The 108,306-nt window shown below is 50.5% G+C and overlaps 4 protein-coding genes, 1 long non-coding RNA gene and 4 other non-coding genes across 10 annotated transcripts; 2 read left to right on the forward strand and 7 right to left on the reverse strand.

The window, feature by feature from the left end:
* Positions 1-12,779: 12,779 nt before the first annotated feature.
* On the reverse strand, positions 12,780-30,695 carry PDIA4 (protein disulfide isomerase family A member 4). Its single transcript, XM_036247437.1, has 10 exons — positions 30,568-30,695; positions 25,577-25,754; positions 24,430-24,635; positions 21,666-21,804; positions 20,382-20,587; positions 20,108-20,266; positions 17,203-17,354; positions 15,021-15,177; positions 14,520-14,753; positions 12,780-13,790 (listed from the first exon to the last, which is right to left on the reverse strand). Exons 1-10 carry the CDS (start codon positions 30,653-30,655, stop codon positions 13,375-13,377), a joined length of 1,935 nt encoding a protein of 644 aa, XP_036103330.1. The 5' UTR covers positions 30,656-30,695; the 3' UTR covers positions 12,780-13,374.
* Positions 30,696-35,991: 5,296 nt separating this feature from the next.
* Positions 35,992-53,439, reverse strand: ZNF786 (zinc finger protein 786). The gene is made up of 4 exons (XM_036247525.1): positions 53,353-53,439; positions 46,036-46,162; positions 42,261-42,413; positions 35,992-40,065 (listed from the first exon to the last, which is right to left on the reverse strand). Exons 1-4 carry the CDS (start codon positions 53,368-53,370, stop codon positions 37,964-37,966), a joined length of 2,400 nt encoding a protein of 799 aa, XP_036103418.1. The 5' UTR covers positions 53,371-53,439; the 3' UTR covers positions 35,992-37,963.
* A 2,365-nt stretch (positions 53,440-55,804) lies between these two features.
* Positions 55,805-57,054, reverse strand: LOC118619730 (zinc finger protein 425-like; the record flags this gene model as incomplete). The annotated part of the gene is given in 3 exon segments (XM_036246359.1): positions 55,805-56,675; positions 56,678-56,706; positions 56,708-57,054. Coding segments are annotated over 3 exon segments (1,011 nt in total), but the record flags the coding sequence as incomplete, so codon positions are not given.
* Positions 57,055-57,519: 465 nt separating this feature from the next.
* On the reverse strand, positions 57,520-67,506 carry LOC118620524. 2 transcript variants are annotated; one of them, XR_004957446.1, is made up of 5 exons: positions 67,157-67,506; positions 64,095-64,220; positions 62,032-62,184; positions 57,856-57,942; positions 57,520-57,676 (listed from the first exon to the last, which is right to left on the reverse strand). It is a non-coding gene; the product is annotated as an uncharacterized LOC118620524 (long non-coding RNA). The 2 variants fall into 2 exon arrangements; XR_004957447.1 differs by having other exon boundaries at positions 67,273-67,291.
* A 5,008-nt stretch (positions 67,507-72,514) lies between these two features.
* Positions 72,515-72,586, forward strand: TRNAC-GCA. Its single transcript has one exon. It is a non-coding gene; the product is annotated as a tRNA-Cys (tRNA).
* A 1,648-nt stretch (positions 72,587-74,234) lies between these two features.
* Positions 74,235-74,306, forward strand: TRNAC-GCA. The gene has a single exon. It is a non-coding gene; the product is annotated as a tRNA-Cys (tRNA).
* Positions 74,307-76,790: 2,484 nt separating this feature from the next.
* Positions 76,791-76,862, reverse strand: TRNAC-GCA. Its single transcript has one exon. It is a non-coding gene; the product is annotated as a tRNA-Cys (tRNA).
* A 1,287-nt stretch (positions 76,863-78,149) lies between these two features.
* Positions 78,150-78,221, reverse strand: TRNAC-GCA. Its single transcript has one exon. It is a non-coding gene; the product is annotated as a tRNA-Cys (tRNA).
* A 7,815-nt stretch (positions 78,222-86,036) lies between these two features.
* Positions 86,037-100,089, reverse strand: ZNF783 (zinc finger family member 783). Its single transcript, XM_036246360.1, has 7 exons — positions 100,037-100,089; positions 96,427-96,828; positions 96,217-96,343; positions 95,924-96,052; positions 90,384-90,500; positions 89,281-89,391; positions 86,037-86,854 (listed from the first exon to the last, which is right to left on the reverse strand). Exons 1-7 carry the CDS (start codon positions 100,058-100,060, stop codon positions 86,037-86,039), a joined length of 1,728 nt encoding a protein of 575 aa, XP_036102253.1. The 5' UTR covers positions 100,061-100,089.
* Between the last annotated feature and the right edge of the window lie 8,217 nt (positions 100,090-108,306).

Here is a 108,306-nt window from a genome sequence, read left to right on the forward strand (position 1 = left end):
CAGGAGGCTGCCAATCAGTTCCTTTCTCATAGATGTTTCCATCTCTCTCTCCCTCTCCCTTCTTCTCTCTCTAAAACCAATAAAGAAAAAGTATATTAAAAAAAAAAGAAGAAGGAGACTGGCCATTAGAACAAAGCAAAGAAAATAAATAACAAGGGCGATGGGAGCAGTCTGAATCCCAGAAATACCATTTTAGATAGTCTCTAGTCCAAATTTCATCATGATTTCCACTCACAGACCCAGTTACAGGAAATAATTAGAGCAAATACCTCAGTAATTAAGGCCAACTGCTATTGCTCCCCAAACCCCCTTGCCTCTTTTATCTGAGCAGTGTTTGCTCAGTTGCCTAGATGGTGACCTCTGCTCCCCCGTGCATGTGTGAGCATGTGTGAGTGTGTGTAGGAGAGGCCCGCACAGCGAGAGCAGTGTGCACACCTCCGGGACCTTCAGATTGTTCTTTAGTGCTCCCTCGAGGACCAATAACTGTGTTGATCTGGATATCAAATGTCTTGCTTCCAGTGGCCAGCATGAAAATTGACCCCTTGGAGAGATGCTCGCTTCAAGGGCCCACCTCTCTGATCCCTCTTTGAGCCCCTAGCCACTCCCTTTAGCACAAACACCCTACCCTATCCGGGCAGAGTTCCTGGGTTGACTTTATCTTGTTACCTACGGCTTTATAGTCTCATCATCCCCAACTAGAGAGTAAGCATTTCTCCAGTTAACGTGAGTTAAGCATTTCCCGAGTTCTTTCGCCCATGCATGCCTAGCACCCAAACCATTTCATAGATAATTTTTTTACGTTTATTTTCAGATAGAGCAGGAGGGAGAGAGGGAGGAAGAGAGGGAGAAAGAGAGAGAGAAACATTAATGAGAGAGACACATCGACTGGCCACCATCCACACGATCCCAACCGGGGCTGGAGACAAACTGCAACCGAAGTACATGCCCTTAGCGAGAACCGAACCCAATCTCTCTGGTCCACGGGCTGACACTCTAACTGCTGAGCCAAACCAGCCAGGGCGATAATAAGTGTGTTTTTTTTTTATCCTCACCGGAGGACATTTTTCCATTTTTTTGTACAGATAGAGTGGGAGGGGGAGAGTGGGAGGGGGAGAGAGAGAGAGAGAGAAACATCGACGTGAAAGTGGCTGCCACCCCCGCACAACCAACCAGGGCCGGGGACAAACTGCAACCGACGTACATGCCCTTAGCGGGAACTGAACCCGGGTCTCTCCAGACCGCAGGCCGATGCTCTAACCGCTGAGCCAAACTGGCCAGGACGATAATAAGTGTTTTTAATATAAATGAACAATTCGGTGAATAAACATTTCAAAAAACTCACTAACTATAATATACAAAATTTTCCAGGCCTTGGACTGTGCAGGGGTGGGGAACGTTTGGCCCGCGGGCCATGTAAGTGCTGCGAAATCAATACCAGCTAACCTCATACCTTCACCAAATTAGCCTGACCAAATATAGCAGGCTAATTTTTAAGTTGCTAATTTTGTATGGCCGGAGAATGATGTTATAAATATCCAAATGGCCCTTGGCAGAAAAAAGGTTTCCCACCCCTGACCGCTATTCCTGATGAATGGGCTGCAAGGTGGTGGTAAATCATGGGATTCAGGGGATGGAGGCAAGGACAGAATACAGTGACAGTACTGAAGACAGCTTTGCTCCCCTGGCTCAGGGCTGGGGTGATCAGATGTATGTTAATAAGGCCCCTCTTGCCCAGCTGGTGTGGCTCCCTGGTTGAGTGTGGATCTACCAAGAGGTTGGTGGTTCGATTTGCGGTCAAGGCACATGCCCAGGTTGTGGACCTGGTCTCCAGTGGGGGCATGCAGGAGGCGGCCAATTCATGTTCTCTCATCATTGATGTTTCTCTCTCTCCCTCTCCCCTTCTTCTATCTCTAAAAATCAATAATATTTAAATAATGCCCCTCTTCCTGTGGCTCTGTTAGTTGGATGCTGGTTGGATTCCCACTCCCAGGGATGTGCTGGAGACAACAGATGTTCCTCTCTCTCTCCCCTGCCCTTCCCTATTAACCCTAGACAGTTCAGAAAAGAAGCAGAACTTGAGTTACTTCATTTCTGTCATTGTATGTCACCACTTGGAATTTTTGTTTAAATCAATGTAAATGAATTTAGAGTTTAATTTATTTTCTTTATTGATTTTAGAGAGAGAAGAAGGGAGAAGTAGGGAGAGATAGAAACATCGATTGGCCACCTCCTACATGCCCCCACTGGGGATCTGGCCCACAACCTGGGCATGTGCCCTGGCCAGTGACCTCTTGATCAACCACTGAGCCACACTGGCTGGGCAAATATAGAGTTTAATTTTAAAATAAGTTGATATAAATTGTTTTTTTTTAAATAAAATTTTAAATTTGTTTATTGATTTGAGAGAGAGAAGAAGGAAGACAGAGAGAGAAATATCGTTTTGTTGTTCCACTTATTGATGCATTTCATTGGTTGAGCCTTGTATGCTGTACAGGGGATCGAACCTGCAACCTTGGGTGTCAGGACAAGGCTCTAACCAACTGAGCTACCTGGCAAGGGCTAAACTGGTTTTTAAAATTAAATTTAAACTTGTTTAATTAAAAATTTAAAATGGGAGCAGAAGGAACTTAAAGGTGTAATATTTTTATTTGGAAAGTGCAAATTTTCATTCATACATGAAATATTTGAGTTTTTAAAAAATCTTTTCAAATGGAAATTTCTTCCTTTTTAACTTCTTCGTTGCTTGTTTAAAACTAAAGGTCGGACGCAGGAAGCAGCGATTATTACTGATTATTATATGACTATTACTGAAAATAATTTTGTCATACGGAGGAATGTTCAAAATGACCCGCTCCGGGGGTCAGATAGTTGGTACCTGCTGCTGACCCTGAACATGAAAAGGCCCGAAAGCTGCGCTGCGTGTCCATCGGTCACCCTGCGCTCTTCGGGTCCGGAGCGACCCTCCCGGCCTCGGCTGAGCCTCAGGAAAACAAAGCACGTGCGCTTCGAAAGGCGCCTCTGGTGCTGGGGCGGCTGCTGGGAAAAACCGGGCAAGTTCGTGCAGGCTTCTGCCTGCGGTTGCAGTGCGCCTTTTCTCCGTGCGATCATTAAAAACCTCCTGCTGACCATGCAGTTCTTGTTGCATCCTCGGTGGACAAAATTCACCTGCCCTCCCTTCTGTTTAGACGGGAGATGGCCGTCTCCCGGGGCTGACCCAGGCCCAGCTCGGCGGGCGTCCTTCCCAAGGCCACGCCCCGCGCTTCTGAGATTTACGGTAGCTCTGTGGCTACAGTCCACCCGGAGAAACCCCAGTCTCGTTTTGCATACAAATCCCCCACAATGCTCCAAGAGGAGTGTCTGGTATTCCTTCAATTCCATTGGGAGGGAAAGAATACTTTTTTAGAAAGTTCCCATGTTGAATGTTTTTATTTTTAAAGTATATGGTTTATTTATGACGCGTAGAGTCATACTTTGAAAAATACCGTGCCTATAAATAATCACCACAAGTGTAAAGAGGATAAGATCTTAGAGCTTTATATACGCAGCGGTGAGCTACCTACCTTTGGCTGGTCCGAGTGCAGTGGTGCCTACAATTAATTGATCACAGCCAGTTACAGATTTCTTTGTTCCTTCTCCACTCCCACTGCTTCACTTGACTGGCCTTTTGCTGCGTGGGTGAATGAGGAGAACTGTCTTTTCAAGACAAGTGGAGACAAGTGGACAGCACCACCTTCAGCGTTGGGGAGATCCCCTTGTCCCTGGAGTGTTCCTTGAGAAGAGGTTTGGGCACCTTCCTGTTAGCAGTGTGAGGCATGAAATAGGAGAAGGAGGTTCATGGTATTGGCTTACACCTTGGGTCCACTAAGCTTTGTTTTTCCAGTAAAACGTACAGATTTGGGGTTAAAAAAATATCCCTGTTCTTTTCTTAAATGCACGCTTTTGAAAATCAAGATTATTTTGGCTTCAAATTATGGTGTATGCAGTGATTGCAGGATATACGATGCAATGTTTGGGCTATTCGCACGTTAAAAAATGACTTCTCTGAAATTCAAATCTGACTAAGCATCTTGTACTTTATCTGGCAACTCTTAGTCACACAAATCTTAGAAAAGAGCTGACCCCGCCACCCATGCATACATACATTTTATTATCTATTCTCTCTCTCTCTCTCTCTCTCTCTCTCTGTTTCTACTGCCTGGGACACCACAGCAATTGGTTTCCTTTTGTTGTCACTGTTTTGCTGTGGGTGTTACATTGTGAGGTAGCAGAGATAACTCTCAAAGAAGAAAGGTTATTCTGGCCCTGCAAGGAATGACCTCTGCCTGGCTTTGAGCTGCCCATCTGATCTCTCAGAAGCTCAGTTTCTTCACTGTAAAATGATCATGTCTGCCATACTACCTAACTGGGCTATAAACAATATTAAGTGAAATAAATAATATAAAAATACGTTGCACCTTGTGAAATACAACACAAGCATAAGGGTTTTCTATGGCAAACACAGAACAATGGCTGTGCAGACGGACTGTTACTCTCTCACAACGTCGCTTACTGCCACTCACTCCTCAGATGGTCCTGTTGCTGGTGTAATCGGCGACACCAATTGGCTCGAACAGTCCACTGTGACTAAGGTGGTTTGCCTTCTCCGTGGGTGCCCATTAACTAGGAAGCAGTGAGGTGTACAAGAAAGGGGGCGAGATCTGCAGATTGAGAACACGGGGAGCCCTTGGTCGCCCCAAGCCCTAGAGTGGTGCTCGGAACACTGCCTTACCCCCTGTGGGGTTGCTGCCAGACTAAACACGATGAGACTCGTGGAAGTGCTGGGGAAATCCAATGATCTCAGGGTGCCTTGGGTTGCCTGCCCCTGTAGGGACAAACTACATCGTTTCCTTTATCAGATACATATTTGTGCCTCCGTCCCACAGTGCAATGCCCAGGTACTAATGCTGGTAGGGGACTGCACTTCCACCTAACCAACGAGGAAAGAGAATCGTGTTCTGACCCCAGTTTCAGATGAGCTGGAAGGCTTTCTCGGGGTTACACAAAAAGCTAAGCGCAGAACCAGGATGAGAAAGTGGCCCGGAGGCCCCACCTGGGCGCCCCAAGATACCCTCTGCTTCTCCGCCTTCTTCTCCGGTATCAGACTCTTGGACTTGATTTTTCTTCCTGCAAAAAAAAGTTTTCTCTTTGAGAATGTCCACTTCTCCATCTTCAAAACCTCAACAGAATTGTCAACTTTGAAAGGTCTCCTAATTTTGTTAAGTGTTGTATGATCACATAGTCTTTCGTCCTGGCTGGGTGACTCAGGGGGTTGGAGCATCGTGGGAACACGGGAGAGTTGAGGGTGAGATTCCCAGTCCGGGCACATACACAACAACAGCCACACACACGAACAGTGCTGTATTTCACAGGGGCTGGGGGGGGACAACTCTGCAAAAGACTAGTCAAGTGCAGCAGTGAGGAGGGAGGAAGAGTTGAGGGAATATCAATCTGTAACTGACTGCGAACAAGTTTTTGTGATAACTCACTACCTTCGGACCAGCTGGCAACTTTGCTGCTGCTTAAACTATTTAAAGTCCTAGAATTTATTCATTTCAACATTACAGTGGAATTTCAGTTATACTTTGTAAATGATTATACTCATAGTATCAATTACAAGTATCCTCTAAGACGCTCTATAGGCATCCACGTGCCCATAGATAGTGTTAAATGTCCTTCAACAAGAATCAGAAGTACTGCTGGGCACCCTGGGAAGAGGCATGTAAATGAGCGCTGGTCACTAGGGCTTCTCTCCTCCCGCTGTGTCTGGAGTGGCCAAACAGCGCTGACCTCCTTCTCTGTTTACACGTGTGACCCTGGGAGCAGCTCCCTGAGTCCGGAGAAAACTCCGAGCTGGGGCCCAAGTGTTCTGCTTCCCCACATCTGTAAACCCCGCAGAGCCCCCCACTGCTCCCACCTCTGCAGATCTGTCCCCTACGGAAGGGCACAGGTGCCTCCCGTGGCCCAAGGTCACCATCTTCCTCATTAAAACTGAACTGACGTGTGGCTCAGTGGGTTGGGTGATGTCCCGGGCACCAGGAAGGTCGCCAGTTCAATTCCCAGTTCAATTGATCAAGGGCTTGATCAGTCCTAGCAGAGGGCCGCAGGAAGCAGCCGGGGGATGCTTTGTTCTCACACGGATGTTTCTCTGCCTCTCCTTTCCTCTCTTCTCTAAAAATCAATAACACGTAAAAATAAATAAATAAACCCAAGTGATGAAACCACAGCACCATAAGGACCTCAAGGAGCGGAGGCATCTGAAACGCCGGAACATCCCAGATGTTTCTGAGGACTTCAGAATTTACAGGGACGAAAGACAGAAGCAAAGATCTTTGTCTAAGAGAAGGCGAGTAGAGCAAAGTTTTGTAAAAGCGTCGGAGAAGCAAAGCTCAGAAAGACCTGAAGTTCACTCCCAATGCAAAGAATAGCAAAGGGGGGTGGAGGTGTCTGGAGCAACAGGGCAAGACTATTCTGGGGCAGGCGGCGGAGGGGCCGACTTCGCAGCACCAGAAACAGCAGCCCCACGGTGCGAGGGGAGGGAGCATCCACAGTCTTTTGTCTAGCTTTCTGCTGGAGGATAGGAGGCTGGAGGTGGTTCAGGATTTGCCCTGCTAGTCCCCTAAGTGGTGGCACACTGAGTCTTCACCAGCCAGTCTCCCATGGCAGGCCCAGCGCAGTCCCCAGTGCCCACCACCCACACTGCTTGCTGTCACAGGAGGGTGGAGGTGTGGCCACCTCCCACCTTGCCCTGCCAGCTCAGAACCCTCCCCGGGGGTTGGGGAGCTCCCCCATCTCTTATGAATCGCCCTGCAAGAGGCCAAGGGGGCTTGGTGGCGTCCGCCAATGTCTATGCTCCCTTGACCCTTGAGCTTGTGGACTTGTCAACCCTATAAAACGTGCAGTGAGGCCAGGGTGGGCCCTTCCTTCCCAGGGGCCACGTGTGCACCGCACCTAGAGTGTGTGTGTGTGTGTGTGTGTGTGTGTGTGTGTGTGTGTCACCTGCAGGGGGCAGGTCCCTGTGGCAGATGCGAAGTTGCTTCTTAACGTTATCTTAAACAGACAATAGAGGTACTCTTTGACTATGTCTGTCTTAAAGTTATAATCGATTTATTTAAAGCAAAGAGATGGAGTTTTCCCTGATTTATAATTAAAAATTCCTCCAAAACACTTCCAAAGGGCTTTATGAGAGCAGGACTTTCCTCTCACTGTCCCAGGCCAAGTGACATTCTTTCAACCTTTTCTTCCCTCCCTTCATTCAAAATTCACCCGTGGAGGGCCCCATTTTTATCACACCTGCCCCTCCTTTCCAAATGGAGACCCTACAAGATTATTTGTCCTGACATGCAGATCAGGAGCCTGTGGTCACCTCCACACACTCCCCCAGGTGCCTTTGGAACTGAGCTGGTTTCTCAGAGCCCTAAACCTGGACGTCCCTGGGGTGGCGGTGGGGAGGGGCAGGATCCAAGCGCTGGGGCACCGACTCCCTCCCTGGGTCTTAAGGAACAGGGACAGACCCCTGTATCTCAGCTGCTCTCAGCCTCCTCATGGTGCTGCCCTGGACTATAGGGAAATGGGGGAATCAAACAAGCCAACAGGAAACCCTGTGGGCAGGACACTTAAATTAGGGTGCAAAGAAACCTTGTCTCTTTCTTACGACTCACCAACACCCGCCTGGGGAGTGGCCAGAAGTCAGTTGTCTACCTTCTGGAGGCCCTCCTGCCTCTAGGTTGTGAAAATAAAACTAAACAACAAAATCCCCAAATGAAATAAACGACACCCCAGGGTTTCCACAGCCTCGTGGGAGGGGGTTCTGTCTGACGTCAGCACCCAGCTGAGGGGAGCTCTGGGGGTCTGAGTGGCCCACTGCAACCGGGGCTTCTTTAGTCGTGAGGATTATGGAGTCGGATCTGCGATACTGGTGGTCTCAGTCAGCTGAGACTTGCAAAACAAAACACTGCCGACGGGGTCAACAACAGACGTTCATTTCTCACAGCTCTGGAGGCTGGACGTTGAAGACCAAGGTGCTGGCTGGTTCGGTTCTCGGTGAGGGCTCACATCCTGGCTGGCAGCCAGCCACCTTCTTGATGTTGCCCTCACACGCTTTCTTCGGTGAGAGCATGTGAGCAGAGAGGAAGTTCCGACGCCTCTCTTCTTATGAGGGCACAAACCTCACTGTGGAGGCCACACCCTCACGACCACATCTAAACATCACACTGGGGACTGGGGCTTCAACCTGTGGATTTGGTGGTGGGGGGCACAAACATTCAGTCCCTAACACTGGTCCTCTCTGCCCCTCAGGTGCACAGAACTGTTACAGTACAGTCTCGGAGCACTGGGGCCTGGCTCGTCATGGTGTCATACAGGCAGAGTCCCTTCTCCCTGAGGGTCTGTGTCTGTGGCTTGGCCGCTTTCCTGTCCGCCCCTCAGGACACGGAGTGCCTGCCCACATGCCCTTCCCCTCGGCCCTACGCCAGGCGCTGCCACCTGCCAAGCTGTCGACTTCGGTGTGTGTGGGGATAGGACTCTCCAGGACTTCAGGGTGACCTTCCTCTACATGTCATATGTCTGTTTCATCTCAGGCAACACTTCCTAAGATCTTGCTCCTTAGATCTTGCTCGAATTTGAACGGCCTTACCACTTCCTTTTCACCGCCTCAGCTTCTGAGTTTTCTCTCCCTCAGAGACTTTTGTCCTTCTTTTCATAAGGAGGACCCTCCTTGGTTCCCATATTCACCCTCCCTAAAAACAGAGCCGCGGAGGGCCGGAAGGACCACAGGTGCCAGCCTGGATGAACGGGGTCCCCTCGAGAGGTTCGTGGGACACTGCCCTTATTTCGAGCCTGGCCCTGGCCGTGCCTAAGTCAGGAACGATTTCTCAAAGCCTTTCTGAAAAGCCAGGCCCCCCTTCTCTGACCTCCTACGTGACACGTGTGGATTGCAGACGGCCCCTTTCTGAAGGCGGCATGGCTCCCTCTCCACGCCTTTGGTTCTTGAACCCAGAGGAGGGGAGCTGGGGAGGGGCCATGGGGGAGGCAGAGACACTCCAGTCTGTGATCAGAGTGACCGTGCAGGGCCACAGGAGGGGGCCGGGAGCCTGGCAGCCACGAGGCCAGGGCATCAGGAGCCTGGGCTGGTGGCAGTGAAGGGACAGCAGAGTCTACGCCCTGTGCTAATCAGCATGAGGAAGAGCCTTGAAATCGCACTAGTGCCCCCCGGTGGCTTCTAGCCCTCTGCACTTCGAGTAGCTGGACGTGCCCCGGGCCAGCTCTGTGACTTTGGTCAAGCCTGTGTCTTCCCTGGGCCTCAGTTTCTTAAAAAGAAGGGAATTACAAGTGTCCAGGCTTTGGTAGGAACAGCAGGTCCAGGGGGACTGGGCCCAGCTAGCCCCATGCGCAGGGAACTGTTGCTGCTTCTATGACCCCAATTAGCCTTGGGGTGACCAAAAGGCTGTGATAACAAAATGTGGTGTAACAGGTCTCCATGGGGTGTGCTCCTGGGGCGGGGGTGGGGGGTCAGAGAAATCACAGGAAGAGTTCTGACAGGCCAGCCCCGCGGGGCACTGTGTTGAAGGGCCCCATGAAAAAGAGGGGCCACCCCGTGCTCAGATGTGGCTCCAGCGTGGCCCATGCGGGGCACCAGCCACCCATGCATGCGACCTGCTCAGCCCAGCTTCCAACACCAGACCGACATCTCCGACTTTCCTCGGGGAGCTGTCGCGAGGCCCTGGCCACACCTGGGGCACTGGTTCCTTTGTGGTAACACCATCAACACGTTTCACTGAGGTCTGCCATTTCCTGAACCTGCCCTCAGATGTCTTTTCTGTGGCCCACATAGTGGGTAGAACACTTTGAACCGGATCGGGCATTTAACAGTTGGGGGATTTCAGCCCTGGCCGGGCAACTTAGTTGGTCATAGTGTCGTCCCAATACGCCAAGGTTGTGGGTTCGATCCCCAGTCAGGGCACATACAAGAGTTGACCAATGAATGCATAAATAAGTGGAACAACAAATGAGTGTTTCTCTCGCTCGCTCTCTCTAAACTCAATAAAAACTCTTTTTTAATTGGGGGATTTCACACAATGTCTGGTTTTTCTTGAAAATCAGAACAGCAACAGCAGGACCGATTCCCATGGACAAGAAGGACCCCCTCTGGAACGCAGAATCTCAAGTATGCCCCGGTCGCCACTACTCCCTCTCGCCAGCGTCCAGCCCCGTGTGATTAACCTGCCTGCAGGTTCCTTGAACACGGGAGTTTTTGACCTTGGGAGGTCTCTCGAGTCTCAGCCGCCCAATTACCTATGATTCCTGAGGACACTTTTGGAGCAGTGGGGAGAGGGGGTTCGAATCCCATCTCGTCCATGTTGAGGCATCAGCTGAGCATGAAAGTGGAGCGGAGCCCACCTTCTTGTCACGAGAAAATCCAACAGGAGGCTCCTTTCCCACCTGATTCCTTTCTCCAAGCCACTGCCGCCGCCTTCTAGAAGGTCCCCTTCTCGGTCTTTGTGACTAGTGACCCTTTGACCTCTCTGACACAAGATCTCTGCAATCTAAGGTGGGAACACAATGCATCAGAGAACTGTGCCCCATGCGGGGTGAGCTGTGGTCACGGGAGGCCCTCAAGCCGGGTGGACCCACGATCTCGCTCTCCACTGGATCCTCCACCCGGTGTTTTGTTACTCGGGGCTCGGACCTCAGGGGCTCCCGCCGGCTTTCGCTACCCGGCCTCCACTTGGCAGTCGCGTGGGTAACAAGGCGGACTTGGAGGAGGAGGGCCCTTGGCCTTAGCAGTTCCCTCGGAATGCATTTCAAACACCTGTGATAACAGGGCTCGGAATTACAGCAGCCACACCCTCGCAGGGTTTATCTCTCTGCCCCTCCTGACGGCATCAGAGGATGGGTTGACACCCCTGTCACCTGCTGTTGAGCTTGTGCACTGTGCAGGGCTGCTGGCCCACCTCTCCCGGCCCAGGGCTGCACAGAACTGTCACAGTACAGTCTCAGAGCACTGGGGCCTGGCTCGTCATGGTGTCATACAGGCAGGGGAGCCGAGGGGGTTGGGAAAGGCTTCGGTGCTTCCTCAGGGCCTGGGGAAGGAGCCAAAGGCAGGGTGTTCTCAGAAAATACCTTTGAGCTCACAAGGCTTGGCACAGGGGGCGGGTCACCACGAAGCCCCTTGGATCTTGTGGTTTAGGGTCAAAGAATCCAGGTCAAGTCCCCTCTTCCCCCGGAGTCCTGGCACACTGCAGCCTTCTAGGCTCTGAGAGCTGCTTCCAAAGAACCCATGGAAGCACTTTTCAAGTTCGGTATTTCCCAAGCCGAATCACGCAGAATTCGATTTTAACGGAGCCCTCGTTAACCTCCTTCAGAAGCGTTCTGCCAACACATCTTGGGAAAGGCTGGTGCTATGGAAAACACCGGTTTGGAATTCCAATTCTGCTTCCTGATCGGGGCTTTGGGCAAACTGTCGAACCTCTCGGACTTCCATCTCCTGGAGGAGGTCATCATACCTGTCCAGCCGACACTCCAGGGCTGAAATGTGATCAGATTTGGGAGCTTCTGAAAACACACTGGGCTCCACCCCTGCCGCAAGACATTCAGGCAGAACCGGGGTGCAGGAATTGGAATTTACAGACACCCCCCATTGGAGGCCTACCTCGTCTGCACAGCGCCCGAGAAGCGGGCCTCCCTCCTAACCTTTCCCGAGTTCATGCCAGCTCATCCACGTCTCAGCTCAAGCGTCAGGTCAGACAGAGGGCTTTCCCGACACCTCAGATCCACAGGGCCACGCTGCTCCTCCCTCGGGCCCTTCTCTTCCCCGTGGGCCCACGCACACCGCATGGGACGGCCCCGGGGAGTTCCTGCTCTCTGCCTGAACCCCTCTCAGGTGAAGGAGCAGCCTTCAGCCCCACACCCACGTTTGCTCCCGAGCGCTCCTGGCAGAGTCCCGGGGTGAGGGCGCCCCTGCTGGAGAGGACGGGGATGTGGAGAGGTGCAGTGTGCTGCCACACTGAACATTCCCAGCACGGCTTCCCACCACCCCCGGCCGGCTTCCCACCCCCCCGGGCCGTCTGGGCCAGACTCGGCCTGGAAAGGGCCACCTAGGCTGTGCCTTCCAGACCTGCTGGCTGCTCCTGCCTGACCCTGCAACACGCACGCCGGTCACTGCTGACCGTGCCACCAGCTCTAGCTCCTCGTCCACTTCACCACCTTGGTTTCAGTCAAAATCAGGAGCAGGTGCCGGGGCAGGGGAGGGGATGACACCTGGTGCTCGGCCCCTGGACGGAGCTCACACCCCACACCTGAAGAAGGGCCGGGCCAGCGTCCGGGCTGCCCCTCCCCCTCAGCCACACAAGTGCTCGGCAGGTGTCCCCTCCACTTGTCCCATCCCCATGGAAGGTGCCACTGCTCACCTCCACACAACCCAGAGCGGAGACCACCAAAGCCCCTCCCCTGGGTCAGATGACCCCCTACTGCCCCCCATGTCTAGGCGTCAGGCAGGTGAGCCCTCCCCAGCGTGCCCAGGTCGGGCCTCTCCACCCTCCACTCCACCCTCCACTCCACCGAGGCTCCGGGCGGGGCAGGTGTCCTCTGACAGTCAGGCAGGTTTCCAACACTCCTTTTATTCCAGCACTACCCAACCTTGCTATCCCCCCGAAGTGTCTCGGGTCCTCTGTCCTCGGCCATGTCCCCTTGGAAGAGGCGGGCGCTCCCCCCCCCCCCCCAGTCCCGTCCCGGAGGCTGGGCCGGGGAAAGGCTCCTTGTCCGAGGTCCTGGAGAAGGCTGGGCGACGCCCGGTCCCAGGTGCTGCTTGTCTGGATGGGACAGCGGCCCAGAGGTGGCTGCAGGGGCGCCCTCGGCAGGACGTGCGGGGAAGGTTCTCTCCGCCGCCCGAGCAGGAAGAAGCAGAAACTAACGCACTCCGGTTACAAAGTCCTCAGACGACGACAAAGCGAAGAGCAGAAATCAACATGATTTGGCAAAGGTTTTTAAAATTTTAAATTAAAAAAAAAAAAACATTCACACAGAGGAGATTCAACTTATCTGCTTTGAAGAAATACATTAAAGAAAGTGGAAGGTTTAAAAAAAAATCAAACCCCAAATAAGGATAAAAATAGATGTACCCTCTGGAAGAATCTGGCCTAGTCTACTGAACCATTCATACCTATTCAGTATTCAGAGCATGAAGTGAAATACCAGAGCATAAAAAATTTAAAAAACAGTAACAAAAACAACCAAAAACTGGAGACCCGGCCCTGGCGCTGACCATGGGCCGGCGGCTCGCTCGGGCTCCCGCCTCTGGAAGCCAGTGTGTGGTCCCTCCTGCCTCCCTCACTCAGAGCTTCAAAGGTCCTCCCTGGTCCTGCTCGGCTTTGTTGCGTGTTGTTCTATAAACTTGCTCAAATGTTCCAGGTCTCTGTTTCCGTCCTCAAATTTAATCGGGTTCTTTTTGTCCCCACTGGGTGCGAAGTAGATGGTGGGGAAGCCCTCGACTTTGTAGCGGTCACTGGTGATGTCGTTGGCAGTGGCGTCCATCTTGGCGATGACCAGGTTCTTGTGGCTCTTGTACTTCTTGCCCAGGGCGGTGTACACGGGCTCCAGCTGCTTGCAGTGCCCGCACCAGGGCGCGTACAGCTCAATGAGGACGTCCTTCTTGGGGTCCATCACGATGGAGTCGAAGGTCTTCCCCACCACGACCTTGACTGGCCCCTTGTTGTTCTTGGGCACCGGCTGGGATTTGATGACGGGCTTCAGTTTTCCTGCCGAGGAAAGCAAGCGGGGTGGACGTGAGAGATGCACAGGCCTGTCACTGAGAAATGCCAGGCGCAGGGGGTCCAGGAAGAGCCGGCGCCGGGGCTGCAGAGCCACGAGGGGAAGAGCACCAAGCAGAGCGGACGGGCAGACAGGGAGCCAGGAGGTCTGCCCGCGACAGGCTGGCCCTGAGGATTGGGCCCTGTGCTCAACTGGACCGATAAAGACATGCGTGCGGCCCTGGCCGGTTGGCTCAGCGGTCAGAGCCTTGGCCTCCGGACCAATAAGCTGGGTTCGATTCCGGTCAAGGGCACGAACCTCAGTTGCAGTTAGTCCCGGCCCTGGTCAGGGTTGTGCGGCAGGCAACCAATCGATGTTCCAACCACCCCCTACTCTATCTGAAGATAAACAGAAAAATGTCCTCGGGTGAGGATTGGAAGACATGCATGTAACGCCTCAAAGCAAGTTTCCACATACACACAACTGTCCACAAACACCAGAAGCCTGTTTTAAATATTTTTAAAAATAAGGCTTCTTGACATTTCCAGGACACACCTGTCCCAAAAAAAAAAGAGAGAGAGGAAGCAAAACAATGGAGACCCCCCACCTGCACCCTCCCAGAGGCCCAGGGAAGGGTCCCAGGATCAGGCTGAGAACAAGTGATGGGAGCGGAGAGGCGCCGCGGCCTGAACACCAGGCGCCCCCAGCCCACCCGGACCCAGCGACACGCAGCCCACCTTTCTTGAAAGCCATGACGAACTCTCGGAGGGTGTCGGAGTCGAACTCGTCGGGCTCCATGGCGAACTTCCGCCCGCCCTCGTCCAGGACGGCGGCGTTGACGTCCTCCCCGCTCTCGCTGAGCCCCAGGTCCTTCACCTCCGTGGCAAAGTCGTCCTCGTCAGCCACGGCAAAGGTGTACTCGGGGAAGTCCTTGGCCACCTCCAGCACTTTGCTCCGCCAAAACTGAGTGGCTGCAACGGAATGAAGGACGGTGAGCCTCGGAGGTGAGGTTGAGATTGTCCCTCAGATCGCTGGCGAGGCTCAGACTTCAATCGGAGAGAAAAGCATTTCTGAAAAAGGCACCTTTGTGAGTAGGGGACCTTGGCTGAAACTCAACCAGCCCAAGGGGCCTGTGCCCTGCAGCATAAGCCCCTGCCTGCCCGGAGCACAGAAGGAAGATGACCCGGAGCCATGCAGAAAACATGCCCAACCACCGATCCAGGGCCGGGGCCCCTCACCCGCCCTGTAGTCGAAGCTGAAGTCCACGCTGTAGTAGACGACCACCAGAGGGCGGCGCGTGTACCGCTTGGCGTCATTGGAGGGCTTCCGGTGACCCACCAGGGGCAAGGTGTGCTTCAGCACGAAGTCTTTGATGGCGGAGCCCTCCACGGAGCCCTGCAAGAAAGTGGGGGCAGGTGAGGGGCAGCCTGACGGGAGTGGGGCTTACCTAACACTCCCACCTTTGCTGCCACTGTGAATAAGTCAAGATGGGACAGGGCATGAGGGAGGGGCCCCTGAAGGTGACATGCTCTGCGCCCCCCACACACACCAGGAATCCCTGCTGTCTCTGGGCCCCTCCCCCCCAGTGAACCGTAAGTGAGCTTGCTGGGCCGCTGCAGGCTCGCAGGGCCCCATCTCCTGGGCCTGGGCTCACTGCGACGTCAACTAGGAGCCGCTGGAGGAAGGCCTGGGTGCCGGTGCCGGAGGGGGGGGGGGCGGCTAACACAGCCAACTGAGCAGGGGGGTCCGCCTCCCTCACCTGATCTCACAACAGCGCTGCGGGGACATTTCACAGCACAGGGAGGGAGGGAGGCCGAGTGCACACAGCTGGGGAGGGGCCGCGACTGGCTTTGCGGTCCACCCGGGGAAAGCACACGCGTGAATGGCCACGACACCAGAGCATGGCCCGTCAGACCCCAGACTCACAACCACCCCGAGGGTGGGCGCTGCCACCTCACGTCATAGATGAAGACACTGAGGCACAGGAGGCGAAGCCGCTTGCCCAAGGCGCACAGCTGAAGGTGACGGACAACCACACTCTTCCCCCAGAGCCCGAGTCCCATCTGGACGGGACAGTCAGGGAGGTGGCCCTGAGCAGCAGTGAGGACGGGCAGAAGTTGCCAGATGGGAGGAGCAGCAGGAAGAAACGGGAAAGACACCAAGGGTCTGGTCCTCGGGCACCAGGAGGGTGGGAGGAAAGTGGAAAAATCGGTGAGGAGGGCGGCAGGGGTGGGGGCCCTTGAGGCATCACCACCCAGAAGGCGACCCGGAGAGCAGGACAGTGCAGCAGGCGCGCCTGCCAGGGCCGAGCACACTGCACCTGAGCTCCTTGCAGGGCCTGCCCCGGGTCCTCCCGGCAGCTGCTGGCGCCGACCACGCCTCGCTTCACCTGATCTGTCCTGCCCTGTCTGCTTTGTCCTGGCTTCTAAAGCCATTATTTAAAAGCACTGCATTTTATTGTGTGAATTTTAATAAAGCAGATTTTTATGACTTTTGGGGAAAAGGTGATACATAAATACCAACCCACTTAAATTTAAAACGCAGGCAAAAGACGGAAGCCCAGCGGCAGTGACACGCATGACACCCTGGGCTGCGTGGATCTTCACCTTTCTGAGGTCAAGGGCCTCTTCAAGACCCCGGACTCAGAAGGATTCAGGGTTGTCGTGTCCCCGTGCACAGAAAGACCAGGGGAATGGCTACTCCCCGTGGTGCACGCCAGAGGCCTCGGTCCTGCACCGGCCTGTAAGTCCCGTGGGAGCCCTTGGTCAAGTGGCGAGGGTCATGGCCTGGGACAGGAACCTGGCCCAGGAAGGAGGACACCTTCGCTCTCCCTCCGTTGCTTCTAACTAGCTGTGGGGTCCTGGACGAGGCAGCTCACTTCTCTGCATCCCAGCCTCTATGAAAAAAGCTTTGGATTCCAGACTGAAGGTCTCTTCCAAACCTGGAGATCTGCTCACGGAAGCACGCGAACACGGAGCTGGGAACTCGCCCTCCCTCCCAGGGGTGACTTTCACAGCCTTTAAGGCGGGGGTGGGTGGTGGTGGAAAGAAAGCCGAGTCCACGGGCCGCACTGCGCCGCGCCAGGCAGTGGACGGAGGCTGCCGCTGCCCGCGGCCCTCAGCGCCGGGCTCCCTGCGGGCGAGCGAGGCTTCCCCGTGGCAGGTGGCACATGCAGACTCGCAGCGGGGCACCGGGGCTGTGGCCGGGTGAGGGCGGCAGGAGAGGTGGAGCTGCCAGGCGCCAGGGCCTGCTCCTGCCAGGGGAGCGCTCCCTGCTCGCTGTGCTCTGGGGTCCAGGCCTTCGGTGCAAATCCCCAGGCCTCGGAACCCCCAGGTGGTGCCACCAGGGCCCTCATCCGATGGACGCCCGGGGGCTGGCACCTCGGAGGGCCGGGCCAACACGCCCGAGCCCCTCACCCACCTGGATGTCCATCGTGTGGCTCCTGGGATCATATTTGGACTGGAATTTCTCAGGCTGCATCATGACCAACTTCCCTGGGGAGACTTTCAAGAACTTTGCTATTTCAGTGCTAAAGGTGTGGTGGAATTTGTAATCTTCTCTCAGGTTGTTGGCTGAAAAGGGAACAGAATGACAAACACACAGTTCATTAAATCGCTTTAATGATCACGACCCGCGTCAACTGAAGCGAATGCCCAGAAAACAGCGTGATGCCCACCATGAGTTCTGTGTGAACACTACCCCGAACTTAAATGTTGGACTTTAAAACTTGTCCAACATGGGGGCTCAGGTGGTTGGAACGCTGTTCCGTTACACCGAGGTTGCAGGTTCAACCCCATCGGGGCACATACAAGAATCAACTAATGAATGCATAGATAGTGGAGCAACAAATCCATGTTTCTCTCGTTCTCCCTTCCCTTCTCCCTAAAATCAATAAAAAAACAAAAACAAGCAAACAAAAACACTTGGGTCCTGGCCAGTTTGGCTCAGTGGCCGGAACAGTTGGAAGGGTCATAGGTTTGATTTCCGGTCAAGGGCACGTACCTGGGTTGCAGGTTTGATCCCAGGTCCCACTCTGGGTTGTGCAGGAGGCAACCAATCAATGTTTCTCTCTCTTTCCCTCCCCTTCCACTCTATTAAAGATCAATGGAAAAATATCCTCAGGCGAGGATTAATAAAAAACAACTTAGTACAGGCCTAATACCTTAAAAGCTGTATGTCGGATTTGTCAAAAATTTTAGAAAACTCAATGTTCACAGAAAAACTTTGGGCTTGCCCTGGCCTGTTTGGCTCAGCAGTTACAGTGTCGGCTTCCAGTCCAGAGAGGCCCGGGTTCGGTTCCCACTGAGGGCACTACGGCCGGTTGCAGTTTGTCCCTGGCCCTGGTCGGGTTGTGCAGGTGGCAGCCACTCAATGTGTCCCTTTCACGTTGATGTTTCTCTCTTTCTTCCTCTCTCTCCCTCCCACTCTGAACAAAAAATAGAAAAATGTCCTCAGGTGAGGATAAAAAAATAAATAAGTAAAAAAACTTTGAGCTCATCTGTGAGTTGTCCAGCTGACTGCCGTCCCCACTGCAGGGGGCACAGCGCTCCCAGACAGTTAGCATCTCACAATGCTGTGTGCAAATGGCGAGTGTGTACACGCAGCGCCTTCCCAGGGGTTAACCTCCCCTCCCGGGGGGGCTGTTGGTGGGCTGGGGCCCTAAATGTGGTTCTTCTACTGTATATATTGTATTTAAATTGTGTCAAACTCACAAGATAAAACCCCACTGTCTGAGATACTCAGGAACAGGGGCTGGCAAACTTTCCAGAAAGGACCAGACAATAAATGTCTGCTTTGCGGTCCCTGCCACAACCACTCTCGTCCGTGCATCAGCTGGGCAATGTGTGAACGAGTGAGACTTCGTGGCCCGTCAGCCCCTGCCCTGGAGCTGGGTGAGGACACTGCCCTGGCCAGGCGCCCAGACAGCACCCACGTGACTGGGGAGACGGGCAGCAGCCTGGGGGAGGCCGGCTCCCCGAACCAGACAGACTTAGATTCGGGCCGTAACTTTGCAACGGGCTACTGTGTGACGTCAGGCCTGCTGGCTGTGCCTGAACCTCAGTCCACCCTCTGCAGCAATCAGGTGAGGCACCCCCCAGAGGCCACCTGCAGGCCAGCCTCCCACCCTGTTCGAAGCCTCCGAGTGCCCCAGGAATAGCAGGTGGTCGTGGGTGAAGAGACAGAATTGCCTCAAGAGCTTTGCTAGCCACCCCCACGTTCACAGACCCCTCCTCCCATTCCCTGTGGACGGCCCTGCATCCCTGGGGCTGCGTCGCTCCTTCCACGAGGCCCACAGTGAACAGAGAACAGTGAACAGGCCGGCACACCAGGCCCAGCGACTCACCGCTGCCGCCGTCTAACCACACGAGCATGCGAGGCACGACCTGAAGTGTGGTGCCCGCACTGGCAGAGCAGGCAGCACCCAGCCCCCCCCCTTTACCGACCAGGCCTGGATCATCACAGACCACACTCCCTCACACTCCCGGGATGTGCACACACACAAATGTGACTTGCATCTGGGGTTCCCTCTGCAAGTTTCTTCCTGATTGGTGAGGAGTGAATGACAGGGTTACCCAGTCAATAAAGACCGAGGGAGCACGAAGGGAGTGTACCCCTGCTCTACTGCAGGCCTCACTACGCTACCCTGCATCTGACATGTGCGCGATTGGACCTGCGCAGCACACAAATCAGCACTGAGGGGCAAGCAGTGCATTTGAAGGGGCCACCCAGGTGCCAAGTACACCTGTCCCCAGGAGCCAGACCTGGACGGACAACTGCCCCCACCCCCCCAGACCACTACTACTGACAGCTGGTCATAATAATTTCACTTCTCAGACTAGCAAGATTAGCAGTTATGGGTACTTATTAGTATTACTTGGCTAGACGCTTCATCTACATTATCTCAGTTAACATAACAAGCTTCCAAGTAGGAAAGTCACCATGGTGGACAGGGGAAGCCCGGGCTGACTGATCAAGTCACTGCCTGCGGTGGTCACAGTGCTAACTGGCAGAGCCAGGACGCAGGCCTGGGTCTCACTCAGAAACCCCCGCTTTTTGGTGAAGTCTTCCCTTGCAGAGGAGCTGGCTTTGGGAAGGGGATCCTCGAAGGCAAAGGAGATAGACAATGAACTTGGATGAACTTGACCATGCTCCTCCCCAACTCTCCACGTGCAATTAAGACAACAGGGAACTAACCTCCCTCGCTGACCTGTGGGAAGGCAAAGCCCGTTCCCACTGCTGCCATGACAACTCATCAAGCCGTCCCTACACGACGCCACAGCTTCTATGCGAAAGCCGCAGGCTCCCAGTGCAGGCCACTACTCACCAGCATCCTGGTACAGCTGGTAGGACGGGTCACTCTCCCCCTTGAAGACCCCAACGATGATGACATCATCTCCATCCTTCAGGAGCTCCTGGACCTGCTTCAGGGCCAAAACCTCCTTGGAGGGCGGCCCGGACTGCTCGATCATGTAGTCGACGATCCCTGGGAGCAGAGCGCCTGCCTGAGGAGGGGCTGCGGCTCCGGGCCCTCTGCCCACCGCCCACATCCGCCGGGGAGCTTCCCGCCTCCCTGAGCTCGGAGGAGGAAGTGACCCTACCGTACTTCTCCCTCGGACCGTTGTACTCAAAAGGCTTTCCCTTGCGGAAGATCTTCAGGGTGGGATAGCCAGACACGTCGAACCTCTTGGCCAGGTCTGTTTCCGCAGTGGCGTCGACCTTCGCCAGCGGGATTGGGGGCGAGCGCTTGCTCAGCTCCTTGGCGGCCTTCTCGTACTCGGGGGCCAGCTTCTTGCAGTGCCCACACCTGCCGAGCCAGCCAGTCCCGTCAGGGGCGGCTCCAGCGCGGACATCGCCCCCAGCTACGCAAGGTGCGCTCCCGAGCAACTCGGCGAGTCCGGCCAACCCCCGAACGCCCCCCAGGTGAGGGTGCTGAGCCAGGACCCTCACACACCGAAGACTCACACAGACGTGTACACACGCACACACACAAGGGCGTAGATCAGACTGCAACTATGACACGAAGATGTGGGCAAGTCCAACACAGATAAGGTCCTAAGAAGGGAGATTTTCCCGGTTGCAGAGTTGGGTCAGGTAGGGACACAAGTCAGGGATGGCTTCTTAGAGGATGTGACAGTTGAGCTGGGACGTGAGGGATGAGTAGGAAGCAGACAGGAGCCTGAGAAAGGTGGGGGGGGGCACAAGGCAGGAAAGCTGTGGGAACCCCGAGGCTCCGGCATGAGACGGGACATGTGCTCAGTGTGCAGCGAGGCTGAGGGTCACCTTCGGAGAGTCACTCTGGGACAGACAGCTTTGAGCAGACATGAAGACAGACAAAACCAGGGTTCAAACCCCTCAGGAGAGACAGGGAGCTGGGACGACAGCGTCTGGGACAGGTGGAGCGAGGCCACCAGCTGCCACACCCGTTCACTGCTGGGGCAGCTCTGCTCTTTACTCCCCATCCAGCTGGTGACCTTCCACACACAGCGTTTGCATGCCTCCCACCAGAGCTGAAAGATGTCACCCCACTGCCTAGAGAGCCACAGACAACTAAGCACTCTCACAGGTTTCCTCAGGGACACTCCCTGGCCGGAGCAGATGGGCAGTGACAAACGCAAGCATAGGTGGGGTGCTCAGCCACGTTCTCCAGCATCGAGGGACCCTTGTGAGTGAGTCATGGGGGCTTCCTCTCCCCCGTGCCCTAGGCCTGAGCTCACCTCATCATAACCCAGGAAAAGACCGTAAGAGAACAGCCCCCCCAGAACACTCGCAGCTCCACCCGCCCTGCTCTCTGGCCGCCTGCCACCCAGCCAGTGCCGGCCAGGTACCCAATACAGGCTGGGCCTATCGAGTGTCTGCACAATGCGAGACCAACACCATCTTACCATGGGGCGTAAAACTCCACCAGAATGATGTCTGCCTCGTTCACCACTTCATCGAAGTTGTCTTTGGTCAGCACAAGCGTGACTTCTGGTGGAGGCGTCCAGTCGGGCTGGGAGATCTCTTTGACCTTGGCAATGATTTCTGAAAGAAACCCAGCAGGACTGAGCACAGGCTGACTTCTGCATAGCGCGAGGCCAGCCTGACCAATGCGACCCGAGTCTCACCAGACCACAGTCTGACCACAAGTGAACCTGACACGTCATCCCGCAGTGCTCTGACCACACATGCTGAGCGAGTTTGGGGCACCCCCGTAACTCGTACACATGTAGCACCAGCACACCCCGCATCGAGGGAAGTGCAGAGCTGCAGCCCCCACGCTGCTCGGGCTGCATGGTGTCGCCTGTGGAAAAAGGCCCATCAGAGGCCCTGGTTCCAGGAGACAGATTCAATGCCGGGAGGGGACACAGGGTCTATTCTCACAAAGCATTTCCAAGTGGTTCTTAGGAGCAGTGGTAGCAAACTTTTAATACTTTCTTTTCTTTTTTTGGCTGTGGAATCCACCAGGGACCAGATCCGAGAGCCAGTCCCGCACGGCGCCGGTTCTCAGACTGAAACGCGCACCCATGGTGCGAACTGCCTGCCGTCCACACCCGAGTCAGATGCGGGGGACGCCCGTCTGCTGAGGCGCACTCGGCCGGCGGCCCCAGGAGCCCACTTGGCAACACCGCTCTCAAGACTCCCAGGTGAACCACATCCCTCCAACACAGGGAGCAGAGACTTCCAAACACGCGAGCCTATCTGCTTCCCGACACCCACGCACACCACTGCCAGCCTGCTTCAGATCAGGCCCTTTCCGAGCCGATGTGCCTCACACACATTTGCTAAGCGGAAACACAAAGGTGCAGGTGGTATTTATTTTCTTATTTTTCCTTTATTGATTTTAAAGAGAGAGGAAGTGAGAGGGAGAGAGAGACAGAAACATCGGTGAGAGAGAACATCGACTGGCCGCCTCCTGCACGCCCCTCCACTGGGGATCAGGCCCACAACCTGGGCATGTGCCCTGACCTGGAATTGAACCGGCGACCTCTTGGTGCATGGGTCCATGCTCAACCACTGAGCCACACCGGCCGGACAGTACAGGTGGTATTTAAGATATGCTAACAACTGGCCCTGACCGGTTTGGCTCAGAGGTTAGAGTGTTGGCCCACAGACCAGAGTGTCACGGGTTTGATTCCGGTCAAGGGCACGTACCTCGGTTGTGGTTCATCCCTGGCCCTGGTCGTACGGGGGTGACCAGTTGATGTTTCTCTCTCTCTCTCCGCTCCCCACCCTCCACTCTATCTAAAGATACCCTCAGGTGAGGATTAAAAAGAAATATACGCTAACAATTGAGTAGAAGTTCCACACAGAGAATGTTTGTTTTGACACGCACAGAGCAGTTCCGAAGGACATGGGGGAACTTGCCCCACTAGCCGCCTTCCTGGAGGGGAGCTAACCAGGGTCAGGGTGAAAGAGAACCCCACATAAACATGTTATCTAGTCAACAACAATGCAGCATGAAATTCAGTATGTCTTGTCTTTGTGCACCCCACAATGGCGGGTTCCAGTGCTCAGAGGCCCCCAGATCAAGTGACCTTATGTGGACTCCAGGCCGGACAAGGCACGTGTCCAGGACACAGGCTACTGCGTGGCTATGCGGACCCAGAGCGTACCAGTGCTGTCGCCCCGGTGCCATACTGGGAATGGACAATGGAGCACAACCTTTTCTTTTTTTTAAGTGATTAAAAGACACATGCTCTTCCTCAAGGATTCCACAATTTTATTTGTTCGTTCACGCAGTAAAATTTACTTAGTGCCTAATTTGAGCAGGCAGGGCTCCAGAGGCCTGGTCCGAGACCCGCCTGGCTTCCCGCACCATGGTTCTCAGGGCGGGGTCTGGGCCTGAAGCCTCAGCAACGCCTGGATGCTCACAAGAAACGCAAGTTACTGAGCCCGACCCAAAACGTAATGGATCAGGGAACTCGAGCTGGGGCGCACAGACCTGTCTTAATAAACCCGCCCTCCCCATTTCTGGCGATTCTGATGCAAGCTGAACACTGAGAACCACTGCTCTAGAACAGTGATCTTCAAACCCCTCCATCTCATGGCACACACAGACTGATCACTAACATTCTGTGGCACACCGGTTGAAAATCACAGCTCCGAGAACCCCTATCTCTTGTATCATTTCTTTTTTAAAAATGTTTCAATTACAGTTGATCTTATGTTATTTCGTTTGTTCTCTTTTTTAATCCTCACCCAAGGACAGTTTTCCATTATGTTCAGATAGAGTGAGAGGGAGAAACAGAGAGAGGGAAAGAAATATCGATGCGAGAGAGACACATCGATTGGTTGCTTCCCACATGACCCGACCAGAGCCAGGATCGAGGTACATGCTCTTGACCGGAATCGAACCCGAGACTCTGGTCCGCGGCCCATGCTCTAACCGCTGAACCAAACTGGCAAGGGCTTATGTTATTTCTTGACACGTAATCTCCAGCTCCTGTTTCATGGTCTGAAATGGGAAGGTACCCCTCCCACCCAAGGACAAGTTTATTTCGCTCTCGGTTACCTCCAACACACCAGCAAGGAGCACTCCCAGAAGCTGGTGCAGCCAGGAGTCACTTCCCAGCCCCTCAACTTGTCTCCCTTTCTATTATCCAAATTCCCATGCCCGGGGGAGTGAGTCCTGGCCCGGCTTCCTCCAACAGATCAGGTACTGCTCACCGTCCTGGGTCCTGGAGCCCTCGTAGTCAACAGCCTGCCCCTTCTTGAGGATCTTGATGGTGGGGTAGCCGCTCACATCAAACCTGCTGGCCAGCCCTGACTCTGAGGTCGCGTCGATCTTAGCGACAGGAATGGGAGGGTCATTCTCCTTCAAGGTACTAGCGATTTTTTCATATTCTGGAGCAAACTGCTTGCAATGTCCACACCTAAGAATCAGGTTTGGGGAAAGAGAAGCAGGTTAACTGCACCCGTGGAGGCTTAGCTCCCGCAATGCACACAAAAACAGGACGTCAGGATGGGAAATGTCTGCAATTAAGAAAAGACATGATGCCCGGCTGGTGTGGCTCAGTGGTTGAGCGTCAACCCATGCACCAAGAGGTCGTCGGTTCAATTCCCAGTCAGGGAACATGCCCAGGTTGTGGGCCAAATCCCCAGTTGGGGGCATGCAGGAGGCGGCCCATTGATACTCTCTCATCGATGTTTCTATCTCTCTCCCTCTCCCTTCCTCTCTCTCTAAAACCAATAAGGAAAAAAACCCTAAAAAATACCTCGTAGTATGTGCTTGAACATCAAGCACTGGACACATATGTTTATCTTGACTATTATGCTTCCAAAGTGAAGCAGGGAGGGTGGGGGAAAGAGGGAAGAAGGGATTACAAGATAACAGGAGAGAGACAGGAGAAACACAAGAGAGGTGACAGACAGGAAAGGGGGCGGGGCGCCTATTCTGCCTTCCAGGGGCTGCGTGTGTCAGGCCTACACGTGGGGCAGCAGCCTGACCCCTGGCAGGAGGGAGGTGAGTGGCCTTGAGATGGGTTGGATGTCTGTCATCAACACAGGATTCCGTATCATCACAGCTTGTTAAATGCCACCCCCTTCCCCAGCTGTAACTATCAGAAGACACGTTCACATTTTAAACCACTGGGGACTGCACTCTGTCAGGGCTGGCTCGTGGGATGCTCCAGGCGAATGGGCCGAGTGCGCCACTCCTGACCATCCTGAACCAAGGGCGGAGTTCCGGCACCCAGGCACTCCGCCCGCCGGGTCAAGCACGGGAGCAGGGAACCTCCCCTCTGCCCCGCAGGGGTCAGGCAGGGGAGCGGGACCCTCCCCTCCGCCCTGGAGGAACCAGAATGGGGGTCCTTACCACGGGGCGTAGAACTCCAGCAGCACCGTGTCCTTGTCAGCCACAAAGTTATCAAAATTTGCGTCACTTAGAATTAAGACACCATTTTCTTCCTTAACTTCCAAGTCATCTTCCTCCTCCTCCTCTTCATCTTCTTCCTCCTCATCTTCCTCCTCCATGGCCTCTTCTTTATTAGAATCTGAGTGGAAAACAGCCAGACTGGTTAGGAAACTGGTGACTTCCCTCCTTAAAAATGTTCCTAGGACCCCAATCCTTTAAAATGTGTCAGAGTCCTGAGTAGTCCCTGGGGGCCACCACCAGACAGGGTGGTGACATCAGGAATTTCCACCCCAGAAATTCTGCTCTAACTTTGCATACTGGCTGGCCGCTTAAGATTTCATTTGAAGGGAAGTCATGGTTAAAAGATGTCTAAAACCACAGACTTAAAGTCTAAATGCCACAGGACTGCCCCCCTCCCCAGAGGTGGCACCCCCTGCTCTTCACGCCTCCTGCCTGAACAGAGACCCCATCCTCAGCTCCCTTCTCCTGCTCTGCACTGAGATCTGACCCGCTGTCCCTCGGCACCCCGTCTCTCCAGGTTCCCACTGTCTGTGCTGCAGGGTAAGGTTAACTTTCACTGGCACGATTCCAGACCGGAAGCAGACCTCTCTTCCCAGAACACAGAATCCAAGTACATCTCATTATCAAGGTCTAGTCAATTTTTTGCCAAACTACAGATACAAGGCATCGTGGGACTGCAGTTCTTACTAATCAGGTTCCCCAGCTTCAGTCACAGCAGCAAGTGCAGTTGAAGCAAGCATGAGGACTCCATTAACTCTGAAGCCAGAACAGTTCAAAGGGCCAATTATTGTGTCTGGAGATGCTTCCCAGCAGAAAAACCAAGACTGACAGTTACCAAGTTTGGGGCTGATGGTGAGGTCAGGGCATGAAAATCTGCCCTTGGGATCTTGGAACCCCTGGGACTTGCTAACCCCACTTCTAACTAACCCCCGCCCCCTACTCTAGGGCTGGCCCTGCAGCCACTCAGGTGAACCAGGGAACTTGTCTGGGTGGGACAGGCAGCTTTGTTCATTATTGTCAAAATTTACCAATCCTCAAACTAATTACAAAAAGCAAACCAACTGAGTGGTGAACACACAGTACAATATATAGATAATGTATTAAAGAACTGTACACCTGAACCTATATGATTTTATTAACCAATGCCACCATAATAAATTCAAACAAAATTCAATTACAAAAAAAGAAAACGATAAAACCCACTCCCACTCCACCAGCCACTTTCCTCGTGGGACTGCATGTCCTTTTAAAGACCCCTATGCTTTTCCCTGAATTCCCCATGCCTTGTCAAGGGAGGGAGAAACAGCTCTAAAATCCCAAAAGAAAACTCACCAACTGGAGAAGTGCAAACCAAGCAGACTCCCATGTTTCTTGGGACAAGTCCCCTCCTCTGCCCTCAGGCTTCCTCCCAGCCCACCCCCTGCACTCTGGGCCACAGCACTGCAACATCCCCACCCCTGGCCACCTGATCACCTCCATCCTCCACGGCAGAAACTCTGTGGGGTGGACAGGCCTGCAGAGGACAGTGACAGCACTGTCATCCTGTATGTAAAGGGGGCCAGGACACGGGAAGACAACCTCACTTGCAAGTCCTACCCCAAAATGACCTGCATGAGGGCTGCAAACCTGGGGGCTTGATGTGGAGTCCTCTGCCCAAGCTGGGGTGCCTAGGAGGCACCACACACCCGGGCCCAGATCTGGGAGCTCACTTGGGCTGGACAGCCTGCTGCGCACAGTCAGGTAGGGCTTTGGGCCCTGGGTATCCACTCTCACTGCCTGGCTGCTCTGCCCGGTCAGATCTACTTGCAGAATCAAATTTACTAGCGGGCGACGGAAAGACAGGAGGAAGGTCGGAGAGAAAGCACTGGGAACTTAGTCTGCTCTTCAAGCTAGGAAACGGCCGAGGGAGGAAGAGGGACTTGGCATCTGCTCAACGCACAAGATAAAGTGCATTTTACAAAAAGGAAAAGCAAAGACGCTTCCTTACCTGTGCTGGGCTTGAAGTGGTCTGTGAACACTACTAGTGGGGCTTTCATGATTAAATGGGTACCCACGAGTTACCGTGGACCAGAGCTAAGAGTGAACTCATTTCTTGATTTTTAAAAATATATACTTTCCTTTCCTCCCCAACTTGCAGACAACCAAAGGACTAGTTCCTCTGCAACTTGAGAAGGTGCTGGCTCCATAGTCCTACCTATTAGAAACCCACACTTGCCTGCAAAGAAAACACTACGTTCTACTGGGGAGACTACTCTTCATTGGGCTTCACTTTTCTTTTTATCCTCACCCGAGGACATTTTTTCCATTTTTTTGTTCAGATAGAGTGGGAGGGAGAGCGAGGAAGAGAGAGAGAGAGAGAAACATCGATGTGAAAGAAACACATCAAGTGGTTGCCACCCGCACGACCCAACCAGGGCCGGGGACAAACTGCAACCGAGGTACGTGCCCTTAGCGGGAACCGAATCGGGGTCTCTCTTGACCCCAGGTCAAAGTTCTAACCGTTGAGCCAAACTGGCCAGGGCTGGGCTTCACTTTTAAAGCTGATGTTCTTGGATAGAAATACATCCAAAGCCTTCCGGCGCCTTCTGGAAGGGTGCCATCATCCTCAGCGTGAGGCCAATGCAGCCTCTCACATCCCCTTCACAGTGCAGAGCCCACAGGGCAGGGCCACTCCTAAAACGGGGCCCTTCCTCTAACCAGGTCACTGCGGTCCTGTCCACTCCCTGCCCAGCCTGGATGCTGACAACTCCTTGCAGGATGTCCTCATCTACGTTCTCAGCTGGTCACTTCCAATCCCCACTAGAGATGTCCCTGTAACAGTTGGATAAACTCTACCATTAGGTCAATACTGAATAGTTTTATATTAAACACTGGAAAAGAGATATTTGTTATTTGTTATTAGATGTAACATTGTAGCTGATATGGTTGACAGGACTATGCTGAACTAAAACATTCTCTCATCCCTTGAGGGAAACACATTACATGTACTTCAGAGATGAAGAAACTGAGGCACAGAGAGTCTCAGTCACCTGCCCAAGGATCACAAAGCTACTAGTGGGGGGTCCTGACCACTCCAGTGCTGTAGTATCTTGTCAAATCAGATTTTCTTCTCAATACACCCAAAGTTTTACAATTACTTCTCAGGAATGAAAAGAGGGGCAGCCGAAGAGTTCTTGAGCACCAGACCTAAGTGAATTTCCACTTATTTTAAAATTTAAACCAATCCCAAATAAAAGCAGGCAGGAAAATATTTTTCTTCACTGTTAGCTGGAAAGATGTGAAGGGTAAAAGTGACTTCTAATCTGAGACATGAAAGCCCTGCAAACTGAGGCTTAAGTCTATTTAGTAACCACAGTCTTACGGGGCATTTAGAACCCAGACACCACTGTGCTGTTTTAATCTAAAATGTAAGAAAGGCAAGCTAAACTAAAAACCCTGCAAACTTGGAATATCTGGGGCGGAGCAAAGTATAGCCCCAAAGTAATTCCACAGGACAAGTGATCTGTGACAGGCATCAAAGTGAAGGGCCAGGCATGCCCACAAGGATGGGAAGAGTCAAGATAAGGGCTAGAAGCCCCACCCCATTCCAGAGGATGCCCTGAGACCTGCCTTGGCCATGACTCCAGAGTTCCAGAGGCAACTGATTCCCAGCGCCTCCACTGCATTAGTGACCTGTGGCTCAAACGATAAAATGTACTGGTTATCAGTAGCCCTTGGTGTCCAAACGATTTTGCTTTTTAGCTACATTCCAAAAAGTAGCTAAAAACTACCAGTTTATTCTATGAATCCATGAAGAATGCGTTTAAAATGCAGAGCCCAGCTCTCCCCCGCCCCCCAACTTCTGCTTCAGTATATTTTTGGACTCTGTATTTAAATAAGCAGGTGATTTGGATAAAGGTCCCAAGTCACACTTGTAAGGCCATGCTGCTAGCGAGTTCCTTTCGGCAGGTGTTTTTCACTAGGTACTGGCTTTTACTTCCTTTTCTATCTGGGTAAAAATTCTTGATTCAGTGACCCCAGAGAAGTTGCTTAATCTGTTTGAAAGAGTATAAAGTTCACACTTCACCTACAAATACTAGAAAAGGGGGGTTATTTACATTGGAACAAACTCAGTAGGGGGAGGAAAAAAAAAACTAGTCGTGGGGAGAAAGACAATCGAGGAAGCAAGCTGAGACCAGGAACAGGATGCCCTGTTCTCTAGGAGTAGATTTCTTTTCTTGCCTTGTACTTTCTAATTTTCAAAGTTCTCTGAGCCATTTGTTCTACGCTGGCCGATTTCAAAGGAAAATGCAGGACCGGTGACTAGTAGCTGAGGTTCCTGCCAGTGGACCCTTCAGGGGCGGGGGCCATGCGCCTCATCCTGGACTCCAGGGACCCAGCGCAGTGACCGGCACACAGTAGGCTCAGGGACTGGTATCTCCCATTTTTAAACGATGCAAACAAGCCATCCCTTTCTCCCTCAAACCAGAACCCTTGGGTTACTTATTTCCAAATCTACAGCCGTTTTAAAAAGTAAAATGCTTGCTGCCCGCGGCCGCTCCGGGCTCCCACTCGGGCCTTCACGCCCCGGCCTTCTCTGAATCCTGTTTGGAAAACAGAGAACACGCCCAGGAAATGTTAAGCAATTCTCAAACTCTCCTTCCCGGGAGCCTGGACAGGAGGAAAAGCTGAGCAGAATCGGGACGAAGGACCGGCTGCAAAGAAGACACCTTGCACCCTCTCGGATCCAAGCCTCGGTGGCAGGGGCTTGCTAAGAGGCTCCGCGGCCCCGGCCCCTTCACCGCGCTGCTCTCCCGGGATCTGCGATGCTGGCCACCCGCAACCGCCCAAAGCTCCAGCCTGCTGGCGCCGGCGGCGGTTCTGGGGGGCTCCGCGCGGCACCCTCCAGCCTGCAGGCCCGGCCCGCCCCGCCCCGTCGCCCCGCCGTTCACCTTCGTCCGGCCCCCTGGCGCTCGCCACGGCCAGCAGCTGCGCCAGCGCCAGGAGCAGGACCAGCAGGCAAGCTTTCCGGGGTCTCATCACGGCAGCGGGAGCGCGGCCTCCTCTCGCCGGCGTCCACGGAGCGATCCCGGACCTGGCGCTCAGGCACGGCGGGCGAAACGCCAGGGACGAAAAGAAACCCCCCCAGGAAGTCCTCGCCCGAGATTGGCTGGGGACGAGGGAAGCCGAGCGCTGGCCAATCCCGGCCCGACCGCGGGCGCGGGCCTCGAGCGCCCAGCTGCGCGTCCGAGCACCAGCACCGCCCTCCGCGTCGCACTCCTCCCCAGCCTCCTCCGCGCGCCCCGCGGGCCGAGCATTTAAAGCTCCGAGCGCTAACGTGAGGTGCCCCCTTTTGATTGGCTGCGCCACGGCCACCAATCAGCAGCTGCCACTCGGTTTGCCCCGAGCGCACAGGTTGAGAGAGGGAGCCGGGGAGAACAAAGGCGGAGGGCCGGAGCTGGATGGGGCGGGGTCTTACTACGCAGCGTGGTGCGATTGGCCTGCGGGTGTGGGCGGGGCCTGGGAATGCGGGGCGGGGCGGAGCTCTGGGAAGGCCACTGAGCTAGGCAAGAAGTCCACGTGTCCCTAGAAGAGTGGTAATGGCTGTGTGGTTCATCTGCTGGGGTCCTAGGAAGCTCGATTTCTCTTCGGCGGTGGGGTCTAAACCAGTCTGTAGATGGGAAGAAGAGAACGAGACTCTTGAGTCAGACACATGCTCGTGGGCTTCTTGCTTTTTTTTTTTCTCCTTGAGCAAATAAAATCTTGCATTTCTTTCCTGGACTTGGCGAGGGGGTGAGCATACAATAAAGGAAATTCGCAACTAGGATTTGGGGAAGCTTCTGTCCGTGGTTTCATCTATGAATTGGCCATTAGATGTGTTTATAAACTTTGCCTCGTGTTTATTTCTTTCATGATTTTCTGCAAAAATGAAATACCACATAGGCAATCCTAGTAGTTTACAAACGTCTAAATATAACCTTGAGGTTTTCCCTCTTGACACCTTAGTAGAAGAAACTAAGATAATGATTTAAAAAAATTTTTTTTTTCTTATTGATTTAGAGAGAGAGGAAGGGAGAGGGGGGGAGAGAGAGAGAGAGAGAGAGAGAGAGAAACATCTCCTGGCTGCCTCCTGCATGCCCCCCACTGGGGAGTGGGCCCACAACCTGGGCCGGTGCCCTGATTGGGAATCGAACTGGCCACCTCTTGGTGCATGAGTTGATGCTCAACCACCGAGACACACCAGCCAGGCAAGATTATGATTTTTAAATGTCAAGCCTGTGGTGTGTTTTAGATTTCATTAATGCCTGAGGACTGGTATGCCTGCAGAGTTATGAAAGACAAACAGGGAAAATATAAATAAAAAATAAGACTTAAGAGTGCAGGAGCGTTTTTCTGCGTATACAGATTATTAAGTGAAGAAGAAAGGAAAATGGCCTCTCACAGACTTAAGCAATTAAAAAACTTAAATTTAATATATTCTTATTGAGCTACTGTGAATCTGATGGTTTCCCCTCATTTTTGTAGGGCAGAAAGACCTTAACACCAGAGTGTACACTGATTTATTAGAATGCTATGAATGTAGAATATAGAACAGTTCAACGCCTTTTTAAAAAAATCCTCACCCAAGGACATGCTTATTGATTTTAGAGAGAGGGAGGGGAAGAGAAGGAGAAAGAAACATCAATTGGTTGCCTCCTATACAATCTGGGGATCCACTCCACAACCTGGGTATGTGCCCTGACTGGGAATCAAACCCTCAACCCTTCCATGAATGGGGGCAAGGCTTCAAACAGCTGAGCCAGGGCACAGACACTTATTAATGTCAAAGAGGGGAAAAAGCAACTTCATAGTGGGGAAGTCTGGCAGACATTAATTAAGAGATCAATGTAAACATCATCAGTGATGTGACAAACAGAAATCATGCACAACCCAGTAAGGTGCAATAAGAACACATCATCACTTCTTGGCTATCCTCCTGAAGATAAGTAATCTGAACCAAATAATGAAGACATGTCTGACACATGCAAATTGAGGAACATTCTACAAAATAACTACCTGTTTTCTTGAAAAGTATCAAGGTCCTGATAGCCCAAGGCTACCTCTTTTTTTCTAGAAACTGACTGAGGGCTGAAGCCAGCATGCTGCAACACTTAGACTTTTTTAACTACTTGCCAAGTCCCCACTGCCTCATATTAGTGCTTCATGGTCTGGGTCCCAATATATAACAGGTGACAGTTACTACCTAACAGACTGTCAACTTCGCAGACCAGGACATTCATTACTTCCCTCCACCCTACTTTCTCTATGCAGCCAATTCCATATTTTAGGATCCATTTACATGCAAACCCAAATTCTATTAACAATTTCTATGTCTTTCAGGACTCTTGAGTTTGTAAGAGAAAACTCAACTCCAACACATCTTAAACAATGAGCCCTGGCCAGTGTGGCTCAGTTGGTTGGGCATCATCCAGTGCAACAAAAGGTTACCTGTTTGATTCCTGGTGAAGGCACATGCTGGGGTTTCAGGCTCGATACCCAGTAGGGGATGCACAGGAGGCAGCCCATCGATGTTTCCTTCTCACATCAATGTTTCTTTCTCTCCCTTTCCCTTCCTCTCTCTCTAAAAACAAACAATAAGGATATTTCACTGGTTCATGTAACTGTAGAGTCCAAGGATAGTGTAAGTTCAGACAATTTTCCCTGGCTCTCAGTTGTTTCCATGTGTAGTTCAGTAGGTCTTAGGGCTACATACTTCCTCATTCATATCCAGCAGGAATGAAGGTGTTTTTTCCCTATGTAAGTCGAATAGAATAAGGAAGTTATGACATGATTTTCATGATTTTCTTCTCCCTGCATGAAAACTGTAAGAGAATGGTGGAAGAAGATACTTTTCTGGACAGTTACACTCTTTCTCCACGATGTGAAAGACTCACAGAATCAATGTTGCATCTTCAACTGTAAAAGAGTCATAAGAATAAATATGCATGACTTTAAGTCTTTGGATGGGTCCCACCAGTGTGGCTCAGTGGTTGAGCATCAACCCATGCACCAAGAGGTTTCTGGTTCGATTCCCAAGCAGGACACATGCCCAGGTTGTGGGGCCATTCCCCGAGGGGGGGGGGGGGGAGGCATGTAAGAGGCAGCAAATCGATGTTCTCTCTCATGGATGTTTCTCTCTTTCCCTCTCACTTCCTCTCTCTCTCGAATTAATAAGGGGGGGGGGGAGAATACTATGTACACATTAAAAAAAAAAATCTTTGGATGGGTAGGGCAGGAGATCCTGCTGATAAAGGGCCAGCCAAGCAGCAAACAGAAAGAACAGGTGACTCGTGAAGATTTGTGTAGTTTATTTATTTTTTACTCCTCACCCAAGGATATTTTTCCATTTATCTTCAGATAGAGTGGGAGGGAGAGGGGGAGAGAGAGAGAAACATTGATATAGGAGAGACAAATCGACTGGCTGCCTCCTGCACCACCCTGACCAGGGCCTGGGATGAACTGCAATGGAGGTACGTACCCTTGACGGGAATTGAACCCACCACTCATTGGTCTGCAGGCTGACGCTCTAACCACTGACCAAACTTGCTAGGGCAATTTGTGTAGTCTTGATTTCAGGAATTACGCTCAAATTAAAAAAAAAAAAATATCATGCCTAGAAAAGATATGTCATAGATATTCTTTATCACTTGTGTAGAGTTCTTTTTAATTTTTTAAAATATTTTTTCTTTATTGATTTTAGAGAGAGAGGAAGGGAAAGGTGGAGATAGAAACATCAACGAGAGAGAACATGATTGGCGCCTCCTGCATGTCCCCTACTGGGGATTGGGCCCACAACCTGCACGTGTGCCCTGACCAGGAATCACGAACCAATGACCTCTTGGTACATGGGTTGACACCACTGAGCCACACCAGCTGGGCTCAACTTTTTTTAAAAATTAATGTAATTATTTTAAAGACACACACACAGACATTGCTTTGTTGTCCCATTTACTTATGCATTCATTAGTGCCCTGATCAGGAATCGAACCCACAACCTTGGTGTATCAGGATGATGCGCTAACCAACTGAGCTAACCAGCCAGGGTTATCGTAAAGTTCCTTCTGATGCTCATCAGATTCTTCTACTCCTGCCCAGCTGGTGTGGCTTAGTGGCTGAGCGTCGACCCTGCACCAAGAGGTCGCCGGTTCGATTCCCGGTCAGGGCACATGTCCAGGTTGTGGACCCGATCCCCAGTGGGGAGCATGCAGGAGGCAACCAATCGATGTTCTCTCTCATCAATGTTTCTATGTCTCTCTCCCTCTCCCTTCTTCTCTCTCAAAATCAATAAAGAAAAAACAATTTTAAAAAGATTCTTCTACTCCTGTGCTCAGGAACAGATGGCCAGCCACATCATCAAGGATACTCCACCTGGACCCATGAACATATTTCCATTTGTCTCAGGATGGCTTCACACCTGTCCTCACCAGTAACGGTTAAAAGTCTTCTACCTTTGTTCATATCAGGTAAGGAGTTCAGAAATGGATCTTGAGAAGGCAGACTTTTCAATATGTAAAACATGCAAGGTTTTGGTGACATAATACCAGGAAGAGCTTGTGATCATTTTGCTGGTCCTCTTTCCAAAAATTAACATAGATAGCAAACAAAGCAGATTCATAGCCAGGAAGAGGTGGGACACTAAATAAATAGGCCTCTGTTTTACAGGCATAGTGGGGAGAAAACATAAAGTCAGTCGTTGGAACCTCAGCAAATACTCATTTCTAACTGGAGAAACAGGACCTGGAACCAATAGTTTGATTCATTAAATGAACATTTGAGCACAAACCACAGGACATAGTCATATAAGCAGTGTGTAAGTCTTGCAGGATATAGTTGTGTAAACATGTGATAGTATTGTGTGATAAAGTCTGCAAAGAACTGTCTTTGGTGTTTTTTGTACAATATCTTAAAAACACTTATGTGTTTATAAGAAATACAGTTTCATCTGCAGAATTCCCTACAATTAGCAGTTTTTCACTCCACTAAAATGAAATTTAAATTGAAAAGTGACTATTTGCCCCAAGAACACGTTAGAAATGTCAGAAAGAAATGATCATCAATTAACTTGTTTAAAACCTTTTGCACTCAAAATCAAAATATCGCTTTCCCTAGGAGTAAGAAATATGCCCCATAGCTTCCTGATAACTCGAAAATGTGGGGTAGAAGCTTGATTAGGCAGCTACAACCCAAGATAAACAACACTGCAAATAATAGTTAATATTTATTAAAGGAAAAAAGTCCCAATAAATATTTGTTGAAGGGAAGGAGGGAGAGCAGACTGGAACTCCAGAGACCTAAGCTATATTCTCAATCACTAGCTACATGACCTGGAGCAAACACTTGAACCTGTCTGTAACTTACTTTCCTCCTCCATAAAATGAAGGAGTTAGATTACAATCTCCAACGATTCTACCCTGAATACCATTTACTTATGTATTTATTTAGCATTAGTGAAAAAGGCAATAAGAAATGGTCATGTTTCTTGGGGAACATTGTTTCAATTTAGGATAAGTATCAGGAAACTGAGTTCCTGTCACCCCTGGGGATCTTTCAAAGATTTAAAACTAAACTAAGAGTTGCAATCATCCTTACCATTTTCTAAAGAATCGTTTTTAAAGTAACCATCTCTATCAGTGCAATTTAGTATTATACTATCATATGTCTCCCTATGGGACTCCTTTCTTTTTCTCAGCCATAATGTTCTGTTCTTCTTTCTTCCATTCTGTACCTCACCAACAGTATTCCCATCACACAAGCTGAGTTTCAGAGGAACAGGAACACTCAGAAAACCCTGGGCTGACTATAAAATCAGGGACTATGTGTAGGACCCGCGTTAATCCATTGATTCAGCAAGTGCTCGCAGAGCGCCCTCTGGGGGCCACGCAGGGGAAGGATACAGATAAAAAGCAGTCTGCTTCAAGGAACAGTCCAGGATCCTGCATGGATTTCCCTGCAGGCCCTCCCTGACCTCAGTGCTGGAGAACAGGTTTGATGGCTGGGCCAGGGCTGCAGGTCTCACGGTCAGTCGGAGCAGCCTAGAGGGCGTCTCCTCCAGGCCTGAATGGCCTGAGTGGAGCGGGCTTTGTCCTCCAGCAACTTCGGACTGCCCCTCTGCCCGACCTAGATGTCACCACTCCCATCTGAGGGCACCCGCAGAGTCCCATCACTTGAGGAAGCAGGATGCTCTAAAACTTACTGAAGTTTAGTCCGACTTAAATGCATGTTTTCTTTCTTCTCTAAAACCCAAGACTCCATTTCCTGGGATTCTCACGCTTCTGAACAGAGTAAGGGCTACTTTGTTGGAGCCAAGACTATTTTTTAGTAATGTTTTCCAAAATGAGTCCTGCAGAAGATCCACAGATCACAGTTATTAGGAAAACAGAAAAGGATTCCAAGGTCAAGTACATTCAAAATATAATTCAGATTATGTCTTCCTCTTGGAGAGTCACCCAGAGCCCCAGCCTGGCCACTAACTACATATGAGGCTGCAGATGAGACATTATTGTGGCTTTGTTTCCTCAAATATAACACTGGGGGTGGGGGGATCGTTCTGCCCCCTATCATTCTAAATTTCAAAAAAAAAATGTTCTGGTGTACTTTCTCCCTTTGATCTGCATGCCTTCTTTCTCCCACTCTCTTCTCCCTACATTTACATGATATACGTATATATGATTAAGATATAGATATGATTTTCACTAATTGAAGGAAATAAAAGGACAAAAGTTCTACAGAAAAATGGGCAAAAGGCTAGTATGTGTACAATCCATTTTCTCCCACTTCCTTTCTGAAACTGGCTCTCCTTGAGGGGACTATGCTAATCACTATGGAACTGCTGTGAGACTTCAGCACTCACGTGAACATGATTCAGAGAACTCATTTTATTACGATCAGTTTCCAAATAAATAAATCTAAACCATATCTAATGTCATTATCAGGCCTGCAACAAAATTCACTAGATTTAAACCCCCAGGTTAGGATCATACTAAGAAAAAAGGGGAGTTGACACTTAACAGCCAGTACCAGAGGGATTTCTTGTTTCAAGCAGGGATTTCAAAGCTAGCTTAGCCTTTGGAGGACAATGACCACTTAAGATGGTAGGAAAAACAAATGTCTATTTTTATCAATGAATAGGAAATATAACTGGTGACGATTCAAGAAAGAAAATCTTTAGGGGTTTCTCATGTTCCGAACATAATACATTCCTGCCCAGAAAAGGCCCATTCTTAAAACCTGTGCAGAGTGGGTCTGGCTCTGGTGGCTGCGGATCCCAGGGCACCGTGAACCCACTGCCTGCTCTGGATGGCCGCCGTCTCAGCTCCAGTCGGCCTCGATCATTGCAAACAGCTGGCTGAGCCGTTTCTGAATGTCAGGCCCACTCGGAGCACGGCAGGATTTTGTGTGCACTCGGATGTGTTCGGCAAGTTTAGACTTATAAATGAAGCCCTTCCCACAGTCGCCACAGGCAAAAGGCCTCTCTGGCCTATGTATGCGCTGGTGCCTAAGCATGTGTCCCTTTTCCCGGAAGGTTTTGTCACACTCAGGGCAGTGGAAAGGTCTCTCCCCCGTGTGAAGGCCTTGGTGGCTAAGCAGCTGAGCCTTCAAGCGGAAACTCTTGTCACATTTGGGACACTGAAAAGGCTTCTCCCCTGTGTGTGTCCTAATGTGTTCGATGAGTTTCGACTGCTTCGCAAAGCCTTTGCCACACTCGCAGGAGAACGGCATCTGCCCTCTGTGCAGCAGCTGGTGGGCCTTCATGTCAGCCTTCACGCGATAGCTCTTGTCGCACTCGGGGCACTGGAAGGGCCTCTCTCCTGTGTGCAGGCGCTGGTGACTCAGCAGCTGCCCCTTGAGGCGGAAACTCCTGTCGCAGTCAGGGCACTGGAAGGGCCTCTCCCCACTGTGCACACGCAGGTGCTCGGTGAGCTTGGACTGCCTGGTGAAGCCCTTGCCGCACTCCGCACAGGAGAACGGCCTCTCCGCACTGTGGGTGCGCTGGTGGGCCTTCAGGATGCCCTTCAGGCGGAAGCTCTTGTCACACTCGGGGCACTGGAAGGGCCTCTCCCCACTGTGCACGCGCAGGTGCTCACGGAGCTTGCACTGGTGGGTGAAGCCGCGGCCACACTCGCCACAGGAGAACGGCCTCTCCCCGCTGTGGCGGAGCCGGTGGGCTCTCAGCATGCTCTTCAGGCGGAAGCTCAGCTCACACTCGGGGCACTGGAAGGGCTTCTGGTCGGTGTGCAGACGCTGGTGCCTCAGCAGCTGTCCCCTCTGGCGGAAGTTCCTGCCACACTCACCACACCAGAAAGGCTTCTCCCCGCTGTGCACGCGGGTGTGTTCGGCGAGTTTGCACTGCTTGCTGAACCCCTTGCCGCACTTCCTGCAGGAGAAGGGTCTCTCTCCACTGTGCACACGCTGGTGGACCTTCAGCAGGCCGCTCAGGCGGAAGCTCTTGTCGCACTCCAGGCACAGGAAGGGCTTCTCTCCCGTGTGCACCCTGATGTGGCCAGTGAGCTTGGCCCTGGTAGAGAAGCATTTGTCGCATGCCGTGCAAGAGAATGGCCTCTCCCTGGCAGGGCAGCGCTGGAGGGCGACCTCCAGACCCCCAGTCAGGTGGCAGTGCCCCTCACGAGCTGGACGTGGGCCTGGCCTCTCTCCTGAGTGCACACTGCTGAGCTGGGCCTCCTCACAGGCCTCGGTGCCTTCTCTGCAGCAGACTGGCCTCGTCCTGCTGTGCCGGCCCTGGGGAGCCTGCATGCAAGGCTTTGGGAGGAAGTTTGTGTCATGTCGGGAGCACTGGGAAGGCATCTCCCCCTGGTGCAGAAGGTGGTGGCTGAGCAGGGCCCGCCTATGATGGAAGCGCATGTTACATTCAGGGCACTGCAATGGGCTCTTCCCTGCATGTGCAGCCAGATGTCTAAGCAAACCCTGCTTTAGGCGGAAGCTCCTCCCACATTCATGACATCCGAAGGGCCTCTGCCCCGGAGTGATGATCCGCTGATGCCTCAGGTCAGCTTGTTTGCTGAATTTTTTCCAGGCTCCACGGGGCTGGTCCTTCGAGTGGCTCCCCTGGTGCTTCTCTACGTGACTCTTCTTCCAAAAGCTTTCCCCGCAGACAGGGCAAAGGTGTGGGGCACCCTCCCGGGAGGGTACCTCCTGGAGGCCTGGGGGACCCAGAGTTCTGAGGTTCTGTACTCTTTCTCTGTGGGCGGCTTCCCTGGGACAGTGGACTGCTGGGAGAAGAGCCTGTGGATCATGCCTGTCTGGCTTCATGAGGGTGACGCCTTGGTCTGGCCCGAAGGAAACATCTTCACTTTTTCCTAATACGGGTTCAGAGGAACACTGGCTCTCCAGAGGATCTACTGGAAAATGGCATTCGGGTTCTCCTGAACTCACAGCTTGCTGGCTTCCTGAAACTGAAACCGAAACCTCAGTCAGAATCCCAGTCTACAGCAAGACTAAAGGCTCACGTCACCAGTAAAGAGATCTGTAATGGTGGCCTGTGACGGCCTGGGGACCCAGTTCCCACTGAGATGCACAAGGGCACACTTCATGACCAGGAGTCGGGTGAGACACTGCTGAAACAAACCAGACAGACTTTCTTAGACTCACACTGAAAAGAGGAAAATACACATCACAAGTGCAGGGCCTAGCCTCTGGAACCACGTGTCCACTGCAACTCCTGTCAAGCTCCTGCAGCGACAGGGAACAGTGAGACTGCTGTGGGAATGAAGTGAGTCAGTGTGTGCCGCGTGCTCAGCATGGGCCTGGTGGACTGCACGTGCTGTCTGCGCTCATCACGATGACCCTTCAGGACCATCAGACTTGCCCATTCTGGTGTACAGACATTCCTGGAGTCAAGAAGGGAGGACGGCCCTGACCAGTTTGGCTCAGTGATTAGAGCATCGGCCTGCAGTTCAGAGAGACCCGGGTTCGGTTCGGTTCCCGCTAAGGGCACGTGCCTCAGTTGCAGTTTGTCCCCGGCCCTGGTTGGTTGTGCAGGTGGCAGCCACTCAATGTGTCCCTTTCACGTCGATGTTTCTCTCTCTCTCTTCCTCTCTCTCCCTCCCACTCTATCTCAACAAAAAACTGGAAAAATGTCCTCGGGTGAGGATAAAAAAAAAAGAAGGGAGGACGGCAGTATCACTGACAGTCCTGATACCTGGCTCCGTGCAATCCACAAGCCATCCCTAAGCCAGGTAGCAAGGCCTTACTTCTGTTCCTCCCTGTTCACACTACTCCTTCCAACCTTTTGAAAGGGTCTGTGGCGGCCCGGGCCAATTTGGCTCAGCGGTTAGAGCATCGGCCAGCAGTCCAGAGAGACCCAGGTTCAGTTCCCACTAAGGGCATGTACCTCGGTTGCAGTTTGTCCCCGGCCCTGGTTGGTTGTGAAGGTGGCAGCCACTCGATGTGTTCCTTTCACGTCGATGTGTGTGTCTCTCTCTCTCTCTCTTCCTCTCTCTCCCTCCCACTCTATCTGAACAAAAAATGGAAAAATGTCCTTGGGTGAGGATAAAAAATAAAATAAAATAAATAAAAATAAAATGGTCTGTTGTGCCCAACCGGTGTGGCTCACTGGCTTAGCATCCACCCATCCACCAGGAGGTTGCCAGTTTGATTCCCAGTCAGGGCACATGCCCAGGTTGTGGGTTCGATCCCCAGTGGGGGAGTGGGGGCATGCAGGAAGGCGGCCAATTGATGTTCTCTCTCATCGATGTTTCTTTCTCTCTCTCCCTCTCCCTTCCTCTCTCTCTGAAATCAATAAAGAAGCCCTGGCTGGTTTGGCTCAGCGGTTGGAGCATCAGCCTGTGGACCAGAGAGTCCTGGGTTCAGGGGCACGTACCTTGGTTGCAGTTTGTCCCCGACCCTGGTTGGGGTCTCACACTGGTGTTTCTCTCTCTCTCTCTTCCTCCCCCTCTCCCTCCCACTCTATCTGAAGATAAATGCAAAAATGTCCTCAGGTGAGGATAAAAAAAATAAATAAAACAAAATCAATAAAGAAAAAAATATTTTATAAATAAATAAATAAAAGAGTCTCTTGAAATAACAGATGGCAAAAAGTGAAGAAGTTTGTGGAGAAAAACTGTCTCTCTCCAGAAAGCAGCAGCTAAAAGCTAAACAAATGACTGACAAGATTTCTTGGAACAATGGCCCCACTGGAATTTCTCATTCTGTCCCTGGCGCTGACTCCGAAGAATCCAAGTCTCAGCCTCTCCATCAGGAGAGGAAACCGGCGAAGGGAGCTAAGCTTTAGCCATTCAAACAGAGGGGAGGAATGACTTCCCCCACCCACACTTACTGAGCTCTTACTGTATCTCAGGCAGCTTTCTAACACTTTAATCCTACAGCGCAGGTACTTTTATTAGCTCATTTTACAGGACAGGAAGTGAAATCCTGAGAGGTTGAATAACTTGCCCAAGATCATCCAGAAAAGGCAAGATCTGGATTCAGGCTCCAGAACGCATACTCCTCACCACTACGCTTAACTGCCTTTCTCCAGAACATAGATGTCAAACCTCAGCCTGTCAAACAAGATGACAAGATCAGAGAATCAGAACTAAGAAACCCGAATGTGACATCTTAAGTACAGGGCTGATTTCTTCGTACTTACCCCAAAACTGCTGCCCCTCATTAAGAGGATCAAAATGCAAATCAGCAGGGTTGCAAATGAAGTTTCCCGACTTCTGTGGTTCTCCTAAATTCCTGAAGAGCTCTCTCCCCTGTTCAAGCCGAGATATCAGTTCCGGTTTGGGAAGTCCACCATCTGTACAGAGAAGTCCAATGAGAGTCTGGTTTCCTTGAGTGTGGAATTTAAAGCACACTGAGTTATTTTGAAATCTCTAATAATTTACTCAGGACAATGTATGAGAAGAGAAGTCAAAAACAGATTACAGGTTTACTCAAAGAAAAGCAAAACTTCTGCCCTGGCCGGTTTGGCTCAGCGGTTAGAGCGTTGGCCTGCGGTCCAGAGAGACCCAGGTTCGGTTCCTGCTAAGGGCATGTACCTCGGTTGCAGTTTGTCCCCGGCCCTGGTTGGTCGTGCGGGTGGCAACCACTCGATGTGTCCCCTTCACGTCGATGTTTCTCTCTCTCTCTCCCTCCCGCTCTATCTGAACAAAAAATGGAAAAATGTCCTCAGGTGAGGATAAAAAAAAAAAAAAAAGAAAAGCAAAACTTCCCACACACAATATGAGATAAGCTACCTGGGCCTGCTAGATAAATTGTGCTATTTTAATCTTGTCTTTGCCCCCATATATCTAGCAATGCTGTATTTTTTTTTTCTTTATTGATTTTAGAGAAGGAGGAAGGGAGGAGAGAGAGATAGAAACATCCATGAGAAAGAACATGGATTGGCCGCCTCCTACATGGCCCCCCACTGGGGATTTGGCCCACAACCTGGGCATGTGCCCTGACCAGGAATTGAACCAGCGACCTCTTGGTACATGGGTCGATGCTCAGCCACTGAGCCACACCAGCCAGGCAGCAATGCTGTATTTTGTCATGAATTTCATAAAACTCACTGAAGTGTGCTCTGAGAATGGCAGGACAACTGCTTAGACAACTGGAGACCGTGGGAAAAGGGGGATATAAAAAAATAAGAATTGGGCCCTGGCTGGTTTGGCTCAGCGGCTAGAGCATTGGCCCGGGGACCAGAGAGCCCAGGTTTGGTTCCTACTAAGGGCACGTACCTCGGTTGCAGTGTGTCCCCAGCCACGGTTGGGGTTGTGCGGTTGGCAACCAGTTAATGTGTTTCTCTCGCATTGATGTTTCTCTCTCTCTCTTCACCCCTCTCTCCCTCCCACTCTATCTGAAGATAAATACAAAAAATGTCCTTTGGTGAGGATAAAAAAAAAAAGAACTGGAATGGCTATCCTCAGAAATTTCAAAGTAGGTGACTCTAGCAAAAATACTCTGAGAAGTACTTCTAGTGACACTGCTAATAACAACCTAAAACACAGATGAGTTCTTAGAACAGAGAGTTAAAATAGTCACAAGAATCTCAAATATGTCCCATTCCCCCATAAGAATGTTTACTCTCTGTATTTTCAAGTAAAACATTCTTTCAATAATATATATATTTATGCCCGGATGGTGTGGCTCAGTGGATTGAGCATTGTCCCATGGACTGAGAGGTCCTGGTTGGATGCCTGGTCAGGGCCTACCTGCCCATGTTGCAGGCTCAATCCCCAGTAGGGGGCATGCAGGAAGCAGCTGACTGACGTTTTTCTCTCACATCAATGTTTCTACCTCTCTCTCTAAAAAAATCAACAACAAAAAAACACATATTGTAATATATATTTAATACAACCAAGAGCGTGCTTCACAGATTGCTAAAGGAGATTAGTGAACGGTTCAGATCAGAGAAACAGGGAGATCTGGGCGGAGTCTTAGGGATGAAATGTCAGAGTGGCACCGGACAGGTGGAAACTGACCACACTGTTTCAGATTCTCCTCAGCCCTCTGAAATCTGACTTTGATACCCAAAGAATTCTAAGGCTGCTCTCATGAGAAAATAAATCACTATCTTTTATTTAAATCCATGCATCTATTATCAATCTTTATCTGGGTTGAAACTCTCAGCAGCTTTTTTTTTTTTTGCTATGTGCCCCTAGCGGGAACCGAACCCAGGTTCTCTGGTCCACAGGCTGACATTCCAGCCGCTGAGCCAAACCGGCCAGGGCTCTCAGCAGCTTTTAAAATAAAAGTATTTATCCAAAAATAAACAAAGCAATATTCATTTACATAACACCAAAAAGAGTAAAATACTTAGGAATAAATTTAATAAAAGAAATGCAAGACTTGCCCTGGCCGGTTTGGCTCAGCAGTTGGAGCGTCGGCCTGCGGTACAGAGAGACCCGGGTTCGGTTCCCGTTGAGGGTACGTACCTCGGTTGCAGTTTGTCCCCGGCCCTGGTTGGTCGTGCGGGTGGCAGCCACTTGATGTGTCCCTTCATGTCAATGTTTCTCTCTCTCTCTCTCTTCCTCTCTCTCCCTCCCGCTCTATCTGAACAAAAAATGGAAAAATGTCCTCGGGTGAGGATTAAAAAAAAAAAAAAAAAGAAATGCAAGACTTGTACAATAAAACTATAAAATATTATTGAAAATAATTCAAAAGTCCTAAATAAATGGAAAGATATCCCATGTTCATAAATTAGAAGACTTAATGTTAAGACAACAATTCTTGCCCTGGCCAGTTTGGCTCAGCGGTTGGAACGTCCGCCTTCGGTCCGGAGAGACCCGGGTTCGGTTCCCGCTAAGGGCACGTACCTCGGTTGCAGTTTGTCCCCGGCCCTGGTTGGTCATGCGGGCGGCAGCCACTCGATGTGTCCCTTTCACATCGATGTTTCCCTCTCTCTCTCTTCCTCTCTCTCCCTCTCACTCTATCTACTCAAAAAATGGAAAAATGTCCTCGGGTGAGGATAAAAATAAAAAAAAAGACAACAATTCTCCCCAAATCCCATCTTTGGGTGAGGATTAACAACAACAAAAAAGGTTGCCTTTGGGTAACTAACTGAGTGAGGGGGTGAGAATGAAACAAGAGACTTACCATTTGGGGCTTCTCTGAAAGACCTGATTTTTTATAAACATATTTGATAATAAAAAGAATTATAGCCCTGGCTGGTTTGGCTCAGCGGTTAGAGCATCGACCTGCGGTCCTGAGAGACCCGAGTTCGGTTCCCACTAAGGGCACGTACCTCGGTTGCAGTTTGTCCCCGGCCCTGGTTGGTCGTGCGGGTGGCAGCCTCTCGATGTGTCCCTTTCATATCGATGTTTCTCTCTCTCTCTCTTCCTCTCTCTCCCTCCCACTCTACCTGAACAAAAAATGGGAAAATGTCCTCGGGTAAGGATAAAAAAAAAAAAATAATTAAAAAAAAAAAGAATTATAAAGACCCAGTAAGCAGCAATTCTAAAGGGAACGCCCGTTACCACAGCCACACAGACAGCTGCTGTTCAACATGTCAGAGGGCAGCCTTGCCGATGCCACTGCAGGGGAGTGACATTAGCTTTTCGGAGGCATATGGACACCCCTGGAAAAGGTGACAGACACACACACCCTCAGTTCAAATATCCAGGTACTTAGGATGTGAGCTAGGCCTGTGCCTATGTGGAAAATCCTATGTAATGACTAAGTGCCCTGAAATATATTCAGTCACCCCTGACCATCTCACATTCCATGCTGCCTCAAATATTCTCATGTAACAATGTGCACCCCTGAGTAAAGATTAGAAGTGCTGACAGGAGTATTAACAGAAAAATATGGGGTAAAAGTGCCTTTCTGAGTGAATTTCTGAGAAACCTGGCTACCTGGGAAACACGATCATCAATGACTGAGCCTTTCACAGTACCCAGTTCCAGGACTTACCCAGAGAGGTGAACACTTCTTACCTAGAGAAACCAGAACATCGTAATTGGTTCTCATCACGTGCTTGTAAAGCTCCTTCTGCCAGGCCTCCAGATCCTGCCATTCTTGCTCCGAGAAGTAAATGGCAACATCCTCAAAAGTCAGAGGTACCTGAAAGTATACACAACACACACATACAGTCATGATTGCTTCAAAAGGGCTCCAGTTCCTTCTCATCCATTTAAAAGACTTTTGGAGCGGACAGTTTTTGTCTGTTTGGCAGCTTCTTCCTTGGGAACGGCTCCTCCCTTGCTCCAATTATGTGGTTCTGTTGTTAACCACAACCCCTTCCACATTCCGAAAAGAATCCAGCACTTTTACTCTTGCTAATGAGATGCAACATTTCTTTACACCTTTGCCAGCACAGGGTGTCCTTAAGACATTATTTTTTGCCAATGTGTTGGGTAAAAAATCGTATTTCGTTGTCTTAATATGCATTAATCTGTGAGGCTTAGCATCCTATCCATACCTTTTTAGGAGGGGGGAGTCTCCACATATCCTGTTCATATTCTTTGTTCAATTCTGGTGGGCTCTTAGAATTTGAATAAACTCTCTTACATTAGAGTTAATAACTCTTTGAGTGACTAGCAAATGTTTTCTCCCAGTGTATCGACTGTATTTTGACTTTATCTTCTGCTACATATTTTGACCCTTTCATTTAGTTAAAAATCTGAGTCTTTTCCATATTGTTTCCAGCTTCTTCTTTTATTTTATGTGTTTCCCACATCATAAGTTTATACAGATATTCTCATTTTTTAACATTTAGATCTGCAGTTTAATCCTATAGATGTGACTGGCATCTTTACTTACATACATATGGAGAGCCAATCATACAACACTATTAAACACACCAATCTTTCTCCTGAGATTGAAATACCAACCTTCAGCCTTCGCACATACAGTTGACCCTTGAAACAACTCCAGAGCAGTGGGAAAGCTGCATGTAACTTTTGATTTCCCCAAAACTTCAGTCATCCCTTAGTATCCATGGGGGATGGTTCCAGGACCCCTTTAGATAACAAACATTCATGGATACTCAAGTCCCTTGTGTGGCACGGAATAAGGCATAAGTCGGCCTCCTGTATCTGCAGATTCCCAATTGACGATAAACAATACTGTTTGCAGTTAACTGAATCCACATATGTGAAGCCCGGGAATAAGGAAAGTCAACTGTACATTTATTCAAAAGAATCCGGGAAACAGACTCGTGCAGCTCAAATCCATGTTGTTCAAGGGTCACCTGTGGTAGCTTTTCATATATGTGAATCTACAGATTCTGATACACTGTCCATAGTTTCTGATTCCAATCCTTGTGCATTTTTGTAATTCTGGGAGGGCAAGTCATTCTCGCTCCCCCTTTCTTTTCCAAGCTACTGTTGTGAACTCCTGGAATATGTATTCTTCCTTATTAACTCCAAAATGACTTTGTCCAGTAAAAAAAAAAAATCGTATTTGGATTCAGTTTGAATTGCATTAAATTATGTATATTTTAGGAAAGATTGATCACATCTGAGAACATGTTCTACCACTCTATTTGGTCTTGCTTGATATTATTTCATAAACTAAAAACTTTTCTTCATAAATGTTCTGAATCTTTTTTAACTTTATTACTGGTGTTGTGGTTTTTCCACATCTGCCACCTCAAATCATCACTAGGATTAAAAAAGAGTATTGATTTCATTCTGGCCGGTTTGGCTCAGCAGTTAAGAGTACTGGCCTGCGGACCGGAGAGTCCCTGGTTCGGTTCCCACTAAGGGCACGTACTTCAGTTGCTGTTTGTCCCTGGCCCCAGCTGGGTTCGTGTGAGTGGCAACCACTCGATGTGTCTCTCTCACATCGATGTTTCTGTCTCTCTCTTCCTCCCTCTCTCCCTCCCGCTCTATCTGAAGATAAATGCAAAAATGTATTAAAAAAAAGTATTGATTTCTGTAAACTTACTTTGTATACAATTAATGTAGCATATTTATCAATCCTAATAGTTTTTGGTGGGGTACAATCATAACTCAAATAAAGATAATTTTTCCATCTTTTATATTATCATACTTAATTAGTACCTTATTTGGAGTTTCAAGATTTTGTATCCTGATTTGGAAAACTTAATCTATTCTAGGAATATAAAAGATATTCTCCTGAATTCTATGTATATTTTCATAGCTTTATTAGAATGAAGAATTTTTCCCACATGAAACTCATTTCTGTATATAGTAACAAGAAGGGACATAATTCTTTTTCCAAATGATATCCAACTGACACAAAACTTATTGAATAGTCTGTCCTTGTATCGATTTGGGATTTTTTCATAAACTAGTTTTCTATGTATACTTCGGTATATTTTTGTTCCACTGGTCAATTTGCCCATTCTTGCTCCAATACTACATTGTTTCTTATAGTTTTAGCAAACATTTTGCTATTTTTTACAGAAAATTGTCTTGATTTCTATTGTCTATTTTCTCTTCTACATAAATAGAAAACATAGTTTGCCAAACTTACTCTATTGGGATTTTGATAGGAATACACCAAGTACATGGATTAATTTTGGGAGAACTGGATCTCTAAAATATGGGATCTTCCCACCTAGAAACATGATGTCTTTCATTTATCCAGATATTTTTATGTGCTTTAATAACATTTACAGTTTTCTTCGTGTAGATATTATATAATTCTTGATAGGTTTATTCCTAGGAATTTTAGAGATTTAGTTGCTACTATGAGAACTGACCAAGTAGGAATATATGAAATGCACATGCATACCCTTCAAATACCTATCTGACCCTGAGTGACAAGCCCTACCTTTCTACACCTGGTGTTACAACTTTCCATCTGATTTCAGATGATATTCCTTCCACTACTTCCCTGTAATTCACAAGCCCCACTCTTTCTTACACCCACTTCCACAAATTTCAGGTAGTTTTAAAGCTTAATTATTTCTTAATAATTTAACATGCATAAAACTGTTATTAGGTTCCTCTCTTTTCCTTTTAAAGACATAAAGATATTTCTATTGATTTTGAGAGAGAGAGAAAGGACAAGGAAGAGAGACAGAAACATCTATGTGAGAGCAAAACAGATCAGCTGCCTCCTGCAGGTCCCCTACCAGGGATCGAGCCCACAACCCCGGCATGTGTCCTGAACTGGGGATCAAACTGGCAACATTTCAATGGTGCATACTATGATGCCCAACCAAATGAGCCACACTGGCCAGAGCTTTTTAAATTGATTTGAGAGAGAAGAAAGGGGAGGGATAGGGAGAAATGGAGGGTGGGGTGGAGAGAGAGGGAAACCAAACTGATTTGTTGTTCCACTTATTTATGCATTCACTGGTTGATTCTTGCATGTGCCCTGACCGGAGATCAAACCAGCAACCTTGGCATGTAGAAAGGACACTCCAACCAGCCGAGCTACCTAGCCAGGGTTCCTATCTTTTTAACGTCGCTGACAAACTTTTTTTTTTTTAATCCTCACCGGAGGACATTTTTCCATTTTTGTTCAGACAGAATGGGAGGGAGATAAAGAGACAGAGACAGAGAGAAACATCTATGTGAAAGGGACACATCGAGTGGCTGCTTCCCGCACAACCCCAACCAGGGCCGGGGACGAACTGCAAACAAGGTACATGCCCTTGACCAGAATCGAACCCAAGACTCATTGGTCTGGGGGCTGACGCTCTAACCGCTGACCCAAACCGGCCAGCGCTAACATTTTTTAAAATCATTAAGTTATTGATTTTAGAGAAAGGGAGAAGCACTGATTCGTTGCTCCACCCACTCATGCATCTACTGGTTGACTGTCCCATGTGCCCTGTCTGGAGACCAAACCTGCAAACACGAAGTATTAGGTCGATCCTCCAGTCAACTGAGCCACCACCGACCAGGGCCACCACTGACAAACTTCTTTTTGTTTTGTTTGTTTTTTATCCTCACCCGAGGATATTTTTCCATTTTTTGTACAGATAGAGTGGGAGGGAGAGAGAGGAAGGGAGAGAGAGAGAGAAACATCGACGTGAAGGGACACATCGAGTGGCTGCCACCCGCACAACCAACCAGGGCCGGGGACAAACTGCAACCGAGACAAACTTCTTTTTGAATGTTTTATGCCTAACACCATTTTTTGTAAGAGCTGTGGTTTTTATTGCACGCTTTTGCTTGGCACTGTTAATTTTAGAAACACATATATTATAGCAGAACTGAATTTGTTTTTATTTCTGTGTTAAATACACTTATTCTCCTCTTCTCTGGAGTAAATTAATTTATTTTATTTATTTTTTAATTTTTTTTTTCCTTTACTGATTTGAGAGAGAGGAAGGGAGAGGGAGAGAGAGATGGAAATGTCAATGAGAGAGAACACCGATTGGCGGCCTCCTGCATGCCCCCCACTGGGAATCAGGCCCACAACCTGGGCATGTGTCCTGGCTGGGAATCAAACCGGTGATCTCTTGGTGCATGGGTCAATGCTCAACCACTGAGCCACACCTGCTGGACATAAATTCCTTAATTTTAAATAAACTGTTTTCAAAAATGCTCAGAAAGCCTTGTTTATGACTTTAATTTTCAGTTTACAAGATCCAGAAAATCACAAAACATTATAACAAGCATCTTTGTATATACCATTGAGTTAACAAATTAAACATTTTTCTTTAAATTTCCTTTCAATAAAACAGATATGACAGATGAAGCTTAAGTCTTCTTAGTTCCCTCTTCAATCTTGTTCTTATACTCAGTCCTGTTCTCCTCCCTTCCGAGACACAAACAGCATGATGAATGTGGTAACTTTTCAGTCATGTTTTTCATTTTTAATACTCATAAATATGTATAAATAAAATATACTACTGCTTTGTCTTTTTTTTTAATATGTGTTTTTATTGATTTCAGAGAGAAGAAGGGAGAGGGGGAGAAATATTGATCAGCTGCCTCCCGCACGCCCCCTACGGGGGATCTAGCCCCAAACCCAGGCATATGCTCTGACAGGGAATCCAACCAGACCTCTCAGTCCATGGGACTATTCTCAATCCACTGAGACACGCTGGCCTGGCTATTACTTTGTCTTTTATACAAAAATGCTTCATTATACTGCAACTTTTATTTTTCACTCTACATTTTGAGATCTGTCCATATTGAGAGATAACTGATTTATTGTAATTTTCTATAGAGTTCCATTGTCTGAATGCCACAATTTTAATCCATTTTTTAACCATAGCCCACTCACTGTTTTCAGTTCTGGAAATTGCCTGTTCATATCTTTTGCCTCTATTTTTAGTGTGTCATCTGTCCTTTCAATTTTAGAATTTCTTTATATAATTTGTACATTGATTGTTGACTATATTAGGTTGAAAATGCTTTCTCCTAGTGTTTCTAATCTTTTAATTTTATTTATTAGGTTATTTTGTTTTCGGTTTTAAGAAATAATTTTCTATGCTAGAGTTACAAAAATATTCTACATTGTCTTCCAAAAGGCTAAAGTTTCACTTTTAAGTTCAGATTTTTAATTAACATGAAATGTGATTTTTTTAATGGTATACAGTAGTGATTACTTTAATGTTTTTTTTTCTCCAAACAGAAAAGTCAATTGTCTCAAACTGCTTCTGAAGGTCTCTGTGTTAGTTTCCTAGGGCTGCTGTAACAAAGGACCACAATCTGGATGGCTTAAAACAATGAAAATGGATGCTCTCTCAATTCTGGTGGCAAGTCTGAAATCAGGGTGTGAGCAGGGCCATGCTCTCTCTGACTGCTCTAAGGGACACTCTATTGCTTGCCTTTTTTTAGTTTCTGGTGGTGGTTGTCCATTCTTGGCATAGGGCATCGCTTGAATCTCTGTCTCGGCTACCACCTTGCCTTCTCCCTCCGTGTAACTGAGTCTCTGTGTCTCTTCTTACAAAGTCATAATGGATTAAGAAGAACCTACCCTACTGCAGGATGGTCTCATCTTTTTTTTAAAATCATCCTCACCCGAGGACATTCTTCCATTCTTTGTTCAGGTAGAGTGGGAGGGAGAGAGAGAGAGAGAAACATCGACATGAAAGGGACACATCGAGTGGTCCCACCTGCACAACCAACCAGGGCCGGGAACAAACTGCCACCGAGGTACGCTCCCTTAGCGGGAACCGAATCCGGGTCTCTCCGGACCGCAGGCCGATGCTCTAACCGCTGAGCCAAACCGGCCAGGGCAGAATGGTCTCATCTTAACCAATCATATCTGCAACAACCCGACTTCTAAGTAAGGTCACAATCTGAGGTTCCAGGAAGGACTTGAATTTGGGGGAGATATTATTCAGTTCAATCTGGTAGTCTGCTTCTGGGTGCTCTTTTGGTTTCCATTGCTCTGTGTCTGTCTCTGCACAAAAAAAGCACTGTATTAATTCTACAAATTTGTAGTAAGTCTTATTATCTTCTGGGGCAATTTCCCCTTCTTTGCTTTTTTTTTTTTTGTTTTGTGTTTTTTTTGGAGAATCACAGTTTTTACCTTTATTTTTCCAAATAAAATTTAGAATTGTTCATGTAAATTCATAAAAATCTTATTGACATTTTGATGAAACTGCAGGAAACTAATACATTAACTTGGAAGAAGAGTTTCATCTTTACCATTTAGTCTTCCCGTCATCTATAGGCATGGTATATCTCCTATTTATCATTCCCTCTATAAATGTAATTTTTCTATATTTAATCAACGAATTACATCTTTTGTGGAGATTGTTAATGGTATTTTAAAATTAACAATCTCATGAATTTGTCTAGGAATCAGCAAAATATAAAAATAAAAAAGCTCAATATGCAAGTTTAAATAGAAAAACATATTAAAAATAATGGCCACTCCCTTTAAACCTCAGTTTCCACGAAACAGTAAGAAATAATAGGTACTCTAGATTTTTACAGCCCCCTCTAGTCCTTCCAACGCATCGTCGCCCTCCTTCCTTCTCACTCTCAACACAAACTTGAACAGGTCCGCGGCCGACTTCTGACATGTAAGCCCCTGAAACAGCATTTCGTGCGCGCAGACTCCTCGGTCCTTTCAAACACCTGTCCTGCCGTCGGCAACTGAGGCTGCGGGAACTGCAAGAGGCGTCGCCGGCCCGGCCCGCCTCCGTCCGGCCCCTAGCCCGGCCCCGGCCCGGCCGCTCCGGGCTCCGCCTGGCCCACGCTCGGCTTCGTTCGGGTGTCGGGCCCCGAGCGGCGGCCACCGGCTCCGTCCAGGGCCCGACCCCACACCCAGAGCCTCGCGCGACCCTAGACTGCGCCCCACTTGTCCGCCAAACTGGAAACAGAATACCCGCGCCAATTCTGGGTGTCCGCGTGAGGGACCCCTCTTACCGGAGCCGGTTCGGCCATAGCCCTTCAGGGCTCCGCCCGGCCCAGGCGGTCGCGCAGAACAGCCCCCGCCGCCGCCGCTTGTCTCCTGCCTCCCGCTCCGCCCCAGCGCGCAGGCCCAGCCACGGCGCGGTGCACGCTGGGGCTCGCGACCGGCCTACGCCCGCCCCCCAGCGCCCTCTGCGGGCCGGAGGAGCGAAAGTCACCTGCAGATACGGCCGAGGTTGAGCCTACCTGCAGCGGGGCCCGGGCCGGCTGCCACGGTAGCCGCCGGCTCTCGGGGACGGATCTTTGCACTCTCTCGGGGAGGCTCAAGCGTGGCAGAGACCGACGCGAAATGAAAGGGCAGGAGAGGGGGTGGAAATGCAGTCAGCTGGGAATGGATGGAGATGAGACAGACTGGGGCACTTCACTGAGACAGAGACAGGGGAATTCAGGGGGTTCCTTCCTCCACAATGCCAACCTGTCACCTGTGAGGTGACCCCAGGAATCATATTGCTGGGGAGGTGAGACAATCAAGGGGCATTAATAGGAAGGTCCCCCGTGTGGACAACTGGGAGTCCATCCTGTGAGCAGACCAACCCGCAGCTGTCCCTGTGAGGGAGGCTCAGTGATTATCCTCAGAAAGTCACGCAGACACGACATCGCCAACCCCATGGATTTAAATTAGGAACGTGAGTCTAGTCTATAAAATCCAAGTAATACCCTTATAACCTATATATGAAGTTGATCTCAAATTTACTCTGCCTCTCACTCTGCTCGGATTTATGTAATTGCTACTCCTACCTTAAAGGTTTTCTTTTAAAAATTACATATATATAATTTAATAAAAAAATTTTAATACTAGTAAAAGCTGACGGTAATTCTGGTACTCTAATGTAAATGCTCTATTTCCCATGAAACTTTCCGTCACTGTTACAAGAAGTCTCTCCACTCACCAGATCATGTTCTGAAATTAGTTTGCACAAGATCACCTGGGAAAATTGTCGCTGCTTCCAGGGGGGATCCCAATGGTCTGTATTTTTAACGTGTGTCCCAGGTAAAGGCAGAGTTGTCCTGAGGTACAGACATGAAGCCGGCCAGCGCTAACATCCAGCCCGAACACCCAGGCAGAGGCTAGAGGAAAGGGTTTTTTCCTTTGCACAAAGGCACCATCGACTCACCAAGAGGCTTGCACCTACAGGAACATACCAACCAGAGGTGGCACCTCTCCTTTGTTTCCACAGATTCGTGGAGCGCCCTTAATCCCAGCTGACGGATTCAGGTAATCTGGGACCACATGTTGTGCTACAAAGACAGAACATTATTGTAGGCCCTGAAGATCCCTATGGAAGGAAATGTGTTTCTGTCAGAAGAATGTTAAAGATCGACAGTCCAAGAGATGGATGAAGGCTTGCTAGATCAGGCTGGAAAATTGCCTTGTGATAAATTAGGCCACAGAACAAAAAAATGGAGTGATGTCACAGACTGGCAATATTTTTTACTTTAGTACTTAACTCAGAGATTCTAATGTTAAGGTAAGTATATTTCTTGGTGAATTGATACACACAGTTGGAAATACAGAGACGTTAGATATATAACACTGCTTGTTACAATGGATTTTTAAATAATTTAAATTAATGCAGAAGAAAATAACATTTACAAGGCTAAATGTAAATTACATTTATTTTGAGCAATGTAGAGAAATTCCCCCAAGACACAGATGTCTTCTCACCATTTGAGAAAATGAAAATCCACGATGTGAGAAAACAGAAAACCTCAATTAAATAAGGCAGCCGGGTAATGGAAAGCACAGTGAGGTGATGTGGGGGAAACATTTCCATCTGGAACATTTCTTCACTGAGGCTGTGGGTTCAAAATTTAATGAAGGGGTTACCATATTCTTGGATGATACATCAGTGAATGAAAGAGCATAACAGAATAAAAATGTTCCTTCCATGACTGGCAGACCTTGTCTGTGAGAAGTATAGAGGGAAAATGCCCATGGTTTTTCTTTTTATCCTCACCCTAGGACATTTTTCCATTTTTTATTCAGATAGAGTGGGAGGGAGAGAGAGAGAAACATCGATGTGAAAGGGACACATCGAGTGGCTGCCACCTGCATGACCAACCAGGGCCAGGGACAAACTGCAACCAAGGTACGTGCCCTTAGCAGGAACTGAACCCAGGTCTCTCTGGACCACAGGCTGACGCTCTAACTGCTGAGCCCAACCAGCCAGGGCAATGACCATGTTTTTTAGTTTGTTTTTGTTAATCCTCACCCTAGGATATTTTTCCACTGATATTTAGAGAGAGTGGGAGGAAAGGAAGCAGGGAGGGAGAGAGAAACATTGACGTGAGAATGTGAGAGAGACACATCGTCTGGTTGCCTCCCACACATGCCCTGACTGGAGCCAGACAGTGAACCAGCAACCCAGGTACATGCCTTCGACCGGGAATTGAACCCGAAACCCTTTGGTGTGTGGGCTGACACTCTAACCATGGAGTCACACCTGCCAGGGCGATGCCTGCCTATCTTATGTCTGGATAATTTGGGACCTTTGTCAGGGATGTGTCACAGCCTGCCCACTAGGCCTCTGGCCCGTGTGTGAAGCCAGTGTTCTGTGAAGTCTTTATCCTGCCTCAGCCAGAGCCAACAGAGCCGCTGGCTCCACCTAACAGCTGTCCCTGTCACTGTCTGTGTGGCCTGACCTAGAGACTGACGGGCATTTCCCTGGCGTGCACTGCAGCAGTGTGGGTGTTGAGCGCCCCCAGGTACGTAAAGCCCCTTCCACACTCATCACAAGAAAAAGGCCTCTCCCCTCTGTGATGGTGCAGATGGGTCTTCAAACTTCTCTTCTGGAGGAAGCCTTTGCCACATTCGGGACACCTGAAGGGCTTCTGTCCACCGTGCGTGTGCAAATGGACCTTCAAACTTCCCCGAATGCAGTAGCTCTTGTCACACTGGGGACACTGGAAGGGCTTCTCACCACTGTGAACTCGAATGTGCTCTGTCAGCCTGTACTGCTGAGTGAAACTTTTGCCACACTTGACGCAAGAGAATGGTTTCAGGACACTGTGCTGGAGCAGGCGGCTTTTCAAATTTCCTTTGAGTCAGAGGCTCTTCCAGCACTCAGGACACGGGAAGGGCTTCTCCCCACTGTGGACTCTCGCGTGCTCCGTGAGCTGAGACCGCTGAGCGTAGGCCTTGCTGCACTCGCCACACGCGAAGGGCTTGTCGCCCCTGTGCACCCGCTGGTGGAACTTCATGGAGGCCTTCCAGAAGCAGCTCTGGTCACACTCAGGACACCGGAAAGGCTCGCGGCCGCGGTGCAGCCTGCTGTGCGAGTGAGGTGCGAGCGTTGGCGGAAGCTCCGGGGCACTCGCCACAGCGAAGGGCTTGTCCTTGCTGTGGGTGCTCCGTGAGCCTGGCCGGCCGAGCCAGGGTCTTCCCGCCCTGGCACAGGAGAACTGCTGCTTGCTGTGGACGCGGCCCTGGCACAGGAGAACTGCTGCTTGCTGTGGACGCGGCCCTGGCACAGGAGAACTGCTGCTTGCTGTGGACGGGCCGTGGCGGCCCGCCTGCAGGGCCGGGTGAACCGCCTGCCGCACAGCACACAGAACGGCTTCCCCTCGCTGTGCGGGCGCCGGTGGGCCCTCATGGCGTTCTCCCAGAAGGTCCTCCCGCACTCGGGGCACGGGGAGGGCTTCTGCCGCGGTGCTGAAACACGTGGGCTTTCAGGCTGCTCTGTAGGCAGAAACACTTCTTACGCTCAGGACACTGGAAAGGCTTCTCCCCCATATGAACTCTGACGTGTGCAGCGAGTTTGGCCTTGAGGGTGAATTTCCTGCCACATTTGTCACACGAAAACGGCGTCTCCCCACTGTGTGCCCGCTGCTGGGCCCGCACGGCTGTCCTCCGGGAAAAGCTTCGGCCGCACTCCGGACACGGGAAGGGCTTTTCCCCCGCGTGCACCCTGACGTGCTCAGTGAGCGTGGACTGCTAGATGGAACCCTTGCCACGCTCCTGGCAGTAGAATGATCCCGCCCCTTTGTGCAAACACTGACACTTCTTCACAGTGGCTTTATACCGGAAGGCCCTGTCACTCTGGGGGCACTGGAAGGGCCGCTGCCCTGCGTGAACGGCCTGGAGCCGCAGGCCGCACTTCCCGCAGCAGCTCCCCTCGCACTCACCGCGCTGGGAACGCTGCTTCCTGCACAGGACCGCCGGGTGCCCCTCAGGTCAGAGCTCCTGGATTTGCTCTTGTACTTTGGATGTTGACAGGGCTGGCTCTTGGAGTGGTTCCTTCTGTGTTTTGCCAAGTCTCTCTCTTCGTGGAAGACCTTCCTGCAGACAGAGCAAAAATAAGAACTCAGCCCTGGTAGAATTTCCAGGTGACCTGAGGGACCCCTGCTTTATGCCATGGATCATTCTCATCACAGACGCTGTGATGTTGAGGCTTTTATGCATCATTTCTATTTCTTGGAGAAGTTGTAAGGCAGATCTTTGATCTGACAAAATCTTACTTTCCTCCCCTGGTAAGGTGGCACATGAGCTCTGGAGACTATTTAAATAGCATTCCTCTTCTTTGGCGCTGAGAGTTCCTCGGTCACCTGGAGAGAAAAAAGACCCGCCCTCATCAGTGGTGTGTATGACTCTGGTGGGGTTCAAGGACCATTTTCTTTTTTTTTTTCCCTTTATTGATTTTACAGAGAGAGGAAGTGAGAGGGGGAGAGAGAGAGAAACATCGATGAGAGAGATGATCGATTGGCTGCCTCCTGCATGCCCCCCACTGTGGATCGGACCCACAACCTGGACATGTGCCCTGATGGGGAATCGAACCGGCGACCTCTTGGTGAATGGGTCAGTGCTCAACCACTGAGCCACACTGGCCAGACTCAAGGACCATTTTCATGAGGCCAACAGTGTGGGAAAGGGAATCCCCTGATACCTTTCTTGATCTGCCAGCCACAGACCAACTACACTTCAGTTTAACTTTGATGTGCAAATCCTTTCATGATAGGTTAAGAAATGGCTTAGCATGAAAAAATGGCAGGCAAGTTTATCTTGTGAATCTGTGGACGACCCTCAGAGGGTGAGCAGAATTTGGAAGAAAGTAAAATGAGTTTCGTTAAGAATCTAATTTTTCCTTTGTAATTATTTCCTTAAATCTGTGAAATAGCAGAATAGAAAGGCTTCAGGTCATATTCTTATTCTTTTCATTTAGAAACACGATACAGCTCTGCCGGTGTGGCTCAGTGGTTGAGCATCGAGCCATGCATCAAGAGATTGCCAGTTCGATTCCCAGTCAGGGCACACGCCCAGGTTGTGGGCCAAACCCCCAATGGGGGGCATGCAAGAGGCAGCCAACTGATGTTCTCTCTCATCGATGTTTCTCTCTCTCTCCCTCCCCTTTCCCCTCTCTCTCAAACCAATAAAGAAGAAAAAAATTTAAAAAAGAAAGAAAAGAAACACAATACATTTATTACGAATAAAATTCTGTTTACTATTATTGGTGGACACATAATCAGCAAAAGAATTCAAGGGAAGGAAAATAAGTTTCAAATATTTGCGTGAGGAGCCTCCATACTGTTTTCTTTTCTTTCTTTCTTTTTCTTTTAATGTTTTACAGATTTTAGAGGAGAGGAAGGGAGAGGGAGAGCGAAACATCAATGTTAGAGCGACACATCGACTGGCTGCCTCCTACACATCCTCTACTGGGGATTGAGCCTGCAACCCAGATGCATGCCCTGACTGGTGATTGAACCACGATCATTCTGTGCAGGGGACAATGCTCAACCAACGGAGCCACACCAGCCAGGGCCTCCATACTGCTTTCCAAAGAGGCCGCAACAACTTCCGTTGCCCCCAGTGGTGTACAGGTGTTCCCTTTTCTCCACATCGGCTCCCACACGGGATGGAGAACAGGGCCACCACATGTCAGGTCATATTCTTACCCCCTTCTACCACTGATTTCAGGAAAAGTTTTTTGGAAGAAATGTGAATAAAAACTATTTTTTTAATTAAAAAAATTGTTTAAGCATATTTTTTTCATTTACTGATTTTAAAGACAGAAGAAGTGAGAGATAGATAGAAACATGGATGAGAGAGAACATTGATTGGCCACCTCCTGCATGACCCCCACTGGGGATTGGGCCCACAACCTGGGCATGTGTCCTGAACAGAAATTGAACCGGTGACCTCTTAGCGCATGGGTCGACGCTCAACTACTGAGCCAGACTAAATTTTTTTTCTTTATTGATTTTAGAGAGAGAGGGAGGGTGAGACAGAAACATCAATGACAGAGAACATCAAATGGCTGCCTCCTGCATGCCCCCACTGGAGATTGGGCCCACAATCTGGGCATGTCCCCTGATCGGGTATCAAACCAGCGACCTCTTGGTGCGTGGGTCAATGTTCAACCACTGAGCCACACCAGCCGGGCAGAACTATATTTCTTAATGATGTCAAAATGGCAATTGACTGAATTCACAAAGAACACTATGGGATAATTCCCTTTTCCATGAAACTAAACTATAAGAAAGATATTGAGCCCTGGCTGGTTTGGCTCAGCGGTTAGAGCGTCGGCCTGTGGTCCAGAGAGACCCGGGTTCGGTTCCCGCTAAGGGCACGTACCTCGGTTACAGTTTGTCCCCAGCCCGGCTTGGGGTTGTGCGGAAGGCAACCACTCAATGTGTCCCTTTCATGTCGATGTTTCTCTCTCTCTCACTTCCTCTCTCCCACCCACTCTATCTGAACAAAAATGGAAAAATGTCCTGGGGTGAGAAAAAAAAAAAAATGATATAACATAGACACTAATGTTCCCCAAACAAAAGCCATGATGACCAGAAACAGAGGGAGCACCTGACTGTTACCCACAAGATCTGGAGAGGACAGTTCTGGACACTCACCTCCACGGCTGTTTCAGAACTGCTTTTCCTCCCCTGTCCTGCTGAACTGGGTCACGGGCTCTCCTTTTTAAATCTCTTAACCCGGAGAAAACTTCACCTATCAGGAGGGATGGGCCTGCCCACCGAGAACTGTGATTATGCTCTGTGGTCACCTTCACAACATAGCTTATGACTTCAACTGGATGACATCATCTTGTAAGTCGGCACTCCACTGCTTTGGCCTGGATCACAACCAAGGTATACTTACCCCGAATCCTGTTTCTCATCACTTACTATCTACCCCAGGCAGAGGAGCAGTTGTGACTGTTGGGTGAGTACCACCTGGTACAAAGGCAATGTTTCTTTTTAGGGAGAGCCACCAAAGTTGTTCCTTCTTTGGTACTCAAAAACCTTCCTAGACTCCTCCCTTTCTACAGGATGAAGTCAAACTCTCCCTTGGCATTCCTGGCCTCAGAAAATCTGACACCACTTAGGTCCCCCTCACCCCTCATCTCCAACTCTGTCCCAAGAAAAACATGCAGCTATAGGCAGTGTCTTCCATTTCCTAAATATAGCAGGCTGTTCCCACCTCTGAGCCTCGGCTCACGGGTCAGCCCGTGAGTCTCCTCTGCCTAACCAAACCCTTGTTCCTTGAGAAGTCCTGGGACACTGCTCTCTCCTCTAAATCCTGACGGCACTTACCATCATGGCCACTTATTATGTTATTAAATTGTGTGCAGTCTCACTTTAGAGATGACTAACTTACCTGTCAATAGTCCCTAAGACAATAAACTCCTAGAGAGGAAGGACTGTATACAGTATATATAAGCCCCTGCCCGGCTTAAGTCATAGCTCATAGTGCTACCAACATGGTAGGCCGTCAATACAGTGAGATGAATGAATGAACAGATGGTGGCGACAGAAGGAAGCCCTTGGGAATTCCTCATCCTCTGGCTGGAGCCTGCACACATTCCCTGGGTTCAAACCCTCTCTTCACGGAAGGCCGTCACTCCCAGGGACTTAGGAGAGCTCCATTCAGTAAAGCACCGACGTAATCCCTAAGTCCTAAACATCTGTACAGTGAAAAAATATACTGTACACAATGGGAAGGTGATTCACCTCATTTCTATCACAAACGGACACGATGGGGCGCCGGGGACAGTGAGTTTTCCTCAGGACACGGGAAGTGGAGCCTTTACTTGCTCTCTCAGGCAACTCTCCTCTTCTTCCGGGGTTGTAATTTTTACAAAATGAAATAAACCCAACTTCCCCCTTTATGAAAGTAATATTCTTTTTTGTTTATCCTCACCCAAGGACTCTTTTTTCATTTTTTGTTCAGATAGAGCAGGAGGGAGAGAGAGAGAGAGAAACATCGATGTGAAAGGGACACATCCAGTGGCTGCCACCTGCACGACCAACCAGGGCCGGGGACAAACTACATGCCCTTAGCGGGAACCGAACCCGGGTCTCTCTGGACCGCAGGCTGACACTCTAACCGCTGAGCCAAACTGGCCAGGGCGAAAGTAATATTCTTATACAGGGTGGCAAAAGTAGGTTTACAGTCAGGAGTACTTAAAACACAGTTTACTTTTGTAGTATTATTTATTAATTATTGCATTATTTTCCATACAAAAAACTATAAAACTACTTTTGCCCCACCCTGTGTATGCTACCTACTTGAGCAAAAAACCACAACATTCTCCATAAAAACAATGTTCCTTCTTCACTGTATCTTGCTGACTATCCAGAAAGATTCAGGACACGAGGCCAGGAAAATGAAACGAGTCGGGACCCTAAATCCACCATACGCACTCAAACATGGTGAGTGTCCAAGTCCAAGTCCAAGTGCTCGTCGGCAGAAGGGCTGAGTCGTTCTTGTCTTCTGCGAGCACCCCCGGTCTCCGATGGACAGCATTCTCCCTTGTTCCGTCCAGGCGATCGAAGCCGGCTTGGAAGAAACACACCCTGCAAAGAGAGCCACACAGACTGCCTGGGTTTCCCGAGCACTGGACGGAAAACAATTTTCACAGCTGCTTTTGTCCCCTAGCAACATGAGAGCAAAGTTAGGTTAAAAAAACGGAAACCCTTACTGTTATTTCTGCAATCACGCTTGTCTAATTCAATAAATATTTACTCTGCTGAGTTCCAGGTATTAGGGCTGTAACAGTGAACATGTTCCTGTCTTCATGGAACTGATATTAGGTCATTTAGAAATATCACAATTAATTTTGAGTCCTCACAGCTGCCCTGTGAAATGGGTTTAAGTGGGTGTTGTGTGTAACCTGCTGGGTCTCTAAAATATTGCAAAAATGTCTAATTTGTGCAATTTCATTCAGCAAAGTATATCAATGACAGAACTAAAAAAAAAAAGGAAACCTTTGATGTAAAGTAGAGCATAGGGACTATAGTCAATAACAGTGTAATAACTATGCATGGTGTCAGGTGGGTTCTAGACTTATCAAGGTGATCATTTTATAAGTTATATAAATGTCTAGTCACTATGCTGCACATCTGATAATACTGCATATACACTGTGACTGGAAAATACATTTATTTTTTTAAAGTTGATTAAAAGAGACAAATAACTAAAAAAAAGAAATCCTCAAAATTACATGAATGACAATATAGTATAGCCTAACCAAGACTGTTTAAATGCTCTCTGCAATATTTTACAAAATTAAAGGAAACGGAGAAACTAGGGAATGATAAGGTTTTGAAAAGGCTGACGGATCCAGGGGAAAAGTATCCTAAAGTGATTTTTAGGAGAACATGAGTAGAATAAAACGCAAAATCGAAGGGGTCAAGGAGGGAACCTGGACCACTAAACTTTTGTGATTTAACTCTTCACATCCAAGGACACTAACGCCCGAGGTGCCAACACTCTTGATCAGTGAAGGAACTGGGAGATGGTTAAGTGACCGACTGTGAGTGTAATGTGTCTAAAGACATATGCCTGAAGGGAAGGCTTCCTAGAAAGCAGTGCAGCAAGCCCTGGCCAGCATGGCTCAGCGGTTAGAGCATCGGCCTGCGGTCCAGAGAGACCTGGGTTCGGTTCCCGCTAAGGGCACATACCTCGGTTGTGGTTTGTCCCCAGCCCTGGTTGGGTCGTGCAGGTGGCAGCCACTCGATGTGTCCCTTTCACGTCAATGTTTCTCTCTCTCTCTCGCTCCCGCTCTATCTGAACAAAAGATGAAAAAATGTCCTCGGGTGAGAAAAAAAAAGAAAGCAGCACAGCGAAGTCAGGAGACGCAGCAGCTGTCCTACCGTGGCTCGGCCCTGGGACCAGTGTTCCTCAGAGTGAACTGTGGACCCGGCACAGCATCAGAAGCACCTGAAGTGCTTGCTGCAAATGTGCATGCCGGGGCCTGGGCCCGCTAAATCCTCATCTTGGGGCTAGGAGCTGAACTCCTGTAAAGACAGTCATTTATAAATAACACCGACCGGTTTTCCACATTTGGGAAAATCAGACTGGATTCTCCAAGTCCAAGGACATTAATTGTGATAACTCGAAACAACACCAATCAGCACAGGGCTCTAGTTTCTCCCAACCTACTAGCATCGGTCTCCTGGCTTGACCTCTAAATGTCGGGGTGTCCTGGGGCTCTGTCTTATCTACATATTCCCTCTAGATGATCCCAAGTAGTCCCAAGGGTTGGAGCGGGAGATAGAGAATTCAGAGAATTATTAAGACTGGGGGCAGAGACATCACTAGATAAAAGTTAAATACTCCCAGGCCATTACAGGAAGTTAAGGAGACATTCTGAATGTAACAAAGCATAGTATCATATTCACCCACCCAAGAGCTGATAAAGGGAGGAAAGCCTATTACTATTAGGTTGGTTCCCAAAAAGTGATTCCTTAGGAGCTCATCTTACCCAGGGAATCAAGGGTCTCATAATTGGTCTTCATCACCTGTTGATACATTTCTTTCTGCCACTTCTCCAGGAGCTCCCACTCTTGCTTTGAAAAATATAAGGCCAGTCATCAAATGTCATGGTTACCTGGAAGCACAAACAGTACATTAATATTTTCACTTTAAAGCTATTTTGTCTTGCAGTACCTTTGTCTTTAACAGACAGGAAGGAACTCTATTGAAGCAGTTGTCTCTTCCCCCGGAGCCCCTGCCCCACCCCTGAAACGGCGTCCCATATTCAGAAATGTGCTGACTCATCTCTTTCAATGCCTTCATTTTCACTGAACAAGCCTTTGCTATGGAAGAGTTGGGAGTTTCTTTTTCCCTGCCTCCCCAACCCCGCAAAGAAAACCCATACATTTTAGGGATGTTTGTGCATACAGGCTCTTTCATCCATATGGAACTTGTTTTGAAGTGTTTCCATTGTGGGTGTGTCTTCCTGTAAATATTTGTTCATATTTTTGTGAATTTAATACTACGTACCAGCCTGGCTGGTGTGGCTCAGTGGCTGAGCGTCAACCCACGCACCAAGAGGTCACTGGTTTGATTCCCGGTCAGGGCACATGCCAGGCTGTGGGCCTGATCCCCAGTGGGGGGCATGCAGGAGGCGTCCAATCAGTGTTCTCTCTCATCGATGTTTCCATCTCTCTTTACCTTTCCCTTCCCCTCTCTCTAAAATCAATAAAGAAAAAAAAAATACTATGTACCATTGTATTATAGTAACTTTTATAAAGCCAAAAAAATAGTTGTCTCTGGATGGTGCCATAAATTACAAAAAAAAAGGGGTCAGAGATGTCTCTTGGAACCAAGTGAATGAATAAATGAATAGCAGCAGGTCTTTGAGCACATTAACCATCTGATGGGAGGACCCTTCATTTAGCAGCAGCAAATTATTGTCATGTTGACGGGACAGATGTTGCTAGATATATCAATTAGAATTTATTTTGAGCCTAGCTGGTGTGGCTCAGTGGTTGAGCATGGACCCACACACCAAGAGGTCGCCGGTTCGACTTCCGGTCAGGGCATATGCCCAGGTTATGAGCCAAATGCACAGTGGGGGGCATGCAGGAGGTGGCCAATTGATGTTCTCTCTCATTGATGTTTCTATCTTTCTCTCCTTTACCCTCTCTGTAAAATTGATAAAGAAAAAAAATTTTTTAAATTTATTTTGTAATAATTATAGATACACAGGTAGTAACAAAGATAGTACAGAAGGGTTCCCTGTACCCTTCACCCAGTTTACCCCAATGGTCACATGGCACATTATTATAGTACAATATAAAAACCATGAAATTGAAATTGACATTGGTATAGTGAGTGTATAATTCTAGAAGATTTCGCCACATACTCTGATTTCCCACCTCTGTACCTGAACTTTTCACCCTGTTAACAGGAATTTCCCAGAGCTGTTAGAGTGTCGGCCTGCACGCCCTGGCTGGTTTGGCTCAGCAGTTAGAGCGTCCACCTACGGTCCAGAGAGACCCGGGTTCGGTTCCCGCTAGGGGCATGTACCTCGGTTGCAGTTTGTCCCCGGCCCTGGTTGGTCGTGCAGGTGGCAGCCACTCGATGTGTCCCTTTCACATCGATGTTTCCCTCTCTCTCTCTCTTCCTTTCTCTCCCTCCCACTCTGTACAAAAAATGGAAAAATGTCCTCGAATGAGGATAAAAAAAAGAGTGTCGGCCTGCAGACCAGAGAGACCCAGATTGGGTTCCCGCTAAAAAAAAGGGGTCAGAGATGTCTCTTGGAACCAAGTGAATGAATAAATGAATAGCAGCAGGTCTTTGAGCACATTAACCATCTGATGGGAGGACCCTTCATTTAGCAGCAGCAAATTATTGTCATGTTGACGGGACAGATGTTGCTAGATATATCAATTAGAATTTATTTTGAGCCTAGCTGGTGTGGCTCAGTGGTTGAGCATGGACCCACACACCAAGAGGTCGCCGGTTCGACTTCCGGTCAGGGCATATGCCCAGGTTATGAGCCAAATGCACAGTGGGGGGCATGCAGGAGGTGGCCAATTGATGTTCTCTCTCATTGATGTTTCTATCTTTCTCTCCTTTACCCTCTCTGTAAAATTGATAAAGAAAAAAAATTTTAAATTTATTTTGTAATAATTATAGATACACAGGTAGTAACAAAGATAGTACAGAAGGGTTCCCTGTACCCTTCACCCAGTTTACCCCAATGGTCACATGGCACATTATTATAGTACAATATAAAAACCATGAAATTGAAATTGACATTGGTATAGTGAGTGTATAATTCTAGAAGATTTCGCCACATACTCTGATTTCCCACCTCTGTACCTGAACTTTTCACCCTGTTAACAGGAATTTCCCGCTAAGGGCACATACCTCGCTTGCAGTTTGTCCCCAGCCCTGGTTGGGGTCCTGTGGGTGGCAGCCACTCGATGTGTCTCTCTCCCTCCCAGTCTATCTGAAGATAAATGCAAACAAACAAACAAAAAACTATTATAAGCCCACAAAGCTGAAGAATCAGCTAGTATAACAAAAAGGTTTAAACCTGGTGTTTTTATAAGATGGGACTTTCAAAGAAATTCCTCTACTGTTTTCCTGCACCTCATCCATGTGCTTGCCTCCTACAAGGCTCATCTGTGAACATACAGTTAGCACCGAACTGCTCCAGTGAAAAGTAAAATCAACTAGAAAGTGCTGACTTCTCCTTACCTATTACAAATAATCCAATAGGCAAGAAGTTGGCATAATCTGAGCTTCTTCTGTGGACTCAAATTTACAGCCAAAAAATTGCCACAAACCACCAAATTGCACCCAACAGAGGGATATTCCAGGTTTCCAATCCTTTAGAGAAGGAAGTCTAACTGAAGTGACAGCTTGAAGAAATCTGAACAGAATATGTACCTGCCAAGGGATGGGGGTGAAGGTGGGGGGTTGCCGTGGAGGAAAATGCAATACACTAGTGAGACTATTAGATATGAAACCTCAGGGGGGGACAAAGTAAACTTGCACACTCGGGCAGGTGATATACTTAATTGAACATACAGAGAGTTTCCCGCATTAAGCTCAGGATATGCCTTTAAACGCCAAAGCCAGAGTTCACACTTTCCACGGACACACTCGAGTCGTCGCGGTGAAGGTGACTTGGGATAACCCCCAACCTGGCGGTGCCCCGTCTGCCTTCCGTCTCCCTGGTTCTCATTCGCTGATGATGTACTTCACTGAGGTCACCTTTCCAGCACCGACACCACGACGTTCGAGGAGGGAGAAAGAGCGGGAACAGAGGCGGTTTTAAGCGGACCGGCCAAGACCCCGCATTTTTCCTGCACAGAAACCTCGCTTCTCCGGCCGGGGCTCCCGCCGCCTCCCTCCCTGCACGTGGGCCGCAAGAGGGACCGGAGACCACGCAGGGCCTGCCACCTCCACGGCCGCTCTTACCGGACGCACCATAGCCCGTTGCGGCTCCGCCCAGCACCGACCCGGACCGGTAACACAGCACGCCCTCAATCCGGGTTCCGCCCGCTCCGCCCACCCGCGCAGGCCCGCCCCCGCCCCAGCGCGGTGCACGCTGGGACGAGCGGCCGGCCAACGCCCCGTCCCACAGCGCCCCCTGCGGCCGGGAGGAGCGAACGCCGCCTGCAGGAGCCGCCCAAGTTGCGACTACCAGCAGGGGGGCCCCAGCTAGGAAGCCAGGGTAGCCGCCGCCTGTCGGGGACCCATCTTCGCACTGTTTTGTGGCCTCAAGGGTGGCAGACAGAGACCGAGGCGAATTGAAAGAGCTGGAGCTCTGGCCGGTGTACCAAAGGGTTGCTTTCCCGGTCAGGACACGTGCCTGGATTAAGGCCTCGGTCCCTGGTAGGGAGCATGCAGGAGGCAGCCGATGATGCTTCGCTCTCACTGGGATGTTTCTCTTTCTCCCTCTCCAAAAATCAATACAAATATTATTTTAAAAAGAAAGAGCTGGAGAGGGACGGAGACGAGGGTGGAAATGTTGTCAGCTGGAAAAGGATGGAGAGTGGATGGGGACAGAACAATTCACTGAGAAAGAGACAAAGAGAGAGTGCGGGGGTTTGGTTCCTCCCCAAAGCCCACCCAGTCATCTATGAGATGACCCCAGAAATTAAGCCAGGTTGGTGAGACAATCAAGAGGCATTAACAAGCAGGTCCCATGTGGACAATTGGAGGCCCACCCTGCTGGGGACTCAGAGTGTGCAGAACACCCTTAAGAACTGCACCTGCTGGGAGGTCGGATATTCCTCCAAGTCCTGTCCCTCATCAATCTGGGCACTTCTGGTCAACCGGGACACAGGCCAAGCTGACATTAATTATCTGTTTTTGCGAATATCTCCTGTCAGGTTGAGGGAGTTCCTTCCCATTCCTAGTTTGATGAGAGTGGGTGTTTGATTTTCTCAAATGCTTTTTCTGTATCTCTATATATTATAATGTGGTTTCAACAAATGAATTTTGGGGGGACAAAAACATTCAGTTTAATATAACCCAGGGAAGGATTTCCTAAATACAACCCCAAAATAAAAACTTATATGAGATAAATTTGATGATATCAAAATTTAAATTTTCATCTGACAAAAAATTCCTTAAACAAGAGACTCTGGATTGTGAAACACATACAATAGAGAATAGATTTGAACCAGAATATAAGAAATGAAAAAAATTATGGAGCTCTATGGCACAACAGTATGAATATACATAATACTGCTGAATGGCCCATGTAAAATGATAAATTTTATGTTTTGTGTTTTTTACCACAATTAAAATAACAGAAAAGGTTATTTTATGACCAATAAAGATGTGAAAAGATGATCAACTTTGCTAAGAATCAGAAAAATTAAAATTAATTATTTTATTTATTATTTTTTATCCTCACCCAATGGTATTTTTGCATTTATCTTAATAGAGCAGAGGGAGAGAGGGAGAAGAGAGAGCGAGAAACATCGATGTGAGAGACACATCAGTTGGCTGCCACCGCACAACAAGAGGGCTAGGGTCAAACTGCAACCGAGGTACATGCCCTTGACGGAAACAGAACCCAGGACTCTCTGGTCCATAGGCCAATGCTCTAATCGCTGAACCAAACTGGCCAGGACATGAAAATTAATTTAAACAATAGAGAGGCACAACTTTCACTCCCCTCTCAAAACTTAGGATAGAGATTTAACTGGATCAAGGCTTGATGAGAAGAAATGGTATTTTCATTTGCTCACAATGGGAGTATAATTGGAGCATATATATTCTCACTATGAAGAAAAACTTGCCAATAAAAATAGTAAAGCAAATGTAAAAATTACATGGAACTATAATAGTAAAGTTAAAAGTGTGCATACAATTCAGGAATTTCAGAGTCTATCCCCTTGAGAAGCTCTAGCATGAGTGCACCAGGAGATATGTACAAAGATGTCATTGCAGCATCATCTGCAAAAAAACAGGAAACATTCCTTGTATGTCCATTAATAGTGGAATAGATAAATAAAACTTTTGCACTTCTATAATGTAATCAAATAAAGCACTTCAAGGTAGTTTCAACTGAGCTCAGGGTAAATCGGCACAGACACGAGGCAGGAGGAAACCTCACAGTCCGTCTGACCTCAGGACTGTCCCACCACCAGGTCGAAGAGGGTCAGGTTGTTGGAGGTCGGAGAGCGTGGCTGAGAAACACTTCTCTGGACAGATGCGCTGTGAGGACCACTCTTCTGGAGGGGAAGAGTTGGGGTGCTCTCTCCGCCCCTTGAGTCTCAGGAAGGGGCTTCACGGAGTCCCCTAGAGGGTTTGGTCACATGTGCTGGAGCTGGGTTTGCAGTGAGCTGTGTCCAGCTCTGCAGGCGGAGTGGGGGAGGCCACTCTGGGGTCAGCGGGTACTGCCAGAGTGTGTGGGAATAAAAGGCACACGAGGGTTCCCCGGGCTACACAGGAGAGAGCCACTTGGGAGCAACGACAAACTCTGCACAGGAGGATGGATGGGGCATGGACCCAACACACAGAGTCTGTGACACAGAGCCCCGAAAGCCAGGAGAAAACGCACGCCCCGGCCTGAACGCCCTGGCGTGTTCCCCGTGGAGGCCTCGCAGGAATCCCGAGGAAACACCCAGGGGCAATTTCAGACACTTGCCCCTCCAGAGAAAGCACATCTACCTTTCTACAGCCTCATCTAGGGAGAGCTTTCCTCCCCTCCCCCTCTCCTCCCCTTTCTTCCCCCACCCTGAGTGCTGGGAATGAACTGCTAGGTAGTGGGGGAGAGATGAAGGACCACCTCCCCCCTCTCCCACTGCTAGGGGAGGACAGAAGGTGAAATCAATTTCACAGTATTGACTGCTAGGGGGGATGGGACATGTTGATTACTGAAATCAGACAGCAACCACGGGGCTTCCTGTTACCTAAGCTTGATCATTAAAGTCACTTGGACAAGAGCAGTATGTCACGGAGAAAGTTTAAAGGGACAGCAATGAGAGGAAAAGATGAGGTTGCTTTGCTTTGCTTTTCACCTCTTGAGGCCCACAAGTGCAGTGTACCAGATGCAAGAGCAACACAGGTAGCTCTCAGAGATGACGTCACGTGCAGGAGCATTTAAGATGCAGAACAACATCTTCAGCCACTGGGGTTTTAAAAACACCCAGAACAATACTGGATATTGTTTATGGATAGTCAGATAGGAACATAGAAGAATTCAAGAGAGGGACTTGTATCTAGAATACATAAAGAGCTCTCCAAATTCAACAAAAAGTCCAATTAGAAAGTGGTCAGACATGAACAGACATGTCACTGAAGAGGCTACACAGATGGCAAATAATCACTTGTCCCTGGCTGTTTCTGCTCAGTGGTTAGAGCGTCAGCCTGCGGACCAATGAATCTCAGGTTTGATTCTGGTCAAGGACACATACTTCGGTTGCGGTTCGTCCCGGCCCTGGTCAGGTTGTGCGGGAGGCAACCAGTCCATGTGTCTCTCTAACATTGATGTTTCTCTCTCTCTCTCCTTCTGTCTCTCCCTCCCTCCTTCCTACATTATCTGAAGATAAATGGGTAAATATCTTCAGGTGAGGATTAAAAAAATAAATTAAATTAAATTAAATGAGCCCTCAAAGAAGTGTCAGCATCATCGCCATCACAGAAGTGCCGACTGAGACCTAAGGGAGGTGTAACCACACATCTGTCCGCAGGACCGAAATACAGAGGGTGACAACATCAAGTGCTGGTGAGGATGCAGAAAAGGGCTCGCTCACGCAGGGTGCTGAGAATGTAAGATGGTGCAGCCACTCTGGAAAACAGGGCAGGGGGGCAAGCTCGTGCCAAACTACATACACGCTTACTCATGCGAAGGTTGATTTTATGTGTTACCTTGACGGGGCCACGTGGAGCTCAGGTATTTGGTGAAACAGCACTCTGGGTGTGTCTGAGAGGGTGTTTTTAAACGAGATTAACACGGGGAGGCCTGTTGCCACGTCAGAGGAAACATCAAGCAGCCCTGTGAAGAGGCCCATGTGACAAGGATCTGAACCTCCAGCCACAGCCGGTGAGGAACCGAGTCCTCCTTCCAAGGTCATGTGAGTGTTCAGCGCTTAGACTGTTCCTCCAGCCCCAGTCAAACCTTCAGATGAGCAGCCTCAGCTCATCCGCAACCTCAGGAGAAACCTGAACCAGAACCGCCCAGCCGAGCCACCCCCAGATTCCTGAACCTCTGAAACTGCGAGATACAATAAAGATTTATCATTCGAAGCTGCGAGATTCTGGGTATTTGTTACGCAGCAGCATCTAACTAATACAGGGTCCTTCTGCCAGGGATCCTGACACACTCCCCCAGAATCAACCAAGCCTCTGGACCTCTTGGGGAAAGCACAAGAAAGAAGCCATTTGGTGATGAGAGGGACATTCAAAGGAACAAAGGTTTAGAAAATGCATGTCATCATGGATGGGAGGGAAAGGCTAAAGGAAAGACAGGAAGGAAAGTGAGCTGTGACGGCAGGATACACAAGACACAAAGCGGACATACAAACTGAGGTTCAGATGCCGTAAACAGATGTGGAATCCGGAGGGGCGGTGGGGGAGGCAGTCTCGGTTCCGCACTGTGGGTAACTGGAAAGTAATCGCCACCGAAAAGCAGGTGAAGAACAGGCTAGTCCTTGCTCATGAAGCATCAACCTGCCTCTGGGCTTCATCTTCTGCTGGATAGACCCAGCCAGGCACAGACTTTGCTGCCTCACATGGAACCTTCAGTGACCTTCCAAGCGGGTGCCAACCAGGGAAGGTGCCTTTTTGGAGAAAGAGAATGGTGATGGCATAAGAGTTGCAAGGACAGTTGAGCAGGACTGGCAGCTCCCTGCTGAGTCAGAATCCACAGCCCACGTAGACGGGAGTGTAAAGAACTTGATTAACTATACACCATTATTAACAAGAGGGGGTATAGCTCAGGGGTAGAGCATTTGACTGCAGATCAAGAGGTCCCCGGTTCAAATCCGGGTGCCCCCTTCGGGAGTCTCTTTTCCTCCTTGAGCTAAATTGACAAAACCAGTTCTCTGCCAGCCATACTCTAGTGCCTACAGGAGGAGGCTGCTAGACCCTAAAAGGGCACCTCTATGGCCATCCATCCCTCTGACAGGATCCAGCCAGGCCCTGGGCAGGGCCTGAAGACCAAGAACAAGACCAAATCCATCCCCAGCGCCCTCCTGCCAGGTCTGTGTCCTGGGACCAATTTCAGTATCATCCAGGGGCCAGTCCAGAGACACAACCGAGCCCATCACTTGAACAGAATTTAGTGTAAATCATTGTTAACCAGTATGTCAATCTCCTGTGGCTTCTGTAACAAAGTACCACGGTGTGGATGACCTAAACAATAGGATCTATTGTCTCCAAGCTCTGACGCCAGAGTCTGACATCAAGGTGTCAGACGGGCCGTGCCCCCTCCCAGAGCTCTACAGCCGGGTCCTCCTTGCCTCTTTCCAGCTTCCAGTGTCTGTTGGCCACCGCGGCCTCCCTCAGTCTGCAGATGCATCAGTCCAGTCTCTGCCTCCGTCTTCACGGGGTCATCTTCTGCCTGGGTGTCTCTTCTCTTCTTACGACACCGGTCACATGGCACTAAGGGCCCAGGCTACTCCACGGTGATGACACTTAACTAATTCCCTCTTTGACGACCCTCTCAAATAAGGACACATTCCTGAGCGCTGGGGGCTAGGAATCCAACATACCTTCTGGGGACATAATTCAACCCACACAACCAGGAATTGGAAGTGAAAGGGAAGACTATGTACAAAGAGGTAGTTTCTGTGGAAGCAGCCACCATTCCAGGGCTGGGGACAAGCAGAAGAGGACACTTGTTAAATCCTACCAGCCTGGGGAGTGTCTCTGGGGATCGGGGACTCAGCTCTCCCAGGTGTGCTGCTGTCCCTGAAGAGTCAAGACGAAGCCGGGCCTGTGAGCACCCAACTGCATGTGGCCATCACTGTTGCTACCGGTGGACGGTGCTGCCAGGTGACCCTGATGGGAACCCAAAGCAGGCAGGAATGAACAGTGCTTCTTCCTGCTCCCACCTTCCACCTCCTGGAATGGGCAGGACCAACCAGGAGCCACCTGGCAGAGGAGACACCCGGGTCCAGAGGCCCAGGCCCAGCGTCACAGGGCAGAGCACAGAAAGGTGGACTTAGAGCCTAGAGACTCTCAGTTCTTCATCGCCCCAGCAGTTAAAGGGCTGACTCTACGGAGATTCGGGGCACAGGAGAGGGTCAGCCTGTGTCCTCACATGTGGCGTGTGTAGGAGTCCTGTTCTGTACCCAGTCACGTGTGTTCTTTCTTTGAGGTGCTCCATGCTTGCTCAGGCCATGGGCCATTTTGAGTCTGTTTTCAGATGCTCAGCACAAAACCCACTATGTAGATGTGAGTGTAGATCCTTCCAGCTGTCAGGGGTGCTCCCCAGATTCCTGCCCACCTCTAGGCACTGAAGGCGGAGAGGTTTCGGAGCTGTGGGAGGAGGGAACCTGTTGCGTCTTCTCATGTGGGGAGATGAGTTAGCAGTAGAGCTGGTCTGGCAACTCAGCCAAGCCGTGCGGAAGGGACATCTGGGCAGAAGCTCTGGGTGTGGCCGCACAGGGACAGGGTGTTCGTGGGGCCTCTCTGGTACGGTGGGGGTATAGCTCAGGGGTAGAGCATTTGACTGCAGATCAAGAGGTCCCCGGTTCAAATCCGGGTGCCCCCTAGCATTTTAGTCTCTAGAACTCATCAAGGAGTTCCAGTTTCCTCTCTTTCTGAATCTGATCTCTGAGTCTGCCTGCAAAGGGTAAAGAAGCTGAGGAGGCCCTTTCTGCCCAGAGCAGGGCAGCTTGCTCAGGTGATGTGTCTGTCCGGTTCTCTGATCTTCCCATTCTCCCTCACCTGGTCCCTGCTCTCCAGTGGCAACTTCATCTCTTGGGTGAGGTTGAGGACTTTGACCTTTGAAGGTGGCAAGAAATCTGAGATCGCCTACAAAGGAACAGTAGTAGTTGGACTGCTGGTGGACTTCTCAATGGTTGCAAAGGCTGTCAGAAAATTCGGCGATGTCATATTCCATATCTTGAGAGGAAGCAACAGTCAACTCTGAATTCTATCCCCAGCCAAAATGTTCTTGAAGAACAGACCAAAGCTGAGAATTTACCACCAACAGACTCTCGCTAAAGAAAAACTTAAATATACACTTTAGAGAAAAGAAAAATGATCCCAGGTCAGAGGTCTGAGATACAAGACGGCAAGTTGAACAAGGAAATTTTAAGATATGTACGTAAAAGTGAAAATCATTGACCATAACCTTAGCTGGCATGGCTCAGTTGATTGTAGCATCATCCTGAGCATCAAAAGGTTGCGGGGTCGATTGCCAGTCAGGGCACATGCCTAGGCTGTGGCCAGTGGGGGTTATGTAGGAGGCTGCCGATTGATGTTTCTCTCTCTCTCTTCCTTCCTCTCTCTAAAATCAACAAAAACATATTTAAGAAAAAGAAAAATGGACATTTCTTTTCAGTTTTCTAATTTAACAGTTTTCTCTTTGGCTGAATCTATTAATTGAGTAGAACACAGACATATTGTTTTTAATTTTTGCTATTGACTTTTAGATAAACAAATTTTCCTACCTGGCTTTCAGCTCCATGAACACAGCAAATACTGCTCTTGTACAGTGTGTTTCTGATAGTTCTAACATAAAAAGTTCTCATGTTTAGTTTTGTGATCTGTTGTTTCTATTGCATTTGAATGATGGTTTTTGCTTCCCTGTGTACATAGTTATAGTTGGCTATGTGTTGAACATTGGATTCAAAATTTTATTTGTACAATTTTAGGCTGGGTGGAGATGATAATATCGTCCTTCATTTGTTTTTGTTTTTTTCAGGTGTCTGTGGGACTCTAGCAGTCAAGATACTTCAATATCATTTCAAGGCTTGAGTTTTTTTGGCCATTCCGATGGCACAGAGATCAGCCACAAATTCTCGAGTTTTCTTTCAGTTCACCCTTACCCCACAGGGTGCTAGCCCAACGTCAGAGATAGTTTCACCAGTGTCCCTACTCTCAGTGGCCCAGAATTCTGACTTCTACCCTCAGAATGCCTGAGAGGTGTCCAAAGCTCCACCGAACCTCTCAACGGTCTCTTCTGGACTGAAAACCACCCTCGGGGACAACGTGGTCTGTGGTGTGGGGCTTCAACTTCCCGTTTCCCAGCCTTCCCAAGCCTCCACCTACTGTGTCCTGTCTAATAGTTAGCTCGTTGATGCTTTTCAAGAGATGTTTTAATAGTTTTCCAGCCTTTTTATTTGTCCTCACAGGAAATATTGTTTTAAATTTCCTTGTTCATTAAGGAACACGGAGAGTTCTCTGCAGGATTCTTTTTTTTTTTTTTTTAAATCCTCACCCGAGGACATTTTTCCACTTCTTGCACAGATAGAGTGGGAGGGAGAGAGAGGAAGAGAGAGAGAGGGAAACATCGATGTGAAAGGGACACAATGAGTGGCTGCCACCCACACGACCAACCAGGGCCGGGGACAAACTGCAACCGAGGTACATGCCCTTAGCAGGAACTGAACCTGGGTCTCTCCAGACCGCAGGTGGATGCTCCAACCGCTGAGCCAAACCGGCCAGGGCTCTGCAGGATTCTTTTTACCACTTAGGAGTCTTCAACATATTTTCTTAAATTAAAAAATATTTGGTCGTTTAAAGTAGGGTCCACTTCTAAGCATTTTCACCAAGGAGAGGGCAGGGGGGTCAGGTGGGGAAGTCCGTGGAAGGGGCCGCTCCCCTGAGAAGTTCTGCGAGTGGACAGAGCCTTCACCTTTGACCTGGTTCTCAAATCCTTGCCGTCCCCTCGGGGAAGGGGAAGATGTATATCCACACTTCACACGTGGTAGCAGCAAGAACAGAGAGACAGCCTTCTTTCCGGGGAGTACAGTGAGGCTAAGGACATGAGACTTCCCGAGAAAGAAAGTGAAGCCCCCACACAAGCCCTGAAGGGCAGCAGTCCCGGTCCAGGGCGGTCTGGGCTAACTCCAGCAGCCTCTTGTTTTATGCGACCGCAGTAGCTGCTGTCTGAATGATGGTCAGGGGAGCAGTCTTGGAGCGGGTACTGAGGCAAACCCTAAATTTTTGTCACATTTAATAGTCAAATGTGGGAGGAAGAGGCAGACATTTCAGCACCAGCTTCAGTAACAAAAGGGTTCAGAGAAGTAGGGGGCACCTGGATTTGAACCAGGGACCTCTTGATCTGCAGTCAAATGCTCTACCCCTGAGCTATACCCCCACTTACATAGAACCTTTCTTTCTTTCTTTTTTTTTTTTTATTCTCACCCGAGGACATTTTTCCATTTTTTTTGTACAGATAGAGTGGGAGGGAGAGAGAGGAAGAGACAGAGAGAGAGAAACATCGACGTGAAGGGACACATCGAGTGGCTGCCACCCTCACGACCGACCAGGGCCGGGGACAAACTGCAACCGAGGTACGCGCCCTTAGCGGGAACCGAACTCGGGTCTCTCCGGACCTCAGGCCGACGCTCTAACCGCTGAGCCAAACCGGCCAGGGCTAGACCCCCACTCACATACAACCTTTCATTAGCACCTATTCAGCCACGGCACTGCGCCCAGGACAGCTACGTGTCTACACGGTGTTGCTTTCCTGCATGTCCCAGGAGGTAGTGTCTCCTCACGATAGTCCACTCATCTTCCCTTCTCCAACCCTCCTCTTCCTCAGGCTGTGGTCATGGCACCAGCCTTTACACCTGGAAAGGCCCTTTGAGTCTGTACTCGCGTTCCTACCTCAGCCGGCACACGCATCAGAACCACCATGGCCGGTTCTGGGTGGTTAGTACACTCACGCTCAGAGCAGGGAGACCCTCGTTCCTATCCCAAGGCCCCAGGAAGGGTGCTCATTCATTCCGTCAGCCAGTCAGTCACTCAACACACACAGAGCATGTGAGGCACCAGGTCCTGTCATCCATGTTGAGAACACAGACTAAAACATTGTCCTTGCTCCTCAAACGGTCTTAGTGCCACAGGAGACAAAACCACGAGCCCAAGCATTTCCACAGGAGTGGCAGAAGCCCAAGAAGACAGCCGTGGGAGCAGGGAGGAAGGAGCTACCCTGCCTGGAGAGTCAGAAGGGCCTTCCTGGAGGAGGTGGACACGGACGAGTTTGCTGGAAGAAGCTGGAGAGGATTTCGGGCCGAGAGAGGAATCAAAACAAATGTAAAAGTGGAGCTCAGTGGGGCTTCGGACTGATGTCACACATGTGTGCTTATCAAACTAGGAAACAGTTTGGAAGTCTGGATTCCTGCCAACGCAGGAGTTGGACTCAGCCATTGTCGCTGGGGAAAGGCCTGTGGCGGCATAAGCCATGACCTCATTCCATCCTCACAACCACCCTCCTGCTGTCCAGTTCTAGCACAGATTTGGCCAGAAGGGAACCCAGGCCCAGGGAGCACCTGAGCACAAGTCAGTCAACATGAGGAGTGAGGTACCATGGGGGGCCAGGGGCCAACATGCACTCAGAGAGATCATCTTCTTCCTTATTCCCTACTTCAAACTAAAAGTAAGGGGGCACCCGGATTTGAACCGGGGACCTCTTGATCTGCAGTCAAATGCTCTACCCCTGAGCTATACCCCCTTGCCTGCTTATGAATCTTAATTACACCTCTTGAGCTATGCACCTGACTGCTATTTCTGGACTCTTCCAGCCCAGCTCCCAGGAGCAGGCAGCCTGCCCTATGACACCCCGGCTCTCACTGTCATTACTCATCGTTTGTCCACCTATAAACACCTGCGACTACCTTCAATGTGCCAGACTCATCCTTCCTTCTTCCATTTTCTCTTCCTCCCTCTCCAGTTCCACTTCCTTCTGCCACCCGGTTCTGTCTGCCCTACAGTGGGCAGTCCTTGGCTTTCCCAGCCTAAAAGAGCCCTGGTCCCCTCCTGCCCTCCTGTGCTAGGGCTCTGAAGGGCAGAGAAGTCTCTGCACAGAGAGAGGAGCAAGAACCTGGCGAGGGCACCACACCCTGAGACAGACGGCCCCTTTCTCCCTTCCACCATCCACTTCATCCACTCAACTTCATCCACCTGGTGGTAGAAAAAGGCGCACCAGCCCCAGATCCCCTCCCAAAAAGAAAACTGATGGGGGAGGGGTGGAACCATGGAAACTAGCTTCTGAGCCCCCAGGGCGTGGAGGAGGTGGTTCAAGGCTTCAAGCAGGGCAGGCAGCTGTGCGAGTAGGGAGGAGGGGGAGGCAGCCAGGAAGGAGGCTGTCCTCTCATTGCGAGGCTCACAGCCGGAGAGAGGCCCCCACCCTCCACGTTGATGGAAAGGCCAGGAAAGGCTTTGAGTGTCCTCTGAAGCCTTCCCAGCGTCGCTCACCCAGTCTCTTCTCCACACAGAAGCAGCCCCCGGGAAGTCTATGCTGCCCACGGTGCTTTGGGGAAGTAGCTCTTTTGTCCAGAAACACTGAGGAGGGTCCTCGACCCCATAGCTGGTTACGTAGCACCGGAAGTGATTTCCTACTTCCTGTGCTCTCCTAAACCTTGGTTCTGCAGCGTGAACCGGCATCAGGTCCCCAGGGGAACGTGTTAAAACTGCGACTCCAGGCCCACCCGGACTGAAGGAGACCTGGCTACACCTTTCCCAGAATTCTAGCAGGGGGAGCCCCTGGGAAGCACCCACACTGTCTGGTGCACAGCTTGCAGGGAGGGGGCAGAGGCAGCCCCCAGAGCAAGGCCTCGCCTGGCTGAGGGAGAAGCAGAGGTCTCCCCACGTGGGTCTAAACACCTTACAGAGAGGGTGGAATGTGAGGAAGTCACTGCTAACAGCTATTATTTGAAATCTGCTAAGACCCTAAGGGCCGACCCACATTCCCTGAGGACTTCGTTCCTCAAACCCCAGGTGCTCACTTGAGCCCCACGCAGGACCAAAGCCCAGCTCCGTGGCAGAGCTGAGCCAGGGTGGGGGGGTCTCTGGCTCAGGGGCACCCTGGCCAGGCCGTGGCTGCTCTGCCCCTCCCTGGGAGCCGCTGCAGCCCCAGGGACAGCCCAGACCTGCTGTCCCTGAGGGGCCCAGCTCGGTGCCACAGGCTCCTTGCACTGGGAAGGAGGCGCTGCCCCAGGCTCCTGGTACCACACTCACAGAGACGGAAACTACCAGCGCCACACCATCAGGCCCTCCCGCTCACTGCTTCTTTGTTCTGTGAACCTGGGCCTGCAGGAGTCTTTAAACATTTTTTAATTTTTTCTTTCTTTTTTTGTGTGGTACATGCCCCTAGTGGGAACCGAACCCGGGACTCTCTGGTCCGCAGGCCGACGCTCAACCACTGAGCCAAGCTGGCCAGGGCTCTTTATTGATTTTTAGAGAGACAGGAAGGGAGACGGAGAGAGAGACAGAGAAATATTAATGAGTGAGAACATCCATTGGCCGCCTCCTGCATGCCCCCTACTGGGGTTCGGGCCGACCACCTGGGCATGTGCCCTGACCAGGAATCCAACCAGCGACCTCTTGGTGCCTGGGTCGATGCTCAACCACTGAGCCACACCAGCTGGGCCCTGCAGGAGTCTTTAAACCACTACTTTGCTATCAGGCTTACGTGCCAGCCACTCAGTCCCTGGTCAATATCCACCTTCTTCCCAGCTCTGAGTTCACTGGGACCTAATTTATCCACCCGAAGAACCAGCTTCAAAGGCGAGCCTTTCTCCCCAAAGAAAACGTCCACGTCTAGAAAGCCAGGAACAGGTGTCTTGGCCTGATCTTTTGTGTTCTGAGAGAACAGGGCTCCAGGGGTCCCATCCCCCACATCAGCCAGCGTGGGCTCACTTTGCCGTTGTATCTTTCTGGCTGTCATTCAGATGAAGGCTTCCTCCCCCTAAAAAAAGCTTTGCAAAGTGCATGTCTGATTCAGTGCTATTCTCTGAAAGACAAAGAAGATGGAGCTCCTACTTGGTTCCTCATTCATTTAGCATTCACTCATTGTGTATTTTCCCCATGTGTGCCAGGCATTGTGTTAGGGGCCGGGGACATTCCAGAAAGACTCAGTCCCTTCCTGCACGGGGACAGAAGCCTGAAAGACAGAAGGAAGCAGGGACAGAGTGAGGAGGACTTGAGAGCAGTGTGGAGGGACATGGGGACAGATGTGAGTCAGGAAGGGTATGACGGGGAGGTCACGGCCCAGCCCAGGTCTGCTGTCCGGACCCCGCAGGCTCTACAAAAGCTTTCTCAGTCTCAGTCCCGCGTATCTGGTCTGCCCTCTGCCCTTCCCTGGAGCTCCCGCAGGGGCCTCAGGCCACCGTGACTCCTTCAAAGGGACTGCAGTGCAGGAAGAGGCACAGGCTTCCCTGGGCCCCAGCCGCCTGGGCCGGCTGTCCCAGGTCAAGGAGCTCACTCCCCTTTCCTCTGCCTGTTTCTCCAGAGGTCCCTTGCCCTGGCAGCCAGGAGTATGGGCTCCAAGGGCTCGGCTGGCCCTGCGCTGGGCAGGCTGTGGCTGTGCCGCCTCCCTCTGCGCTGGGAGCCGGAGCTCTGGCGTGGTGGTGGCACAGACTGGGAAGCAGAAAAGAGGGGCTGATCTGCCTTGAAGAGTGCGGGTACCTGCTAGGGTTTAGAGCAGGGTGCCCTCTGCCCACCACGTGAGATGTGTGGGGCAGAGCCGAGCTTCCCACGCCCCCTGGGCCAGCAGTGCAGGTGGTGAGGCGGGGCGGGGAGGGGGGGGATCCCATCCTGCTGCTCTCATAGGGGAAGAAGTGGAACCCAGGGAAGACGGGAGAAACCCATAGTCCAGCCACCTCATGTGACAGATGGGGAAACTGAGGCCCAGAAGTAGGGGTTACAGCCACTTCGGTCCCGTGTGGAAGTCCGCTGTTGCTGTAGCTCACTGTCCACTCTGCAGCGTGGCCTGGCGTCCTCCCTCACCCCACTGTCCCGCAGCCTCCCAGGGAGGGGAGGATGGACAAAGAGCCCACCGCACCTGCTCATGGCAGAGGGAGTCCGGGTGTGAAAGCTGGGGTAGCAGGGAGTGGGGGAGCTGCAGCTCCCAGGTCTACCGTGTCTTACACAAGCACGCCTGTGCACACACACCTGCTCTTTCCCCCCAGCCTGAGGATTCCATGGCGGGACCTCACTTTCGGGGCCTGGGGCACCCTTAAAAGTATGCCCAGATTCAGCAGGAGTTTCTAGAGAACTCACAGGGTGCAGGGTACAGCTCAGGGAGCCCTAGGGGTGCAAATGTAAATTAGGGAGGCCCCAGCTCACCTGAAACAAACTGGCTGGCAAGTGAGAGAAGGTATGTGCGTAAGAGCTGCCTCTGCAGGGCAGGGCTGTGCCCCGCGAAGGGCGGGATGGTGAGGAGCAGAGGCCGATTCGTAGTTCACCTCTATGAGACCTTGGGCAAGTCATTGACCTCCCTGCCTTTCATTTTATAACATCTAAAAATGGGAATTAAGGGTCCTTCCACCTGCCTGAAGACAGAGGGCTGATCAAATGATCCCACAGTGCTTCCAGCCCTCAGATCCATGAGGCTCGTTTGATTTCATAAAAGAATAAAGCCAAGGACTCAGGGCCAGCCTCTTGCCCAGGGATACAGGTGTCTCATGGTTCCCCTTCATGACAGGCTGGCTAGTTCTTCCTGCCAGTCTTCCAGGCCCTGAGAACTTGTGGCCGCAGTCACAGGAACCTGGAGGTACAGGGAGCCCGCAGCAACGTGAATTACAGCTCAAATCAGCGCGTCTTGCCCTGGCCGGTTTGGCTCAGCGGTTAGAGTGTCGGCCTGTGGTCTGGAGAGACCTGGGTTCGGTTCCCGCTAAGGGCACGTACCTTGGTTGCAGTTTGTCCCCGGCCCTGGTTGGGTCGTGTGGGTGGCGACCACTCGATGTGTCCCTTTCACATCGATGTTTCTCTCTCTCTCTCCCTCCCACTCTATCTGAACAAAATATCGAAAAATGTCCTCGGGTGAGGATAAAAAAAAAACAAAAAAACAGCTCGTCTCTACTTCCCATCCTCAAATCAGAGCACATTGCTGGTCCAACTCCGGGCAAATGCAAAAGCATCGCCATCATATTTGCTTCAGAGAAAAGGCAGGGATCAGCAGCTAAAAAGATCTAAGGTCAGGGCTCCTGGGTTGTTGTCCTGACCAGGTATTGAACCAGTGACTTCTTGGTGCCACTAAGCCACACCAGCTGGGCTCTTCTGACATTTTTTAAGCCCTTTAAAGTCAACTGGTTACTGGCATTAGGGGCTAAGAGGTCAGGCTTTGCAGCCACGGGCCCTCCCTCCACTGAGTCTAAGGCCCCTGTTGAATCCAAGCAGGACCCTCCACCTCCACACGGTTCCTGTGCCTTGGGGGCCTCCCCGGTGCTGCCCGGGGGCAGCCGCAGGACCCAGAAGTTCCTGTTCCTCAGCAGGTTCTCCATGTTCTCCAGCCGCCTCTGCAGCAGCCCGTACTCCTGCAGCAGGGTCCCCAGCACGACCCATTTGCTCTCTAGATGGTTCCCGAACTCCACGGTCATTTTCTTTTATTTTTTAATTGAATTTATTGGTTAATAAAATCATACAGGTTTCAGGTGGACAATTCTACACAAGGTCATTTTCTTGCAGTCGGCCAGCTTCTCCTCTGCTGTCCGCCCATCCCTCCGGGCTCTTTAGTCAGCGCCTGGGAATTCCATCTGTCCGTCTGCACTGGCAGCCAGCATGGCCAGAAGGCGGTCTCTGCAGACTGGATTTGAGCCTTCCCACCTGCCATTCTTATGCCTAGAAATGTGGTGAGTCAGCCCCCAGGAGGGGTCCAGAGCCTTTTCCAGTTACAGGTAGGTCAGGGTGCTCTGGAATCGGGGGAAACTTCTTCCAGGCGCCCAGAGGCCTCATGGGTCAGACCCCCAAACAGACCCTACCTGTCAGACTGTCAAAGTCAGCAGACGCTGAACTGCACAGGCCCCTAAGGGGAGCATCTTGAACCAGGACCCAGGAGCAGCGGAAGATGAACTAACGGAGCATTACCATCAGAAATGAACAGCGTGCCAAGGATCCGACGCCAGCTCCACCACACAGTGATTCGAGCTTAGTCAACCACGTCACTCAGGAACACTGCCCAGGAGACAGGAAGTGAGAAACCTGGGTCTGGAAAACCCCCCAGGGCACTGATGCTCACCCAGGCTATGTCAGTCCTGGGGTGCTCTGTGGGCGCCTGGTAGGGGCGAGTGGTGGCCGAGCCCTGGGCTGGTGGGAGCAGCCCTCCCAGACTGCCCTGTGCGCAGTGTCTACAGGAGAGCAGGAACCAGGTCCCTCACTGAGTCAGCGCATCGGCCGAGCTACAGCTGGGGCAAGGAACCACCGGCCTCCGTGCTTAAGGGCCTTTACCGCCGGACCCCACCTGTTTGTTTTACAAATGAGCAAGCCTGAGTCAACGGCCATACCAGGCCCCAGCCTCCCAGTCCCTGAGGTCCCCTCTGCTAGGACACTGTGCGGGCTCCCCTGGCTCACGTCGGAGAAAAGAACTTTCTTTGAGCACCTATGGGGTGTCAGAACTCACAAGGCTTTGCCTGGGACCCAGCACATTGACTGCTTTGAGAGGGGAAAAGGGGGTGCTAGTCTCTTCTAGCTTGTGTCCGGCTTCTAAGAGTGCCTGCAGGACACTGGGCACTTGGGGTTGGCAATGGGCCTAGGAACTCAGCCCGAGGCACCCCCAGGAAACACCCGAGCCCAGCTCTTGCAGCTGAGGGTTCAGATCAGAGCAGCTACACTTGCAACATATCCTGTTTGAGCACTTGCTGCCAGCCCGGCCCTGGCCTGCGGGGGCCCGGGAGAGGTCGGGGGTGCCAGAGCAGACAAGCAGAAGCCACAGCAGGGGAGGGTGGCACCTTGCTCCCAAGCCCAAGGGAACTTGGCTGACCTGTCACTGACTTATATACTCACCCGTGCCCCAGAGACTGTCCCCAACTCTGTGGACTTTTGGGAGAGGTGTGAGGGTCACAGGGGCAACAGGAGCGGCACAGCCAGGGACCCAGGCACCCAGATGCAGGCCTGAACGCTGTCGACTTCACACAGCGCCAGACAAGTGAGAACAGAGCAGCGGAGGACCCACCGCTCCAGCTTCCAGACCACTGGCCCGAGGGCCGGTCTGCAGGCGGCTCCGGGGGCTGGGACTCCGGAGGCACGGGAGCTCGTGCCGTCAGGACTTCTCCATGGGGCCTGACGCTACGGCCTGAACCTCCGGGCTGACTCTCACTGCTCTGGGAAGAACCAGTTTCACTGAAATACCAAGTGCTCCTGGGGAACCTTCCTCTGCCCGCACGGGACCTTCCACCTCACAATCCAGGTCCTTCCTGACGGATTCTGAGGGAATGGGCTGCAGATCAACACAGAGCAGCAGTCCTGAACTTGAAAGGATGAAACCAGGCTTCCTATCTGTCCCGTTGTCTTAATCCATGATGACCCTGACAACCCTAAGGTGACACAGGAAGCGCTGGGCTCATTACCCCCTTTGACAAATGAGGAGCTTGAGGCTCGAGGTGGTTAAAAGATTCACCCAGATCTCCTGGTCTAACTGCCGGAGGCCCAAGTTCTCGGAGACAGCTCCCTCCTTGAACATGACAAATGGAGGCTGACCAGCCTCACCCGAACCAGCACCTTTCGCTCAGGAGGAGCTCCCTGGGCTTGCGTCCCGAGCACCCCGGGGTGCCGTTTGGGCGTGGAGCACGCCTGCCCTTGAACACTGGGACCCTTCCCTGCTGACAGTCAAAGTCAACCAACACCCACTGCAGGAAGGACGGGGCACTGGGAATGCTCTGGGCTAAGGCACACACACCTGGGAAGACACTTGGTTTCCAGGGCAGCCGCCAAGGCATCCCCCTCAGCATCCAGGCTGGACTGGACGGCTGCTCCACTGTCCCCACACACCAGCCGGTGGCAGAACAGTCCTGCCCCTCAGGAGCTCTTGGTCCCCTTTGCAACCACATACAACACTTACAAAAGCAAAACAAAAGCTCTATAAGGAGAAAAAAAAGTTTAACAACAACAAAGTAGAAAAGTCAAATTTCCAGACCCCATCCTTCTGGCTGGCTGTCCACTCTGCCGCTTCTCATGCTGCAGCCGGACTCAGACCTGTGTACCAACACCCCAGGACCTCAAGGCTCCCGTCACCCCTGCCGGAAGGACGGGTCTCCTGTCCATGGACACTGCCGAAGGCCCCCACCCAAACGTGGCCTCCCTGAGCCTTAAGGGCTCCTTCAGAAGTCAGGAATGTAGAAAAGGCAGTGAAGACTGACAGACTTAGGAAACAGGACATGGAGGCAACTGTCACACACACTGTCACCAAAGGCTGCTGCTTCCCGGAGTGAAATGAGGAGGCTGTCCTAGCCATCCCAGAACCAGGAGCCAGCGTCAGGCACCAGGGCAGGCCGGGCAGGTGGAGAGAAGGTCCTGCGGTGCCGGGCTCCTGCCTGGTGCCGGGCTCCTGCCGTCAGCCCTCCTCCAAGTGGCTGCGCCGGGGCCGGGGCGGGCTGCCCGGGCCGGCCTGGCCCCGGGCGTGCGTCTGCATGTGGATGACCAGGTGGTGGTTCCGGTTGAAGGCCCGGCCGCACTGCGGGCACTGGTAGGGCCGCTCGCCCGTGTGGATGCGCTGGTGCCGGAAGAGGTCCGAGGGCCGGCGGAAGGCCTTGCCGCAGTAGGGGCAGGCGGGCCAGCCCTGGCTGTCGCCGGTGTGCTGGCGCTGGTGCAGCAGCAGGCTCTTCCGCCGCTGGAAGAAGCGCAGGCACTCGCTGCAGTGGTACACCTTGCTGGCCGCGGGCCTCCGGCCCACGAAGGACCGGCCTGCCAGGGAGCGGCGGCCCTCGGGCTCGGGGAGCCAGCGGATGACCGGCCCCGGCACCACCACCTCCCCGGGCTCCAGCGTGGAGTGGGCCTCCCCCCAGGCGGTGGGCGAGCCGCCCCGGGCCTGCCGGTGCTCCTCCTCCACGTGGGTCCGCTGGTGAATGGTCAGGTTAATCTTCAGGCGGAAGCTCTGCCCGCAGTCGGGGCACGGGAAGGTCCGCTCTCGCCGGCGAGGGAGGACGCGGGGCGCCTCCCCCGCCGCCCCTGCTGGCCGGGGCCGAGGGTCCCCTGCCCGCGCCCTGGGCACTCCCTGGGCATGAAGCTGGGGGGGACCCCCAGTCCTGCTCTTGGGCCCCTTGGGGAGTGCGCTCTGGGTCTGGCTGGGGGACTTCCCCAGGAAGAGCTGCTCCGGCATCATCTCGTCCTCAGACTGTGCTTCTGTCTTGACGACCACACCAGCAGCACCACCTGCCCAAAGGGATCTCTGTGAATTTCCTGTGGCCACCACCCGCCCCTGCCCTAGCCTCCCTCCAGGCACAGTGCCAGCCTAGCAGGCACACTGCTCACTCCTGCTGTCCCTGCGGGGCTCACTGGGGGGCTCACTCCTGCTGTCCTGCGGGGCTCACTGGGGGGCTCACTGCGGGGCTCACTGCGGGGCTCACTCCTGCTGTCCTGCGGGGCTCACTGGGGGGCTCACTGCTGCTGTCCCTGCGGGGCTCACTGCGGGGCTCACTCCTGCTGTCCCTGCGGGGCTCACTGGGGGGCTCACTCCTGCTGTCCCTGCGGGGCTCACTGGGGGGCTCATTCCTGCTGTCCCTGCGGGGCTCACTGGGGGGCTCACTCCTGCTGTCCTGCGGGGCTCACTGGGGGGCTCACTGCGGGGCGCAGGGGACCTCTCACTGCTCCACCCACAGGCCCTGTCTCCTAACGTCATCCATGCTGTTGGTCCTGAGGCCTATGCCTGTCGGCCAAGATAAGGACCTCAGGAGAGATGAGCTGCAAACCCTGGGAGCCAGGAGGTCAGGGGTCAGACCAGTGGGAGAGATACAGGCGGGAACATGAAGGGGAGACAAGGACAGGCGGAGGCCCTAGACCCTGAGATACACTGGCCATGCAGGACCCCCAGGAGTTCTGATGACTTAGTCCCGATCTCTGAATGACAATGAGCCCTGGAGCCCTGACTGCCTCCAGACTAAGAGGCCTCGGGCCTGGAGGTGCTGGATGCCTGAGCCACACTCAGAGCTACTCATCCGTGTAACAAATCCACACTGAGCGCCTGCCACAAGCCAGCACTGTGATCTCTGTGACACGCAGGAGGCAGGAGGCCCTGGGCTTCCCAGCCGGGCCTCAGTGTGGGTCACACTTGGCTCTGAGACAGGACTGAGGCAATGGAGCTTCCGGACACAGCAGTGAAGGGGGGGGGGTGCTGAGACAGCAGGTCCCAGGCAGCCCAAACGCTGAGCAGGAAGGTCCTGCTGCTGAGCCCTGCCTGGAACACTGTGCACCCTTCCAAAGCCTCGCACCGCTGTTCACCTCTGGCCTCCTCCAGTCAGCCCCCGCCACTCTCTCCTCTGACCTCCTCCAGCACCTGGTGGCCTCAGCCCTGGACCACAAGGTCTGCTCAGAGGGTGACCGTGAACACTGCCCTCTGCGTATTGAAAGGACAATCTTCAGCCTTTACGAGCAACTTCCAAGGTCTAGGACCAGAGTGATTTCTGTTCTTGCTGAAGCTTGAACTTAAACCACAAGCCGGGAGGGCAGTGCACAGGGCAGCCCTTCACTGGAGGACCTCTGGGGACAGCACCCGATGGCAACACCCTGGGTCCCCTGCTCCCCGCAGCTCACTGGTAACCCTCACAAATATCTCAGGACAGAACTTTAGTTCTGTTAGAAATGACCCACTGGTTTTTTGTTTTTGTTTTTTTAATCCTCACCGGAGGACATTTTTTTTTTTTTTCATTTATCTTCAGATAGAGCGGAAGAGAGAGAGGGAGGAAGACAAAGAGAGAAACATTGATGTGAAAGACCCACATCGAGTGGCTGCCACCCACACGACCCCAACCGGGGCCAGGGACAAACTGCAACTGAAGTACATGCCCTTAGTGGGAACTGAACCCCGGTTTCTCTGGTCCGCGGGCCAACGCTCAACTGTTGAGGCAAACTGGCCAGGGCCCCACTGGTATTGATTTAGTCCTACAGCTACAGAAGCACTAAGAGTCTATAAGAATCATTTAAACTTTGGGGTAAAACAGTGTTGCATTTAATGGGCTTCCACGGTGTCCCTGAATTTAGGGCTTAGTGATGGCCGAGGCCCTCAGACCCTTTCATGTGAGCCCGTCTGCATCCTGGTTCCACCACACCACAACCCTGGGTGGACCCAGATCTCACCTTTGCCTCCCACTGAAGCAGGTCCCAGGATGGAGCCAGGGGAGAGCTGGACCCCTAACTATGGGGACAGAAAATCTGCCCCGAAACCGGAATGGGTAATAAACATTTGTTTTCTTGCTCATCACAGTGTCAGCCAGGTTTACAGAAAATCCACAAACTCTGAGTGGGAACTAAATTTAAAGGGCAGGACACCACACACCGACCGGCTGCACGCCGCTGGATGAGCCAGGCTGCTCCTTGGTGGCCGCGAGGCTTCTCTGTCACCAGACCACCACCCTGGGGGCGTGCAGCTTATTTCCATTAGCAGCTCTGCACCCCGGCTGGACCCCAGTGAGGGAAGACCGGACCACAGAGGATCTGGGTCCCCAGAGCCCCAGGGAGATAAAACCTGGGAGAGGAGGAAACCCCTAGCAGGCCCCATCATGCGCACCCCAGCCTCCTCCCAGAGGGACCCTGCACGCCTCTGACGCTCTGCAGCGGCCACCGGGCTTTCTCTCTTCACTCACCTGGCTCCATGCCAGACAGGATGTCCCTGGGAGGGGAGGCTGGGGAGTCTCCATCTGAAGATTCCTCCTCCTGTTTAACTGAGGACAAAATGCTGGTACTGGCTGGAGGCCCTGTGGGAGAGAATCCCGTGAGGCCTTTCCCCACCCCAGTCTCCTGCAGGGTGACAGCCGTTTCCCGGCAGGCCCTGGACACGCTCCAGCACCTGCCAGGAAGGAGTCCCCATGCTGTTCAGAGGTCTGCAGCCTCCACTGCAGCTGTGGGAGGAGAGCTGTGAAGGCCATGCCCCCGTGCCAACAACTGGTCCCTTGGCACCTGAGTGTCACCCTGATTGGCTTCAGAAGGACAGCGGGTTTGGAGAGGCCCCTGGGGCAGTGTCAGGTCTGCGACAGACAGGGACAATGCCAGGGTCCTCTCTCTCTCCTTACACAGTGGCTGGGAAGGAGGGACACAGGGAAGGGAGGGGTGTCAGCTCTGACCTCAAGGAGGCCACATTCATGGGAGATGCACAGAAACAACTAGAGAGAACCCGGTCTGAAAGGCAGGCCAGCGGGGAGGAGGAGACACCGAGGAAGCCAAGGCAGCAAAGCGCAGTCTGAAGCCAAAAAACAAGGCAGGGGGCTCGCTGCAGGCGCTAGGCTGACGCCCTGGGAAGTATGCTCCACTCCTGCGGAAGGGCGGACAGGCGTTTCCTCCAACGGAAGCAGAGGGCGAGCACTGGAAAGGGGGCCTGAAGCCGCAGAGCTCCTCCCAGGCTTCGGACAGACCGCGCCTACTGCGGAGCACACAGGCTGGCCCGTGCTAGGCGTGTGCCACACACCTCCCCTTAATGTACCCGCCGTAGAGCCCAGTGCCCGCCCTCCTGTGCCCCTCCCCTCACTCCAGAAAGACCAGCATGCCTGGCCCCCAACACACCTCTGCTGAGACCATTTCTCCTGCTGAAATGCCCTACATTCCCAGCAAAACCAAATCTTCCCATACGGCCCGTTTCAGTGGCCCCGTTTCCAGCAAGCCTGTCCGGCCCAGCCCAGCTGACCCCCAGTACCACTGGCCTGGTACTGTTGCTGGGATGCCGGCCACACGCCGCGCGGCAGCCCTCACTCACCTGTGCCTCTTCCAGGTGGGGTTGCTCCTGCTCCTGCTCCTGAGTCTCCCTGGTGCTCGGGGGCCTGCCTTTCTCTCGGACCCGCCTGCTCAGACCTGACTGGGCTGGGAATATGCTCTGGATATGGAACGAGAGTGGGGACACAAGAGTCAGTGACACTGAGGACAACACAGAGTCCCCCCAAGTAGCCTCTGGAAATGGCTAAATGCGGTCATTGGGACCTGGAACATCAGGTCAAACACTTGATTTCAATGGCTTTGGGGCCATTAGTAAGTAAAATAAGAGTTATTTAAATACAGCACTGTGTCCGGCCAGTGTGGCTCAGTGATTGAGCGTCGACCCTGCACCAAGAGGTCGCCAGTTCGATTCCTGGGCAGGACACATACCCAGGTTGTGGGGCCGATCCCCAGTGGGGGGCATGCAAGAGGCGGCCAATGTTCTCTCTCATGGATGTTTCTCTCTCTCTCTCCTTCTCACTTCCTCTCTAAAATCAATAAGGGAAAATAAATAAATAAATAAATAATACAGCACTGTGATACTTCAACACTCGATCTGATAACCAAGGTGACTACTAAGTGACTTACAGGTGGGAAATATATACAGTGTGGATACACTGGTCAAAGGGATGATTTCCATCCTGGGCAGTGCAAGATTCCATCATGCTACTCAGAATGGCATATAATTTAAAACTTATGAATTGTTTACTTCTGAAATACTCCATTTCATATTTTCAGATAGCAGTTGACTGTGGGTAACAAAAACCATGGAAAACAAAATAGTGGATTAAGAGGGAGGATTACTGTAAATATATACGTAAGTGGAAACATCCCATGTTCATGGATTAGAAGACTTAATATTGTTAAGATGTAAATACTACCCACAGTAATATATAGATTTAATGCAATCTTTATCAAAATCCCAATGGCACTTTTTTGCAGAAATAGAAAAATCCATCCAAAAATTCAAATGGAATCTCAAGGGACCCCAAATATTCCAAACAATCTTGAAATAGAACAAAATTGGACAACTTCCTGACTTCAAGACTTACTACAAAGCTACTGTAATCAAAACAGTGTAAAATAAATAAATAGAATAGAGAACCAAGAAATAAATCCTCACATATCTGGTCAAATGATGTTTCAAAAGGGAGCCAAGACCACTCAATGGGGAAAGGACAGTCTTTCAACAAATGGGGCTGGGAAAACTGCATGTCCACATGCAAAAGAATAAAGTCGGACCCTTATCTAACACCACGTGTACAAATTAACTCAAAATGCCTGGCCAATGTGGCTCAGCGGTTGAGCATTGACCCAGGCACCAAGAGGTTGCCAGTTTGATTCCCGGTCAGGGCACGTGCCTGGGTTGTGGGCCTGATCCCCAGTGGGGGGCATGTGGGAGGCAACCAATCAATGTTCTCTCTCATTGGTGTTGCTATCTCTCTCTCCCTCTCCCTTTCTCTCTCTCTAAAATCAATAAAGAAAAAAAAACCACTTTAAGCCCTGGCCAATTTGGCTCAGCAGTTAGAGCGTCAGCCTGCAGACTGGAGAGTGCCGGGTGTGGTTCCCACTAAGGGCACGTACCTCAGTTGCAGTCTGCCCCCGCCCCAGTTGGGGTGGTGTGGGTGGCAACCAGTCGATGTGTCTCTCTCACATGATATTTCTCTCTCTCTTCCCCCCTCTCTCCCTCCCGCTCTATCTGAGGATAGATACAAAAATGTTCTCGGGTGAGGATTAAAAGAAAAAAAAAAAACTTAAAAAAAATTAACTCAAAATGGATCAAAGCATAAATGTGAAACTTAAAATATAAAACTCCTAGAAGAAAACATAGGACAAAAGCTTCATGATGCTGGATTTGGCAATGATTTCTTGGATACTACACTAAAGGCACAGGCCACAAAGGAAACGAGACACCAACCAGACACCTTCATCACAAAGCCATCATTACAAGTTTGGGAGTCATAGCAGATCTATCGAATACACAGACAAAATGGGGAGACAAAGAAAAATGCCCCAAACGAACAAACAAAAGAAACCCCCAGAAAAACAATAAAATGAAATGGAAGCAACCAAAATATCATATGCAGAGTTTAAAACAACTGTTATGAGATAATGAAGGACCTTCAGGGAGGAATTGGTGATCTCAGTGAGAACTTAAAGAGATAATAAGTATAAAAAGGACATGAATCCATTAAAAAAAGAAAAAGAAAAAGAAATAGACAAACTAGACTTCATGAAATTTTTTAAATTTCATGTATCAAAAGACACTATCAACATAGTTAGGCAACCCATAAAATAGGAGAAAATATTCATGAATCACCTATCTGATAAAGAATTAATATACAGAATATATAGAGAATTCAACTCAACAACAAAGAAACAACCAGACTCAAAAATAGATAAAGAGCCCAGCCAATGTGGCTCAGTGGTTGTGTGTTGACCCAAGCACCAAGAGGTTGCTGGTTCGATTCCCGGTCAGGGCACATGTCCAGGTTGTGGGCCAAATCCCCAAAGGGGGGCGTGCAGGAGGCAGCCAATCAATGTTCTCTCTTATCACTGTTTCTATCTCTCTCTCCCTTCCTCTCTCTCTAAAAATCAATAAAGAAAAAATAAAATAAAAAGAGACAGGGAACTTGTCTCCCTCCCCTTAAAAAAAAAAAAAGGACAGCCCTGGCCAGTTTGGCTCAGCGGTTAGAGTGTCGGCCTGTGGTCCGGAGAGACCTGGGTTCGGTTCCCGCTAAGGGCATGGTACTTCGGTTGCAGTTTGTCCCCGGCCCTGGATGGTCGTGCGGGTGGCAGCCACTCGATGTGTCCCTTCACGTCGATGTTTCTCTCTCTCTCTCCCTTCCTCTCTCTCCCTCCCACTTTATCTGTACAAAAAATGGAAAAATATCCTCGGGTGAGGATTAAAAAAAAAGGACAAAGAACTTGAATAGACATTTCTCCAAAGCAAGTATTCTAGTAAGTCAATAGAAATGGTCAATAAAGACATAAAAAGATTCTCAACATCACTTAACCATTAGGAAATGCAATGAGATACTACTTCATCCTCATTTGATGGCTACTATTGAAAAAGCAATAGAAAGTAACAAGTGTTGACAGGACTGTAGAGAAAACGTGTGCACTGTAGGTGGGAATATAAAACAGTGCCGCCACTGTGGAAAACTGTATGGTGGCTCCTCAAAAAACTAAAAATAAAACTACCATATCATCCAGCAATTCCACTTCTGTTCTCCCTACTTTTATTTACTTTTTTTTTGGGTAAGTGCCCCTAGGGGGAACCGAACCCGGGACTCTCTGGTCCGCAGGCTGACGCTCCAACCGCTGAGCCAAACCGACTGGGGCTACTTTCATTTACTTTTTAAAAATATATTTAAAATAAAAGACCTGAAGGCAGAGTATCAAAGAGATATCTGCACATCCACAAACACAGCAACATTTTTCACAAGAGCTAAAACATGGAAGGAACCCAAGTGCACATCGACAGGTGGAGGGGTAAACCAAATGTGGTCTGTTCATGCAATAGAATATTATTCCGTCCTAAAAGAGAAGGAAATTCCAACACAGGATACAATGTGGACGAACCCAAAGGACATTATGCTAAATAAAATAAACGAGGCAGCCCTGGCCAGTTAGAACACTGGTGCACAGATCACGGTTGTGGGTTCGATTTTGGTCAAAGGCATGTGCCTGGGCTGCAGTTCGTCCCCAGCCCTGGTCAAGGTCGTGCAGGAGGCAACCAGTCGATGTGTCTCTCTTGCATTGATGTCTCTCTCTCTCTCTCTCCTCCCCCTACCCCACTCTATCTGAAGACAAAAAAAAACTTTTTATTAAAAACAAAGCCAGGCATAAACAGATAAAGACAAATACTGTACGATTCCACTTATAAGAGGTACTTAGAGTAATCAAACTCACAGAATTGTGAGTGCCAGGGGCTGGGAAAGGGCAGAATGAGGAGTTATTATTTCATGGTCTAGAACAATGGTTTTCAACCGATATGCTGCAAGATTTTTTTTTCTTTATTGATTTTAGAGAGAGAGAAAGGGAGAGGAAGAGAGAGACAGAAACATCGATGAGAGAGAACATTGATTGGCTGCCTCCTGCATGCCCCCCACTGGGGATCGGGCCCACAACCTGGGCATGTGCCCTGCCTGGGAGTCGAACCAGTGACCTCTTTCTCGGTGCATGGGTTAAAGCTCAACCACTGAGCCACACCGGCTGGGCAGGGATTTTTAACACATGCAATACTTGACTACTTAGTCAGGGGCACTGACCTCTCTTCCCTTAGACTGTCAAATAAAAAAATGACAACAGCCAACACAATAGCAGTGTGGTGTGAATGACTCAAAATTATACCTTTTTTTTGTCAGATTACCAACAAATACATTTTTTGGTGTGCTGCAGAATTTTAGTAATTAGTGTGCCATGAGATGAAAAAAGGTAGAAAATCGCTGGTATAGAGTTTCAGTTTTACAAGATGAAAAGAGTTCCAGTGGCAAACATTATGAGTGTATTTAATGTCTCTAAACTGTACACTTAACAATGGTTAAGATGGTAAATGTTATGCTGTGTAACTGACCACAATAAGAAAAAAAAGAAATAAAGTATCAATATACAGCACAACAGGGGTGAACCTTGAAAACATCTGCTAAGTGAAGGAAGCCAGAGACAGAAGTATTTTGGTTGTGTTGAGGGGAAAAAAGGAGATGGACAAAGCAAACGTGGCCAACTCTTGATCACTGTTGAATCTGGGGGAATGAGCATCTTGAGCAGTGGTTCCCAACCTGTGGGTTGCGACCCCTTTGGGGGTCAAACTACCTTTTCACAGGGATCGCCTAAGACATAACAGTAGCAAAATGACAGTTATGAAGTAACAAGGAAAATAATTTTATGGTTGGGGGTCACCACAACATGAGGACCTGTATTAAAGGGTTGTGGCATTAGAAAGGTTGAGAACCACTGATTTAGAGGCTCACTATACTATTCTCCCTACTTTCATTTACTTTTAAAAAATGTATTTTTTTTTAAAAAAGCTCCTCATAAGATCCTGACATGCAGTCCACTGTGGATCCGCTGTCCTATACACACCAGCGGTGGGGACGCGGTTGCCCGCAGGCCCTGTGAGAGGGTCCATCTCCACAAAGGGAAACCGGTACATTCTAGGCCTCACAGCTGCAGGTATGCAGCTGGGGAGCAGAGGTGGAGGGGAACCAGGAGGCGGGGGCAATAATGCTGCTGCTACTAGTCGTACTGTGAGTGACAAGCCCCACTTACTATAAACGCCCAGCTTTACAAAGCCTGCCATCACATTTAGTCCTCACAACTGCTAGGTAAGGTGAGTACCGCTGTCCCCTTGCACAGAGGCAGAAACCGTACGGCTCTTAAGGCAAAATCCCTGCACCCATCCCTGATGGCCGATCTGGGACAGGGCCTGCCCCACTTGGGGTTATGAGCCTGCGCTCCCTTCCTGGCCTCCCCGCGTGTCTGGGAAGCCAGGAGAGCAGACATGGTTTAGTTTGCCCTAGCCACCTTGCTCCCACTCACCAGTGCCAGGCCTCTGTGGGAGAGCTGCCTCTCTCTCGGGCCTCTCCTCCTGGCCCCACAGGCGTTCAGGACAAGGCTCCTCTCCCTTCTCCATCCGGGTGAGGATGTCCGGTTTGGAGATGGCATAATCTGTGCACAGAACGGAGAGAGAGAGGTGGGTCAGGACTGGATACCTGCCACCTGGTTAACCAAAGAGATGCAGAGTCACCAGAGGAACAGAAGCCAAAGCAAAGGCACAGCCTGCAGGAGGACAGTCTGTGGACAGAGGCCCAGATACTATGACTCGGCCTTACCCAGGGAGACCAGCATCTCGTAGTTGCCCCTCATCACGTGCTTGTACAGCTCCTTCTGCCAAGTATCCAGCTTGCCCCACTCCAGCTCAGAAAAATACACGGCCACGTCATCAAAGGTCACGGGCACCTGGAACCACAGGTGTCACGCATACTCACTCACTCTTAGATGCACAGCTCCTCGGGCAGTCCTACCCCACAGGCCCGGGTTACCTTGGGGGCCTCCCCCTTGCTGCCCGGGGGCAGCCGTAGGATCCAGAAGTTCCTGTTCCTCAGCAGGTTCTCCATGTTCTCCAGCCGCCTCTGCAGCAGCCCGTACTCCTGCAGCAGGGTGCCCAGCACGGCCCACTTGCCCTCCAGCTGGTTCCCGAACTCGGAGGTCGTCTTCTCGAAGTCGGCCAGCTTCTTCTCGGCTGTCCCCGTCCGTCCCTCCAGAGTCAGCAAGCGGGCCAGACAGGAATCCACTTTCTTCTCCAAGGCCTGGATGGCGGCCACCACTGTCCACAGTGTGATCTCCGTGGAGTAGAGGTATGAGCTCTTCTCAGCAGCCGGCTGGGGCGGCGGGGAAGGTGCTGGAGGCCTTTCGTCCCCCATTTGCTTCTCTCTCTCTGGAGCCTGTCCACAGGTAGAGAAAGGAAAAACGTTATCAGAACCATACAATCAAAACGTCCACCTCAAAAAGAAACCTCAGGCCCTGGCCGGTTTGGCTCAGCGGTTCGAGTGTCGGCCTGCGGACCGGAGAGTCCCGGGTTCGGTTCCGGCTAAGGGCACGTCCCTCGGATGCAGTTTGTCCCCAGCCCTGGTTGGGGTCGTGTGGGTGGCAACCAGTCAATATGTCTCTCTCACATCGATGTTTCTCTCTTTCTTTTCTCCCCTCTTTCCCTCCTGCTCTATTTGAAGATAAATGCAAAAAAAAAAAGGTCCTCAGGTAGGATAAAAAAAAATAAAATAATTAAAAAGATACCTCAGGCCCTGGCTGGTTTGGCTCAGCAGTTAGAGCATCAGTCCGCAAACCAGAGAGTTCTGGGTTCAGTTCCCGATAAGGGCACGTACCTCGGTTGCAGTTTGTCTCCGGCCCTGGTTGGTCGTGCGGGTGGCAACCACTCAATGTTTCTCTCTTCCTCTCTCTCCCTCCCATTCTATCTGAACAAAAAATGGAAAAATGTCCTCGGGTGAGGATTAAAAAAAAACAGAAAAAAGAAACCTCAGGTCCTGGCCAGTGTGGCTCGCTGGTTAGAGTGTCGGCCTTCACACTGAAGGTCGTGTGTTCAATTCCTGATCAAGGGCACGTACCTGGGTTGCAGGTTCAATCCCCAGCTCCAGTTTGGATGAGTGCAGGAGGCAACCAATCAATGTGTCTCTTTCACATCGATCTTTTCTCTCTCTCCCTTTCCCCCTCCCTCCCCCTTCCACTCTATGGAAAAATATCCTTGGATGAGGATTAACAACAACAACAAAAAAGAAACCTCAGAATGGCACCTGCCCTGGTAAAACCCCACCTAGGATCCTGAGGGCCAGGTCAGGCAGCTGTGCTGGAGATAGGGATGTGGGGACATCAATTACAACTCTAGCCTCACAACAGGAGACACTGGCTGGACAAAGGTATTAGCAAGTGGGAATTAGAAGGAAAAACATGGACTGAAAAAGAAGTATCTGTGGTCTCAGAAAGGTGCCTCCCTACCTGGGTCTTTGTCCCCTCCTCTGAAAAGGAAGGGAGGGGCTTTGAATGAGACACAGAGAATGTTGGTCCCTTCCATATCTAGAAAATGGAGCTAATAATAGTAGTTACATGACATAACTGGGAGAATTAATGATACAATTTGGTAAAATCAAAGCCTGTGCTACTCAATAAATGTGAGCCCTCTGTGGATACAGCCCAGAGGATCGCAATGAGAATGCTGAGGTGTGACAGTTCTAACTCAGGGATACAGTATGAATAGTGCAGACGGCCTTCTGTGTCACCTCTTTCATTCCACAGTCTTTCAGCACCTTGGAAGAGAGCTTCTGAAATGCCTCAGCTTACCTGGGTGCCTGATGGCAAGCCTTCCTGAGCATGCGTGATGGCCTCAGTCCCAGTTCATCTTGCTAAAAGCCTTCTTGGAATGACGAATTGACATCTTGTCCCTCCATTTCACTCATCCGTCCTAGTCAGTTCACCATCAAGTCCTACCGTTTGACTTCTGAAACTATCTCAAACGCATCCTCGTTTCTCCTCCTCCACTGCCATCACCTAGTCCAAGCCCCTCACCTGTCACCTGAGCTACTGCAATTACGGCCAACTGCTTCCCCCCCCCAATACACTCTCCTCAGCTCCCCAGTGTACCTCGAATGAAACCTAAATTTCTTAGCTGACTGCAGCCTACCTCCCTGACCTTGTCTCCTCCTGGACACTGACTATCCTCCAGCCGCCCTGGCCTCCTTGAACTCCTAGGACACACCCAGCTCTCCTCCACCTCTGCATGGGCCTGTCTACACCCCTGGCTCTCTCTCATACAGGGACCTTCACAGACCTAAACATCTAAAAGGGGCCCTGTTAGTCCCTTTTTTCATAAGCACCAATAACTTATAACAGCTCTGTGAGTCTGCCTGGGTTATGGTTTCCTCACAAGGACACAAGCTCCATGAGTGTAGCTGCTAATCACTGCTGCATCCCCAGCTTCTAAGAGTGTCTCACTCACAGCAGATGCTCCATCGATACCTACTGAATGAATGAATGACTGAACAACTCAACAACACATTCGTTCAGTTACAAGTACTGAACGCCTGTCATGGTTAAGGTACAAGGGGGATGCAGAAAAATTACAGGGTTCTTGCTTCCTTCTCCAGGAGAAAAAAAATCTGTCTAGACATACAAGAGTGATACCCACAGGCTAAAAATTAAAGTTGAGGGCAAATCAGTCCTGTTTGGGAGCGTCTCTTGGAATTGCAGGGGATGTAAGTATGCAGAGGGAAAGAAAAGGGTGGATACCAGCGGTCAGAAGAGTGCCGAGGGGAGCGTCCTGGGCTAGGTGGGAGCTGAAGATGTCACCTGTACAGTTACCGAAAGGCCACCCCGGGGCTCCCCTCAGCGAACAGGACCATGAGCCTGCAGGACTGCCAACCCATGTCTCTCCCTGGCACTCAGGGAGACCTAAAGGAAGGGGAAGGAGAGGCAGTTCTTCCTTAAGAAGCATCCAAAAAAAAAAAAAAAAAAATCAAGACTCAAAAACGTCACTGACATGCACTGATAATAGTAGACACCATGTATAGAGCTCTTTACAAGTGCCTTTGTACTGCGTCCAAATGGCCAAAGGGTCACTTTCTCTGATTTGTTCATACCGAACATGATCAGCCAACATTCTAAACTGGGCTCAAGTCATCTTTTAAAAATGATGGTTTAAAAAAAAAACCAGAAACACCTCCAGTGCCTCTTGTCAACAGCATTCAGTACCTCTGTCTCAGGTAAAGGCAGAACACTGGGCACCTGCACGAGGGTGTAACCCCAAGGCCCTGGTCGGGCCTCGACTGCGGGAGTGACCCTGGGCCGGTCCCTTCCCTGCGCCAGGGCTGGGGGCGCTGCCCGCCCCGCCTGCAGCGGGCCGCGGGCCTCTCCGCTGAGACAATGGGTGGGGACCCCGCTCCGCTCCATGAAGGCCTGTCGCCGTGTTTCTGCAGAGCGGGCGGCCCCCCGACGTCGGGCCGCCCGCCGCGCCCGCCGCCCGGCCTGGCGTTTGGGCCGCCCGGCCGCTCGGCCCGAACGCGGCGCGGACGCCGACGAGCGCGGCCCCCGGGCGAGCGGTCCACGCGGCGGCGGCCCGGCCCGTCTGGGCGTCCGCGCGCTTACCCGCTCGGGCGCCGCCTCGGCCATGGCTGCCCGTCCCGCTCTCGGCTGCTCCTCTCGGCGGCCGCGCGGGCCTGGCGCGGGGCTGGGGCGGCGGGGGCGGAGCGCACAGCCCCGCTTCGGAGCCGCTGCCGGCGGCCGCGAGCTGCGTCCGAGCCACGTGCCCCGCCGGCCCTTTAAACAAGAGCTGCGCTCGCGGCCGGGCCCGAGGGCGCACACAGCGCCCCCTGCAGCCCGAAGGACCGCACGCCCGCGGCCTGCGTCCCGGCGGCCCTGCGGCCCCGCGGCCCTGCGGCCCCGCGAACCTGCGTCCCGGCGGCCGCGGGGGCCCCCGGGGGCGGCCACCGCCTCTCCTGGGCCGCGGGACTCGACGCCGTGGCGGGCGCGGGCCCGAGCAGTCGCGGCTCGGTGGGCCCAGGCTGCCCGAACCCGTGCAGCGTGACGGGGTGAGGGACCCCAGCGCCCCACTCCGGGGTCCGTCCCCGGGGCTGATGGAGGAAACGCAGGCTTTTCCAAACGTTGGGAGCCCCCCCTCGTCCCACCCCCGACGGGGAATCTCAAGTGTATGTCGAGTCACCGGAGTCACCGGTTTAACACCTCTAATGGGCCCAAAGTGGCTATTATAAGAGTATCTTACTTCGTGCCCAAGAATAAAAACGTAGGGGGTGGATAAAGGTTTTTAAAACTCTCTTTTTTAAAGTTTTCCAGGTCAAAAAGAAAGACTTAAGGAAAATTTTATTTATTGATTGATTTTTTTAAAGCCCCTCTCTTTTCCCAAACAGCTTTGGGAATCCTGGGTCCCCTCCTGCCCTAGGGCCTACCACCAGAGCAGAGCCCCCAAGTCCCCCGCCACACTGTGGAGGGAAAGGGGGCCACACACTGTCCCTGACAAGCTCAGGGGGGGTCCTGCAGGCGAGGCTTACAAACGCGGAGACCTAAAGTAACCACAAAGGATGGTCAGAAATGAACATTTTCTAACTAAGAGCGAGTTGTGGCAGGTAGTCGTGTCCTAGGCTGGTATCTCCCCTGACAAAGGTCAATCTTTACCTTAAGGGAGCCTGTCGGTTGTCTTTTTGCATCTAGGATAACATACCTTTGAAATGCCAGGGTGCCTGGCCAGGTGGCTCAGTTGGTTAGAACATAGTCCCGTGCACCAAAAAAGGTTGTGAGTTCAATTTCCAGTCAGGGCACATACCTAGGTTGCAGTTCAGTCCCCGGATGGGGCGAGTATGGGAGTCAACTGATTGGTTTCTCTCATGCTTGCTCTCTCGCTAGAACTTCAGTAAAAAACATATCCTCTGGAGGCATGGAACAGAATAACAGATCTCTGGGGATGGGGGTGGGGGGGATTAGCCAAAGAACAGATGCATATATGCATAACTCAAGGACACAGACAAGAGCATGGGGAAGGTCTGTGGTGGGGTGGGGTTGGGTAGAGGCGAGCAAAAAGGGAGAAAATGGGAGACATCTGTAATACTGTTAACAATAAAATAAAATAACACATATCTTCGAGAGAGGATTCAAAAGCAAAAAGAAATGCCAGTGTGATTTCCTTTTTACCGGACCCCTCACTGCACCAGAATAGAGACCACAAAACCCTCTTACAGGAGGCAACCGATCGATGTTTCTCTCTCTCTCTCCCTTCCTCCCTCTCTAAAAAATCAATAAAAAACATATCCTCGGGCAAGGATTTTTTAAAAAAAAGAAAAGAAATGAGAAATGTCAGGGTAATTTTCTTTTTTTTCTGAACCCCTCACTGCACCAGAGCAGAAACACAAATCCCCTCTTTGTGAATTGTTACAGTGCTAATTTTAACTGCTAACTATCCCATACCCACACATGTAAAAGAAGTATGTGTCTATTTATTGCACTTTTTATCCAGTCCCAGAGGTTTCCCCGCTGTTTTCTCCTGATTCCATGTAACCCCTTACGCCTGCTCCTTTGATTGTAATGTATAAAATAAGGTGCAAAAACGGCCATTCTCTGGAGCATTTTCTCAATTCGTTAAGATTTTGCTTCCCAGTAATTGTCGTCAGTTTGGCTTACATACACTCAGAAGAATTCTCTACAGGTTTAAACGTTTTTTAACGTGGACAATACCCAGTCTTCCCTTGCACATCAACCACCATCTGGGATCCTTGAAGCTCTCTGGCTCCGGGTTGGTCTCGTAGCAAGAATAAGTCCACCACTAATTCGGGCCCTGAGGCATTTTGAATAAACCACTCAATGTAGGACCTGTTTTCCTCATTTGTAAAGAGTCTTACTTAGAAAACCAGAATTAATCACTGAATATAAAGGAAATGTGCTGTAAGCAGTGTAAGTTTTATTTTCTACCTTTTCTGCATTTCCTGTTCACCTTATAATCTTTGCCCCCTAAGCCAGCAAACTCTTCTGTTTGCACTGGGCATTAATTCTTATTTTCTAAGATCACAACTTTCTAGTATTTTACAGTCCTTAATATATTGGTCTGACAGATCCCTGATGAGCTCCTCGTGTAAACCAAAATTAATTTTAGCCTGTGATAAAGAATAAAAGGCAGTTATTTGAGCATAAAGGAGCTGCAGCTGGAGACACAGACTAAGGTAGCAATTCAAACTGTTCCGAGACAAAGGGGAAGCCATTTCTTAAAAAATTGTTAATCCTCACCCGAGGATACCTTTTCCATTGATTTTTTAAAAATTTATCTTTATTGTTGAAAGTATTACAGATGTCCTCCTTAAATCCCCCACTATTGACACCCTCATCCCAGCTCCCATCACGCCCCCACCTTCACCACACTGTTGTCTGTGTCCATTGGTTATGCATATATGCATATGTTCTTTAGTTTATCTCTTCCTGAGCCCCCCTTCCCTCTGAGCTGTGTCAGTCTGTTTCCTTTTTTTTTTTTTAGGGAGACAGAGGAGGGGTGGGAGGGAGCGGGGAGAGAGAGAGAGATCAGTGTGAGAGAGACACATCAATTGGTTGCCTCCCACATGAACCCCGACCCGGGATTGAACCTGCAACCCAGGTACATGCCCTTGACAGGGAATTGAACCCGAGTCCCTTCAGTGCTTGGGCTGACGCTCTAACCACTGAGCTACACCAGCCAGGGCAGGGGAAGCCATTCTTGTTTGTTTGTTTGTTTGTTTTGTTTTTTTTCATCCTCACCTGAGGACAATTTTCCATTTTTTGTACAGATAGAGTGGGAGGGAGAGAGAGGAAGAGAGAGAGAGAGGAACATCGATGTGAAAGGGACACATCGAGTGGCTGCCACCCGCACGACCAACCAGGGCCGGGGACAAACTGCAACCGAGGTACATGCCCTTAGCGGGAACCGAACCCGGGTCTCTCCGGACCGCAGGCCGACGCTCTAACCGCTGAGCCACACCGGCCAGGGCGAAGCCATTCTTTTATAGTGAAAGTTCTGCCCTGGCCAGTTTGGCTCAGCAGCTAGAGCACTGGCTTGTGGACCAGAGAGTCCTGGGTTCGGTTGCAGTTTGTCCCTGGCCCTGGTTCGGGTTGTGGGGGTGGCAGCCAGTCGATGTGTCTCTCTCACATCGGTGTTTCTCTCTCTCTTCCTCCCTCCTGCTCTATCTGAAGATAAAAAATGCAAAAATGTCCTTGGGTGAGGATAAAAGAAAGAAAGAAAAATATAGTGAAAGTTCCTGCCTGGTTTGCAGTGAGGTCCTATTTATGTGGGTGTGCAGTTCTGATAGGACAGGGCAGGTGTAAGTCTATTGGCAGAAGATGAAACCAGGCTTTCCAGGCACAGGATGACCCAGGCAGGGCACTAGTGTGGGACAGAGACTGCTCAGCCTTAGGTCCTCCCTGGTATGCAGCGTTCGCCAGGAGCTGGGCAGCAAACGGGCTAGGCTCTTATTTATAAAATTTGGGCCGTTGGTTGACCATGGGGTGCCGTCTCAGCAGATAAATCCCTTCTCAGGGTTCATATCAAATGAATTTCCTCTCAGGGTCCACACTAGGGTTTCTCATTTATTGCCTTCACACTCATTTGCGAATCGTCTGCTAGGTTGTGTTACTTCAGCAAGGAATTTCACAACAGGAGACGCCATGTATTGATTTGATCCCTTGTTACCTTAAAGTAACACCTCCTAACCTGGCCCCAAGTTCCAGGGGTACACCTCGCTTGGAGAAGGTATCAGTTTTTAAAGTGGACCCAGACAGGTGTATAAAACCGAGGAGGGAAAGCATTCGTAGAGGGAGACAGGAAGTGTAACCAAGGCCCCCTTCACCCTGGGAGCCCACCTGGTTCAGACCACGCTGAGCGTCCTGCTCTGTGAGTTCCCCTTATACCTGGTCATGCAGTGAACGTGTGGTAAGCACCTGTGTGCGAAGCCCCTGAGCTCCGAGCTGCAGAGTCTGACTATGATTAAGACACGGTCCCTTTCCTGGCTGGTGTGGCTCAGTGGTAGAGCATTGACCCTGCACCAAGAGGTTGCCAGTTCGATTCCCGGTCAGGGCACATGCCCAGGTTATGGGCCAAACCCCCAGTGGGGGGCATGCAGGAGGCAGCCAATTGATGTTCTCTCTTATCAATGTTTCTGTCTCTCTCCCTCTCCCTTCCTCTCTCTCTAAAAAAAAAAAAAGACATGGTCCTTGCCTTGGAAAAGCGCCACATCCTGTTGACTCTACCTTGTCAACCATTTATTTATTTATTATTATTTTTATTTATTGTTGTCAGTATTACAGATGTCCTCCATTTCCTCCCCCCCCCCCCGCCCCCGCCCTCCTCCCCCCAGCTCCTGCCCCACCCCAGCTCCTTGGGCTATGCATATATGCCTATCTGTTCTTTGGTTTATCTCTTCCTGTCCCCCACCCCCTTCCCCTCTGAGGTCTGTCAGGCTGTTCCATGCATCCACGCCTCTGGACCTATTACGTTCGTCAGCTTAGTTTGCTCATTTGATTCTACATGTGCGATCATGTGATGTTTGTCTTTCTCTGCCTGGCCACCTTGTCCATCTCGTCCATCGTTCTCTTTCCGCTGCAGCTGTATCCAGTCAGGTTCTCGCCAGCTCTTGCTGGTCTCACACAATAACCTTCTAGCATATCCCTCCATCCCAACAACAACAGAAAAAAGCATGATGTAACTCTTATTAGGGTAATATTCCCAAATCACAGCTAGAATCAGCTCACCCTTTCGCTCAAAACTCTCAGTTCCCCGTTACTAACTCAGCAAAACCCAAACCCTTTAGCCTGACCCCAACCACATCCTCCAATACCGCCCTTCTCATACCCAACCCTCTAGCCAAATTAAATGCATTGGCATTTACTTATACACACCCACAATGTCTCCTGTTTTGGTCATTTCTTTCTATTTAGAATGTCCTCTTCCTATTCTTGGAGGTCCAGTTCCAAAATCACCTCCCACGAAGCCTTTACCAGTATCACACAAATACATGTAATTATTCTCTGAATTCTTAAAAAAAAAAAATAGCCCTGGCCGGTTTGGCTCAGCGGTTAGAGCGTCCGCCTGCGGTCCCGAGAGACCCGGTTTCGGTTCCCGCTAAGGGCACGTACCTCGGTTGCAGTTTGTCCGCGGCCCTGGTCGGTTGTGCGGGTGGCAGCCGCTCGATGTGTCCTTTCACGTCGATGTTTCTCTCTCTCTCTCTTCCTCTCTCTCCCTCCCTATCTGAACAAAAAAAAAATGTCCTCGGGTGAGGATAAAAAATAAATAAATAAATAAATAAATAAATATATATATGTGTATATATATGTGTGTATATATATATATTTTTTTCTTTATTGATTTTAGAGAGAGAGGAAAGGAGAGGGAGAGATAGTAACATCGATGAGAGAGAACATTGACTGGCTACCTCCTGCATGCCCCCCACTGGGGATTTAGCCCACAAGCTGGGCATATGCCCTGACCAGGAATTGAACCGGAGACCTCTTGATGCATGGGTCGACGCTCAATCGCTGAGCCACACCAGCCAGGCGTTTAAAAATATTTTTTAATCCTCACCCGAGGATATGTTTTCATTGAGTTTTAGAGAGAAAGGGAGAGAGAGAGAGAGAGAAACATTGATGTGAGAGAGAAACAGAGATTGGTTACCTACCTCACGTGCCCCAACAATGGGGGATCAAACCTGAAACCCAGGTATGTGCCCTGACTGGAAATTGAACCCGCAACCTTTTGGTGCACAAGACGATGCTCCAACCAACAGAGCCACCCAGCCAGGGCTTACAGACCTTTACCCTCACGTAGGACATACAATGTTCTACTCGCATCCAATTCCCTGAACAGTCTTCAAGGATCTTTGATTTCCCCTTGTACCCCCTGCGGACTTTGCACACAGAGGCCACTCCTATTTGTCAGTGAACAAATCTAAGGCAGAATGGAATAGTGGGCTAGATCCGGAAAGGGCTGTGCCAACGTGCAGTACAGGAAGACACGGTCCTCATTCGAGGACATTATTTTTTCATTTTTTGTTCAGATAGAGCGGGAGGAAGAGAGAGAGAGAAACATCGACGTGAAAGGGACACATCGAGTGGCTGCCATCCGCACGACCCAATCAGGGCCGGGGACAAACTGCAACCGAGGTACGCGCCTTTAGCGGGAACCGAACCCAGGTCTCTCCGGACCGCAGGCCGACGCTCTAACCGCTGAACCAAACCGGCCAGGGCAGAAGACACAGATTTTGCTAGAACTGAAACTTAGCTAGAACTTTGCACACTGACGTATCCTACATGTTTAAAACAGTGCCTGGGTTGTAGGCGCTCAGTATGTAGTTGTTGAATAAAAGAAACAGAGGAGGGAAGCTTCCCGGGAAAGGGGTTAGAAATTCAACAGTGACAAATCAACAGAATGTGGTTCCCAGAGAAGGCACTGCCGGGAAGGGAAAACGTGAGCTGAATGTGGAGGGAAAGTACGGCCTAAATGACCAGAAGCCCAGTGTGGTGGCAGCTTAGATAATGTAGACAATGAAAGGTGAAGAAACTGAGTAGCTCAGGTTGCTGAAGTCCTGAGTTCTACACTAAAAAGCTCGCTCTTTTTTTTTTTTTTCATTTATCTTCAGATAGAGCAGGAGGGAGAGAGGGGAGGGAGAGAGAGAGAGAAACATCGATGTGAAACAGACACATCGACTAGCTTGCCACCCACACGACCCCAACCCACACGACCCCAACTGGGGCCAGGGACAAACTGCAACCAAGGTACGTGCCCTTAGTGGGAACTGAACCCAGGACTCTGAGGTCCGTGGGCCGATGCTCTAACTGCTGAGCCAAACCGGCCAGGGCCAAAAAGCTCTCTCTTTAGCAGGGCCAGCAAATGCACTGCAAGGCTTTGAGGGAAGTCCGTGTCCAATTAGTGTTCCAGGACAATAACTGGTAGCAAACGGCTGTGATTAGGGGGAGGAGGCCAGCTAGACCAAGTAGTTCAAGTGGGTGACAGTTAGGACTTCACCTGTAAGAACAGGAAAAAGAAGATAGGACAGATTAGTCACTAATGTCTGGCGTTTAATTCTTCCCCGTGTGTTGACTTCACTTTTTCTAATTTGATCACTCCTGGCCTTCAGACAGTTTCATTTCCTGTTTTCTTCTCAGCACGTAGCAGAGCAGGCTGAACGAGGCAAGAAGCTGATTTTATGTCACTTAAGACAGCGCCTGTGTGTGCAGAGCGTGACCTGGGGATCTTGTTGAAATGCAGATTGTGATCCAGTGGGTCTGAGTCTGCATTTCCACCAAGTCCCAGAGGATGCCGCTGCTGCGGAGGCGGAGACCACACTGGGTAACAAAGACCCGGCGCACTTCACCGTGGGCAACCAGAAGCAACAGATGGCCTGGGTTCATGGCCACCTCTCCCCGCTACTCTACGCCTCAGGTCTCTTCCCACATCTCCTGTAAAATGGAGTCATAATCATACCTACCCCATAGGGCTGTGGGAGGATTAAGTTCGTTTTTATGCAAAGAATTTAAGACAGTGACTAGTACATCAGTACTCAGTAAACATTAGCCATTACTATACCAGTTTGATTGCTTAACACAATCACATTTCTGCCTCAGGGAGAACTTAAACTTGCGGGAGAAACAGGACCCTATCTTGTACTTCGCACTTCTCCCCACAGTGCAAGGCAAGGGCTAGTCACATTGAAACACTCAAAACCCTGGCCGGTGTGGCTCAGTGGTTGGGCATTGTCCCTGCACCAATGCTGGCTCCAGGCCCGGTCAGGGTGCGGGCGCGATTGATGTTCTGCTCTCATGTCGATGTTTCTCTTTCTCCCTCTTCCTTCCTCTCTCTCTAAAAACCAATAAAAAGCCCTGGCCGGTTCGGCTCA

This window comes from Molossus molossus, unplaced genomic scaffold (genome assembly GCF_014108415.1).
Source record: "Molossus molossus isolate mMolMol1 unplaced genomic scaffold, mMolMol1.p scaffold_m16_p_7, whole genome shotgun sequence".
NCBI lineage: Eukaryota > Metazoa > Chordata > Mammalia > Chiroptera > Molossidae > Molossus > Molossus molossus.

Coding starts and splice junctions, on each gene's coding strand:
- PDIA4 (XM_036247437.1), bottom strand. CDS start 30,655: ATGAGACCCCGGAAAGCTTGCCTGCTGGTCCTGCTCCTGGCGCTGGCG. Junction 24,636..25,576: donor CTGGAGTTCTACGCCCCGTG/GTAAGGACCCCC, acceptor CCTGATTCTTAG/GTGTGGACATTGCAAGCAGT. Junction 21,805..24,429: donor GGGCTCCAGGACCCAGGACG/GTGAGCAGTACC, acceptor GGTTTCTTTCAG/AAATCATTGCCAAGGTCAAA.
- ZNF786 (XM_036247525.1), bottom strand. Junction 42,414..46,035: donor CGATGTTCTGGTTTCTCTAG/GTAAGAAGTGTT, acceptor TTCTCTGTACAG/ATGGTGGACTTCCCAAACCG. Junction 40,066..42,260: donor TGAGGGGCAGCAGTTTTGGG/GTAAGTACGAAG, acceptor TTTCGGTTTCAG/TTTCAGGAAGCCAGCAAGCT.
- ZNF783 (XM_036246360.1), bottom strand. CDS start 100,060: ATGGCCGAGGCGGCGCCCGAGCGG. Junction 96,344..96,426: donor GCAAGGGGGAGGCCCCCAAG/GTAACCCGGGCC, acceptor CTGTGGTTCCAG/GTGCCCGTGACCTTTGATGA. Junction 86,855..89,280: donor CCTGTCTGGCATGGAGCCAG/GTGAGTGAAGAG, acceptor CCCTTTGGGCAG/GTGGTGCTGCTGGTGTGGTC.